At 40.7% G+C, this 144179-nt stretch overlaps 8 protein-coding genes and 1 pseudogene across 12 annotated transcripts in view; 4 read left to right on the top strand and 5 right to left on the bottom strand.

Annotated features, from left to right (window-relative positions):
• The window catches only part of pde10a (phosphodiesterase 10A), a 60116-nt gene extending 12568 nt beyond the window's left edge, over positions 1-47548 (bottom strand). The window contains exons 1-5 of one of the 5 annotated variants that reach the window (XM_072391206.1): positions 47376-47548; positions 47096-47272; positions 13440-13571; positions 1429-1457; positions 311-434 (exon numbers count right to left, since the gene is read on the bottom strand). In XM_072391206.1, coding sequence (XP_072247307.1) covers positions 311-434; positions 1429-1457; positions 13440-13571; positions 47096-47168 — 358 coding nt within the window. In that variant the 5' untranslated portion in view covers positions 47169-47272; positions 47376-47548. Of the gene's footprint in view, positions 1-310; positions 435-1428; positions 1458-13439; positions 13572-13674; positions 13774-25104; positions 25570-47095; positions 47281-47375 lie in introns of those variants that run through there. The other 4 variants (XM_072391207.1, XM_072391208.1, XM_072391209.1 and 1 more) reach the window with 4 other exon arrangements.
• Positions 47549-52635: 5087 nt separating this feature from the next.
• tbxtb (T-box transcription factor Tb) lies at positions 52636-55275 on the bottom strand. The gene is made up of 8 exons (XM_072390394.1): positions 55070-55275; positions 54725-54989; positions 54485-54619; positions 54268-54329; positions 54115-54176; positions 53834-54010; positions 53377-53509; positions 52636-52975 (listed from the first exon to the last, which is right to left on the bottom strand). Exons 1-8 carry the CDS (start codon positions 55273-55275, stop codon positions 52705-52707), a joined length of 1311 nt encoding a protein of 436 aa, XP_072246495.1. The 3' UTR covers positions 52636-52704.
• Positions 55276-66207: 10932 nt separating this feature from the next.
• Positions 66208-68374, bottom strand: prr18 (proline rich 18). The gene has a single exon (XM_072390393.1). The coding sequence runs from the start codon at positions 68185-68187 to the stop codon at positions 67423-67425; it is 765 nt and encodes a 254-aa protein (XP_072246494.1). The 5' UTR covers positions 68188-68374; the 3' UTR covers positions 66208-67422.
• A 1549-nt stretch (positions 68375-69923) lies between these two features.
• sft2d1 (SFT2 domain containing 1) lies at positions 69924-79515 on the bottom strand. The gene is made up of 8 exons (XM_072391202.1): positions 79260-79515; positions 78547-78633; positions 77558-77640; positions 76142-76223; positions 75839-75874; positions 75651-75709; positions 72958-72987; positions 69924-70679 (listed from the first exon to the last, which is right to left on the bottom strand). Exons 1-8 carry the CDS (start codon positions 79323-79325, stop codon positions 70640-70642), a joined length of 483 nt encoding a protein of 160 aa, XP_072247303.1. The 5' UTR covers positions 79326-79515; the 3' UTR covers positions 69924-70639.
• A 2823-nt stretch (positions 79516-82338) lies between these two features.
• On the top strand, positions 82339-88233 carry LOC140313520 (lutropin-choriogonadotropic hormone receptor-like; annotated as a pseudogene).
• On the top strand, positions 88134-104871 carry mertka (c-mer proto-oncogene tyrosine kinase a). The gene is made up of 19 exons (XM_072391201.1): positions 88134-88414; positions 89203-89518; positions 89606-89706; positions 89792-89962; positions 94849-94935; positions 95022-95137; positions 95215-95404; positions 96058-96203; positions 98247-98391; positions 100629-100779; positions 101311-101399; positions 101497-101592; positions 101671-101751; positions 101844-101936; positions 102028-102146; positions 102265-102374; positions 102558-102717; positions 103092-103228; positions 104078-104871. The coding sequence occupies exons 1-19, from the start codon at positions 88339-88341 to the stop codon at positions 104517-104519; spliced, it is 2826 nt and encodes a 941-aa protein (XP_072247302.1). The 5' UTR covers positions 88134-88338; the 3' UTR covers positions 104520-104871.
• An 831-nt stretch (positions 104872-105702) lies between these two features.
• Positions 105703-114440, top strand: tmem87b (transmembrane protein 87B). The gene is given in 20 exon segments (XM_072391200.1): positions 105703-105738; positions 105740-105901; positions 106661-106721; positions 106818-106909; positions 106999-107133; positions 107235-107288; positions 107398-107569; positions 107759-107820; positions 108662-108845; positions 108941-109040; positions 109154-109247; positions 109863-109934; positions 110617-110725; positions 110835-110893; positions 110994-111097; positions 111183-111256; positions 111361-111431; positions 111579-111631; positions 111736-111766; positions 112934-114440. Coding segments are annotated over 20 exon segments (1767 nt in total). The 3' UTR covers positions 112976-114440.
• A 1428-nt stretch (positions 114441-115868) lies between these two features.
• On the bottom strand, positions 115869-125757 carry LOC140313185 (fibulin-7). Its single transcript, XM_072391199.1, has 8 exons — positions 125376-125757; positions 123982-124144; positions 122407-122583; positions 119857-119982; positions 119626-119763; positions 119065-119202; positions 118512-118650; positions 115869-116921 (listed from the first exon to the last, which is right to left on the bottom strand). The coding sequence occupies exons 1-8, from the start codon at positions 125451-125453 to the stop codon at positions 116549-116551; spliced, it is 1332 nt and encodes a 443-aa protein (XP_072247300.1). The 5' UTR covers positions 125454-125757; the 3' UTR covers positions 115869-116548.
• Positions 125758-126560: 803 nt separating this feature from the next.
• On the top strand, positions 126561-135017 carry LOC140313184 (zinc finger CCCH domain-containing protein 6). Its single transcript, XM_072391198.1, has 12 exons — positions 126561-127024; positions 128993-129218; positions 129351-129473; positions 129563-129797; positions 129944-130083; positions 130306-130431; positions 130525-130639; positions 130746-130855; positions 130935-131158; positions 131247-131656; positions 131749-131937; positions 132146-135017. The coding sequence occupies exons 1-12, from the start codon at positions 126939-126941 to the stop codon at positions 133633-133635; spliced, it is 3474 nt and encodes a 1157-aa protein (XP_072247299.1). The 5' UTR covers positions 126561-126938; the 3' UTR covers positions 133636-135017.
• The last annotated feature ends 9162 nt before the right edge of the window (positions 135018-144179 follow it).

The raw sequence follows: 144179 nt of genomic DNA, 5'->3' as shown, positions 1-144179 counted from the left end.
TGGCTTTTACTACTGTGGGCAACTTTTGTCAGAAAAGTACACTGACTTTGACTCCTAATTCACAGCCATGTACTGAGGTTTTTCACCATGGAAAATCCTCCTCTTAAGTTGCTGCAGTGGTATTCAGAGTATTTGACCCCAAGCTCATTGAGAGATGTTTATCCAGGCATTTGTCACAAACAAGCAGGAATTTTTCACCCAAAAAAAGAAGAAAAGAAACCCTCCCTCTGTGTCACTTTTGGATAGCAGGAACAGTGTGATGTGAAGTACAACACAGAGGATCAATGACTTGGTTGATTTGTATTTGCACCTGTTTTGATGATGTTAGACAACTCGTAGAGCAGGAGTTTGTTGTCTCCTCCAGTGTCCAGACGCTGCTCTATGTAGCTGTTGAGTTCGTACACCACGCCCTGAATGTTTGTGTCCTGGTACTGCTGGACACAAGACGTACAGAAATTGCAACTCCAGTCTCACATTGACATTCAGAAGCAGACAGATCCTAACTCAGAGAGCAAGAGTAAGAGGGGGCTGGTAGTGGTGAAAGGGCTTTATCTTCTCGCTGCTTGTCAGACAAATAATTTCCCTCACTGCTGCACTGTAGCTCAGGGATCCCCCAGCAGCCGCAGAGGAGGCCACCGCACCCACACTTCTGATTGGAGGCCAGACAATTTCTGCTGCTCAGCCTCTTCTTAAAAGCGCGGTTACATAAAAGACAGACCGCCTGGCCCGTAAGAGCCAGAATAATGTCTATTTCTGCGACTGCAGAGAGTGTGAGGACAGGACAGCAGGGAGAGTGGTGCACTAGAAAGCATCCCCCATGGGATGCCTTCTGCCCTCCCACATCCTGTTTGTACAGACGTATGGATGACGCACTGAGGGGTTGAGGGGACAACGTTTATTTTCCTATGTGTATGTGTGTGTAAGTCCATTTTACTCTGCAAGGCCCTGCAGTGGGCGCTGATACCCAGCCTCCTCTGACGTGACTGACAAAGGTGTGAACATATGTGTGGCAAGGGGGATGTAATTTTCCCTATATTCGTCCAGCCAATTGAGTCTCACATAAGTCTAGAACGAACAGATTTCTGTGCGATTTTAGTGTTGACTAAAACCATTTCATGCTTGTAAAATTTTTTTCACATCAATATGATAAAGTTATATAAAGGCACTGTTCCGACAAGGACAAATTGTTGTCAACGTGTTATTAATTTGCATTTTAAAGCGCACCAGGACATTTCTGCAGTTGCTGAAGGACAGTTCCAAGCTCTGTCCTGACTATGAATTAGTTCAGGTATGGTGTCCATTCATGAATGTGAACTCAATTTTGGGGTAAACTAAAGTATTAACTTTACCACGACATGTGAAACTGTCACATAATGTGAGGCTCTATATGTCTTCTACCACAATTCATTAAATTAAGCAAAAACCTACCCTGCTGACTTCTTTAGCTGACGTGTCATCTGTAAAGAGAAAAAACACAATATTAACAACTTGAATCAAAACAGGATTCTGTTGCACGATGAAGCTGTGCACAGACTTTGTGCTGAACCGCATCCTTTGAGCTCAGTGACCAATTCTGTAGGGGACTCAAAGCAAGTTTTCAAGCCAGATTATGTAACCATTATGAGACTAAATAAAACATTCATTCTTCCAGCATAGATGCATCCATGCAGTATTCATTTTACTCAGTGTTACTCACTGGAACAACCAGCCTGACATTAGAGTCAATTTGCAGATTTGCAGACTCTTGTAGCCTCTTTTGCTGTTAATTATAACTTGTAGAAACAAATGGGAGCTTTAAAGAAGTGAATAGGATTTGATATCAGCTTTGATTGTGTTAATAATAAGCTTGGGAGTAATTAGGAAGGGACGTGAAGTAACAGACTTGTGCAATTTAAACTGAAGTGCTCGGTTAAATGGTAGATCTCAAGTCTGACTACACAAATGTGAAGGCTGTCATTGCTGTCGGGATTAAAAAACTGGCGGATGCTTTGCAGTGAATCCACGCATTGATGGATTACGAAGGGCCGACACCACAAGCTGAGAATAAGCAAAACCCGTCTTCCTCACAGCAGTAATCGAGATACAAGTCTAATACAAGGAGACATTTGCTTAAATTTAGGTGCTTTTAAAACAGAATTAAGAGAAATATTAATTTACACTGACAAGTGCAAAACTTTGTGGCCCCGAATCTGTGGCCTATTCCTGGTGCGATTTCAGGCTGTGAGTTTGGATTCAGATACTGAAGTATGTGATAACAATGAAAGCCTCAGTCGCTCCTAACAGTTTCTGGACTTCGAGTCTGGGAGTGCTACTTGGGATGAAAATAGAACCATTCACACAGCTCAGGCAGCTCTTCATCACACGTGGGTCAACAGCACATGAGAACCCTCGCTCCTCAAATCTCTTTTGATAATTTTTCATGTGATCAAACCATGCTTAAAGCTGGGCAGACCTTAGAAACAGCAACTGGAGTGCTGACTGGAGCTGGTGCTCCTTTAAAACAGACCTCTCGGAACATGTGAAGAAAGATATTACAGCCAGCTACGTTGTTTGTTGTTTCAAACATTCCTCCAGTATGCTATGAGTTTCCTAACTTAGCCATGAGACCTATTTTAGAGTGAACCCCTGGCCGGGCATGACGTCAAACAGAGGACAGAGAGCTGCACTTGAAAAAGACTTCAAACATCTTTGAAACAGAAGGAAAAGCAAAACTTTTGTGAAACAGAACTTTTTTTTCCCTTTTTTTTTTACTTTCTGTGACTTAAAGATTTAACATCTAAATGCCTTTGAAGGGTCAATCTGTCAAGATTAATAGCTGAAAGTTATGTGAATTTGTTAAAGCAGGTCAACACTACTGCTTCCAGTACAAACAGATGAGTACATATTCATTGTTGTTGTAGGATTTTCCAAAAAATAAAAAAGAAGCAATCTAATCACATTTTCACTGCAAGCCACGAACTCTCCGCTTGTGGGAGAGACACGGTGGGTATGAAAAGACAAATATGTAGAGTCAAAAACCTAATTCACTTTTGGGTGTATCGGTTTAGTTTGAGTGCAGTATGATGTTATGTGGTATATTATGTGTACATTGTCTAGTATGTACAGGACATCCAATGTCAAATGTTATTTGAGCTCTGTGAAAGAGAGCTGTGAAAATAAACCTAATTTGACCATAAAGATAAAAACTTTGCAAAAACATACCAGGAAATGTAATATGCACCGCTTATTTGGACTGCTACCTACTCCAGATTATTTCATTTAAAATAAATGTGCAGTGCCTCGCTGTCTGTGGTGTTTGATAGCAAAAGCAACATGTGAAGATGCCTGGTTAACCTCAAGCTATGAGCAGCATGGTTTTTCTTCCGCTGGGACTTGAGCGCTATGCTCTCAGGCCCCCCACAACTACTTAGCTGTTGGAGGAATAGGCAGCACCCTCTCACCCTTCTCTCTTCGTCCACAGGAGGAAGAAGGATCACTGGTGAGCGGTGGGGGATGGGGCTGGGTCAGAACTGACAAATGCAGGCGGATAAAAGCATCGAGACTCTGCGGGAAAGGTAATGCAGCTAAAGAGAAGTAACATTTTATAACTGTAGCGTTACGCACCATTAATGACGTGAAAAGTTTGGTCTTTGGCCCTTTTAAATAAGAGAGCTGCAGTCCAGGTTGACCCTCACTGTCAACGAGAGAAGCTTTTCACCGCCTAGTGTAGTTGGTCCTGAACAACACGACAGTATTGTAAAGTGTTGCAGCGCCAAAGACTGCAGCAATGCAGATGCACAAGATTAGGTCATTACACAAAACCAGTAAACTACAATACTGACCAAAAACGCATATACAGTTACCTGTAACAAAAATCAATGTAAACTATGGTTGTTAAGATATATATCGATATTGGTGATAATTAGCATATTAAAAAACATAAAATGTGTGGATACAACAGTTTCCAAAAAAAGGAGATGAGAAATCAAACTATGAAGATAATTTAGTTAATGAAAATATATATATTTTTTTATATATATCGTAATCATGAATGCTTTTGGCCACAATAATCGTGCAGTGAAAATCTTCTGTCGTGACAGCCCCGTAGGTTTTCTGGATCCCTAAATACTCGATGTTCTCCGGAGGAAACGGTGACCAAGCTGTGTTTGTGGTGTTGCAAGTCATATTTACAGTCTGGCACACCTTCTCTGCCAACATTTCATGTGCCAGGATCCCGTACAATCAGAGAGAGCATTCAGTACTCTGTCTGCACATTAAAATACGTGCAAGGAGCCATAAAGTGACAGAAATGAGTTGTACATATGTAAATGCAGAACCTTCTCGCACCTTTAAACCACACACAGACACAATATCAATTGCCCTTTAAATTTGATCCAGGGTGAAAACCAGGTGTCTGGTTGGACCAGTTCCAGTAGTTTCGCTAAAGTATGCATGCAGAGTCATGCAAGCTTTCAGCGGGTGCAGGTCCAGCATGGCTCTCATGTCCCTGATTTTCCTAGAAACCAGAGAGAGCAGCTGGATTATATTCTGCCCTGGGTTTCTCTTCGGTGTGGATGAAAAGTGAGCAAGAAAATGTAAAGACTGATTTCTTTTTGACCAAGTATAGGAGAAAAAATAAAGATAATTTGCTTGCAGCAACAATAACATCTCTGTTTCATCAGATATGTATCATGGGATTAACGCCAATGAGACAGTTATCCCTGGGGCTGAGAGAGAAGGCATGCTTCAGGTGCATGTGCAAATCTGTGGGTTTTATCCCCATTCGATGTTCTCAGTCATCAGCACAAGAACAGACAGAAACAGTCTGTTAACACCGTCCCATATTTTCTGAGACCCGCTGTGCTTTTAGTAAATACGGGAGGAGAGTGCTGACCTGCTCTTTGCATTGTGAGCTTGCTCGCATATATTTTCAGAGAACAACAAACACAACAGTCTAGCAACTCCTGAGCAAAACGAAGGCTAAACCAACTTCTTCTTGAAAATCTGATACATTATTCAAACTTCCAGGTAACTTGAAAAACTTAACTTAATACATTTCGCTGATTCGTGACTGGCTGGTATCATCTCTAGGTTTGTGCTATAAGGCTCCTGTTGAGATTAATTTCTGCTCATAATGTTCACCACTGTTTGTCATACAGTTCACGGCCCACTATCTAGCTTTACATCTGTAACGGTTAAAACAGACCAGCAGGGAACGCAGTAATGATGTCAGACAGGAGAAACGCTCTTCATGTTCTTAAACATCTAAAAACTTATTCTTTCTCCTACGCTGCATTTACAGCGAGGCAGTCAAAGGTTTTTTGTCACCACACAAGAATTCTTTAATAATAATATGACTAAACTTTCCTCCATATTCAAAGGATTAGATGAAAAACGTCAACTTGTAACTGTTTCTTATGACTGGTATTTGTTTACAACAATGTTTATTATGTTGTAAAGTAACTTCCTGCCTTCTTCTGCTGCTGCATCTAATATCTGAACAGAACTTGAGCTATTTTGAGAGTAAAATGATACCAGATGCCAGATCAAGAAGACTCCATTTTATGTTTGTGCAAATCATAGATAAGTATAATCTCAACATTTCTGAGCCTCTGAAATGTGCACAAAGTGTCCTTTAGCATAAGTGCAGTGAAAGACCCACTGTGCAACTACACTGCGGTAATACTGACGACAAACACTCCGTCAGCATGACTATGGTACTTCCCAACCACCAAAGAAAATCCATATTAGGAGGTTGAAGGACTGGTGGTGGAGTAAGGCATACGACCTTTCTCATTTAGTCCCCTCCCCAATTTACTTAGCCTACTTTCGCTCATTGTTTAGTAATTTCGGCACACAACTTGATTTAGGTTCGGAAAAGGCTGTGCTATTGTTTAAAACACAGTATAACACGGTATAAACCTGAACATTCTTGATGAAGAGTTGGGCTTGAGACGGGTTTAAATTTGTTCAGAAACATCAAGATTATATGGATCTGTGGTGTGCAAGAACTAAAATATCAACAGCTTGTTATGTTGACATTGGCTGTGGGAATGAAACATTAAAAATCTTATTCTGGAACAGATCACTAAATATCCATACAGGTGAACTCCCCACTCATGCTCGGATATGAACCGTGCTCTGCGTGTTCAGCAGTATCTGTGATTAAAAACTTCTGATCACTGTCACAATGCCCTGATCTGAAGAGTGCAAACCCTCCCTTTCACGTCAGGTGATCACTCCAGACGGCAAAGTGACAAAGAATCCGAAGCTTTCCATCCCAGAAACAGCTGATCACACGCCTGCCTTAATCCAGAGCACAGTTTGTTTCCCATTTTTAATGAGGTCTTACCCACTCGGATAGCAACAGTTTGACCCAGTGGATATAAAGCGACATATTGCCTTAAGAAATCTACCTCATTTTACAGTTCAAGTACTGCTTTGAAGAAAGGAGAGAAAATTCAAAGCATACTTCAAGGAGCTGAACTGCAAAAAAATTTTGTAACAGACAACCAGATCCACAGATAAAATTGAACACTGGAGCTTTAAGTACATCCGCATCAACAGAGATTATAGTTCACATTTAAGTACAAAGGTCTCCGCTGAGCTGTTTGATAAGATGCGATAATAAATTATTTGAAGAAGAATCCAAAGGATATGAGTGGCTCTGATCCCTCAGTCAGCTGAGTCTACAGTGTACAATACTTGATGGGTGTTTATTGATCTGCCGCCGCAGATACAGTCTCCTACAGAACGCTCAGCTCGAAGTGACTCAGCGGTCAACATGTGTCGACCTAGTGGTTGTCTGGCATCGACCTGCTGCACACAGGATGTGCAGCTGCCAAAAGCATTAGCCTTCTTCTTTTTGTGTAACATGCCCCCTGCTTACCAAGATGGTTGTTTACTCTTTTTCATTCCAACTCACCTCACCCACCCGTTTCATACAATACATTTAATACATGACGATATAAAAGCCTAGTAGCCTAACAGTTCATTTTTTAAATTACTGCTTTTTTTTAAACAATTTTATCTTTCGAAGCCTCACTTTTGGTCATTTTTCCCTGTATTGAGTTATGGGTTATATTGAACATCCCTGAAATCCTGTTCAACATTGTTTTGGGGCTGAGAAACAGATTAGCCTATTTCAAATTCACTCATTATTTGGAATATTCTAGCATTAATTGCAGTTTTTGAAAAAAAAAAAGACAGAAAGAAAGAAAAAAAGGAAAGATATTATATCCCCTCAACGTGTGACTTCAACCTGACATTCTGTGTGGAGTCGGCATGTTCTCTCTGCATTTCTCTGGTTTCACAGGCTTCCTCCTACAGTCCAAAGACGCTGGATTAACCTCAGGTGTGAATATGGTTGTCTCTTTGTGTCGGCACTAACGGACTTGTGAACTTAAGTTAAGAGGGGATAATAACTTACACACACTCCGACACTTGAACAAAAATGTTTGGTTCAAGATCATTTCAGTTGTTTTTCAGACGACACAAACAAGTGTTCTCAACAACTGAAGGAGCCCCCTCTGATCCTTCCGTAGGAGGCCTCCTCCTCCTCCTCCCTCCTGATGGAAAGCCCTGCAGGTGAGCCAGATCTCTTATCACAGTTGAGGGATATGAGCTTCCGCTACACAAGCGCAGCTTTGTCTGCTTGCGACCCCCCTCTAAACACAACTCCGAGACAGTGTCAGCTGCTGAACAGCTCGGCCCGGATCCTTCCCTCTGGTGATGGGTCAAGAAAGCCCAGTGACTCAGTCCTCCACAAAGTTTTCCATCTTTAATCATGCAGGCATACCAGCTTGTGGGGTTACATTACTTCGTTAAAGTGATTAGTTGATTCATTTCCAAAAAATGTTCAGAAGTGATTACATTTTCAACTAACGAAAGTCAAAGAAACTAAATGTGACTGTTTTCTGTTAGCTGCCTCTGAAATACAAGGCAAGTGTGTCCCAGTTTTCCGTTTTGTATGAATTGTCCAAAAATAATCTGAATACAAGATTTGTATGGATAAAACAAATTATCTAAAACTGTCACCAAAACTCTGCTGGGTTGTGTTTTTAGATGTATTGTTTTCATTGTTTTTTTGTTTTACATTTTCTTGATTAAATAAAAAAAAATAATAATTAAATCAGCAAATTAATCAGTGATGAAAAGAAATGTTAATCCTGGTGCCTGCTGAGACAAAATTTCGTAATTTGAACAGCTTTTCCTTGCACACAAACATCCACGAGGAAACACAAGATCTAGAAATAGTGTAAAAAACAAAGCATATAAATGTAACAACTACAATATACCTTATCGGACTGCTGACTTTAGCTCTATTTGTATGAGCTGAAATGTCAGAACTAAGTTTAACAAACGGACACAGCCAGTTGCATTTACACTGTGTGTGTGTGTGTTTGTGCACTCTGCAGAGAACACACACCAGTATCGAGGGGCCTCTGAGTGGGCGCATCAGAGGGTTTGGGATTTATTAATTACCTCGTAACAGAGAGTAGTGTGAAGTAAACATTGCCAGTGGGACACTTGTCAAGAGAGATGTGATGGTCAAATGACCTCAACAAGATTTGGGAAAATTGCATTAAGGCTGTTGTATGACTGCTCAGTAATGCTTTGTTAAGACATATCAGTCATAATCTGAAGCTATACAGTAAAATAAACAAGATGACAATACAGTAAAAACAATTATTTGGTTATTATGACATAAGCGTATTTGTAAAATAACGAGAAGCAGATTCAGCTGAATTAAGCAGCAAATGTGACGGCTGTAGCGCAGACACACACGCTTGTGTACACGCACGAACAAACTGATTTATGTAATCCAATGTTATCCGTCACATGATAAGTAAGAACAAGACTGGCTTCAGGGATTGCTTCCAGGAAGCAGTAGCTATCTTAGTGATGGTCACATGATGACAGGTCCTGCTGCTGCAATTGGGAGAAAAAAGAAGAAGAAAAAAAGATCAATCTGATCTCTCAAAAGCGTGACCTCAATAATTAACATAGAAGTTCGTGTTGACTTTCATCAGGACCAGTATAGACCTGCCACGCTACTTTAGCACAAAAGGGGAGATTTATCTTCATGTTAGGGATGCTGAATCCAGCCATGGTTCCAACTACACCGACCATTCATTCTGTTTGAGGAACCAGAAATTATACAGTGCTTGTCATCTAAATGAATACAGCCACTATAGAGCTATAGAGAAGCTAGAGTGGAGCCAAATTGTCTGCTCCTCATGGTGTGCCAGAAGAAGTGAACTGTGATATTACTGATGCAATGTAAAGATCAATCCAGAGAGGAACTTATGGTATTACAAGAAAGCTGCCAGGCTGATTTCTGACAGTTTCACTATGAATCTGGCTGCCTCAAGCTCTGCTCAAGAGCTAGTGGCAGAATATTGTTTGATACCAAAACTATAGATGAAAATCAAAGGATATCAGAAGTATTCCAATATATTGGCACTAATAAAACATGTTTAAAAAAAATGACAAAATGGAGTCCTCCTCCCCCAAACTGTAAATAAAGAATTACATAAAAACACACAAACACAGTGGCCGCATATGCATGTAATCAATTTTCAAAGAAAAGGTCAGGGAGAAAATAATGTAATTTGGATAATAACAAGTAAACCTAAAAAGGAAGAACAAAAGCCAAGAAAAAGGGGCTCTGCTTGTTCTGTCATCTTACTAATGTCAATGCAAATAGAATTAATAAAAAAAAATTAAAGTTTTACTCATAAAAATGTCTACATTGTACCTTGTTTTACAAATCTCACAATTAACCCCAGGAAACCACATATGTGTGTGCTGTCCATCACATCTACTTCAAACTCAAAGCATTTATTGCTGAGGACATAGGGAAGTGCAGTGCTGAGTGTCACTGACAGAACTACTGCTTGCATATAATGCATTTATGCGTCATCCACCACAAGTAAATCCCCAATTTACGGGAAATACTGCAATAAAATGAGGCCACAGTTAGAACATTTGTGACCTCAAAAGCTTAGTTCCTGCTTATGGTGTCAAGGCAAGCAAACAAATACTAGGTGAATTTGCATTTGATTATTTATCAATGTGCTTTGTTAGTATTAGCCCTGCTCTTCTGGCTCTCCTCATGTGTTTCGACTGTATGAGCAGGAACACACATGAACTGCACATTAGGTATATTCGAAAAGCTTCACTATGAACAACTTCATTATGAACGCATCTTTGTTTTCTCAGCTGATTGCAAGTGAGGATTTTTGGAACCTCTGTATCTTGCAGCATCAACTAACCAAAAGTTGGCATGTGAGGTGCTCAGGGGACATACTTTGAATCATAGCAATAGAAAATAATGGTGCATTCTGTCTGCCCCTGAACTCAGAGGTCAGAGCTGGGAATGACGTTACCTCAGAGCAGAACGCCAGAATGATTTGCTCATTGCTGTGTTAGCTGGGGAGGCTAACTGTTATTAGCCTCCTCAATACAAGCTGATAAGCAATATGCTATATTTTGCACATTCAAAACCACAGCCATATGTTTACTGATAAAAGTGGAACAGTGCTATGTGCGTGACTGATTAAAAACGACATGAACTGTCAGAAACGATAAACGGCTTTAACTGCTGTCTTTTTAGGGCGGGGCAGGCATGTTGAATTTTTTAAACTGAGGTTGGCGCGCGGGGGGGATAGATTTTCCCAACTACAAACTGGACTTCCAAAGCGAAGTCGTTACTTATATGGGCGCCCTTTGTGTTCACTAAGCGGCATTATTTCTACAAACTTGTTGCATACTGCATATATGTACTGTATTTACAATATTAATCATAAATCAGTGAGTAATAAGTATTGTCACTATTCATTTTACTATGATGAAAAATGTTCCCTCGATCTAAAAGTTTCACTTTTGTATGACTATAAGAGCTTGATTTTGCTTTGCTGTACACTTCCTGCTCCTCCTACTTTATGCCAATTATAGAACCAAAAATTAGAACTTTAAGCAGTCAGCGATCGACATGCCTTTCCGCATGCTAATCATATTTGAAACTTGCTTGAATCATGTTGTTCATTACAATGCAAATCAATTCTTCTTTAAGAGGAATTGCTGTTCATTGTGAACAATAAATGGCAATGGGACACCTGCCCCACACAAGTTTCATATCCATGAAGACGGATTTTCCTGCAATGTTCAAAGAGAAGGAATGTAGAAAAGAAATCTAAAATGTTAAATATCAAATCCTACAATAAATAACAGTCAGGTGTAGTGTAAAGAAGACGGAATTTACGTGTATGGAAGAAACAAACTGCATTGACTATTGTTACTGCGACAAAGTGGATTTCTTTTTTTTGTATTTATACTTATTGAGTATTCTTTAAAAACTAAGGGCTCATATACTCCAAGCCGAGGACGACAACCAGCGGGATTTCCTTGCTTCTCCTGCATTTGAGGAAAAACACAGCACTTGAACACACTGCAAAGACTACATCCAGCATGGCTTTTTACGTAGGCGTAGAGCCTGCGCAAGAGGACATAATTCTCCCTCACAGATGAGGCAGCAGTCTTTTTATGGTATTCAACAAAGGACCATGAGACTGAAGTGTTTGTTTACTATAGAAGTTTGCGTGTAGTTTAACGATATGGCTAATGAGAACGAAAAAAGCCAAACCACATTAAGTGGTTGAAATAATGGATTCTCCAGCTTTGCTGAAGAGTCAGTCAGAGAGATCTTTCTCACCGACAGATCAGACATTGATTCAATGCTGAATCTGCTGAACGCGGCCCAACAGTGCAGATGGTGCTTTACACACCAAAGAGACAAGAGAGACAGATGTTCACAAAAGCTCCAGACATTCCCGATGGCTGATTTTCAACTTGTTGTATAAGGCCCTAAATTTTACTTTCATGTAAACAAGTTTGAGAGATTTTATTTTGCTACAACTTAAACACAACCACGTTTTACATAGCATGACCACAAAAGAGAAAACAGAGAATTCATCAAAGGAACGGATGAAATAAAAGTAGTAAACACCGAAAACAGGAAATGACATCAGTCTATTGAAAAATAATTCTGTTAAATCACAAACAAGATATGTCTTGGGTATCATCCTTTTACATAAAAAAAAAATCAACTTTCTATTTTGTGATCATATCTTATAAACTTTGTTTGCTTTTTGCACTTCACGGCCACAGAAAAACATATTTAATCATCAGGGGTGGCAGGAAATGATGCGATGTTAAAATTTAAAGATATCTTTAAAACTGACAACAACAAATTGCTTTCTACTCTCTCTTGAGTAAATTTCTTCATGAATAATCTTACTTTAACTTTACCTTACTTGAACTTTGAGCTATCTTTTGAAATGTTGTCATTTTGCCATAATCAAAATAGTTTGCTTAATTCTTTTGATGAACAAACTGGAGTTGTTAATGATGTGGTAACTGAAAACCGATCATAAAATCATCAAAAACATGTTGTTGTTTTTTAAATAAATTATGCCGTGTGATTAAGATTTATGAATCAGTGCTAATTTTCACAGGCTACATGTGCTGTGACATGAACTATACGGGAAACTTAGTAATGCTTACTTGGCGCCAGCAAGGACTGTTAACATAATGGCCTCTATTTGATATCTGTCAACCTAAACACACACACACACACACACACACACATTCACACGGCATACAGGAAATAGTTTGGAAACATTCTAAAATCTGAGAAACAAACAGAAATGTTTGAATGCCTCGTGTAGAAAGCAGCTCCAAAATGTGACAAATCTATCCTCTGCCAGTTTCCTCCTTCAACACACCCACACCTCGAGCCAGCACAACCCCCCACCACTACCACCACCATCCCCACCCCTCCCTTGGGCCCCCTTCAGCCGGCTGCATGTCTCTGGAGGTCGCCTCTGACGTCAGCAGCTCGACTGGGCAGAGTGCCAGCCCTGTGGGCCCTTGATGGATGCGGTTGGTCTGAGAAACAGTCTGCTGTGTGTGGAGCGCGCAGCACAAACTCAACTCGGCCCGCTAAAACACGTTTAATGAACCGTGAAGACCCGACAAGCTTGTTCCCTCTCCCCGTCTTCTGTCTATCACAGACTCTAACAATTAAAGGCAGACATATGCGAAGATGAGTGATTTGTACCGCAAATGGCCGGGATAATAAATAGAGCCCGCGGAGCCACACTCCGCCTCGGCTCTGGTTCTCAGTTGGTCTTAAAAAATCTATCAGTTTTTCATAACAGACACGCAGGGTAGCCTGTATTTGTGGTGGACTAATGGGGAACTTGTATGCGATTATGGGAGTTAAATAGTACAAAATTTGAACTGAAGCAAAAATTTTACAGAAATTACAACCCTGCGTCAGTGCAGCCTGCTGAAATCTGCTGATCCAATCATTACATCACAGTGATCCCGAGAGTTGCAGCAGTGTCTGTGCATGTGTTTGTCTGTGAGTGTGCAGATGTGTAGGAGGGGTTTACCTGCAGGCCTGCTGCTGGTCTTCCTCTTTAGCCATCTGTCCAACGTCTCTGCACTCACACTCTCCAACACAAATTCGTCCAGCATCTGCGGGTGCAGCGAGAGGTAGGCCTTCACTTTCTCATCTGTCAAGCCTGTCGAGAGTGAGAAACAAAACCTGTGTTGGTTCTTGCATTGCGCCAATGTGTGCCGTTGTGACGAAGCAAAAAAAGTTGGGAGATGTTGTGCAAAACTTACAGAAATGCTGGGAAAGTAATATGGAGAGACACAAAAGTTGTAAGGGGATGGAAATGGTGTCTCACAGTAATCCAGAAGGTAACCCAAACAACTGCACAGGCCAGAAACAGCCATTTGTTTCTCTTTACTGTGAGGTGAGAGCGGCAGCAGCAGGCTCAAGGTTTCAGCTAGAGCTCTCAGCCAGCCGGGCTCGCTCACTTATGTTTACTGTAAAGCTGCATCTCCGGGGATAGGAGCCCCCAACAGAGGCAGGAGGATAAAGGAGGACTCGATTGTGCTTAATAGGCAATTAGGTTCTTGAGAGCTCGCTAAGTGCTGCTGTTTACTGTCTTTGTTGTCAGGGAAAAAAGCCATTTGCCAGAGCGTCATTGAGGGAAAGTTGTTTTTAATACACCCGCTGGCGTCTGAGAGGCAGTCGTGATGCACTTGGAAACCACCATGTTTGGGTCACTCATGCAGACAGAGCAAATGTCCAAAACAAAGACGTGTAACTGTCTGGATTCAGCCAGGAGTCGTCATCTCATAACGAGTGAAGTTAACACAGAGATTAAACGGAACCAAAAGTAAGAATTCCTGGAAAAGACAAACAATTCCTGTGGTGGTCCTGAATTGACATTTTATGGCGAAGTACACAGTAATTATAAGTGCTATCAGATAATAAAAAGAACACAGTTGTGTTCAGACAGCCCTTATCGTTGTTATAACGTTTTATTAGCTGGTTATTAGCAGCGCCAGTGTGGACTCTGCTCAACCAGGACATGCAGCTGGAAGGCATGTGTTTCGCCACCAGATGCACACAAACACACACATATATATAGCAAAGTCCTGGATGAATGTCAGGGCGGCGAATGGATACAGGCCCTTGTGGACAACGCAACCATGCAAGAGGTTGGCATAGACTTGGATGATGTGCCAGATGACAAAATAAAACCAGATGATAACCAGAGATATAAAAGTATCATATATTATTTCACTTGCAGTTAACCTGTTTTAAAATGCACAGCAGAGGAGGAACTTTTAGGTTCAATTCAATTTTAGAATCATAACATCCCTTATTCCGGTAAACACTCTGAGAAGCAACAAGCAACCTTTGATCTATTCCCTCAGAACAAATCATTTGATCCTCCAACGATGGATCATCTGCTCCAAACGTTAATGTGTGTGTGTGAGTATAGGTCGAGTGGGCTTGTGGTTGCGGGCAAATAAGGCAAACAGAGGTGGGGGTAGGTTAGGAGGCAGTAGAGGACGCTGCAGTCTGACGCTGTCCAGACACGAGACACAGCTCTTCAAGAGTGCAACGCCTCACGAGACTCCTGGCTGGCTCTGACGCACATCGGCAGAATACAGCTTAATAAATCAGAAAGAAGTTTAGGGGGAGAGGGGGTGGGGTGAAGGTAGCTGCTGGGGACAGAGACACACACAGAGAGAAGAAAAAAAGGGAGCCCTGCAAAAGACCCTGACGACTTTGTCCTATTTGAAACACAAAGAGTGCTCTATGGTTAGTGACACTAAAGAAAAATCAAAAACAAGGACGCAGTGTAAATCTATGAATGCAAGTTTTGTGTCAAAGGGCTCTGAAAATTATGTAGCAATCATATGTGTGCACTTCAACAAAAATAGACAAATGTCTTATAACCACAGGGCAAGAAGAAACGGCAGTGATCAGATCGTTGCGATGAGCATGAAGAGGCTTCCTTTTTGGACACATGTTTAGTTTAAAAATACACATTCAAACGAGCAAAGACTGGTGAAAAAAAACAAAACGAGGGGGTTTTATGAAGCCCTATTGGCAAAGAAAGATAGAGGCTCTCTTGAGCAGGGCACTTTTCTTTTTTTTTGACATTTAACTCAAAAGATTAACTTTAGAGAACTAAAGATGAAGCTTCATAAAGAATAAAGACGGCAGTATCAGTCAGCTGATAAGTATCAGGGCAGAATTGGCTTAAAAAACTGTCAACAAATCACATTAAAAGTAATAAAACAACACTGTGTCTCTGTGCTTTTTTTTTTACTTCCCCAAGTTATCTGTGGCTGACAAGACCATTTGTTAATACCAGAGTCTTAAATCACAAAATAGGTTTAAAATACACATATAATTTCATTTCAAAAAAGAAAAAAAAAGGAAGAAGAAACGGACAGATACAGGCTTGTCATAATTCCCGTCACTATTTCCGTGTTGTTTTGCATGGTTTGTCATGCATGCTTTCAGTTTTAACAACAGACAGCACATATACGAAAGAAGCGGACGAAGCTACTGTGATACCCAGCCCAGAAGTAGTCACAAAACAGAATACACTATATTTGTGTGGCTGAACACAAACTCTGTGTTCTTTTTCCATTGTTGTTTCTTTTTTTAAGCGTGCCCACTATCACAACTTTTAAACAAACGTATTTTAGTACGACGCCTGGTTCATTACCGACACGTTTTGTGTGTTTAGCTCAGGGGGCGGGACATAGCTGCCTGTTATACGTCTGTTCTTTTATGTTTTCCTAATCTTAACCAAGGTGTTTTTAATACCTAACCTTAACCACACTGAACGCACATGGAAGCAGTAACTGAATCCTAAGAATTTTAATTTCAAAGCGCAACCACTTTAAAACACCAGTAGCTCGGATGAGTCATACCCATTCCTCTGTGGAGTTAAGTGTGCATCCAGAGGAATAAAGAAGCATCTGTGAAGAACAATCAATAAAGTTTTTGTGTTTTTATAATCGTTTACTGTGAGACTGGGTATTGACATTACAAAATAGTTGGTAAATTACAATTTTATTGCTTGTTTCAGCATTTGATCATTTTTTTTAAGATCCAGAGGTCACCATATTTGGACAAATGATATCTGAAACTGACAGACAAAACCACATTTCTATGAGGCCTTCTATCTATTTAATCATGGTATCCTTTTAAAAAGGACCACTAATCACCAGGACCGCCTTTATCTAAATGTCCCATAATGACATAAACATTATCAAGTTCATAAAAGTTCACTTTTATTCAACAAGGTCTACCGGAAACCAGAAATGTTCTGGATCCAACACCGAGCACCCCACAGTGGCACTTGTGCATTAGTTCACTGATGAGACCTGGCAACGTCCATGCTTTCTATCCAGTTTATGAGTTTGACTGGTGCTTCTTCCTTAATGATTTCACTAACTACTGTGACCAATCAAAAGCACAGCCAGGCTTGTCTCAAATGTGGTGGTCCAACTTCTTCTGGAAACCAAACACGCTCACTCAATCATTACCGTGGATGAAGAAATTTCTACATCCCTGGTTTCCAATTGTTTTTGTTTTAATTTTGTCAAACCTCAGAAAACTTTTCCTTCACCCCCTTCTTCTTCTATGGGTAATTGGGACATGAGTATAGATTTAGCATCACCAAATATTTATCTTTAGGCGCTTAAATTGTTATGTTTGAACGACCACAATTTGATGTGTATAAACTGACATGATTGCAGCTGCCGATGATAGGGCTGTGGCCTATTTTGGCAAGTACACATCATTTTAATCGTTAAAACCTATCTTTGTCAAATATATTTTTAGGGTAAAAAAAAATCTTTGGAAATTGTTATTTACAAAGCTCATTAGTTACTGCAAGCTTACTAGTTTCCATAAAGTGTTATTTCTGTTTACAAAGCTTAGAAGCCAGAACAGAGACATGACTTTTATTCAATTATAGGGTAAAACACAGCAAATCGTCTCCGGAATAAACATATAAGCAAAGATGTTCTAAATTCAGCTGAACTCCCGCAGTAACATCTATAGACATTAAACGCATTTACACAACTTATTATCAGGTTAGCAGCAATCCTACACTGAAAGGGAAAAAGAAGTATGTATAAAACAGAAGTATATATATATATGTCTTAAATGAATGATTGTTTTGACCCAACATCCACTATATATGTGCAGCTTGGTGAGGACTGAAGTCACTTCTTTCTCAACATTCTTGCTACTTTCTGCCCACACTCCTGGCTTTCCTTTTGATTCTATCTGGAGTCTTGCGAGCAAGAGCTCAACCTAATGTGACCGCAGTGACACTACAGTGGAGAGATATGCGTCAGGCCTGCGACTATGGTGGCTAATCAAAGGTGCAGCCAGATCTGTCCCACATGCTGTGGACCAGAGTGGTTAACCCCACTGGGAACCACACGGGCTCCTCTGGGTAGATGCGATAGATTGGTCACCGGTTTGACCAGGGATTTTTTTTTCGTTTCACTTTGCCAGACCTCAGTAAAATTTTCCTTCCTACTCCGGCAATCCTTGCCGAAGGGAACAGCGTCATCATGATAAGCAGAAAATATTTCTGATTTTATACAGGAAAAAAAAATGTCTGACGTGTTGACATTTTTCATGATATTTCAACACAAATGGCTGAAACGTAAAACCAAATCTTTATCATCTAAAATGGTTACAGTTAAATTTGGTCATATTTTGAATGGCAGAGCCAGTCCATACACTTTATTTCAGAGCTATCAGATTTCCCACGGTTATGCAAGAAATAAACTATATAATGGAGGCTGTCTAAAATGTACGCAGTGTGGGGTAATTGCCATTTCATTAACATTTTCATGGCAACATTTTAACTGGATGGAGGAAGTCTTTAAATTCTGTCCTTAACAAAAACTATGACTATCTTGATGTAAAATTACATTTAAATGTTCACCCAAACTCTACAGGATACTGATAGAAAACACGGCTGAAAGTAATCCCTCTCAGTACATCTCACCCACTAGAAGTGTACAGTGGTGTATTTCTCAGCAAAGACAGGCCCTTGCCTTACATTTTCATTGCTTCTACTTTGCTGCGTTTCAGACGTTTTTGGGCTGCAGCCTTTGAGCAGAGGCTGTGTATGGGGGGTAATAAAAATGCAGCAATCGGGTCAAATCGATCCCTCTTTCCTCTGTTCTGCTCTCTGTCTGTGTGCTACACACATATCCGGGTCTACTCAATAGAATGGGAACAATGACAGAAAATCTGCCAATGCAGCATTTTCAAATCAGGCTGTATGAAGGCACGTTTATCTCTATTTTAGAATGCAACTGCTGTGAAGCAATCAGTAAATAAGTTTTATTTCTCTGATTTATTGCTTTGTCCGTGACTTGCTGCAGAGGATTAGTCTCACTTCCTCCAACACTGCTGTCAGTGCAAAGAGATACCCCCTGTGATTATGATATGTTTATATGAGAAATGACTGGTAATGTGGTGCAAAAGAAGGATTTTAACGTTGTTGCTAGTAAAGCTAATTCATATTCTACTTTATATACAATTCGGTGGTTCCAAACCATGGCATCGGGCATATAAGCAAGGTCACAACATAAATCTTTTAGGCTGTAAGATGATTAATTAAATAGAAGAGTAGACAATGTCCGGATTGTAACAAGCGGTCCCCACCATGCTCTTTGAAAGCCTAAAATGTTGTGAACCTTTAGCTTCACCAGTGCATTTAATCTAATGTTTCATTTCTTGTATGAAGTCTTGATGTGATGCGAGACAAATGTAGTAGAGTATGAAATACAGCATTTCCCTTTTAAATGTGGTCAAGCAGAAAAAACAGAACAAAACACTCATTTGCACAAACATATAGGCTGGGAATTGGTTTGTTGTGTAGCATGCTTGTTCCAGGCTGAAGCCCATTTGGCAGAGATTTTTGTGGCTGACTCAGACTTGGACTTCCTGTGTAAAGTCCTGAGTTCGTGCAGTGAGGTATTGTTGCATAACACTTATCTCGACACCACACCCTGGGACTGGGAAGGGAGGGCAAAACCAGTAACAGTCTGTCTGGGTCTCTGCACTCTCGCATCTAAAGTATCACCATGAAACCACTCCTCGTTTGAGAGAATATGCATTTACAAATAGCACAGCCGGGACATTTTATATAGTGTCAGCACCAGTATGTGGTATTAATGTGGAATTTCAGGCATCAACGCGCCCTAAAAAGGGTTCAGAACAATAAATTCTTGAGTTACAATTCAAGTTTATGAGCATTTTTATTAAGGAAATCAATTTGGCATACTCTGATTTTATTTGGAAAAGTTAATGGCTTGTAGAGATGCTATAAACCGCAATTTACTCCATCTCACAATAAAATGTACTCCCCGTATCTTTTTCATGCTGTGTATGAGCAACTTCAAAGTACGGATAAAAGCAACAGTGGTACAGAAATCTGACAGAGTGAGATATCACAGATGAATCATAAATTGAATGAGACACTTTGCAGATCAGCAGTTACTGAAAGGCACACAAGAGGGAGAGCCCAAGAGAATTTCTGATGATGCATTTTAGAGGAAGAAGCTCCTTTGTTGAATGGAAAATATATCAAGACGCCGCATTTCTTTGTACATTTACGGGTCAGTCTTTATCTTATTTTAACTGGTAGATGTTGATTCATTAATCTTGTAGAACCCATATTATCCAAAGCAGTCCCCATAAAGATGTTATTGTGCTCAAGTTGAAATCTTTTAAAGACCATTTTATATATATATATGTATATTTTTTTCTTTTATCATAGGATAACTTCTAGCCTGACAATAAGATGTGTAAATGCATTTAATGGTATAATTGTTACTAGTGTGATTCAATTGAACTTTCAGACAGGTCGGAATCTTTAATTGAACATTAAGCATGTTTTACATGTGATCGATCACTCCATTTTTTTTCATTTAGAGTGAAAATGGATGCATTTAAGCATCTCTTTTTAAATTAACAGCTTTTAATCACAGATTGTTGTCTTCAGAGCTAAAAAATGACTGCGCTGTCATTTGTAAAAGTTTGAGTGGTTTAATAAATCTCTTTCAATCATAGAAACAGTGAGTTAATGTAAGCAACTCAGGAGCTACCCAGTGTTAAACGATATTTCAGAAACCTTTAGACCTGAATTCAGCCTGTCAGGTCAGTTCAGGAAAATCTCTTCCAAAACAGGCTTCAATAGCTGAACTGTTAAGCTATAACTGGCAGGTTAGAGATGGTGGTTGAGTTGAAGGTTTGAACTGGTAGACTGGTAGTGGGTAGCCTAAAGCTGTCTGGGTGCTACAAGCATTACAAAACAGTGGGAGGTTTAAAAGGTTTCCGAAATGAGAGAAAGACTTTTCAAGGAAGGGGCTCTCTGTAGATTAGTGTGTCTTCATTTGTCTGGGGTTGTTTTTTTCTTTTTTTTTTAGGTGTGTTTCACGCAAATAAGCTTTATAAATAAAGAAGTTACCAGACTTTTTGATGTATATATTCTATCTACATATATTCTTTTGCTTAAATACTTTGAGAGACAAATCACTGTCATAAGCACAAGAACTATTTTTTCTTTTTTGATTTATCTTGGTCTACAATACTGAAAATTCCAGGATGGAATACGAAAGTATCCCCGGCAAGCTTTAATTAATTTGTTTTTCAATTGAAACACTAACCTGACGCGTGTGAATAAAGGATCATTCGCAGTGCAGCTAAAACCCAAAACCTGCTGCAAAGCTCATCGCTGTTCCCATGCTGAAGTGGTTAGCTTTGTGACAGTCCTGAACAGACATGAACAGAGTGCCTTCAGCACTCCTGTCAGACAATGTTGAGCAGCAATTGTCTACGGCAGAGGCCAACACCGACAGTTCCGATGTTTAGTGAGCAAAATGTTCCTCCTGAGCGACACACAGATGAAAAATGCACATGAGAGAAAAGGGGAAAAGACCACTTCTCTAGAAGCGCACTCTTTCTGGCAGAGAGTCAAGGGCAAGCTGCCAAGGTACTACTTTTCACTTTCCTGACATGAGGCTGAGGGAGGAAAGGGGAGGGGTGGAGAGGCGGTGGGGGACTGCTGTTGGGTGCGTGCATCAGCAGGTCCGCCTGGGACTCCCTTGCCAGGAGGTGGGAAGAGCATGTGGTTCTTATCTTATCTATGGCAGGGCTGGAGCACTGCGTCCAACACTGACACGAAGTGAGCATCAGAGAGCAAACGCTGAAAATGAAAGCGCTTCGATTCCTGCTGCTCACCTCATTCACTCACTGAGGCTGTGCAGGTGAAGCTGGGTGCATGTGCGCGTATATGTCCGCATATGTAGGTGAGTGAGCAAACATACACCCACCACTGAACATTCCAAAACAGCTGAGTGTGAGGTCACCTGTGAAGCTAAAAAAAAAAAAAAATGCACCGGTTCGTAAAAATCTGTCAAATTAAGGAAATGTTCCTTCACTGTGGACTTTAACTTTCACTCTCTGGGACACGCCCCCCACATGGTAAACAGAAATTCCCCCGAACAAACATCCAAATTTACACCTTACACTTGAGAGGGAAATACACACAGAGAGATTTCCATGGAAATGTAATTTGCATTATTTCCACCTGCATGGTCCAGGTCATAAGGCATGAAGGCTAGGGGCTATAAATGGCAGGCTGAGATGTAGATAAGGCATGTCCCTTGATCCACAGCTTAATAGTGAGGTCACAGGCAAGCTCTCAAACTGCAGTTAGACACATGGCTGACTACCTTTGTGTCAAACACACCTTCTTGCGCAATTCCTTCTGTGGAAGGAAACTGAACAAAAGTTGAAGGCAGCTGATATTTTGTAAAATGTTGCTGACAATGGACCTTAACAGAGCCTGAACAGTAAAGCTGGAGTTCAGTATCTTGTCTGATGCTGGTTTGATGTAGCGGCATACGCCCCCCCGCCCCACACAAAGAAAAAGCTACATCAGTAATCAGGGGTCATGTTCCCTACCCCACATCTGGTCTGATGCTGAACTCTGCAGCAGAGGGGCCTGTGGGGATCCCGTAATGAGAACCACAGATCCTTGCTTCTTCTCCAGAGCCGGTTTCTTTTATAAGCCTTGACACGAGGACAAGTTGTGGAGAAATCTGTGTGCATGTGGCCTTTTCCCATCCTCTCAGATACCAACCCATGACAAGCTGACAAAGGGTCAATGGACGCCTTGAGGAGAATGTCATCTGTTTCACCGCTCAGCCTGTGCACTGTGCCCTGGCACCGATCCAGTCCTGAACACTTTGTGATACATAAAAAAGGTTCAAACTACATGGCGAGTCCATTTTCTTTGGCTTGAATTTCCTGAGAAATTTGTCCTCAATGTTGTTTAAATCAACACTGAAGACAAATCCCGATGAGAAACTATTTGGCATGCGTTTGTCCCAGGCTGGAATTATCTAATTGCTCAAATACCAATAGACATGGATTTTAATATTCTAGTCACACTGAGCACTTCATGCATTTATACACTTTGTGACTGCACTGGGAGAAGTCCTCACTGTGTCAGACATGGCATGCGCTGGGGCAGGAAATGTCTAGCGTGAGCACTTCCTGCCTGACAATGCAGCCTTCTTCACCGAGTTAAGCAATTCGTCGAAAACCAATTGCATCTGAAAATGCCTGAGAGATCATATTAGGGCTGACCCTGACCGAGCTCCTACACTGACCAGTGTTATCAACAAACAATGCGCGCACATATGCATATGCAATTTCTCGAACATTAAAACATTGCTTGGAATTAAATAGGCGAATTGGGAGTAAACTGAGTCAACATATGTCCACCCTTGAGTGTTTTTCTCAAGGGTGGACTGGGATGGATGGAGAATCCAGCAGCAATTACTATTTTAAAAATGACAAAGAAAGAAATGTACCAGATTGCTAGTTGACAAAATAAAACATTTCATCACATAGACAGCCCTCCACTGCCCTTGTGTTACTTTGAAAATGGTCCATCACACGTCAGATGTTTGCAGAAAGCATGACAGTGCTAACATAAACATATGGAGCTGATGGTAGCATCCATTCTCGTTCTCAACTTGTCTGTGTCCGTGTGTTACTGTTAACATCAAAAGCCTTGGACAAAGTATAATGAAATGATGCCAATCAAAACCAATCAAAAAGGGAACCCTGCTGGAAGAAGGAAAAACAGCACCGTCAATTTAATCCTCCATTTAACCCCGATTCACTGCCAGCTGCGCAACATTTGGAAAAATGAGGAGCATATATGTGAGCTCTGACTCTCACACTGACAGCCACGAACTAACGTTCGACCATGAAATTTCTTTCACTCTCGTTTGTGATTGATTGATTCATTTAAAAAGAGAGAAAAAGATTGTACACAGCTGGGCACTTTCAGCTCATGGTAGTTTTTACTTCAAATTACTCGTCTACCAACATGCGCAGCCACCCAAATCTACTGTTGTTTTGCAAATTCAAAACGGGTGGAAGCTTTGTGAAATCAGACATTTTTGTCCTTTTTTGGTAATTACAACGGCAGAATACTGCACCTACATACTGTACCTCAATAACACATTCCATGACTACCATTTACTGTTTTGTGTGTACTTTTGGCATCACTCAGTATCCCAGGCCCCAAACTACTAACTTGTTATTACAGTGTTGCCACTGAAAGGTCACCTGAGGTGCCACTGAAACAGCTGCAAGGACTGACATTATTCAGACTGCAAGTTACAATCACAATGAATGGATATATGTTGTAATAATTCCTACATTTAAGCCTCCACAGCTACACCATAAACTGGTCATATAAGATAAAAGACCAACAAGATAACATGCAGCATTGAAATGCTGAGGACAAATATTTCTAACATAGGAAAATAATTGGTCCATCTACTGAATTCACTGAGCTATTTTATGTTATGCTTGCACCGTATATTTGTCTACTTTTTGTTTTTTCCTTTTACATTTAAATTGTGACTATGATCCGCTTCAAAACAAGCCAAATCACCAAAAGTACTGATGTAAACACGTTTAAGCATTTCGGGATGCAAAATGTCCATTGAAAGTTATGGGATGACAAGATAAAGTGCATATTATGAGTATTATACAATTAGCTACGTGAGTACAATAACTCCAAGGGGGTATAGGGTGGGGGGTATGTAACATCATGTTTCCATACACTAATAAGTACCTCAATATGAACCGTGAACGGTCGCTTAAGGAATATATATTTTTCAGGTTTATTTTCAAGACGGACAGCCGAAATAGTAGTCTCTGTTTTCACTCTATCCGGCTCATGCTGTGGACCTGGCTTCGAATTTTGGTGCCAAAAGCTCGCTTTTTTTGCTGACTACCCCCCACTCGATGACAGACTAACTCAAGTCCGAGATGGGATCCGTAACCGTGCTCTACGTTTTTATTTTAACAGCCCGTGAACACAGATGGGATATTCTACCAATTTTCAGTGCTGCCTGGCCCTCTAACGGAGTCCTCACCCATCTAGCTAAGCTCTCAGACTGTCATTCATAAAGTTGGACAGACAAATGAGCGAAATGACGAACGCCTGCGGGACTAAACATCCCAACAGAGCCCGCGTTGTGAGCTCTACTGCACAGTTGGGCAAAGCGGTTTTGACTTTTGCGCAAATTCTTCTCAGATTTTTTCATTTAAAATTTTTTTTTATTGCTTTGACAAATTGACCCTTTCAAGTGTATGTCAAAGATACCTACTTGCACCCAGGAAACAGTCCGTTAACCTTCTGAAACAGCTTGTTGAAGACGGACCATCTTCCATGTCGGATTATGAGCGCAAAGGGAGAGAGGAGTCACGGAGAAAAGTGCGCCTCTGCAGCTGCAACTTGGTGCGTCTGGGCAAGAAAAAGAAAAAAGAAAAAGAAAAGAAAGGGGAAAAAAGAAGAAAAAAACTATTCCAAGACGGGCTGAGGTGGTGATGTCCTTAAATGCTTGAGGCTGTGCACGGTTTAAGGAGGGTGAGGAGAGCAGTGTGCTGCCGCCCCCCTCCTCCACCAGCGCTATGACCCAGCACCGCTGGCCGAGGTTAGCTACGATCGGTCCGCCTCCCCGGCGTGGTGGCTCCGCTGTGGATGTGCAGCAGCAGACTGAGCAGGGCTGAGACGTCAACGCACAGACACAGAGAAAAATGGGAGTAAACACACATACACACACGAGGAGAGATGGGAGAGCAGCGGAGTCAGTTCGGCAGTATTCCTTTGTCGTTTTCTAAATAAAAGCCCCTCACGGTGGGTGCCGCATCTGGGGACTGAAACAGGCTGAACTGAGAATATGCTGTTTCGTGTTGCTCAATTATTGAAAAACGGTGCTTTATATCCAGGAATGCATTGAATACGACAGTAGAGTAAAATGAGGGGAACGTGAGTTTAAAAAAAAAAATTCTACAAACCAATAATTTGAAAAGTTAACCGTCGTTGTTTCCGGTATTTTTGTCCACTTGTCGCGTCTAGTAAGCTCACTCTTGACGTTGCTGAACCGCTGTTCCTGTTCCTGAATTTGGCTGCGTAAAAGGGGCCGAGCCATTGGCCTCGCGCTCTCCAGGGACACGCTGCTGTTTCCTGATCCAGTGGTCAAGGAGGAGAGGGCGACGATCCCCGCACCTACATTTACGAAAGGATGATCGATGTACCGCACAGGCTGAACGTACAGAGCGCGCCTTGATCCGGAGCATCCTCTGACCTAATGCAACACGATCAAGAAGACAATCTGCCTCGTGGAAATACATTAGAGAAAAATAAATCACTCTAAGTGTGATTTTATGTGTAATTATTTTCTATAAAATAACATTAGCCTTTGTGCTTCTGTGTGAATTACTGTTGGTATTTTGGCCCCATAGCCTTGCATTTGCTAAAGAAATCATTTCACCTGATTAATTTCGGCATCAAACTAAATAGAGCATTTACATAAATCATCTTTATAAAAAATAAACGGAATTGGCTGAGTGAAAGAAATCATTGGACTACACTCTTAACAAAAACAGTTAATCCCTACAAAAATAAGACATCGCAGTGCTACTATTGTAATGATGATAGTTATTTAGAAATGCTCACTATAGTCCTGAAGTGGAAGTATAATTCAGTAATAATCATTATTATAACAACAAAAATAATAATGATAATAATCGATGCTATTGTAACAATAATAAAAACTGATTGAATTAGCTAACTTTTGGTCAGTCACATGACCAAAACCTGAACGAGTGGAGAAGACTATATAGCAAAGAATGACACACAATCATTTGACTTCTACTTTGCAGTGTTGAAATTAGGAAGTGGTGCAATTACGATGTGAAACCAGAGAACACCAGAGTGCAATGCTGGATGTTTTTTTTCTCATTTTCTTCTTTTGAAATCATCTCCCAACAATTTCCAGATCTGTCCAACTTGTCAAAAGGCCAACCTTTTGTCCCTGTAAACTGTACACTTTTGATGTTAAAGCTGGCCGAGGAATGCACCAACAGCGAAGGTTATATTTCCAGCACTAATGCAAAAAGGGCATACAATTTATCCACAGTCCTGACAACTAATGGAACTAATGTTGAGCCATAAATCAACAAACAACCAAATAATGTTAAACACTGGTGGTTCAGATTACATGCTCGACAATTATCAACATATCTGTAAATTCATACTGCTTGAATTACAAATTTGTCTTTCACTTAGAGTCGCTGATCAGACAACAAGATCAAGTCCCAAATGAAGTGAGCTTTCTATCTCTACAACCTTTTGCAGATGTGTGCCTGTGGTATCAACGCTCAGAGCAGCTGAGCGGCTTTGACTCTGCAACATGATACAGCATAAAGTGTGCCAGACTCCCTCACGGCTGCAGCATCACATACTGATCATATCGAGACAGAGAGGTGTGGCAGCTGTGGCAGGCTACGTCAGCAAGTGCACCATCAATCACCGGAATTCCTCCACTTGCGAGCAGCTGGCCCATTCAGAGGTCATGCACAACGTAATGGATTCTCTTTGACACTCTCTGATGCTTTTTCTTCCACTTTAACCAAATTTGAAAAGCCTTTAAATGTAGAAACAATACATTAGTTCATTTCTCATCTGTGAGGCTGCCTTTGTTTCTGTCTGTATGTTTCTGTTCATGTGAAATATTAATTCAATATTATTTTACGATGCCCAGAAATACAGGAAACTGATTGCACATAGTGATAAAGGGAACTAAATACATGCATCTATTTTGATGGAGGGAAAAAGAGCTAAGTCCAAAACTTCTTAAGAGATAATTCATGATCATGATAATGATACTTAAACATAATTTGGATGTCATCTCAGTTTGGAAAAGCCTAGCAAGTCAACTTCAGTTCCATAGTTCTAGCATGAAAGTTTTTTTTTTTCAGATATAAAACTGGGATCAATAAAGAATTCTGCAATTAAATACAAACAAGAAAAACAGAAAAGTTAAAAAAGGAGCAGCAAGGAGCTGATGAATCTCTTTCAGATCCTTTGGGGTTCACTTCTCTGTACCCTCCTTTCACTTCAAATAACTTATGCACACACATTTAGATAGAACACAAATGTTTGGTAACCTTTCCCCGCAGAGCTTATGACTGGAAGTTTATGAGCTTACGTGAGAAGATTATGGATGAAGATGTAGTGAATGTGGTTGCTCACAAGGGAATCCACAACCCTGTGTGTGACCCACCAGTGAACCCCTCTGATCCACAGCTCTCCAGAGTGGCAGAGCAACTGTTTTTCATTGGTGGATTATTGCATAACAAGAAGTAACTGACCAGCCTGTTATTTAAACTGTGTTTAGATTAGTCCACATAGTATGAAATATACCTAAACCACCACCAGTAATTTCCTAAATGTCCTCTGAGAATTTGGAAAGCTAAAGGAGAATTGTTGGAAAAGACTTATTGTTGTAGAGAGATATGTGTTTGTACACAACAAATAACTGTGCTTGTTCCGTTCTGATAGATGTTTCTATAAGACAAAGTTATTCATTTAGATTCTCAAATGTCAAAAGAAACCAAAGCAACAGAAAGGTTTTTGGCAAATCTTGAGCTGTCAGATGTTTGCTGTTCTATTTTAAGTACGCAAGGCAATCTGCATTTTGTTAGGGACACATTGTTGGTTGCTTGGGAGCCACCCAGCATCACTGATAATTAAGTGTGGAAGTGTTGGTTTAGCACACGTCGTATATTTGAACATATATTATAATATTTATTTTCTATACTGATGTCTATGCATTTTACTACACTGATTCTGATGAGATACTGTGCCAGTCAATGTTGGAACTGTAAAAATATTTGATCTAAGTAAACAAAAAAAAGGATCATACAGTAAAAATCCTTCCTTTGTATTTCAGTAAAGGTTAGAATTGGTTAACCGGAGCTGCTTTGAGGTGGTTTTATTTGTTTTATTGTGTAGTTAACGGGGCACAAAATCAAAACTTTAAAGAAAAGAAATCAGCATAATCTTACATATTTAAACAGTAACTGCGTATCCCATTATCACAAGTTCATATGTGAAATCCTTGTCAAATCTCTGTAACAGAGCGGCCAAATAGATGGGGTAGATTTCCCTTTGTTGAAGTAGGAAAAAATGCAGATATGACTTTCACCAAGAAAAAAATGAAAATGAAAAATAAATAGAAGAGGGTATGTCATACGTAGACAGGTCAAGAATGTGGTTTTTTTTGTGGCAAACTTTGCTTCATGGTGCGTTCTTATTCTGGAAAGAATTTACTTCGCACCACAGATTTAAGTGCACTTCAGAATATCCATGAGGAATCTCCCAGACTTGATCTGTATCAGTTTGGACGGGGAGCACATGCTCCTTCCTGAGTTAAGAATACCCTGACACCAAATTCTGAATCCATCTATAAATGGATAGCATATGTGATACAGAAAAAAGGTATGGAGACCAAAATCATAATGATCAATTCAGCCGAACTTTCATCTATCTTTATATGGGATGTGGGTGTCACATGCAGATGCTTTCTGCGGTTGTTGGTTAAAAAAATAGAGCTGCTTTACTGTTGTCCACTGGAGATCAACAGCTGACTGAAGGGTGAGTTGTCGGCAGCCATGCTGAACTGTTCTAGTCTCGCGGTTGCTTTAGCAAACACCCTCTGATGAGTATACTGAATATCTCCCAACAGAAGAGCTGCACACCTTCAGACATGTGCGTACAAGCTCGCTCTGAGTCTTACCCCCTTCACCCCACATGAAAGACCTCATCCACTTAAGCACATTTCGGATTCAAGGCACTGTACAAGCTTTTTGTGCACTGCACACACACAGACCTAAGTGAAACATTTACAGATCACATGCAAACATGAACACACATACACACACACAGGAGCATACTTACATCTACGCAGGCACACACACGCACACATCACATGCAGCAGACACACACCACAGAGACTTCCAGTCCCCTCCCCCCAACTGAATAGTCTGTTCTGACAATCCACAGGACAGCCGGAGCATTGACGTCAGAGGCAGGCCCATGAAAATACAGGGTCCCTGGGGGGGTTGAGGGAGTTATGCACATCTTCACAGCTTGGCTTGCAACTAGTTCAACAACCAAAGAGCATATAACTGCCTCTGTTTACTCTTATACGTCGAAAAACTCCACAATAATAATAAAAAAAAGGTCCATATTTACACAAAGCCTGCCATGCACAAATTTGCATGCGACTGCAATGCGGCTCATCTCAAAAGTGACGTCCATTGACGTCATTGCACTGTGATCCATTAGGACAAATGGGAGATAGGTGTATAATTTAAGTTATTGAAAATCACAAATCACAGCACACCATTACCTGCCCTTTGTCGTCATAATCACTGCCATTTTGAATAACTACTGTCAGACTGTTGTATATTAGACATACCCAGAGGAAAGGCTTGTTTCTCCCATAGACATCTTAAGTCCCAGAAGAAAAGATGACATCTTTGTTTATCGCTTCATGTTACGAAACTCGAAACTGTTTTTCTTTTTTTCTACTGAGACATCAGTAGAACATGAGGCCCATTAATCGTATTGATCTCGCACTCTCTCTTCCTCTCAACATTTTAAAGATTGTCACAGTGTGTAAACCGATGTAAGCTTGTACAGGTAAATAGTCCTCTATATTGTTTCAGGCAATAGGTTTTCATTCGCTAGCACAGCAAATATGATGGGGATATTTTGAAATGTCGCAAAAATGAAATGTGCATTAGACATAACTGGTTTGAAGCAAAAAACTAGCCTGTGTTGTGTTGCAAGAGAATGGCTGTATAGTCTACAATGGTTGTAGTTGTAATTCAGTAAAAGAAGTAGATGTCTTAACAGGAAACAAACCTTGAGGAGGAAAAAAATTGTGGTAAACAGTCATAACAGGACACGAGGCCCATTAATCACATTGATCTCGCTCTTTCTCCTCCTCTCAACATTTTAAAGATTGTCACAGTGTGTAAACTGATGTAAGCTTGTACAGGTAAATAGTCCTCTAGATTATTTCAGGCAATAGATTTTCATTCGCTAGCGCAGCAAATCTGATGGGGAGCTTTTGAAATGCCACAAAAATTAAATGTGAATCAGACATTAACGGTTTGAAGCAAAAAAAAACTAGTCTGTGTTGTGTTGCAAGAGAATGGCTGTATAGTCTGTATATAGGCTGTAATTCAATAAAAGAAGTAGATGTCCCAACAGGAAACAAACCTTCAGGAGGAAAAAAAAATTGTGGTAGACAGTCATAACAGGAAAATGACAAGTCACATAAGTTTACTTTGTGTCGGCCTAGACCCAAAACAGCTGGTGAGGTCAGATGAGATTTGCAAACACTTAGTTTTTGTCAAGTCTCTTTTGAAACTGGCCAAAACCGTCTTACGTCAGTGTATATTAGTCAACAAGGCTCCAAATTTAAACAACCAAATAGGCTTTTTGTTTCTACCCGTAGATACGACCTATGGGGGCATCCTCTAAACCTCTGCCCCTATACACAGCAGGAGTGAAATATGGCTCATGTGAGCATTTTCACATAGAAGTGAATGTCTTTCTCAAGTGATTTTGTACCACTCATTCGTACTTTTTCAAATTCCTGTGAAAAGAAATTTCACATTTTACATTTTACTAATTGCAAAACTGTCCAAGAAAACACGACTATCCCTATCATGCTTGCCACTATTAACCAGTTGTACTGTGGATAAAAACGAACAGTGTGGCAATTAGATTGGCTTTCAAACCCACAAAATCAAACAATAGTATCCAGCACACGGCAGCAAAAATGTCGTATTCAAATGTCATGTGTTTGGAAATCAACAGAAAAAGTGCAGCTTGGGTCTCATCTCACTCATTCACACTTGTCAGAGCTGTGTGCCAACAGTTTTTGTTTTGCCTGCACTCTGGAGTATTTCCATCATTATTTTGAGCCTTGTTAGATAATAAGTCCATTGTTAATGTTGGCTCCCACAAAAAATGGCAACCAAAACCCAAATGGAAAAAAGAGGTGGCATGTAATGAAAACGCTGTTGTCATATTGTATGTCCTCTGAGATTATTCTGCACCAAGTATGTCTGTATGTACAAAAAACTGTGTATCAAACAAAGTATCAAAGTCTTGGCTTTTAAATACAGCCATTCATTTCAGTTTAAAATGGTGAAACAAATCCATTCATAGCCAGAAACACTGGACTATTAAAGGCATGACTTTAATCTTTGGTGCCTGAGAGGTTACCTTCTTTAGAAAACTGGGATCTGATTTGGGTGTTTAGAGCTCCTAATGGATTTGCAGTTAGGACAGAGAGGAGCAAATAAAGCATGGAGAGGCTGGTCTCCAATAAGTTAACATCTATTTTCTGTGACCTACTAAGCTGTGGAACTCTTTTTGCGTTATTTTCTGATTCTGCAATGTTTAGTCTCTCACCGGTAAATTTGGATTGTTTTCGCCTTGTTGCAATACTTATTAGTCTGGATCTAAGCTAAGACTAATATCTAATAATAAATCTGAAATCTCCAAGAATTCATAGCTGATGCCCCTCCTTCAATAAGAGCCGCCATCATTCAGATAAGTAATGGAGCAATAAAATCCATTCTGTAATCTCAAATGTGTCAAGCTGCAGATGATAAACCCACCTGAGCTTGAGACTGGAGCATCTTCTAAAATGTGATCATCCATCCACAGTCGGTGACCTACACAGTTGTTGCAAGCAGTAACTCAGGTGTGACTTAGAGGACATCCTTCCATATAATTAACAAGGTGACAGAACAATAAGGGTCCCAAGTAATGGATCTATTTTATGATCGGCAGAATTTTTGTCATCACTGGCGCGTAAGTGGAAGCGGTGTATAGATAAGCAGTGATTACTTGTGTCCACTAATAAAAATCTGTAATTTCGCTCTAACTACTCATGTAGTATTGGCACATATACAGAAGTTTTTTATTTTTATTTTTACATTGATCAGGATAGCAACTGCTAAGTTTATCTCTGCTAAAACAAGTCTGACAAGGAAAAAGATGAGAAATTTGAAAGGCTTTAGACAGACTGGGAATTTAGCAGATTACCTAAACTACCTTATTTGAATGTAACCTAGAAAACTACCAGCTACAGGAAATGTTACATGATACGAGGTAAAATTGTAAAAAAAAAATCTTCATTTCTCTGCCATGTGAATTTAGCTAAACCAGGGGTTTGTTTAAAGGGCACATGATTGACTACTGTTGTGTTGGTCAATACTTTTTCCCACTTTACAGCCATTAACTTGGTGAGCACAATGTCATTATATCCAAGAAAATCAATGACTAGACTTACAAAAAAGAGAAAGATGTAATAAACCACCATTTTCCTTTAAGCTGCACCAGTTACGCCTCCTGACTAAGGGAAATGAAACTGTTTCATGGGAACTGCTAGTGGTACATAATTGCTGACACCCTGCCAAAGCCAAATATGGGAATTAATCGTATAAGGAACTTCTACACTGGAAGATTATTTTAAGCAACAGACACAAGTACAGAGGAAATTATTTTCAGTGAGAAAATAAGAAAATGAGACTAGAAAATCTAGAATTTGATTCCAGCAACACATTAAAAGAAATGTTGGCAGAGGGGTAAAAAAAGAAAAGTTTATATAAGATACATGCAACACAATTCTACAAACAGCAGATTAACTGGTAACAGGTGAGGGTGTCAAGATTGGGTATAAAAGCAAGCAAGGATAGGTGTGGCTCACCACTTTGTGCCAAACATATTGATCATGAAAATCACTGATCACTTAAAAATAATATATCTCAGTTGCAGAGAATTTTGGTCTTATAACATGTACAGTGCATAATATTATGAGGAGATTCAGGAAGTCTAGGGAAATCCAGAAATGTAACCTCAAACTATATCAGTCAAAGAGAAAGTCATATATGAACTCTTTAAAGAAATGGGATATGTTACGGTAATGGATACATGCCAAAGATGAGAAGGACCATCCAGGCAGTAATCAGCAAGATGTACAAAAGCCATGATGATATGGTTGTGTATCGTTGTTCATTGTATGGATGACTTGTGTAGGTAGGAAAACACAGGCAGGAAAACACAGCCCCTTCTAAACAGACTGTTTAAGGTGAGACTGTTGTGCCTTGGTTGTGGCTTGCTGCTCTGTTTGTAAGGCACAGCGTCGAATCTAGGATTGAAGCTCATACACCTTTGAGCTGCCAGTGGAGGCAGTCACTAGTCTGAATCAGTGTGTATGTAAGGAAGAGTTGGCATGATGAAACACAAAGCTGTAGACACCGAAACGGATGTCATTACTGAGGTGTTTCCACTGACATGTGCTGTACAGTATCTGTTTGGTCAGTTTGAATGAGCAAAGACAAGTAATTGTTGCATATAGGTTTGTTGCAATACAGAACAGTCTCTTTGTGAAAAGGGAAACTGTCTCACAGCAGCTTCTGCAGATGCCATGAATTGCATTGGTTCATGTCAGGGGACCTTAATTTCTCTTTTCTATATGTACATGAGCATGAAAAAAACCCACATCTCTAACTGCTCTCTCGAAATGGTACAACCATTGAGGGATAAACAGGAAGCCAACGCAGAAGGGCAAAAAGCTGCAGTTTCCTAAGCAGCCACTTGAGGATGGCCTTAAAAAAACAAGTCAGTTGATGCAGGCCCCCTGTAATAATGTCAAACTTTCAGTAGTAATCAACATGTTTATAGCCTTTCTCAAATGGTTTTGGTCTTTATAGCTAGCTTGTCCATTCATGTCAACTGTGTGAGAGGTAATTTTTTTTTAAGAACTCATCTACTTGAATCATATTCAGGTTTACACATTATTACGGATTTAACTACTTTGAGTAACAAGAGATTTAGCAATGCACTGTGTGGCTGAATTTCTGTGCTGATCCTTGCGCTACACTTCTGGCAGCAAAAACTTAGCAATGTGATATCTAAACAATGAAACTGAGTCCTCAAAACATTCATCCTTTATATACAGTCTGATTATACTCAGATCTGGATACAGACACAATGCCCCGTTAGGACGTGTTCCAGTTGATAGTCTGCAGATAAAAGGTATGCCATGCATGTACACAACAAATCAAGTCAATGGACAAGTCTGAGGTCACAATAAATTGCCAGATCCACACAGAGCCATGTGCATCCTCTCTGATGATAACATTTGCTTCATGCCGACCAAACCGCACACACTCTCCAACTGAAATACATTACATTGAAAGCTGTGCTGTATGTCACACAAAAAAGGCCCAATTTGTGTCCATTAGCACAAAGAGCCTATATTGATTTTCATTTATATTTTATCATGGGACCAGGCTGATACAGAAGGGGTGAGGAAAAAAAAAAAAAGCAAACAAAAGCGGCAGAAGCAGACTAACTGACATGAGACGATACTGAATACCAATGTCAGTATTTTTTTCTCAGGCTCTTGTAATAAATCATTAAATCATCACTGTGATACTATTGTAATGTACAACCCAGGCAAAAATGATGGAATCGCCCCACTTGGATCTTTATTTTTCAGCTGAAGTAGAAGAAAAATGATGGAAACGTGAACCATAGAAATCTGTGAGCACTTTGTTGCACCTCCTCTGGCTTTTCAGACAGCTTAAATTCTTTCAGGCATGGACTTCACAAACAAAAATTTACGATTCACCACTTATTATCACTCTCATCCAATCATCGACAGTCCATGACTGCCTCTCTTTAGGCCACTGTAACCTTGCTTTCTTCCATTTAGGTGTCAGTGATAGTTTACACTTGGCTTTTGTGGATCCCGTTACCTTCTTCCGGTTTCATAGTATTTGGTCCCAGACATTAGCGCCTGCTTTTGCCCATTTAATTTCTTTTGTTGTGTATTTTCTTTTTCCAAGACACACTGCTTTGAGTTTTCTGGTCGTGACGCTTTGATGTCTTCCATGGTCGACCTGTATGTTTCACTTTTTACAACGTTCCTGTTTTGTTTGGACTTGCTCCAAATTTTAGATGTAGCTGACTGGGAACAACCAACAACTTTTGTGTCACACTCCAAATTAAATTGCCTTCTTCGAGGATCCTTTCCATTGTTTCCACTGACAAGGGCCATGTTTCCTACCAATCAGCCAGGTGAAACAGCTCTACAAGAACGGCAGACTTCTTTGCATATTTAGACTTGTGCAGGTATTTGTTTTGGAAATACACACTACAAGAGGACTCCATATTTTTTTTCTTCTACTTCATCTAAAAATATGCTAAATGAACATCCTCCAACATTTTGCCAGGGATTGAAGTAACTGAACAGTTCAGCACCAGAGGAATGACACCTCTGATAAATTTTAATTTGATATACATTTAACTAAAAAATTGGGAAAGGCACATATAATTTCCCAGATACATTCCTAGAGGTCAGAGGTCAGGCACCCCTGGAAGGTGATGGGTATTTTTGTGCATCACTGCAACCTGAAGGCTGGACGCTGTAAAAAGTAAAAAAAAAATAAAAAATACACAAAGGACATCCAAACACTAGACGTAAGCTTGTGAGGCAACTCTCCTGAGGGCAGTCTGAATGCTGAACAAAACATCTGCAAATTCTGAGCACTGACAGAATTTCTGCCTTTTTTTTTTTTGACTTAAACCCGTGAGTCTTGATTTATGTTGAAGATGTTATTTCCCAATAAATCAAAAAAATCTCAGCCAAGAGGATTTAGTTTTTTTTCTTTTCTTTTCTTTTGCCATTCTCTCATCAAAGCTACTAAATTATGTATTAAATTATTATTAAATTATTATACATAAATTATTATGTACAAATTATATCTTATTTATCCAATGTTTTGTCTATTCAAAGCTTGTTCACTCCATGACTCACTGTGTAGTTGCTTAAAACTGTAATGTCATGATCCCTGATGAATTTCACTGTGCATTCCAATAGTTCAAATGCAGATAGTTTAAGCTATCCTCTGCTTGTGGGCCACATGCCGACAAATTTAATGTGACCGTGTTACATCTCAAATGCTCTCAGTAGCTGGCTGTGGTTTAGACCTCACACTGCACAATTTATAAGGCAAAAAAAAAGGGGATGAATATTTAGGGAGAAATATATAAAAGAAATTTTAATAAGGCTTCTATCGCTGCAAGACAGAAAACCCGTTCACAACAGGCAGGTGGTGCAGAAATGTGGTGTGGAGCTGTGTGCAGCGCTGCAGTAAAGAGAACCGCAGAAGGCACATGAATCAAAAAGAAAAAAAATTAAGTGGGTGAAAAAAAACGTGATGAAAGAAGTGTGTAGGGGTGGTGGTGGCGGTGACGGTGGGGGGAGGGAGAGGAGGGGGTCGCATTTGCGTCAGAGCCAGAGCCAATGAAGTCAGAGATGGGGCAGGCTCGAGCAGGAGATGCTGTTACTGCCACTCAACAGCACCCGCTTGGGCCTCATGTCCTCCACATCACAGAGCTCGCACAAATTATACCTGCTTGAACGTCTGTCACACACGCATACACAGTAAAATGTCATTTATGTGCATTACACACATACTCTGCAACATTCACCGACACTGAAATTAGCAGCAGCAGATGTATTTTATAGCCTTCAGAATGAAACATCAGGGAACGATTTCCCTTCGTTTTCGTGTCAGAAATAATACCTGAAATTGTTTTGGTTTTTTTTTAACATTTTTCTCAAAAAAACAACAATATTCCTTACAATAGTGTTTACTCTTTAAACAGCATCATGCCGAACAACATCAAGTTTATGATTATTCATTCAAGTAAATGCAGCATATAGACTGATGACAATTCCAGAACCAAATGGCTGCCACAGGATGCTAATACAGCAAAGGAACCAGAGTTTTGTTGTATTAAAACTATATTGCCAGAAAATTAAATACACTTTCTGAGGATTTGCTTTAAAGTGTGCTTAAACTTTAACTGGTTAAACAGAGCTTTTTTTGAAAATGCACATTTGCTAACTTGCTAAAAAAAAAAGCAAAGGCAATGTCAGAATAAAAAACGATGATCAAACAAAAACAAAACACGTATTCTTTTTTTTTTTTGTCTCTGAAATGCATCAAGCCATGCTTACACACACACTTTCACATTCACACATTCAAATCCTGTTTTCAGATTAGCAGTCAGTGTTTTTGTTGACACCCCTTCTGACCTAGATTATTACGTCCGTAATTCTAGAGGATGATGATGAGCATGTGGTCAGAGATCTGTGGGGGAGGGGGAGAAAGAAGAAAAAAAAACACAACGGTACTCGTTGGCTTTGTTGACGTCAGGCAGCGGTGTAAAAATGCTTCACTGAGCAATCTTGTAAATCTGCAGGAAACACAGGAAGTCAAACGAGCCTCTTCAGATGTTCTCATGACTCGCAGGTAGCTGAGCTTGAAAGGTCTGCAGATGATTTTTCATTTATATTTGAGCTAAAACAGATTGTAGATTCTGGCTGTTTGTGCCGCAGCAACAGCAAGAGCAGCGGCTGCAGCTCTGCCGACAGGAGTCACATCCTATAGGTGATGACGCAAGCAGGAGACATGAGCCGTGACCTCATCGACTCCCTATCAAACCATCACACTGCTCTCTACCTTGCACACACAAACGTACACATGAGTTACTGCTGGCTTTACAAGGGGCAACCGCCCTCCTTTTAGTGCTGTACGTCGCTGCTTGTTCAACACAAACATGGGGCCATGCTAACAATGTCCTGGCCAAAAGCATACCTTGTAACAAACAAACAGAGCATTGGGTCATTCCCTATACACAACCTGCCTGTGTGTATTCTTGTGACAATGTACAGTGAGTGTGTGTGTGTGTGTGTGTATAGTGTTTGACCCCGCTCCTTGAACACAACAACGCAGTTCACAGCATCTACAAAATTTTCTTTCTATTCTGTCTGTTGTCATACGTTTGATGATTATTCGTTACAAAAACTATGCGATTTAAAGATATGGAATTATTCCTCACCTTTGCAATTATCTTCAACAAAAAACAAAAAAGTGCAGTTAAACTCTTTAACTAATATTCATTTGGCACATACGTTAAATTGTAAAAAAAAAAGGAAATATTGTCTTTCACTGATGAAAAGGATTTTTAAAAAACCTGCAATGTATTGTTTTGCTTTCATGTTATTCACTTCCTGTCAGTGTTACGAGCTGTGTTAAAAAAAAGATAAATACCCGTTAATGCAAAACTAAAATAGTATGTGCTATACGAGTCTAAATAAATCAATCTTTGCCTCAGATAAGCCAAATGACTTCAAATGCAAATTAATAAAGGGAGATAAAAGAATTCGGGTACTAGCTGGGGGGCTGAGTGGCACAGGGGCTGCCTGCAGCCCTCATCAGAAACCAAACAAAGTCCATATGAATCACAGGTGAGAAATATGGGTGCTGACGTACAAGCCTGTCGATCTCAGTGCACAGGCCAAGCAGCCAGACATCAGGTCTGAATGTTTACTGATAACACACAGACACAGTCCCAATCCATTCATGAACTTAAGTTACTCACACACATACACACACACACCATCACCCTAGCCTTGTCTTTTACTCCTACTTTAATCTGAAACTCTTTATCTATGGCCATTTCATGAGCTGCAAGATTTCCTTCAGTGCGGTAACGTTCCTCAAGTTAAAACTCTAATAAGTTTAAGCTTGTTTGCCACTGTTGTCAATTTGAAAAGTGATAAATGCAGCCTGATGTAACAAAATTATTTTTATTAATTAAATGCAAGGAGGAAGGGGGAGTGGGTTGTCTCATAAATCGGTTATTTTTCTAAAAATCTTTCTGCGGTAGAAGGTCTGAAAATAGAAAGAATGGCAAAAGACATATTGTAATATTAAGTTGCTGATTGTCTGCTTTGTGTTTATCTGATGCAACTCCCTGCATTTCATCTTTATACTTTAGCCCCTCCTAGTGTCTGCCTGCACGAGAACACAGACGGAAGCATCCGCAGACTATCAACAAATTAAACACAATTATAAGGCTAGACTTGACAGAGGAAAAATCCAGACAAAAAAAAAATCTGTATTATGAAATGTGCATTTTTGGCCCTTTCCCAGAGTAAATCTTGGTGTGCACCATTGTAATCTGCAGTACACATTAAGACCACTATGAGGCCTTCTTTTACAAGTCGAGCTTGTTCCAAACCGCCTGCAGACACAGCCCTCAACGACAGAGGCTGTGGGCTGCTGGGCATCTTTGTCTGAAGAGAAGAGCATGAAGATGTGTATGTGGTTTAAGCACTAAGTGCTCTATGACGTCAAAAGGGCTGCACACAGCTGTGGCAGCCTGTGCTGCACTTCCACACACTATTAGCAAGGTGGGCACAAAGCCAAGCTAAAGAGATACACATGGTGTGCTGCTGGATCGAGTGCTAATGTATGATGCTGCAGAGCTGCCACAGTTTAATCTATGAGCACAAAGCATTCAACAGGATGGGGAACTATGCTCTCAACAGTCTAAATTCAACATAAAAATGTTCCTGGCCTTTTCTGTACAGATCTCCTGTTTTATAGGGAAAAGGGTTTGGCGTTTCTGTGAAAGGAAGCCATTTTATAATGTTCCTAAGGATGCATTGTCACTGAGGTGGAGGCGTCATCATTGTTACGTATGAGAGAATGTAGTGTGAAAAGCATTTGCTCTAATGGCTGTGACACATCAATAAAAAGAAGAGACAAAATATTTTAAAACCACGTAACATATTAATCTGCTGATTAAAGCTTATGAACAATCAACCAAGCTTGTACAAAAACCTTTTATGAACCATAGTATAATACTGAGCATGTCTGACATGCATAATATAAATACAAAATGGTGCAGTTTGTGATGTAAATGGTGGTGCTCTTAAAAATAAACAGTAAAAATGATCACACAAGTCTGCAGTGCCCAGCAGCTCCATAAACCATTTGAGTTTTTTGTGGATAGATTGATATTACAATATGAAAGAAGCATTGTTCAATCATTGTTCAATTTAATTCTTTTTTTGCCTTGAGACTGCTGCTGAAAACTGGTGAGAAGCTAAAACTAGTACAGCACATGGTCCCTGACAAAAAATAAACAAATAAATATGAAAATAAATATAAATACATTGTGTGTTACATTAACTCTTGTTAAAGCTTGACTTCTTCACATTGCTGTTTCACCAAGACCATTGGGAGGAAATCAAACTAGCAACACATTCACACATCACGGTTCATGCCGAACTTTGCACAGGTATCAAACTGTAACTGGAGGAGCAGGTCATTTGCACAGCTGAGGGCTGTTAACCAGCTGTGGTGGTGGGTGGTGGGGGCTGGAGTGGGCACCCACGAGTGGCCCTATAATTGACAGGTCCGGACTGCACACTAAGAAGCAAGACAAAAACTGCTTTGTGGCCCTGATATGAATCTCAATGCCTTCGCTTCTACTCCTCCTCTCTTGGCCCTACTGTGGATACCTGAGCGAACAAAAACAATCTCCATGAAAAAAATACGAGCTAGAGGACTTAAATTCAGCAGTGCATGAATAACATAAAAGCAACACAGAGACGAGAGTTTGTTTTCAGGTTCTGTTCCAGATACACAAGTATATACAGAAGCCATTTAGTTTGAGCAAAACTTAAATAAGCTTCAGGATAGGTTTGTTAACAGCATTTAGGACACTGAATTTTTTGCTCAGACCTTTGTCGTGTTCCTGAATAAATAGCTACCATTTCAATAAAAGATATAACATTGTAGTTTAAAATTTGATATTGCTTTAACAGTGTGCTTGTATTGTTGTGCCAAACCTGCATCAAAGCATCCAGGATGGCATTTCTGAGTGGGAGGAGTTCAGTGGGTGTGTACCCCCTAAGTAGTCACAGATGCCATGCACAGTTGGAGAAGGAAGCTCCCGGCTCTACTCTGTGATAGCCAAGGGAAACTCTCATTCAGGCACGGGCCCAAAAAGATACGCAGCCAAATGCTGCACTGCAAACAGGTCGCATCTTTAATGCATATGTGCAGTTATGAGGAAACATTATAGTCATTTAAAGTCATTCACTACGCCCATGGGTTTGTACTGATATAACAGAGGGTTGGTTCATTTAAGTCACAAAAATTAAACTTTTTTTTGTAGAGCTCAGTCTTTGGAAAACTAAAATCCATGTTTTCACACACAAACTGTGTTGAGTCTCGCCTCGCGTGTGTGGGTTCAGTCACGCTAGCTTAATGAGGTTAAGACTCCCACAAAGTATGTCCAGTCCCAAAACATGCGTGTTAGTTTAAATGCTACTATTTAATTAACCATAGGAGTGAGGGTGAGTATGCATTGCTGTTTGTCTCATTTCATTTCTGAAAGGCTAGCAACCTGTCCAGGGTGTACCCTACATTTTGCTCAGTGCTAGCTGGGTTAGGCTTGTGCTGCCCACGGCCTTTAAAAATTGCATTAAATATTGTCTCTCATCCAGAATACTTTTTTCACTAGTTTCATTTTCACTCCGTGACACCAATCAAATGACTGACCTCCAATAGAAACTCTCACAACATTAGCTTACTGGTCTTACGACTCCCACCAAATCTGCAAACGACACAAAATGTGCCTGAGAAATGAAATACATCACTTTCAAAGTTGTGCTTGGTGTAAGAAACGACAGATACAATTTTATTCTGCACAAAGGAAATTATTTTAATTTCACACCCATTTCGCAGATGACCAGATCAACTGTGTTAGCAACCAACTGTCAAACGAATCTGAAGGGAACTGAAATGTTGCTTCATATAAATGCTCTTGCTTCCATTACCTGGTGTGGAGTGAGTAAACCAGGCTGTGTAGTTTTTCATCATAGGGTGGCAGTATAGGTTAAGATGTGCATGGCTGTCGCTAGCCAGAAAAACCTCACGGAAGGAGATATAAACAAAGCCACTCGCCTTGGCAGTATACAGGAGAGAAAACTGAGAGGTCTTCAGGAATGAATCGTCATCTGGGTATGTTGTGATTATTTTTCAGGTGAGTAAGGTTTATTCTCAAGAAGAAGAAACAGATTCTTGTAATATTGAGTAACATGTTCCCTACATCAGAAACTATTTACATCAAGCATTTACATCCACCCAAATGTGCATCAGCTGGCAATAAAAGTATTTTCAGATGTTTTTTTTTTTAATTATTTTTGCTGCTTCCATCAAGCTTTTCTTACGCAATACTTCAAAATGCTCCCAAAGCAACATCAATAAAAACATGACTACTATCATAAGTTGCGCTCATATGCATCCATTTTTGCATTTTAGGCCTGGAACACATTCCAGAAAACCTTGGACAAGGGCAATTTAATGCTGGGAAATGACGTAGAAAAATATATCACAATGTTATTTAAAACGGGTCAATAGATAATCTAATCATGATTTGGTATAGAAGCCCATTACAAGCTGAGTCACCGAGGAGCAAATATGATCAGAGGATCACCGGTTTGTCGACAAATGTGTGAAAAAAATCATTCACATTTTTTTAAACAAAGTCCCTCAAAGACAGATTGGAAAGCAAGTTTCTCCATCAACATTACATTTTATCTATAAGCTATTCAATAAATATGCAAGAATTTCAGTGTGCAAAGGGCAAGGAAATAAGCCTAAGCTTGACTCCTGTGTTCACTGCATCAGGAACCGTTTCTCATCTATACCCGATAGAAACACACTGGGCAAGGAATAACTGAGGGAAACCTTTGTCAAGCTCTGCAGTGTGGAGTCATATTCACAATTTACCCTAAAGCTTTGTTGGACAAAAAAGAAGCCTGACATTAGCCTTGTCCACAGGCAGCACTGACTTCTCTGGACCCTGAAGCATCAGGATGGACTCAGATAGGCACCAACTGGAAGCATATTGTTGTCAGACCAATCAGTATTCAAATTGTTCTTTGAAAGAAATTAACTATGTCTGCTCCGGACCAAAAATTAAAAGGACAATAAAGATTGGTATCAGCAACGAGTCCAAAGGTCAGGCTCTGTGATGGCATGGGCCTGTATCAGTGCTCATGGCAAAGCTCAGGTACACTTATGTGATGCAGAAAGGTTTATTGAGAAAGATATGCCGCCTTCTTGATAACATTGAGTCCATGCTCTTTTATACAAGACAAGGAGGAAGTACTGTTGCAGATGTGAAAAGCAAAAATGGATGTATACTAACAAATTAAATTAAGTTAACAAAAAAAAAGAAAACTGTAATTCCACTCATTTAGATTTTGATTGCATTTTATTGCAAACATAATGAAATATTTTATATTTTGTCTTCTTAATTTAGAATTTATTATGCATGCACATAGTTTAATATATAACCTTCACACAAAACTTAAAAGATGTTATTTTGTCCCATTCTTCCTTCAAATACGTCAAGGTTTCTACATTGTCTTGTTGAAAAATGCTCGTATGTCCGTAGAAAAGATGTGGTCTTGAAGGCAGCATATTTGGCTATAATCTCAACTTTTCTGAATTATTACTGCAAATCACAAACGTGTTAATGAGTTTTGCCAGGGGCACTTATGCAACCCCATGCCATCACGGAGCCTGGTGCTTTTGGACTTGTTGAACTGGATTGTTCTTTTCCTCTTCTGTCAGAATCACACAACATCTGTTTCTTCCAAAAAAAGATCTGAAAAACGTATCGGTCCGACCACAGAAAACATTTCTACTGTGTGATGGTCCATCCCAGGTGCCTCTGAGCACACAGAAGTTGACTGCCTGTGGACAAGGTTAACATAAGGCTACTTTTTAGCCTGGCAAAGCTTTAATAAAAATTTGTAAATGTAACTGCATACCTTTGAGCTTGACAAAGGTTTCCCTCAGTAAATCCTTGCCCATGTGGTTGTATCAGCTATAGATGAATGATGGCTCTTGATGCAGTGCTGTCTGAGGGATCAGACAACATAGTTCTTCAGCTTAGGTTTGTGCCTTTGTTCTTTACACACTGAAGTTCATAGTTAATTTAAGTTATGCACCATATAGGGAGAAATATGCCTTCCAATCTTCATCTTCATGTCCATTTGCTCATACAACTGCTAAAAACGTAAATATAGGTTTACTTCCTGTTTTTTTGTTGTCATCATGATACAGACATGCTGGCTTAGTTCCTGTAGTCAAATAGACAATACAAGCCTAGGACAACTTTGAGTAAGTATTACAGGTTGGAAAATGCTGCTCTCCAATGGCAACTCTAAACTCAAATCTTTCTATCTCTTACAGGAGAAAAAACACAGGAAGTCATTTTCTCTTGTTGAGGACCCAGATAAGGTTTCACAATCTTAACTTCAGAATTTTATGCTTTTCCCCAGAGAGGTAGCTTAGACATATATGGTACAATCATTCTTTAGTGCTATTGTTTTAATAAAACATTCAACTCAGGACCACTGGTCACTTTTTAGCTTATCTGCACCTTTCGTTAGGCGAACTGCATGTTTGTTGACGAGCTTTGACTGTTAACAGAAAATGAACAAAGCAAACCCTATTTTTCTTTTTTTTGCATTGAATGTAGATTGATTGAAGATGGTGTGATTTCAAGCCTCCAAGATAATTCAAATGAAGTGTAAGCTAATGCTAGCCATGGGCATCACGAATTTATAATAGTTGTCCACAGCCCTGGCATTTCCAAGCTTCCCACTCATTGTGTACATGAAAAGCAGTGCAAAATGCTGTAGCGTTATTTTGTTATCTCATCATTTGATGAAAGTTGAGTTTCAGGTTAAATGTAAATAAATCATATCAAGAAATTTTACTTCCTCTGTGCATTCTCCCCCTGTGCACCTTGAACACTGAATAATCTGGTGAAATAACTGCAAATGAGAATTCCCCATATCTGAGGGATATTTAACGGTATATGGAATATAGTGAGGGAGACATGGTTGTTTTGCTTCAAAGGTCAATGCAATTTTACATGATGTTGTGAGTCTGTATCAAATTTTATGTAGTCTATGTATGCCAACTGTATCTGTTTTTGTTTTAAAATATGGTTTATGATGCATTTTAATGTACTGGTTGTTACAGTGCTGCTCTGGCCAAATATTTTTTTGAAAATGAGATTTTACTTCTTAATGAGACTACCGTGTTAAATAAAGGAAAAGTATTAACTTAGTATGCAAGGCCCCGGGTCCTCAGACAGGACACTGTTAGAAGCGTTCACTATTCACACAACATAGCAGCAAATCAATCCCATCTTTACAAGCAATGAAACTCGTATCACTGACTGGACTAAGTTCAGGATTTGTGCCTCATTCTGAAGCTGGAAATTTAAGCATGTCCTGCGACCAACACTACTGTCACACAAATGTGACTCCATCAGGGACTGAGAGGAGATTATAAAATAGTAATCCCTAACAGAAATTGCTTTCTAGGTATAAAAATACTGGTAACACTTTACAGCGAGTGCCACACAATGAACAACAAAAAAAAAAAAAACACATATATATAAACAAGCTGATTTATATATTATATATATAATATATTAATGACTCAACAGTTTTTTATTAGTTAATCATCCATAAACCTATCATACAAGTTATCCTCATGAGTCACAGTTGACCAAACCTGCAATTCAACGCATTCACTGCTGATTGCTCTAACATCTGTCCTCTCAAGCAGGGCAAAATCTCACAGCGATTGGTTACATGGTAGTTCCTTGTAACTTAATTTGCTGGTTACCACAACATATCTGATGAGTTACTCAGCACTGTTTTTTTTAATCACTTCACCTTTACTTTGGTTTAGTTTCTATGCTCCCTCAAGAAAAGTTAAACTGATCAGTTACTCAATAGTTGCCCATAATCTTCATATTTATTCCTTTAACAGTGAATAAGACGCTTGATCCTTGTCAAATATCTTTAATCATCATTTTCTGACCACACTAATATTCACATACAGGTCATAAAACCGTCATTTGGTAAGTAATCATTATCTACAATACAGACCTGGATTTGGAGATATGAAGGAATCACAAATTTATAATAGTTCCCGATTCATTCCTTTTGTATGTAAATGTGTCCCCCTTTACCACCCCAAGTGTTACCAAAATACTTACTTAGGTTTAGATGTCACTGCTTGGAAACATGGCCATGTCATTGTTCACCTTTTAAACTCTGTGGGTTCCTCGAGTTAAAACAGCAGCAGTTATGCATTGGGATAGTACTGTAGGCTATGACCACGTCTTTGCTATGTAACTACAAATTAATGTTCTGTACAAATATCAGCATACAAAGGAATTTATCAAACAATCACATACACGCGGTCTGGCAGCTCAACTTTCAGACTGTCCTTTCGGATCACGACACCTACCTTGCTCGCTGCTTCGTGCGGGCGGAGATTCTCCCAAGCCCGGGTCGTCAGGACTTTTTCGTTTCTTCGACATTTGCTGCTCCCTGATCGGATGTTCGATCTACCCACCGCTGAGTCGATATCTGCTGATAACGGGAGACACCTTCAACCGGCGGGATATAAAACACATTCAACAGTCTGGGGGAGGCGAGAAGAGAAATGCGAATGAATCTCAGCCCCATTCATTCAGATCCCGTCTCTATTATGTTCCTTTTTCAGCGTGCTCTGCGCGCAAAGTTACCATGTGGTGGCCAACCGAGGATCTGTGGACACAGCTAGGCATGGAGTCGGTCAGCTCTTGATTCCCTAAGTAATCAGACAAGTTGATTCTTCTGGACGGTCCGGGGCTTTTTTTCCCTCTTGACAGATGATAAATACTTGCAGCTGAAGTGATTTTGTCGATCACGTGCGTCGCGGATTATGCTCGAACTGCGCTTGGATGGAAATTACGCACAGAGGGCAACTTGTTGATCAACGTCTATTTAAAAAAAGTGATTTCCGTCACTCCGGATGTGTTTAAAAAAAAATCATGTACGACGTTCAACATTCTATGAGGTGTTTTGCTTGAACGCTGTTCGGCGACGTCAGACTTCAAGTCTAATCAGGAATGGATGACGCACAGCCGACACAACGGGAACTCTTGGGTATCTTCAGGAGTAAAGGCCAGTGTAAGTGGAGACAATCAGGACGTATAGTCTTCCTGCTCAAGTACACCAAGCCTTGTGTCGCTTTGGCAACCTTTGAGCTCCGTGCAGGGTAGAAATGCTCCCCAGTTGCATTTGTAGAGGTGGGGGGAAATTTCTCCTCAGCGTAAAAGAAGAACAAGAGTACTACTGAAGTGGTGGCGATGGGGTGCGCGGTACTCTACCTGTCATTTTTACAACACAACCAGTCCAGCGATGAGGAGAAAACCCCGTCTGTGACAGGTCATGTGTAAACCATCCCAGTCCAAATGTTGGAGTGACATAGATAGAGTAAATACGCATTGTTTTATGAGGAGCAGTCTTGTATGAAGAGGTATGTTTTCACTTGAGAGTGCCTCAAAGCAATTTGAGAATTTAAACCGTGAAGAAATGCAGCAGGAGAATCTTGGCATTGCGCGCACTACAAAGGAGGCAATGACGCCACTTGTCTGGCTCTTACAATTGCTTAATGGTAGTTTTCCTTCCGTCCGACCCAATTCTGGAAGCCGGAGAATTGTTTTACTACAGCACGAAGGAACCGCGCTCGTTTGGAGCTTTTTAAGACATATCCAGCAGAATAAAACTGCACAGACCCTCTCAAATTATCTGTGACTTCTTCATTGTGACACATTCATGTTTGTATCAGAAGAGTCACAGATGGGTGCCTGACCCCATGCAGCTGAGCACCCCCCCCCCCCCCCCCTCCTCCCATTTGATGATTTATTTATGAACGCTCCCGGGTCAGGGGATCATATTCCATTCACTACATCTGGTTTAGTTTTCCACTGCATCACCTATACTATTTCACCCCAAAATGACAATACTTGGATGTTCGGGGCGAATGCTACACAAATGAAAAAGCTCGGTTCCTTGCAGCGAGCTGCGGTCGCATTCATCCATCTGACGCTGGTATTTCGTGGTATTTTCTGAAGGTAAACACGCCTTTCTACCCCCCCTCCCTAGTCCCTCATTCTCTGCAGCTGCTGACGTCAAGACATGCTTGCGTCAATGCTCCCTGCTTTGACAGAGAGCTTTTTTTCATTGGGATCATAATGGGATTATTAGGCTTAGAGAAATACCCTGCCTTCCTGGCTTTTATGGATTTTTTTCATAAATGCCCCATTTTCTTTTCTTGCTTTGAATATTATTCCTTATAATAAGAAAAAGACATGAGACACGTAATTGGCTTTTACAGCACGGACCGAGTGTCTTCCATAATCTGATGATGATGTAGCTGTTTCCTTTGGCTTTCTGAGTCTCTAACGGCAATGAGCATAAATCTCGAAAGAACATGTTCGAATGCATCATTTTATTTGGGGCACGAACGCCATAACATCGTGATCATTATGGACTTCAATCTGCAATAAAACCAAGAAAGTTACAGCCTGTAATCAACACTGATATGTATTAGCTGTACTAACCGGGCAGATCGTTTCAGCTGAGCTGGACTGATGTTGAGATGAATAGAAACACGAGTGAATCAGGGATTTTTGTATTTAATTGAGCAGATTAAATGTCTGTTCCATCCTGTTAGACTGTGGTTGCTGTGTGCACGCAGGAAAAGGAAGGGGGGGTTTGTCATGATGTCCTTATATACTGACCTTGATCCCCTGAGCTGAATGGGCTCTTGTGCCTCTTTGCTGGCCTTGCTTCTTTTTTCTTTTCAGTCATAATGCTTCTTTTCACACTTCCTCATCTCTCTCAGATGCTCCTCACTTTGTGTTACACTTTCTTTAACATTCACACAGAATGCCTCTGCAGACATTGGTGTTGCCGAGTATTCCCTTTAGGTTACAGTGCTGTTCTTCTTGAGGGTTTTTAAGAAATAAAATGGGTCCATAGAGAGCTTTGCCAGCCTCTAAAACCTGAAGGAATACAAAATAAAGAAATAAATGTCATAATGTGACACTGAGAATCTGAACACCTGAACAGCTTTTTCCCCCAGGCCATCACCCTCATAAACAAACCATCCCAGTCACCCCCACCATTCCCAAAGAGAATTTAAATAATAGTTGCACACACCCCCATCTCTGTATGCACATCCATGTAAATATCCACTTCTTGTCTATAATATTTATTCCTGCCATCTTGTATATATTTCTCAATGTGGACATCTCATTCTGTACATATCCCACCTCAATTGTGTATATTTTTTTCAAAGGCACAACTTTTTTACTTGCTTCTTACTTTTTTAAACTCTTATTTAATGTTCTGTGGTGCTGTTACACCAGATCAAATTCCTGTGTACGTTGTACATTTGGCAAATAAAGAGATTCTGAATTTAAAGCAGTTCCTTTCGATGCACTACTCTACTCCTGTAGCTCAGCTGAGATGGGAGCTATAACAGCAACCTGATGGGCTTTGTCATTAGTCAAACTAAGTTCCTACACATGTAGGAAATACACTGCCCCAACATCACACCAAAACATTTGGTGGCAGATTAACTGAAACAACTTTACATTATTGATTCGCCTCTCTAGAACTTTACTGTACCCGACCATCTCCACCTAGAGACAGATGGATTAACAGAAATGTTTGCTGAGTCACTTGTGGCCACATAAGGTCCGTGATCAACAGCATTACAAAGTGGATTATCCTCTGCACGATGTCCATCCAGTGACAACCCTGGAGTTTATTCTATACTTGATTCATAAGTAATAATTCTGTGCAGTAGGTGAAACATTTCATGAAACAGACGCCTGATTGGTGGAGTCCTGACTGTCATCAGAAAGTAAGGAATATCATTTACCTGTTACATGACAGTAATGCTAGCTGCGGCTTGGATGGTTTCTATCAAAGCTATTTTGTCTTGAACTGAGCAACCAAACTAAGAGCTATGACTATTTCTGTTAAAGATTGCCGGGTTAGATTGAAGGAAGCTGTAATTGTAGGCAGCCTGAGAGGCCGGGCTGACCGGAAGACCTTTGCTCACAACTTTAGGCATGATTGACCTTAAAACTTGTAGAAGCTTCTCATTTCAATGTTTTGACCAAAAGTCGACAGGGATAAGACCTGTTCATACTGTATGGGTGCGTATAAGTGCTGAGGCGATATCCTGACTGCAGACGGAAGAAAGAAGTTCTAAGAATTTTGTTGTTAGTTCTATGTCGTGATCAGTTCCAATATAAGGAACACAGATGATGTCAAATTTCATTGAATGTCCAGTTGTTGATGAGCACCATCAACCAAACATCACACTGAGGTGTGTCCTGAGGCCGTTTTTATGTCATACATTCATATTTAACTAACAAAACAAATTAATGGGCAAGCACCATGAAAGGGTGCTGAAAAACAGTGATAGAGCAGAGAGCAGTTCTGTACATTTAAGGCAAACGTATGGGCAAAAATTGATGCTTATAAGTGTACATGTTGGTGGAGAATATCGAATGTGTATTCTGAAATATATCATTTCTGCAACTTCATATCACAACGAATATTAGTGTAAGTAATCAGCAGAGGAAGCTTGATCGTGTTACAAATGAGTAAGAGTTCTTAAACCTTATGGTAGTGGTTTCTTATAAAAACGTATGGAGTTCACACTCTGAGCCAGAAACCTCCAAGAAAAACACGCTTACGCTCTCATGAGCAGCACACACAGTTTCATTTGAGCCTCTGTTCTTAAAGAAAATCTCGGCATTCTTTTTTTCCTCCTGATACATCAAACAAATCGAAAATCTTGAACTGGGTTCAGTTCGTTGTGGGGATATATACAGAATATTATATATCTCGGTTGGCAAATATTTCTATTTTCTTAAAGGCAACATTTTAAAAAAGAAAGTGAACAAAGTAACTGTCTCTTAATCGACTGTGAATGTAGAAGTTTTATGGTGGTTTCTATTAGTCAAAGATTTGATCCGGTTAGCTCACAGGGCCTCCTCTTAATGGAAACAGTTTAGCAAAAGAAATACCATAAAGTCTTATTCGTCAATAACTTCAGGCTCCAACTAATTCTCCTCATGAACTTTACATGCAGGGACGCAGAAACGTACGGAATAGTTCAGTCATCAGTGTGGTTAGTTTTACTGAAGCACTGTGTGGAGGTGTGATTAGTTCAAACAATAAATGGCCCCAGTGAAAATGCTTCCCCATCTCTGAATTGAATTAATATTCAAATGAAACAAAGAGCACTAAAGTCAAACTGTCTTTGGTTGGCAAAACGCTGCCATTAAAATAAATGAACCCTCCCTAAAATTGAAAACTGAAATACATTTAAAAAAAGCCATTTTCAGGTGAGCTATAAGGCTGATTTATGTTACTGAGGGTGCAGCTGTGTTGCTCATTCTGGAAATACGGTGGCGTCCATCCGGGGGGGATGACAGTGGACGGCTTAAACAAAGAGCAGCAGGAAGTGAAGGACAGACAGGTGAGGCGTGTTTTTTTTAATGACATAGAAAGTTGTGTACCATCTGCATAGCAGGATACTGTGACCTGACATACAATCTCAAACAGCAATGTTATGGTACAAAAAGCTTCCACTTACAGCATCTATTTACAGTCTGTAAACTTTAAATGCTATGTCATTTACACTATACACATTTCCTATACTACTTTTTCAGATGCACATTGTTATTCACTTACTGCTCTGAATTAGACTTTTGCTTAATATAAGCAGATCACAAGCAGGCCTTTTGCTTCTTTACTGGCAACCAGATATTTACTTGGATGCTAATTTGAGCCTTTACTTCTTCCCCTAAAAGGGGGGAAAGTCTCGAGGGTGCGAACATCCTGAATTAATAAAGAGCTGAAGAGTGAGTTTTATTTGGGAAATGCGTGTCTGGATTGAATGAAACCTAAATCACTTGGGGGGGGGGGGTTGATTCTCTCTAAAAAGTCAAATCAAACATCCTGCAGACATGCGCCCTCTCTCAGCTTGCACAGATATTTCCATCAAAGAGACGGAGGGGTTACTGGGGTCCAGGCTGAAGGCAGTCGGCCATGGGGGGAGGCGTCATACTGAGCGGCATCGTGCACCTCTGTGGCTGAGCTGCTGTCGTACATGGGAGAGCCAGAGGGGGGCACTGTGACAGAGTGAGACAGGCTGGGATAGTGGCTGCCGGACCCACGGAGGAACTGGGAGCCCAGGCAACCGTTAATCCCCCCATTCTGGGGCACTGGAGTCAGGGGTGAGTTACTCACAGACCACAGGCTGGTGTACTGACTGTACAGAGAGACAGACAGAAAACTTCTTCTTTAGGATGTTTTAGAAGAAACACTCAAATGCAACATTTCAAACATGCAAAAATACAGTAAAAAAAAAAAAAAAGATTTCCATGAACTCTGGTTTCTTAATTTCAATTAATTTGTTCTGTCGGTGCAATTGTTAATCTTAAGGTTTGTATGTTTCATTTTCATTTGATGTTATTTGTAACGCTCTACTCCTTGCTGACTGTTTGTTTTGTACAGTTTTTCAGCGTCTGTTTTGACATTAAAATCAAGATGAAATGAGACATTTGTGGAGAAACTATCAAAATCATTTGAAAGATCTTTCATTTAAATGTTTTGTCTCGCTGATATTTCTATGCAGATCCGCTAGAAATAGACAAACCAAGCATCCCAAACCTAGAATTTGCACCGGAGGCAGAGTTGTGGGCCATGGGCATCATGCTGGAGTGTGCCGGCATCTGAAGACCGGACCAGTTATCGTGGCTGCTGAGCATCGACAGACAGGATGACGAGTTATCAGAGTAACCGGCTGCAACACAAACACAGACACTGAGATCGAGTGTATTCAGTTAGATTTGTCAGAAACCAAATCGTGTCATTGGTTGCATTCACATTATATTGCAGGATGTGACACCCTAATATCAGTATGACAGTTGAGGTAAATCTCCTGCAGTCGTTGTGAGAAGCCAAACAATTTACTGCTCTGTGGCTCCACTCCACACAAAAGCCAGAGGAATGCACAACATTCCCAACTCAGCAGCATTTGTTTGACTTTCTTGTTAATAGTTGGGGGAGAAGGAAGTGTGGCGTTTCTTGGATGCGTGAGGGTAAAGAGGAGGAGGTGGACACCCACTGGGCGAGCTGGTCCGATGGGCGTAAGGGCTGGTGTAAGGAGTAGAGCGGTGGTTCCTCAGGGTGGAGTAGCGCTCGCAGCCGTGAGACGGCGAGAGGGAGATGGAACTCCCAAACTGGCTGTGAGGACTGGCAGGAGGGCAGAGGGCGCCTGTGCCTGGAATAAACCAGCTGCTCACTGGCCCCACAGAGGAGAGGAGACATAACCAGACTAAATTAGCACCGTAAAACGCTTTCAAGTTTAACAGGAAGCCGTACAAATTCACAACAGTTTAAACTTACATTGAGAATAACTAGACTGGTGGTTTTCATTTGCATCTTCCCTCATGTCTTTGCCGTCACTTCTGCAGAGATAAAGCCTGGTTTATTTTGACCATTGTGTTTTTTTACATCAATGCTCCGTTGAAATCAAATCCCAGCTTCGTGTGTTCTTACCTCTCCTTTGCATCTAGAAAGGCCTTGGCAAATGGGTTGTACTTAATTTTCAGTGCTGTTATCTAAAATCAAACGACACAAAAACACAAGACCTGGGATCACAGAGCAAAGAATCAAAGAGTGCGTAAATTACGCGCGTCTTTTACGCACCCAGGCCAAACTTTGTCGCATCCACGGTGTCTGCTGTCAAACTAAAACTAAACGTGAAGTCACTGACCTCTTCGTTCTGGTACGCAGTCACAGCAATGAACTGGGTCTCCGGGAAGGAGTGGCTGGTGATCATCCTCCGCGGACCTCCGACGCGCACGATGTGGATGCGTGGCTCGTACTTGTGCAAGGAGTTTAGCATGATCTTTAAAACACAACAGCGGTTATTCGATATGGCCGAGTCGTAACTTCTACTTGCATTTCAGTTTTAAATGAAAGCCTATGCACATGCAAACACTTCCCCGCTTACCTGACCTCCGCCGTTGAGTTTGTTTGTGAGTTTGACTTTGCTGAAGGAGACGGGAGCTTTCATCCAGTGCGCTCCGAAGTTTGGAGAGTCTGGGTGGATGTACACGCAGCTGGGAGTCTGGGGCTCGGGTTTGCCTCCAGGCACCCACTCCCCGTTCACATATTTCCACCTGTGATTGTCCGCTGAGGCGAAGTCCAGCAAGAAAGAATACATAGCGTTCGGGTCCAAACCGGACACGTTCACTTTCAGAACCGGAAACATGCGCCTTCAGAAAAAAACGCGACAAAAAAACTTAGGCAACTATCCATCTATCTCGATATACAATTTGTGCGCGCGCAAGCTTACCTGCCATTCTTTGTAACTATCATCTCATTTGTCAGCTCCTTAAACTTTTGCCACAGCTCGCTCTCATCCAAGGACACTTTGAGCTCCCTCTCCGTGGGGTCGCCCTTCTCGCTGCCCACCTGCAGCTCACTCTCCACCGCACTGAGGAGGTGATCCACCCGGTACTGAACGGCCTTGCTGGGACACTCGCCAGCGCCTGTCGCCATCGTGTCCAACAGCTCCAGGGATGTCCAGTTGCCAATACAAGGTTTATTCAAGGTCCTTTAGCCGCTCCTTAGAAACCTCTTTCCGCCCTTTGGGTGCAAACAAAGACAACTTTTATCTCAGGACACTGACCATTAGGAGGAGCTTCAGAATATATAGGCTGAAGAGAAGCTCCATCTCAGAATGACTGTTTCGGAGCAGAGATGGTTGGCTCGCCTCCTCTTTGATCTTTGCGGGCTTGTCACCCATTGGCTGGGAGCGGCCATATCATTGAGGCCCACAGGATGACAGCGATTTGAATAAGGCAGTTTAACCTTCTTTATTACATCAACCTGTAAATATTGACACTTAGATCAAAGCCACACCTGCAGCAGGCTGAGCCCGGCCGGTCTCCTGCATTACAGGAGGTTTTAGCGCAGATTCGTGTCTTATTTTCTAGAGAGAAATTTCGCCCAGTTTTATGTTAAATTAAATGCAATACAGTGACACAAACCAAGCGGCGCCTGCTTGTTTATACCAGCACCATCAGTGATTGAGTAACTAATTATAAGAATTAACAAAACTTTAAACGAACTGTGCGACAATAACATGTTTGGAGTGATTAAACAAACTGTAAATGTAGATGACTGTAAATGAGTAACCTTTATGTATCAACCACTGTCACAGTTAAGTTTCAGTTATTTATAGAATCATTTTTATTTCAGACAACCCACAGAGTAAAGTTATATACACGTTACACTATATTATATAACAAAAAATAATAATCACTGTGTTAGAATTTAACACAGTGTTACTGTAATGTTTGTCTTATTTTTTTTGTGCATGTAAGCTGAGAAAGAGCCATGCTTTTGACGTAAAGAAGAAGGAAGTCTTTACGTCTTTAAAACTTAAAAAGAACTTTAAAAAGATACGAGACAAAGCTGGATCCAAAAACTGAACTGATAACCGACAAAAAAAGAGCAAGCATTCGCAGAATTCTGTCTAGTTTTTCCACTGCTCACAACCAGTCAAGTGTTTGTGTGTGGAAGCAAAGAAATATATGATTAAAGAGGGGGCATTTTGTACAAACTTGAATCCACTGATAAACACTTGTATCTCATTATAATTTCATAACACATCTTCAGCGTCAGGTGTCTTATAACAGCCAACCGCCGTGTCCTAAATCAAAGCCTCAAAACTTTGATGGCTGCCAATAAAAACACCCACACATGCATGACAACAAGTGACAATTAAGCTTTTGTCTCTCTCAAAAAGGAATATATATAAAAAAGTTTTGCATATTTGCTCTGATGGACCAGACAGAGGTCATCCTGCTCAGGTGGGGACATGTTGGTTGGTAATTCCGGGCACTTCTTGGGTGTTTTGGAGAGCAAATAGGTGACTGTTTGGTTTGACTTTTGTTCCTTTGTTTTAAGTCAATGAGTGGAAGCACGCGTGAGGAGAGAAAAGGAAAAACACTGCGACCGATAACAATGAAACATATGAAATAGTTCAAATCCAAGTAGCACAGTAGTGCTATTCTCACAAATAACTACTGTGTGCGGGTGACTCTGTTGCTATGGTAGGTCCCTAGAAATAAATAATAAAAACAAATATTAAAAGCAGATCATGTGTGACAGCTGTGTGTCAGCTTCCATAGAGCTCTGTGGTGTTGTGTTGTGGTCGGTTTGTGTTACTAACCAAAACTTGGAAGCCTCGCTCTTCCTGCCAGCCTGTCTCTCTGGCCAGCAGTCTGGACCAAGAGTTCTCAGCAAGCCGAGAAAAACAAACCCAACTCAGTTTAAAGAGCAGTTAAAAGATTTTCTGTCTTCATGGTACTGAATGTTACATAAAAGCAGAGAAAAAGGTGAAATTATCCATGTCAAAGCATCATATCCTCTGTGTTTTGTGTGTGTAGCTGAATTCTCACGCGCTGTACGAAAAGACCTGTTGGCTAGAGAAAGATCATACCTTTTTCTCAGATGTCACAAGTACATCTCTGCTTTCCGTCTTTCCTCAGAAAACTCAGGGGAATGAGAACATGATAGTTTGCCCCTATTAATTCATGCAGCACTGTCACAACAGCAGCTAAAAGGCAAATAATGGCTGACTTACCAAGTCAGCCATGCTGCTCTGTAAGATCCTCATAAATGTAGGCTGCAAAGTTTAAGTGTGGGGGCTTTTATCTGTGGGTGGCACACTACATTTATTTATGATTTCCTCATCCATTAATCACTTTGTAATCTAAGAAGACATCCCTTTGCATATAAGCTGAAGTTACTATGGTGTAGAAGTCTTGGGTGTCATAACCAGTGTCACTTCCCACAGTACTGGTGTCCCTTTTGGCACCTATCTCTTCTTCTTCAACACCCCACCTAGTTGCAAGTTTGCAGCACTGTGATCTAACTTTATTAATCTATAGGGTGCTATAGAACGTCCCCAGGGTCCTCAGAGGTGCAACTCAAATGAAGCTCAGACAACACACTGAAGCGTGGACTGACTCAGTCCTGAGTAGTATGAGATATAAATGATCTTAACATGTGTGAACCTGATAACCGTAAATCACACGGCTACTTTTAATTTCAGTTAAAAGAGAAAAAGGCTGGCGAAAGGGCAAGGGTAAATTTGTATAGCCTATGAAAGAATAATTTCAAAGAATTTGACATTTGTGCATCTGGATAAAGTTTCTGCATGGGATGGGACAAGGCAAAAGATGAGTGTTCAGTATCTGGTGTTAGCATTTAGTCACAATAGTAAGGATAAGTCACATCTGTGAAGGAACCCCTCGTGCAAAATACATGTTTTGGAACATGTGCTGCTGCAGCAAGACAATATAATACCTGGTTGGGATTATCTATCTGAACAAGATAGAATTTAATTATGTAATTACTCAAATTACTGTCACACACACACAGAAAATTGCTCATACTTAATTTTTAGGGGAATTACTCTTATGGGTTGGCACCGTGAGGATGTCAACAGGAGTGACAGGTCTCTCCAGCAGCAGATTTCAGCACAGGGTTGTGGTGAGTAATGCTCCTGCATGCCTCTTAGCTTTGACCAGTCTGTTTGCCTTCCCCAGCTTTCCTTCGAGCCAGGCTCATCCCCTGTTTGCTTAGGCCCATTTTGACACAGAGGTGAGACAAAAAATGAGTCTGCATGCTTACCCATATATGCTCATCTGAGCATAACCTCTTCTCCGGGTCCCTCACTTTTCTCTTTAGAAGCTTTTCCGCTAATCATCGATATTCTTAATCCTCTAGAATATCTGGCCTCTGAAATGTATACATTCATAATTTCATCCACTAACATGTCTCTTTTTTGGCATTGGGATTTATTAAGAAATAAGCTTCTCTTAACTCTGCACTATGGTTTATCATTTAATTATTTAGGAGAAACATTTTTATATATTCTTCTATATTCTATCACAAATTAACGTTCCATCCAGATGTTTTTGTACCTGCACAGCCATCAGAGGATAAGTGTGGCCTCAAAACTGTCTCACAAAAGTTTGCAAAACTGGCAACCCTAATCTGTTTAGTGGTGTCCCCAGACAAACATTTCTCTTTTTGCGAATATGATTACAGTATCACAGAATGTCATGAAACTATCACAAAAGGAGTGATTATCATCTTTAACAGGGGAACGAGTCCATGTTTGGATGAGGGGGGTTTAGTGGGATAAACAGAAGATATAATCTCTCTTAGGGTTTAATTACAGTACCACGCAGGCATTCAACTGCGTCGCTCTCTCCAAAAGCTTAATGAAGGATTTTTGATTTTCAAACAATGCAGACAGGCTTACATGCAGTCTTTCAAAAAGCTAACAGCGCACAGCCCTGGGAGACGATTCTATCTATAGTTCAAATGTTAACCGGTTTAGCATTAGCTAGAGCTAACTTGCTAAGTTGCAACTACTTCAGGTGGCAACAAAACTACTGACAAATTAAATATAAAAATTGTTTTATTGCTTTTGTGGTTAGCAACAGGCTATTCAGTATGTATAGCATTCGTGATTTTTTGTTTATATTTATCAACCACTGCAAGCAAATTAAACAAATTGTAAATATTTTATTGAATTGTGTATTGATCACGTGATGAACACTGAGGAAATACAGTATATAATCTGTTTGGAGTGAACCTCTGAATAATCTAAGTTTGTGGGGCCAAAGCCAAAGTTGCGTTTTCCTCTCACTGCCCATGTTAAATGGAATTTAATGGATTTGTGGTTTAAATCTTGAGAGATAATTGATCACTTTCGTCCTTCTCTCGGCTGAAATCAAAGATCTGCCCCATTGGAAAGCAGATGCTTGCTCTAATAAACAAAACACAAAGGTAGATAGTGAAAACGTGTCCATTTCATATACAGCTGGACTGGTAAAGTCCATTTACAGGAATTCTTGGTGTAATCCAAACAGAAAATGTGTCATTCCGTTACACTTAAAAACATCTTTCATCTTCGCCTGGTTAACTGGCCTTCTGTGATGTTGTGACCTGCCCGCAAAACGTGGTGTTGTTAATATATTCCTAATGGTGTGTTACTTCTCAAGAGTAGCCATAGTATGGTTCAGCTCACACCCGATAACACTGCACACTCGGGTGACAACACACTTTGTCTGCTGGGTGCAAACTGGCTCCAGGGAGGACTCCTTAGCAAGGGAGCGTTTACTCACAAGACAGTGCAGCAGGTAACAGATCTATACAAACCCCATCAGCTGCAGAAGATGTAGGTGGATGAACATGGACATGAACCTGCATTCATACATGTTCAATACCAGTTCCGCCCTGTGGACAGGTGAGAAGGTAGAAGATTGAACTTGAAAAACTCCAAACAACTGAACTGTTTCTGTGCATGATCCCACAAAAAAATAAAAAGCTAGCAAGACAAGCCTTGTCTTATGTACACTTTCCACTCATTGAGATCAGTTAATAGTAATAGACGTGGTATGTTCTGGTCCATCTAATTTTGCAGACTGTAATGCATACTTGTGAAATTCAACATGTCGAAATGACCATGAGCAGATGGCCACAGAGATAGCAGATTACTGCATCAACTGTTCCATAAATCACAGCAGCTAATAAAAACATAAATAGCCACAAACCAGGGCAGGTTGGATGAAATGGCTCATTATTCAAAAACATAACCAAGGACTCCATATACGGCTTCATCTCTAATTGCTTTTATTTTGGGTATTTCTCACGGATGTGGGGAATGTGCTTATGGCCCAGCCGAGCTGTGGAGGCAGGAGGAGCTGCCGTCTCCTCATGTTTGCCTGTGGGACGATGGGATTTCACACCGGTGGAGAACTTGTCAGCTCAACCTTTAACTTTCTTACCGTCCCCAAGTCCATGTGCTGTCTCACGGAAGCGGCCTTCTACTAATATCACACTAAACAGACTTCATCCCTAATTAACAACGAGGCTGACAGCGATCAACACTGCTGCGTTAGACATTCACAACAAGTAAACACAAGACGTCGAGGGTGATGTGAGCAGGAGCGAAAGTTTACTTTTGCAATCAAAGTGAAAACAGCAACACAGAAGGAAATATAAAATTAGCTTGTTATGACGTAAAGAAGCTATGTGAGAGCGCTACAGTACAGAATAATGGGAGGGTTTATCTTATTGTCAAAGTTCTTTCAAGGCTTTTCTACAGTTTCCAAAATGTGGGCATAGCTTAAACAGTTGAAACACCTGAAATATCACCTGAAATAAAGTACTCAAGGCCTCATTAAAGTTTCTAGATGATGTAGCACGTGTAGTTAAGTTATGCATCAGGATGATACCTGAAAAACTGATAATGAGGGGAACCCCAATGCAACTTGAAGTCTAACAGGCTCTCAGATTATCTCAGCCTCTTTTGGTAAATGGACTGCTGTTTGCCTAACAACTCATAAACCTTTAAAAGAGAAGAAACTCTCCAAACAGTTGAACATCTGCTCGCTGTGCTGGCATGAAGTGACACCACTGGCCCAATTGCCATGTTTCTTTTGTAGTGGACATAATTACGACATTTCCCCCCCGGATAATGTTTGTAAGAGTCAGAGTGGCTGTCAGAGGAGCTGGGCTTCATCAACAGAAGGGTCAGATTGTGTTTGGTCATCTCACTTCTACGTGAGTTATCAGCTCTGTCCTGCAGGAGGGTCCATGCTGAACAAGCTTCCAGCGGTAAGGTCTGTTTGCTCTTAAATGGCGGGCAAACAAAGATGCAGAGAGCTCCATGTCCCTCCAGCACAACACTGGCTGTAGCCTGGAAATGTTCAACTCCAGACATACTGTTGGTCTTCTGGTATACAGGAAATATGCTAAGAATTCAACTGTGACTAGAAAACAAATGTTTCTGCTCATGTGGCGCCACTTGAGATATAACGAAACTGCATGTTCATAAGATCACACACTATGAAGTTTTTTTTTTAGATCAACAAGATGTTTTTCTCTTGTTCTGCACTGAGCCAACAGATCAGAGTCAAATCTAATTTGTATTGCAGTATACATATACATGTAAGCTTACATGTGGCCATTTCTACTGTTTCCTTTTAGTTTATTTTACTTATCAATATGGAGCTATTTACAAAAAAAGCAAGACTCATTTAACTTCGTAGTAGCTGCGGCGGCTGCTTGGTGTGCATATAAAATTCTTCAAAGAGTTTGTAAGTTTCACTCAGTGAGCTGCTTCTGGAGATCAAATGCCTCAGAGAAGGTGTTCATTGACCAAACACTTTAATATCTTTATACGGCATGAATCATAAAAAAAAGAAAAGATGAAAATGATTCATAATGCCATTAGGTGCAATACACTGTTCTGGGTCAAAACCTACCGCATTATAGCTAGTTTTGGGGGTAGAGATTCACACATGAGTAATTTGCTGTAGCTTAGAGAGGCCGTCTTTTGTCTCTGAGCAGAGAAGTGAGGAGACACAGTGGCAGACAGACTGTCAGAGAAGGACAGAGACAGCGAGTTGTGGGAATAAAGATTTAAAGTGAGCCTCGCTTGTTTCAGGGGCTGGGAAACAGAGCTCACAGAACAAATGAGAAGTAAACACGCAGCCACAGGAAGCCATTAACTGCAGCGGGGGCCAATTAGGCCTCAGCAGGTGTTCTTGCCTTGGCCTGCTTTGGTCCTGCCTCACCTCCGTCTGACAGAGCCCCGATCTGAACTGAGGAAACAACGGGTAGTTTCATTTGCTCAGCAATTTCATGCAAAGTATTCCTACTGGAGGGCCCCTAAAAGCCCTTTATTGTGTTCTCTTTGTCCCCTCCCACCCACCCCCTCACCCCCAAGTGCAAGTCATTAGAGAAGGACAATTACATCCTCCTCATGAAGCTTGACTTTTACAGGAGGGGAAGATAAGACAGGATCTCTCTCTTAAGTTAGACCCCCTCTATGCGGGCACTCTCTGAAGCGTATTGCTCTTTTCACACCCAGACAGACAAGGCGGTCAAAATCAAAGTCAATCACAGCAGCTACTGTGGAAGGAAAACACATTCATAACAGCAGAAAAAAGAGAGTAACCTTTCACGAACGGGGCACGATTATTTAAAAAAAATTAGGAACAACTAACACTAAATTGTGAAAGAAGTTGATTAGATATCAGTGAAGCTTTTCAAGTTGATTTTCTTTAAAGTCAAACCAAGTCAAGAAATCATGTTCACTGAAACTCAAACAACAAATTCAGGATATAAATAAGTTGCTTTTTCTTTTTTCATTCTGGGGTGTTGGAATGTACCATTTCTAATACAATGGAGAGATTTTCACAAATAAAATGTAAATATCAGACAATGTAATTTTTTTTCATTGGATGAAATACTGATGATATTTAGACTTTGCAGTTCAGACTTTTCACCTAGTTTTCTATCACCATGTTATGTAATTGACTTTTTTTTCTTCTTCACTATCATAAAGTATTGATTACAGACTCTCTTCACCTGTCTAGACTCTGTTTTTTCTACTGTTCATACAATACTGCATGCACGTGACCCGTAAATTACACCTCATTTGGCCCTTTGTGTTTTAAACTCCTCTTAAGTGTTTTTAACCCCAGATGAAGTCTCTGAACAAATTATTTCCACTACATAATTTTCTCCTTGAACTGACTCTTTAGAATGTTGTTTACCTTTTTCCACTGCTCCTCTTCCCCATTATGAACAATGGAAAAAAAAATGGGCCAATGCCGCCGACCCCTGGTGTTTCGTCTACCAAAGAGAAACAAACTGTGCCACTGCCCAGGAGCTTCAGATTCCAAGGTTCGCCAAAGTCAACATACATAAGGACAAGGAGTAGAAAATGCTTTCATATAAAACCATTAAAGACCTTTACATAACTAACAGCCTCAATTCTACAGGTTAAACCCAAAAAATGTAATAATTTCCCTCTATATTTACTTCTTGTCCATATGTTTATTTGCTCTCATCATAATTTTGTGAGTGAACCTTGTCTTGTAGCAGCGTTGGCAGGGCAGAGGTAGAGAGCATTTCCGAAGCAACATGCGCTCACTTATACCTCCAGGTGGCGCTGGAGGATCAACAAAGAAAGTTTAGGACATCAACTAGTATGAAATGTGCAGAAAAGATTGGTCACTTGCATTTGGGGACAGATATAGGTGTTGACTTCAGATAAACTCCAGATACTGTGATCAGAGAACACTGATCTTTCACCGCACTATTGTGCCTCTTCTGCATAAGACAGATCATGCATTTTGGTGATTATCAAATATCTGAAACATTACATCACAGAGTATTCATCAAACTGCTCTTGCTGTAAAGCCTCCTGGTCTGGAGTTTAAGCTGGTGTCTTAAAATGGCCTCTTCCTCCTCCAGAGCTCAGCTCTGACTTCATCTGCTGCCTATCAAAAGTAAAACACCTAATTTAGATGCTGTGGGAGTTAATCAGTCAGCTTGCTTGAAGATTGAAAAAAAGAAGAATGTTTTTTTCCCCCCAGTAATCCCTCTTGTCTGCCAAGAGCTTCCTCCCACACAGCAGCCTACGTCTTCTGTTCTTGCAATGCACAACCCAAAAGACAAAAATAAGATGAGTATGTCCACCTCCTCTCCTATGAGGCCCTCATCCTCTTCCTGATCTTCAGCATAACTCATGAAAAAACAATTTAACCAAGTAACAGTGTAGTTTAACTGATGTTGAATGATTTGTAGCCAATGCGTAGAGATGCTACTGCTTCTTGAAGCAAATATGCTACAATCTGTGCAGATAACAAAGAGAAAATATGAGTGAAAATAGGGTGCATGTCAGATCAAAATGTGATGCCAAAGTAAGAGCATTGCTTCATTCTCCCTTTTAAAACCCAGAAATGAAGAAGAAACCCTGCTTTAGCTTTTATGGGAGGACTGTACTCTCTGATATAAGTCTCCTTTGGCCTGTACATGGGAAAAATGGCTTTTCCACCGAACAAGCACATGTTTATGGGCTGAGTCTGTTCAGGAAGTGTCTGCTTTGTCTTTTCTCACAAAAGCTGCTGGACATGCAGGATTTATCAGTTCTGTTGCCACAGTCTGTAACACTATCGCAGCAGAGCAAAGGGACCTGCAGTTCTTTGCTCTCACTGTTGTGCGCAAACTGTCGGTGACGAAGTGGAGGCAGCATCCATCTGTGCTCCTTGCCAATATAAATCAGAACCGGATAATGTAGCTTCCCTGCTGTATTGTGTCACTGTCCTAGGCTCTGATCACATTACAGCAGTGAAGTGGACAGAAGCCAGCCTGCCTTTTTTTTTTTTGTACTTTACATCCAAAAAGAAAAGAGTTGATTGGATTAGCATTGAGGCAAAAATAAATCATAAAGACTGTAGATGCTGCAAGAGGAAACAATCTGTGGCAGAGGATGGAAAAACAGCAGAAAACAGAGACAGCATGGGAAGGATTTAACAACAACAAACGGAAAAAGACCTTAAAGGTCAGTTCAAAGAAAGTGTTTCCATCCGTAACCAAGTCAGCTGTTGTTGCCTCGATCCCACAGCTTTTAATTCTTCTTGTTCTATTTCACTCAGTTCTTCTCAGCTACTTCTGACATAATAATGTGGCTCCTACCCCTGGGACAGTCACAATCATGAATAGCTTGGCTTCAGGCCTAAACCAGGGAGCAGTGAATACCAGACAGAGACTCGCAAACAAGGCTGCAATTGAAATGACACAATAGAAGAGGGGATTACACAACTTTCGGTCATCAAGCCAGTTGATAATATCATTACAGGAGCCATGGAGAACCAAACAGGTCTTGGTACACACTGTATAGGCCTAGCCATGATCTCAGTCTGCATCATGCGACAATAAAATCTCTTGTGACGGCTGAACTGGAGCATCAATCCAGGACAAGAAGCTTTATTGTGGCAGCTTGTTCCTTCACGAACATGACAAAGATGAAAAAATGAGTAATGTCATGCACTGTACCACATTATTTACAAAGTCGTATTTGAAGACATATTTGACACCCTGATTGATTACTGCATCGCTTACCGTGACATGATGACACCAACAGCGAACAAGTGTGCATCAAGTGAAAAAAGATGTGTCCTTGAAAACATGTGTGTGGGGGGGGGGGCTTTTTCATTAATACATAAAACATTTTCTTTCACTTTTCACATTAACAGGCAAGCAGATATCAAACTGTGGTGGAGGCATCTTTTTTATTTGCATCCTATCAGTTGTTGGTGTGTGAGCCTTTTCAAACAATCTGTAAAGTCTTACACACACAATAAGTCACACTGACTGACTTATTAAAGTATACCACACTCAAGGGCTTGTTACCAAGTTACAGTAAACAACAGCAAGACTTCAGTTACTGCAGGAACCTCCACGATGCGCACACAAACGCATTTTCAGTAGGTTTGTCACCACACATAGAAGATCAATTCATGTCCATGGCTTGCATGTTGCTGTTGTTTCATTTTCTGGACTATTCGGTTAATTGTGAGACGGAGAAATGAATCAACACAGAGGCCAAAAGTCATTTTATCGCTTTAATTCTCTTTTTACCGTGATGCTTAATTGACTGTAGAAGTCAACATGCTTTAGTTCCCCAACCAGCGTTTCTCCCTGAGCAGTACACTTTTAGAACAAAACATAGATCGGAAATGTCAGGGTTAAGCTTTCAGTAAACTAACCTTTGAAGCACATCAAACAGATCTGACATTTGTTGAAAATATCTGCCAGATTTACCAACTCCTCTAACAATATGCCATGTTTTGTTCGAAATGAGAAGTTTGAGGTATTTCCTGAAGGGATCTTGCACCTGGGGTCTGGAGTACATTGGTCAACCCTGCTTAACAGGAAATCTAAGAAGCTTAGAATACTAATGCCCAAATGGCCCCAGGTAGCTCCAAGTCTTTAAAATGCTCCCTGGGAACCAGCCACATGTATGGAAGAAATCTAAATGACCAGAAATCTGCAATAGAATGCTGTAAGAGGCACATAAAAATCAACTTTTAAGTGATTTAAAAGAATCAGGATTTGAAAAAAGATCAAATAGAAATTCCCTTAAAATGGCTTAAATCCATCAGCTAAGAAAGCATTTGACAGTACAAATATTTAGTAAATATGAAATGCTGTACACCCAACTGACAAATTCCTAAAAATGATTTAGTGCTCTTATTGGATGGGAAAACGTGAAATCCAGTTTGGCTTAAGAAGAAGGCGCATAAAGCCCTTTTGTTGACCGTTTATTGTTCTCCAGCACAAAGAAACCTTTCGCGTGTCTTTACGCAGAGCTCTCCGCCAATCTGCTGGCGCGCCACTGAAAACAAAAGCCATGTGCAAAGGACGAGAATATTAAGCTGAAACTGAAACTTGAAACAAATAACAATAAGAAAAAAATCCACACCGAATTGACATTATTGTTGCAAAGCAACCGTATGAGCATTCAGCACCGTGAATGCATGAGACGAAGGTTGCAATTCATTGATAAAACGGGCCTACCAATTTTGCCAAAGCAAGTGAATGTTTCTTATTATTCAAATGCAGATTACTGCTCTATTTCACTTTAAAACGTGACATTCTATCATCAGAAACATGTATTTTATTCAAGACACAAACGCACATTCCTTTGAAGTCGAATTCTTCCCCATTACATGTTTACGATGCAACAGGCCATCATCTGATCAGTTTCACTGGTCCATCGTGTCTTCAGTAAAAGTCTAAAAATAAACGACTGAACGTGAGGTGTCAGCAGCCTTTAAGGTGCGGAAGTGCGGAAAGTTTGTCGACTTTTCCCAAAGCAGCTGCGTTTTCGACCCCTTTCAGCCACTCTTTACATTTCCTTACAACAGTCTCATCCACATCTCCATCCTCCTCCTCGTACTCCACATCGTCATACTTGTACTGGTCATTAAGCAGAGATATTTTAACAATGGCGGTGATGTCCTGCTCGGGGCTCTCCACTTTGGCCCCTGGAGCGCAGGCCTTGGAGCCTCCATGCGTCTTTTTGGACGGAAAAACTCGTCGGTGCCGAAAGTCGGCGGAGGCGCAGCACTTCTGCTGCTTTGCCAACATCTGTTTTTCTAGATTCCGTTTTTGGATGACAAGAATGGCTTCGGGGGTGAGACTGAGGGTAAACTGAATCTCCTTCTTTCCTTCCTCTTTTCCATGGAGATGTCTGGCTGCGTCCATTGAGCTGGAGCGTCTCATTCCTTGGAATGAGTTCTGTGGTTTGGACACCGACAGCCAGGAGCTTTTTTTCTGAGTCTCCTGCCCAGCGCCGGGCTTCTGAACCGGGCTTTTACTCTTCTCCGGCTGTGCCTTTCGCCCTAAGTTCCTTAGATTCGCCGATGCCCAAGAAGTGGTCTGCTTCTCCTTATCGGACCCCCCTTTCTCTCCGAGACATTTGCCGGTTTGATCAGTCTGAGGCACTCCGTTAGCTTTCTTTTTCCCGAAGAGTTCTCTACCAGGCGAGGAGATCCTCTGCTGGAGGCTGATGGGTGGAAAGGGCATCTTTGTGCCTGGAAGTGGTCAGGACATAAAAACCTGCGAGTGCTCCAAGCGCAGACAAGGAAGACCAGCGCAAAGCGGCGAGCGGCGCGCTGTGAGCATCATCCAACAGAGTGGCGGAGTGAGGCTGCAGTGCACCTGTTGTCCACACGGATTCTAGTTCAATTATGCGCTCACGCCACACATCCTGGCGGTTTTATGGTCGAGCTGACAGGTAGGCGTGGCCAAAGCACGCACCGAACAAAGGCGTGTAAAAAACTAATGATGTCATTTCATCTTTTTCAGCAATTTCCCCAAAGCAACTAGCCACATCCACCCATGTTCTCCCCTCATCTCTTCTCATACAAATAAAGAAAAAGCTTGAGGAAAAAATGTCCCATCTTTTGCACGTACACAACACTTTTACAAAGTAGTTCATGAATACCCAAATATCAGAAAACAACAAAATAACGTCAAAACAGCCCATTCAATAGGGTTAGAAGAACTAATATTTAGGTAATAGGTTTTTCTTACCAAACTAATTACATATTTATATTTAAGGCCCATTCTTTAGAGAAGGTGGCCGTTACGGACATGAACACAGTTCTTCCCTGTAACTTAGGGTCATGTTCAGTATTTGGTCCTTGATGTTAACTTAGTGCAGAGCACAAAAAGTAAATTGGCATACTTTGTTTCATATATGGTATTTCCAGCTGATTTTACATATTCAGGTTGTCCTTTGTCATTCAACATCATTCAGTAGTTCTGCTGCTAAATTGATTTTTCCTTTTTTAAATTTCAGTCTCCTAACAAAACACAACACTCTAATTTAGCCCACTGACTCTCTCATTCAAGGGATCCAAACATGGCAACAAAATCCCTCATTGCACAAGTTATTTATAAATCTTTGCGAGAAAATCTGGAGTATTAAGCTGTGGAGACGGCGCAGACTTGTGTAATCTCAGTGGATGTTGCAGTGTGGGATCCCGACATAACCGCGGATTACTTTCTGATGAAGGGGAAGCAGACGGGACACTTCAACAGACTGCTTGGGAAGTGCCCTTTAACCTCAAAGTTGGGCATAATGGCGGGTGAAGGGAACCCATCACAGAAACAAGCGAATGTTTTCGCTCGTTTTCATTTTCTCATTTAACTTTGAGAGATTTGTTGGGCCTCCTCCGAGCAATTTGGAACAAGTGGAACTAAAAGGAGATGTGGTACATGCTAATCCATGATATTATACAAGCATCTAATAACTATGTGGGTGTCACACAACATGAAAAGAAGTGCCGTTATTTAGTTACATGAAGCATGCACAAACACCTTTGGAATGTTCTAAAGCAAATTCTGGAGTTGACACATTTGTCATATGCACCTTTTCCTTGTAAAATTAAAAGAAGTTGAGATATTCAAACCTGCTGGTGCAGGGGATTCCATAGAATATAGCACAACTAGAAATAATGTGAACACCTGCTCCACAAATAGGGGTAGGCAGAGGCAGTGCATCCTCCAGAGCAGGTTGTCATGACAACCACATCCTCAAAGGCTACAATAGCAATATAGGGAAGGACGCAAGCTGGGTTATCAGGTCATGTCAAAATCACAATGCTCAGGAAAGCGTAATTAACTGGGTCATTGCTACATATGGCAGGAAATCGCATTTAAAAAGAAGAAGCTTTTTTTTTTTTTTTTTTTAAAAGCAATTTAATGAGTGGGGGTGCAAGTGTGTTCAAATGCACACTTAAGACCGTCAGACCAGACACAAAAGCTGCATTTTAATCTCATTAGCTGGAAAAAAAAATGAAAAAAAAAAATCCTCAAAAGAGATGCGGGCAACACACATACCAGAGCATCATCAGTGAAGCATCGAGTCAACTGGCAAAGGAGAAATAATCACAGGAGCATGTCAGGAAATCTGAGAGCCTGCTTATACAATTATGCCTCAAACACAAAATTAAAAAAACAAAGATACTGTTTAAATAACATTTTCCTGCAAGAAGTCAAAGCACTAACTAAAAACAATCCAGAAGAAAATAGAAGCTTACACTGCTTAAGCGTGTAAATATGTGTGTGTTTGGTCAAAATATCTTTTTTTTTTTTTTTTTAAACTTATGAAGGCGTTAAAGCAATCTCTGTTGAATATGACTTTGGAAACAAAGTCAAAATCAATTCCCTGCACAAAAACTGTATAAAATTCTCTGAAAATATAGGCATATTTTAAGTACGTTTTAAATATCTTGAGCATCAAAGGCACTCATTACTCTCACATCAAAGGAAAAGACTGGTCAGTGTTATAATCTGATTATAGTTAAATACCTTTAGCTAGATTTGAAAAGCAAGAATTCACAGTATGACAGCAAGTCAAAAATCGATGGAAAAGCATAAAAACAATATAAATGTGTATTTTACAAAGTCACTGTTCCAGGAGTCTGGGTATTTGGACCAGTTTTCAAAGGAATTTGTGGACTCCTGAGCTCTAACTCAGGCATGTTGTGAAGCACTTCATCACTGCATCCCTGTGGAAATCAAACAAACAAACAAAAATAAATAAATCATTCAGTGTAGTTGCTTTAAAATCTCAATAACAACCAGCAATATAAATTATCAAATAAAAAAAACTGAGACAGAAGAAGAGATGAATGGAGAAATGAGGGAGTGTGAATCTAATGTGATCCAGCAGAAACTCATTTCTCTAATGCGTATGAAATTTAAGCAAAACAAAAACAACAACAAAAAAGTGCCTCTGTTCTTTGTAACGGTGCTTTGGGTGGGGTTCATCATGAATAAGTGAGCATGTTGTGGCGGGGAAGCACCACATGCTCACAGTGATGGGGGCTCCCTTTCTTCACTTCCTCTGTGTTGAAGGATGATGCAATACGAGCAATCGCCATGACAACCACAGATCGTTGCCTACTCCATTTCCCTTAACAGTTTGTTCTTGGCGTCAGTGTGTTGCTATGCAGACTTCCCCTGCAGCCACAGTCCAAATTCAATGGAGGAGGTGTGAAACCCGTCAAGGTTAAAGGGAGACTCAACCTGAGTGGGAGGAGGGGAGGAGGGGAGGAGGGGAGGAGGGGAGGAGGGGAGGAGGGGAGGAGGGGAGGAGGGGAGGCTGGTGGACAGACGGGAGACGTGCTCCTTTAAAAGACTCTGGGTCCCTCCCCTCAGGACCAAAATTCTCATTTCTTCAAGCGTTTTCTCATTTTATTAATTGTGGTTTGAAGCTATTTTTGCTCTTCTAAACCCTGCATGAATAAATGATCAGTCTTAGAGTTTTCTCCCCATTTAACCTCAGAGCAACAGTCTTCTGGCTCTGCAGGAAGTGCACATGCAGCAGGTTCTAGTAATTCCTTCTGCAGCCGTTAAAGGTTATAAAAGGCAACAAGGTAAAATACATTAAGGGATCAAGTCCACTGTCCATGTGGTGTCATGGCTGGACAGGTAATAAGTTAGTCTGACCACAGATTGGATGTCTAATACTCTGGTTTTGTGTGTCACCCAAATGATATCGAAATAAGCAGCAGTTCAATAACAGCACTGCCAACTGTAGAGAGCCAAGTGATCAAATCTAAATTAAATGAAAAAGGGATTAAAATAATAGGCTTACAGAGGCACGAAAATAAGTTGATAAAAAAAAATAAATAAATGCATCAAATATAATGGCAAGGGAGAGACTAATCATTCAAACAGTCATCCCCAAAACTGGCTGTCAAATGTGCACTTCACCAGAGGAATTTGGTTTTTAGGGGCAGTGACATAGCTAAAGGGTCTTTGTCTCAGCTTTGTTTTGTTGTTAGAATTCAGGCTGGGGGAGGGGGCACTTGGGGTGGTTACAGGATGTCTCTCAGCTGTCAGGAGGGATTATAGGGTCACCCAAACACACAAGACACTTAGTGGGGGGACTACATGGGGGTTCTGGACCTCTCAGCAAATGAGATATAACCCTACTTACAGCTGGACTGACAAAACAACATCACACCTCGTGTTTGGCTCTAAGAGAATTTGAAAAGTGAACGTTTGAGGATGAGGGAGTGCTTTATTCCGTCTAAAATGGAATACTGCGGGGGATGTACCCCACATTTACAAAATCACCAGCTTTCAACTTTAAAGCTGTTGAGCTTTACACTTTGTATAATCTTCCACATAAACAAAGTGAGGAACATGTGACTGAGATTGTCATCCTGGTCTCTTATATCCAGCCCAGCCCATCTCCATCTAATCAAAAATTTGCATTGAGCTTTAACCGCACAGAGCTTACTATAAGCTCATTACGTGCAATGTAAAAGCTAGATTGTAGAAGAAACATTTTGGCAAATCTCTCTAAAGGAGCATTATTCCTTGATAAATCATTTCATTTTGATATCAAGGACAAAGAAAATACTGTCACAGAGCTAATGCCAAGAGGGGAGAGAAACAACCAGCTGCCATTTGTTTGAACCAGAGAGCCCACACCAGTCACAGGCGGGGATTACAGCCATATGGTGGAGGCAAACAGTTTTAAGAGGTAAATAAAAACATGTTTTCATTGACGGGTCACTGAGTGTACTCATGACAGTTTGTTGTGCGAGGCGCCGCCTCATAAGCAAACATCCCTGAGATGAAGAGGGAAGGTGAAAATGTATAAAAAGAATTGGAAAAAACAACAAGAAAAACACCTCTGTTGACAGCGTGAGGTGTCAGAAAGTGAATGAAGTGAAAGCTGTGGGCTGAGACAGAAAAATAAAAAACAATACGTCCAGCTGAACACAACACACGGGACATTCATTTCACCGTAACATCACAGTGTTCTCTTACCTCGCAAATGGAATGTAAGAGATGCTATACCTGAAACCAGGAAGAAGTGGGACAATTAGTGCTCATGTCAAATTTAGCTCAAGAGGAAATATTCATAATAAAGCAGAATAGGTCTCAATTTCCTATTATACATGAATGTAGAGTCTCCATTCTTCAGCATGAACGGAATATGTGCATCCCTTGAGCTCAAATTTAAATAACATCACGCGTTAGTAAAGATGTGAGAGTACAGGCTCCAACAAAGGACCGAACAGGATAACTGCCTAAAAGGAATAACAGTTCGATGAGCCACCCACCCAAGTGTTGAAAAATGTGCCGAAATGCTCCGTCAGGTGGTAATGATCATCAGAGAAGACTAAAATGTGGTTTTGGGTTCATTTGAGTCACTTTAATCTCTGTACTAATGATTTTGGACAGTTTGGGTGCCTTTTTTTTGCAGCTAAAGTTCAGTTTGAGAATATTCTAAATATGTGAGGAATCTGCTCCAGCAGCTGAATAATTAATAAGAGTTCAAGTTCCAGAATAAGGGCAAGAAATCATTACTCGTCTTGTTAGCAAATATGTAACAACTACCAGTGGTATTTCTTTGAATCAAACTTCTACCTGCCAATCTTTTACGTGTCAAAGAATTCGGGGTGAGGGCTGAACTGTGCCCACCTCTGAGTGGGCCAGCGGTGACAGCGTATCACAGAACCACCTTCACACAGACGTCCAAGCACCTGTGTGGGAGAGCACTATGCCCCAAGTCAGCTGGCAACGGGTTATGGATCTGTCAGTTGTGGTTACCATGGTGATGCCTTTCAGAAAGCAGGCTGGGCGGAAATTAATGTACTGGATATATGTGCAAAAGCGGTGCAGTCATGAGACTGACGTAGCTCTGCTCAGTGATGCCCTGCAGAATAAAAACTCACTTTTGTGTTTCTATGCAGTCACACTGAGATGATTTGGTTGGTGCCGAGTAAATATGTTCAAACTACTGAACATACAAGTGCCGGCGTGCTAATACCCAACACTCGCTGGGTTTGTTACTCACTCTACGGTGATGCTTAACCTCAGTGACCGTGTTGATGTTTCAGCACAAAGGGCGAGGCCTCTTAATCAAACATATTCTCTCCTCAACGGATTAGTTAAGTTTGCCGTCCACAAGACTCAGAGAGCGGCATTTACAGTCGCAGTGAAGGAAAACAGCTGCGAAAGTAATTGCTTCTGCGTGTCCAGCTCTGTTGTACACGTAAAAACTTAGCTGTGCAGAGACCGCCGAGTTGTTTCTCATTGTTTTTCTGCTAAGAGTTCTTTTGCCAGATTAAAAGATCACACTCCTTGATGCAGCGGGGTCGATGTCGAGGCTTACGCTGCAATAACCCTGCATGACTACTGAAACCGCAACATGTAACATGAGAGGAACTGAATAAAGCGTGTGAAGAGCTACGATGGAACGAGGCACACACTGAAAGAATACAGACTTATCCTTGGGGGGAGTGAAGGGCCGAGTAAATAATCTTGTGCTGCAGTTATAAAGGAACGGCATGTGATTGTTTCACATCTAAGCTGCGGCTTTCGCTCAAACAAACTCAGTGTTATCTGTGGCGTTTAGTTGAGATTCTCTGGAAAGTGTTGTCAGCATGCTCCCAAGTACACCAAACCCATGTAAAAAAAAAAAAAAAAACATTAAAAAAAGGCCTACGGCAGTGACCAGGCCATTACCAAAAAAACTTGCTTTGTCTCCTCACGGTGGTAGTGTGTGAAGAGACAGACCAAAGAAAAACACGTGAGCACACTGCAAAGATGGATCCCGACTGCTGGCCAAAGCTTATAAGCTACACCTGCACAAGAGGACTGAGGCAGGGGCTTTAGCACATGTGTCATAGAATCAAGAAAACCACAAGATGGCTTTGGCTGAACAGCTTGAGCTATTAGTTTGTTTTCTGTAAATCAATAAATAAACTAAAACGTCAAACTTTAAACACACGGAAAGCTTTCAAACTGAGAAAAAAAAAAAAAAAAAACGTAAAACATGAAATGATTTGAAATGACAGAGAACCTTCTGGATACTAATAAAAAAATACTTCCTCGTCTGTTTCTTGTGTAGAACCAGTTGATGACTCATTGGTGCCAAGTATTCAGCTGGCAGTGACTTCGTCTTGCATGTAAACAAAGCAGGCATTAATGCCCTCCACTTGCCAATTAGCCACACGCTGATCCTGGGACTACCTCTTACTTTACTGGCCAAATATATACTGACCTACTATGACGCCTGGCAGCCTGCTTACTAGACTTCTGAGAACACCCCTGGGCTTAGGCAGCATTTCAAACAGATGTCACTGTCTGTGCTGGCAAACTAGGGCACAAAGCAAATCTATGACACTTGTATGGTGCGCCATCTACTATTTTTACTCTGAACCGAAACAGAATGAACTACATTAATTGCTCTGTTTATTTCTCTGGAGAAGAAAAACAGGCCGTACCGACGGGGTTTCCAAAAAAAACAAGGTGCTTATTTCAGAATTTATAGTTTCCGCCAAGTAAATGCCGAAGTCGGCACGATCCACACAGCTCGCAGGCATTTGTGACACGTCAAAGCAGCTGGAGCAAAGTTCTCTGTCGTAAAGAGATGGACTATCTTGTGAATGATTGAGTGTGAGCGATGAGCTAATCGTCGACTGTACCGCAAGCGAGAGGAAGGCCGCGCTTACCAGGTCATTGCCAAAAACTGCAGAATACAGAAGATGATAGCCAATCCCTTTTTATGCCACTGTAAAAAAACAACAACAAAAAAAAAGACGTGATACATCTTAAAAGTTTAAAAAAAGACTGCTGAAAAATAAATAAACAAAATAAATAAGACTTTATCTGGCTTTGAATCCGTTTGTAGAAAACTCACCCAAAACACGGCACAGAGTGTTAAGACGAGGCAGAGCTGGTGGAAACAGAACAAGAGATTACTGATCTTTTTGTATGCTTGGAGACCGACATTTACTGAGTGACAACTGATTTCCTTCCATACCTGATAGCAAATGTAAACTGAATACATCACTAGTATTTGGGACTTTATACTTAGGCAAAGTCAGGAGCTTTCAGTAAATACTCTAAGTATGAGTAACAGTAAGATATGACATTAATATACAAGGAAGCATTGGCCTAAGGTGAAAAAAACCCATAAATAACAGTAGAACACAATATTTACCAGCATAACAATGGTGGCAATCAGTCTTGTTGGTTCAAACATGCGCTTCAGCTGTTTTAGTGGTCCCATCAGGAAGCAGGTGCTTTAGGGACAAAAACAAAACAAAAAAAACATTATCACCAGCAGAGAGCTTCTCTTTGTATTCAGATTACTGCTTTCAGTTATGCTCCAGTCCACTCATTTTCATCAGAACTCAACAGCCATTTCACTGACCAAAGGTTTTTCACCTCCCGCAAAAATGCAAAGTCACATAATGGGATTGTATAAACAGATTTATGTCCCCACAACAGGAGTGGTACCTGCAACGTTCACACACACACACACACACACACACACACACGCAAACAGTGTGAGTAACATCAGAACAGTGTTGCCATCATGACCAAATATGGGCGACATGTGACACCACTGTGACAGAGGCCGGTGCGTGATGTCTGCGTTACGTCAACGAAGTGGAGGAGACTAAGGCTTTCCCAAATAACGCAGGACTCAGCCGAGTGGGAACAGGGAACCTGTGGGGGCGTCACATCTGTTCCATGAGACACCAGAGTAGTGTGTGTTGACGGAGACTCTTGCTACTGCTCTGATAACAGGGATTCACCCTTTTTATTTTTAAATCAACTCCAGCTGCTAAATGTGACGGAGAAACGCACGATGTCCAAACACATGCTGCTGGACGTACGATAGCAGAGAACAGAGACTGCGCTGTCAGAAATCAAACCCATTGGTGACGCTTCGTTGCCCATCGAAGAAGATAGAAAGAAAAAAAAATTTGGATTACCTAGATTAAACATTCAATAACGTTGGAGGCCTGTCGATATTTACTGCAGATACATTTCTAATCTTGCAGCCGTCTAACTGGACCACTGCCCGTGTTCCTGTATAAATTCATGGGAGAAAAGTTTAGTTTTCAATGAATCCTGTCCAACACTGAGAATCTTACAGGTAGGTGAAGCTGAATTTACTGCAAGGATGTTGCCTTCAAGTGAGCTGGATGGTCATTTTGTCAGATGATACTGTGGTTTATCATTTCTAACATGTTTAAAATGAATGACTTTAAATGGCTTTAGTGGGAATTCAGCTGTATCAACATACATTTATATTCTAAGGACGGCCATTTTGAGTTGAGCTGAGTGTATACACACAGGAGTGATTCAGTCCTGAACCCTGTTATCTGGGTTTGTTAGTCCAGTTGAGAAATGCAACTTTGTCCGGTTTTAATCAGACACAAACGTGTTTAAATGCATTTTAAAAGTTCAGTTTTTGTAGCACTAACCCAAACGTTTGTTTTACTCTGGTGTCAGGATGACGTGCTCAGTCATACGGCCCGTTATTGCCTCAGCTTGTTCAGTGTAAACTGCAGTATGAGAGAGACATTACGGCACCCACACCTGGGTTAAATCAATCTAATCTTACCTGAACAGAGCAGCGATATTCCCTATCGTGTAGAAGACGGCAAAAAGCTTGATGCCATTGGGAAGGAACAGCAGTGCTGAGCCCTGGTAAAGCACAAGGATCACTGTCAGCTACACAGAACGTCGCCACACTTCAATCAAGATAAAAGAAGATAAGTCAAATCAAGCAGCTAAACGAATCCTAGACATGAATTAGAATGAAGGCTTAGATCGTTTTTTTATGGGAAAAACCCAGGAGTGCCATGAGCTGTCTTGTAGTTTTACTGAAACATGGCTGGTTCCCTTTAGTGCAAAAATACCAGAGGGCTCCGTTTAAGTAGAACTGATTGGATCAAATCATAATCTAATGCACATCTTCACTGTTTGGAACAAGAAGAAGACTTATCTTTCAGTGTGCATAAAACTGATATATTTCCCCACATGAATACATCACACTCGTCTTTAAGTGAATTAAGTTTTCTTTATAACTTATCCTTAAATATCTAAAACTGTTTTTAATTAGATGGAACCAATAGTTTCCTTATTCCCAGGTACTGTCTTTCACAGAATGGGCAGTTTTGTAAATGCCTGTGCACATTTACGGCAGTACTCAAAAATGTTTGAAAGCAGTGAAAGAACTCGCTAATAAGATATCTTAGAGCGCAGTTTAAGTGTTATGTATGCAAAGATTTTGTTGGCCTGGGTGCGTCGTCTAACTCAGGTTGCGTTCTAGCCTCAGGCAGAATAATCACGGCGCTTCACTGCAGGAGTAGAGACTTTCTCTCAAGCTAAAGAGGGTTACTGCTGAAACATGTGATATCAAGCAACCCTTTTCCCATGTCAGTTAAGGATAAGTGGCAGGAGGCTCTTTTCTGCACGGTTACAGGTATAAAAGTTGACCGCTTGAAACTTCAAAGCAAATGCAGAGCAAATAAAGTACAAGGAAAGACTGATGCGTTACAAGAGCTTTGCACTTTCCACACGGATCATGAAAGCAGCAAAAACACTCACGAGTATTGAACACAGGATGCCTGCAGCGAAGCATATGACAAACCATTTCACCCTGGTGCTGTAGCTGAGAGTGCTGGCATCAAGGACCTGGTGAGAACAATAGGAGGATGTCACAGGACAAACTTAATGACCTACAGATAGACTTGCAGGCTTCCTACTAAGGATTCCACCATGTTGGCCTAGAGCTGAGCAGATAACATCCACTGTGTGCTCTTAAAACACGAACACAAGCAGCACTGCTATGTTTTGAGTCACATGTGCACTGATCCAACGTAGACTTTATGGTAAAGTCTGCAAAGGACACGGTACAACTGTACGACACGACACCAAAACACAACAGAGAAACGTTAAATTCAGCGCCTTACCTCAACTCCTCCTCATCGTGAACGCGTGCAAAAAAAGTGCAAACACAATTTATCAACGTTAAACATTGACAGAAAGACATAACAGCTACCTTAAAAGACGCTTCGAAGAAGAAACTACGTCGTTAGCCATCTGTTAAGCTTTTAAGTTAGTGACAGTTAAAAACTGTCACTTTTACCAAGCACTTACCCCAAGAAAAATGACCACTTGAGCACCATTATTTTCCGAACATTAACACTGTGTTTCCAACTGACAATGCAACCCACACAGTAACTTTCAATTAAGTCATTCAATTGTAACTTTTAAACAGAGAGTTAGCATTAGCAGCTGTCAAACAGTAACTAGCTTACTTGTGCAGTGAGACCTAACTCCTCGTTTTCTTCTTGGCCGCTTAAGACACGACGAAGTTTGTCCATCTCTGAAGAAAGAGTTGACAAACTGGCCTGAGAAAAAGCGACGTCTGACTATCTATACTACAAAAGGCACGTTTGTCGTTGATGTCTGTAAATGCTGACAACAGTAGCTCCAAGTGTGACTTTGCTGGCTTCCTGGACGATGTGTTGTAAAAGAAAACTGCTTTGCGATCGGTTTCATCGCAGTCAGTGTGCGGTGAGTCCGCTGGGGAGGCGTTTCAGTTGCAGACTGCAGATCAGCTGTCGACGATAACTCCACGCAGCTTCCTCTGAACCATTACTACTGCTTTTAGCGTCGAAAAATAATTGCATAACCAAAGTTTTAGCAAAGCAGTAATTTTTTTTTTTTTGAAAAAAAAGCCGGAAATTTCGAACGTTTGTCAGACTGTTTAGATAAAGTTAGGACACTTTACTTCGACTTGAAATTGCCCGTTGATGGGAGTCCAGAAAAACCGACATAAATTAGAATGGCATTTAGTAAAGACGTAACAGAAATTAACATATAAAAGTGACATTTATTGGATTTCCATATAGTCATATCAGGGTTCAATTTGGCGAACAGGTTGAGTCCGACCACTGTTTACACGGACTCTTATTCTCTTGCTCTGTCGTCACCCAGTGGAGGTTCCTGACAGAGCAAGAGACTTATGTGTCTTCTTCTGCTGTCTTTTTCTTCTTCTTCGTCGCCGTTTTCTTCTTTTACTTCTTAAATTAATAGCGTATCGCAAACTAACGTTCAGGTGCATATCGCCACCTACTGCACCAGGACGTTAAGTAAAACAAAGAACAGACAAAAACAAAGAAACTAACTAATAAACAAACCAAAAAGACAATATCCTACTATCATCCGTTCCAATACGGTATCTTTCATGAACCTAAGGACAGCCAGACACACACACATCCGTCCCTGGAATTTGTTTTTAATGCTATCCTCGTCCTATCTCGCATTTTTACGACGCAAACTGTCCTCACCCAATTATACATGCTTACATCTCATTCTTACATGTTCTATACTTTCAAGAACATAACAAACAGTTTCTCTCTGTGCCATTTCCCTCTAAATATTTTCATTATTATTTGATTTATTTTGATTTGATTTTATTATTGTTATTTGATTTCTGCATACTGTCAATATGTTTTCCTCTAATATCTGTATCCCCCCCCTCATCTGCTCATTGCAGTCTTTCTAAACGATTTGGCCTCACCCTTTCCATAGGAAACTTTAAGTATTTTGTCATCTTTTACCCTTTACCATCTCTTAACAATCATATCAGCTTTCTCACCATCCATGATCCCTGACACACGCTGGAATCCGGCAGAAATTATCACCAACTTCAACTCTTTGAAGCCTTTGTAATGTCGTGTCAAACAATTTAAAGCAGCAATAAAATCAGAGCAATTTGGCAGTTCTGTCAGGCTGCACCTTTTCTGTCCCTTGTAACTATAGCAAATATTTCTGATGTATATATAGATAATCTATCATTGATTCTTGGTTATATCAAACTCAGGTAGTTACACTCCTGCATGGTCACTATCTGGATCTTTTGACCTGTAATAGATTTTTTTCTATGGTCATAATAATTCTGCTTCATGAACTCTTGAACCATATAACCAATATAATTAGCCATTACTTTCAGTCCATTCCCTCTTCTGCTCTCTTAAATTACATGTCCACACTGGGCATAGCAAAAATCCATGAAGGAAAACAAACAATTTTGGGGCCAAATTGTAACCCATCTTGTTTCACTGTTCACATATACTGTATATATATATATATATATATATATATATATATATATATATATATATATATATATATATATATATTATTTTCAACCAAAATCTTTACTTTTATATTCCTGGGAACACAACCAGCAGTCATACAGCACTTTTGCTGCAGATTGTTCATCACCAGATCCCTTTCAACTTAACCCAATACAGAGAGCGCTAACAATTCTCGAATGTTTTAGTATCTTATCTTGTGTAGGGAGTGTTTTAACTTGTTTTTGATTCTATGTATAACTTGAGCATTAGTTCAACTGAGGCCAAAGACAATAACAAACACATTTGTTCCAATAAGAGGGGGAGAAAAGTTGAAAATGTCCATCCATCCATCCATCCATTCATTTTCTATACCTGCTTAATCCATCAGTTGGGTTGCGGAAGTTGAAAATGTGTATATTTATTTTCAATAAGTCACTCAGATTATTCATTAATTCATTTCATGTTTCATCCAGTGAGATTTGGGTACAAACAAGTGGACTTTGGTCATGTGGGTACAAGGGCCACGAAATCATTTAGGAATAGAATTTTCCCTTCTAATAAAACAAGTGTCAAAACATTTTGTCTGTCAAGGCTGTGTAATATTGCTTTGTCTCTATCAACAATGTAGCTGGCGCCAAAAAAAGATACAGTTATGGGAAGCTTTTGACTTCCCATAATTACTTTTGACACACTGTCCTCCTGAGGAACACAGCCACTCACTCGGATGTTTTGTTTCTGTTTATGCATTTAGCAGATGCTTAAGCAACTTACACTGGTAGACCATGAGGGTAAGGGGGTCTTGCCTAAGAATCCCTACTGGAGGTATTACCTTTCATGCAGAGGATTTGAACCCAGGTCACCCACATGAAAGGTGGCAATCTTACCTCTATCCTTAAATAAATGTCAATTACAGACATAAGGCCAAGCAAACACAACAAACTGGATGGACTGCTCTGAAAACACAAAATAACATTATAATCCAGGATAAAAAATAATCACAACATTATATTACAGAAATAGATTAACAATGAAAATATTGTGCATCTGTGCCAAAAACCGTCAATATGGCTTTTGCAAGATTGTGAATTGCAGATTTGAGCTGCCTGATAAACAGAGATTCTCCTCCATACTGTCATAGCCACACAAGCTCCAGCAGCAAAGGCTTATAGGAAGCACCAAATATCTCCTTGCACGGCAGTGACTGGACAACACGCCTCCTGTGTGTTCGGGCGTTTTCCAAACTGCAGCAACAATGTGGATAACACTGCTGGTTTGCCTACACCTATCAGTGTTCTTCTTTCGTGGATATACAAGCTTCGTGTGCCCCAGGATCTGCCGATGTTACTTCGACACAACCAGATGCCGCGTTATAACAGAGGGGATGGAGCACAGGGACTCAAAGCTGAGTTTAACGCAGATGTGAGTTTTTTAGGACAGTTAAGGTCTTTGTTGTTGTGTATGCCTGACATGATGGATTTACAGGGACGACGGTTTTAGGCAGATAACCTGTTGGATAAATCACTTTCAAGACCAAATACGCACGGAGCAAAGTTCCACCTCTGGCCTCCACACTGAAATCAAAGTTTAAAGCTGTTTCAAGTGGATGTAGTAAGTTTAACATTTTATCATACGTGTATCAATAAAGCGGGTGTGATGCATTTAGATTTCTTGCTTGTTTCTTTACTGCAGGATAAAATGAATTGGGAGCCTCAGCACAACCTTGCAAAAGCCCACTTTAACAAACACTCGCTGTTTTGTTTGTTGGAAGTGTATTTGTTGGTGTGATGCTTTTAAAGCAGGTAGGGTTGTCATAAACCCCTTCAGTTATGTTGGAGTTGTCCTGCCTTAAGCCAATCACACATATCTTAAATCACATAAACATCTTATGACAGTATCTGTCATACGATGTTTATTCTTTGCAATGACCTCCTATCCATAGTGACATTTAAAAAGCCACCATATAAGTAGTGTGAATCACGTCTATTCTTAAGTAGTTTTATTTTTGGCTTTCATTATGCTCATGTTTATCTTTTCCAATACCATAACCATGAACGCTCTTACTGTTGTCATCACTTCAATGTCAGAGGTGATGATAACAAATTAGGGTTGAAACAACCTTGTTTATCCAGGATAAAGTACCCACCTGCTTTGAAATAACAAGAAAAAAAAAGATTAGATGATCCCCTCCTTTGACTGAAGTATCCCAGCAAGTGATCAACTTAATTACCTTTAAAGTGCATGTCAAGTTGGCCTCAGGAGGTCAGGCACACAGAGCATCCTCTTAGCCTACGTGGTTACCTGCATCAGAGATCACTGGAACAGTTCAGTTGACTGTCACACGCCTTCAAGATGGGGGATCTTGATCTCTGCTCTAGTAAATGACACAACCTTGAATCTCTACTGGTAAGTTTCTGTGAATGCCAAGGATAGAAGCTTTATCACCATCTCAAATGCCGCCAACATCACACGTGAAATCCAGAATTTTTGTGTTTGGCAAATTATGAAATGGACAGTAGTTTGTTTCCATTGTTTCCTGAACTCTTTTCTGGTGCTAATTGGTTGGCAAAAAGGATTTAATCTGTATGTACTTCATAATAAAATGGTCTTCTCCTTGTTCTTTGATCAGGTTTCTTTATCACCCGTCTTTGAGAACAAATTTCAAGCCATTCCTTTGAGGGTTTGAGAGGAGTTCAGAGGATGTATGTATCACATTTTTTCCAATGACAAACTTGCACTTTTTGTGCTACTCCATCAGTTAGAAATATAATGAAATTGATTCATAGACAGGTAGTTATAATATGCCATAGAACACAGTAGGAAGAAGTTATTTTTCATTGCTTTTGTTGCAGTATCTCTTTACTAAATTTGGCAAGAGATAAAGCTGCAGTGCAGTTTGAGGACACTAAAATTCCAGTCTGTTTTTCTTTCAATGTTAGTGTTTTGAGTTAAGCTGCTTTTTTCCCTGTTGCATACAGTGAGATTGCTCAGAGTGTGACCCTGGAAGCCATTGAGGCCTTAGTGTTTAACAACCTGAAATGTAAGTCTTTTCAGTGATTCTGTCAATAAATCATAGTCATAACTACCGTGGTGCACCTCCACTCACATTTTATATTGTCTTACAGCTCTAACAAGAACAGAAGGAGTCTGATGCACATTGACAGAAGGGCATCTAACAACCTCCCAAAACTTCACTTTTTGTGAGGAAAATGAGAAATATCTCGTTACATGTGAAATATAAAGAACAACAGAGCAAAAAAAAAAGTAAATTTACCAGTGTGAATGCAACATTAAACAAATACTGTATATCCCCCATTAATTTGTGCAACAATATTTCATTAACGACACATTTTTCTTGTCACTGCAGGAGCATCTCTAATACTGGTATAACAGTTTCTAGAGTTTCTCTTGTAAGTCTGTCATTCACAGTTTTGGAGACTAATAAAACTAAAATCATTTTGTTTGCATACCTCACAATTTGTTGCTTTGAAACACTTTCTGGAAATCAACATTCTGTAACAATTCGGTTTGTTCTAGTTTGCAGGGATATGTGTGACAACCTTCATCTACTTTAAGTCCTTCAAAACGTCTTCACTGGAATGTCTACAGGATATGTTACAATGTAAGTGGGGCATTACATCCTTGCTCCTGTCAGCTTTGTCATGTCACTTAGTCGATGATGGTGCTTTTCAAATGAGGAGCAAGCAAGCCCAAAACTTTCAACACACATCTTTTGTGACTTAAATTCGCAGGTACTTGTACAACAAGAGAAATGGATAATTTCGCCTTCATTGGGACAAAGATAGATAAGCTGTATTCTGCTTTTTTGAACATTTTAATAAAACAACATTATCAAACATAAAAACATTTCTTATAAACCCTGCATTCCACTGTGTTTAGGTCATTGAAGAGTAATTGAAACCATGAGGAGATCCACAGAGTCCTGGACTCTTGTAAGTTAGATGGTCTTTTTAAATCTCAGAAAAGTCACACCACGCTAAATTTATATGGTTTGATTTAGACTATCGGTAGCAAGAGAAGGAAGTAAAATTCACTGCTCAAATGTGCACTTTTTATGTATCGATAACTTGGTTGTATTCTATGTCTACCAGCACAATAGTCCTAAAAAGGACCTTCATGACACAGGTGACAGGTGTTGTTTCACAGGGACGACTCTGCAACAGCTCTGACAAAGCTGCCGTCACAGGGCCTGGAGTCCGTTCTGCTGTTGTCAGAGCTGTCAGCATCTGCTTTGAAAAGTTTACCTCTGAAGGGGCCGAAGAGAGGCTCATCTCACCTACAACAGCCACTGTTGCCCCCTGCTGAGCTGGAACCCTCACAGGTGACTCGCACAAGTTATCACATGACAGATTCATTCAGGAATTTTCCTGTTTACTTTTGCTCCCCAGCTGTAGCAATTTTCTTTCATTACTATCAAAGCACACAATACTGGACCGCAGTGAACTATACACAGTGGAAAACAGTCCAAAAATCTGCAAAAAATTCAGACTAGAGCTGTCCTCTTTACTCACCACAAAACATTGTGTCGAGAGTTTACAAATGAACATTGGGGACAGGGTGATGTGTTCTGGAAGCAAGCCCTTAAGTTGAAATAGAAATACAATAAATAACTAAATGAAAATTGAATCAATAGTATGGTTGGAGAAAAGAAGGGTTCCCTATTTCATGAAGACAAATCTCCAACAGTTCAGCCTGGAGTTGGATCGGTCATGATTTGGGTCCATACTGCTACCAGAAATGTTAGCTGTCGAGGGAAGATTGGACAGTTAAATACCAAAAGTGATGAAAGTAAACTTCAAACTGTCAGTAAAAAAAAGCCAAGGATGAGGAAATGACTTCTGCTACAGGATAATGATCCTAAACACACCTCAATGTCCACAACAGACAAGAGGTGCACCCACACATCATTAAAGAAGTGTAAAACTCATAAGAGTGGTGCGTGAATGAATGAAAACCCATGAATCTCACGGAACTGGAAACCTTATGCAGGAAGAACGTCCAATAATCCCAGAGACAAGACCTGACAAGAGTATTCTTTACAAGCTGTGATACTGCCTAAAGGGGGGTGTTACAAAGTGTTACAACGTTCCAACTATGCAGGGTCCCCAAAGTTTTATTTGATGTTTTTTTTCCCCTTTTTCTTTTTTTTGTATTTTTAACCAAAGTCAAGGTAAAGTAATTCTTCCATTCCATTCAGTAGTGGTTATACATTTTGGTTATACATTCCAGGGGCTTTTCAAATTAGTCCTGCAAGGAAGAACAACTCTGCAGTTTGTGATGAAGGTGATCCATCAGCAAGGTATGATATTAGTTTTAGTCATGTTGAATAACTTTGTTAATTCATTTACTTTCTGTCTCTGGCCTTAGAATCTCATGAAAGCTTTTAGGCAGCACTTTAAAAAAAATAACATGAATGTTTTGGAAAAGTTAGGCTTATATTGGATTGTAACTCTATATTTTGAGCTCTTTCATTTATGTTTAACCCAGAACAATTTCCTCTCCTTAAAAAACAGGCTTCAGCGTGGGATTGGAGGCTCAGCAGACCAACTCCTCTTATGGGCATGCCATTTTTCTCAGAAACTGACCTTTTTGAAGAGGATAGCAGCTTTCAAGACCTGAATTTCCACTACCCAGAACTGGACTTTTTGTAAGACCCAACCAATAGCTTGCACACCTGAGGCAGATGCTGTGAGGACATTGCAGGATTAAAGTTTTCTCAGAGATGCTATTTGGTTCATCAATATACTGGCCATTACGGGTCATCTAATGGTGCTCCTGGTTTTCTTTACCAGCCGGAACAAGCTGACGGTGCCTCGCTTCCTCATGTGCCACTTGGCTTTTGCTGACCTCTGCACGGGGGTCTACTTCTGGTGATAGACTTGCAAACACGTGGTCAATACAGTCAGCATGCTATTGAATGGCAAACAGGACCTGGCTGTAGTGCTGCAGGCTGCCTGTCTGTTTGATGGGGAGCTTTCCACCAACACCCTGGAGTGCTGGCACACTGAAGTGCTGGCACACCATCACCAATGCCCTGCAAGTGGAGCGCCACCTGGTGTTTACACAAGCGGCAGGTATAATGGCAGCTAGTTGGCTCATCTAGGATGGGCATGTTGCCACTGGTTGGAGTGAGCAGCTACACCAAAGTCAGCATGTTCTGCTGGTCCTCTTCTTCCCCATCAATTCCTGTGCCAACCCCTTCCTTTGTGCAACCTTCACCAAGGCTTTTAGAAAGGACACTTATCAGCTCATGAGTGCCGGTGAAAATGCAAATGCAATAAAGAGCACCTTGGATTCCAATAATATAAGTCATCAAAAAAGTCATCAACCCCCCTCCCAAGAAATAGCTGAGTTTTGATTTCATGTTAACAGCACCGAAATGATATTATATAAACTCTGTTTGAGCATCCGAGTGGTAGAGATGCCTCAGATGGTTTTACTTTGGCAAACTTTTTAAAAAGACATAATACAGGCACTGAAAATGTGCTCTGTCAAATAGTAGAGGAGGACATAAAAGGGTTAAGAATTAACTTTGCATCTCAGGATTTAAGTGGTTTATCACAATGGACTCAAAGTCCTTGATGTGCTCCTCAGAGAGTCTAAACATGACACACACACAAGGGAAAGCTCCACATGAGCTTTTTAAACAGACATTGGGGTGTGCTACCAAACAGAAATGCCAGTGCAGTGTTGCAAATATTTGTGTGTATTATCCTGGTTATTTGTGACAATGGAAAGCAGGAGTTGCAGTTGACCACATGGTGGAGGAGTTGGACACTCAAGTTGTCTGTGGGCTACATAGTGATATTATAAGAAATTTCTGCCACAGAAAATAGAAAACACCAGAACAAGATGTAATACGAGAATAAGAATCCCTTTTCCTCCTGTTTTTTGAGGAGGGTGATAATAACACCTTTGAGCAGTGTCTGTGGGTCCTATCTGATGTTTTTGCTGCTGTTTAGACTTCGTTCAGTCCCGCCTTCATGGGATCCCTCGTGTGACGTACCCAAACAGTCAACTTCTTTTTTTTTTTCTCCCCTTCAGTTTTGTAGAGTTATTGGGTCAACAACTCCACAAGACCCGTGGAGAAGCCACTCAAGTGGGTGATGTTGCGTTTGGTCGGAGCTGAATCGTCCGTTTCGACGCAGTCTGCCAACATTTAAAAAGCGTTCAGTCTGTTTCGGGACAGAAAACAGCGTCCGACGTGTTCACATTCAGATAGGTCGTGGCAAAGATGTCAAACTCTTGCTGGCTTGGAATTTTTCTCTCGACAGCAACTGTAGCCATTCTTGTGTGGAGTTCGGTCAGCGGTAAGTTGTTTGTTTTCTTTAGGGGTTTGTGTTTTCCTGAACTTACTGCGTGTCCCTTAAAGTAACAATTGCCTTTTGGGGGTCTTCTCAGTTTATGGCTGCGGTAAATTCTTTGCATGAATCACTGCTCCTGTGATAGATTTAAAATCCATTTAAAAAACTTAATAATCTCAAAACTTAACTGATGGAATTGATTAGACTTTATGTGTAAATGATATAATTAATCAGACTTTATCTATGGAGCTGCATTCGTACAGACTAGAGCAGTTCAAAGGGGCTCAAAGGTCGTTTGATAAGTTGATACTGAGACAGAGCATCTTTGTAGAGTGGAATAAAAACTTTTGAAAAAATTCGAGCAACTAACAAAAACCAGTAAAAGAAAAAAACAAGTCTTTTTTATCGAAGTGTTAAAAGGATAAAAGAGGAAATACTTATTTCGAAGCACTAAGATAAACTGATATCTTCCATCATATTCACCATAAAAACTTAAAGGTGCACATTTGGTAAAAGCTGAAAACATACTTTGGATGTAATTTTTGGCTTAATTCAACTTTGTTTATTTATTTAATTTTGCTGCAAAAGAAGACTAAAGGTGACATATTTTGCAAAAAAAAAAAATCTGATGATGTTCCTGCCCAGTTCAGTTTATTTAGACACACAACATTTTTTTTAACTCAAGATTTCAGCTGTGTGTGATTTAACACACGCAACGCCAGTCCTCCCCCCCCTTAGAATACCACTGATGTTACATTTTGATGTCACAACTTGACATCTCCCTCTGGACACAGCTCAACATTCCAGGAGCCACTTTCGCCGGCCAACGAGGACCTCAGAGCCCATCGTGATACCACGCCATGTTTCTACAGTTTACCTGAGCGGAGACCAGCTCAGACGGCTGCACTTCAAGCCCACCATTCGCTCCATTCAGCTATCAGAGGGTAATGAAGCTAAATTCAACTGCTCCATCGATATCCCCGATGCCAGGCTGGACCCCACCATCATCTGGAAGAAGAACGGCGAGGACCTGCCCGCAAAGAGTACCGTGGTGATCAATGAGCTCAAGACCATTGGGGATGGGGTCACGACTCTCCTCTCGACTGTAATGTATGTATTACACTGGAATGTAAAAAGCAAAAAACGTATTGCAGGCAGAATACACATAATGATGTGCACTTATGTGGTACATTACAGCATTGATAAAGTGCAGAGGGCGGATGCTGGAGAGTATCGTTGCACACTGAGTATCAGTAATGAGATAAAAAAGTCTCAGCCAGTCGTCTTAGAGGTCGAAGGTGAGTTTTAATAAGATGATAACCTAGGAAGCTTCTTTATGTACATTTTTGTGAGATTATCTGACTTTCTTTGATATGTCCTTAGGTCTGCCAACTTTTACACAGCAACCACAGGACGTTAATATAACAAAAGACACACCTTTCACCCTATCGTGTGCGGCGGAAGGACCTCCAGAACCTGTTCAGATCCGCTGGCTTCGTGATGGAGTAGCTAATAGTGACTTGCTCAACTCTACGAGCAACTTTTCTGTGGCAGGTGAGTTCCTGACCACACAGTCCAGTCCTTTTTTCTGTCCCTCTTAGTCTCATGCATACAGCAGAGATCACAGCAGTCTCCCTCATGCCAGTTTCTTTTCTCTGCGTGTTCCTTTTGAGGGGCAAAAAGCTCTAAAGAGGAGTGTCATTTCTTTCTGTTGTACTAACACAAATGGATGACCAGAATTTGGCAGAGTCTGGGAAACTGAATCAGTCAGAAAGGGAAGCTGAAGATGGACTTTGAGGCTTATTACACAAACTTTTTTCCGTTATCACTCAAAGCTGAAGAATATATGTCAAAGCTGAAGAATTGTTTTTTTTTTTTTATTATTATTTATTTCTTACTAAAGTAAAGAGAGATTTTTTTTATTAGAATAAGACTTTTTTGTTATTAGAATAAAAAAATCTGGCTTGCAGAATGATCATGTAAGAATTGACTAATGTAATTCTGACTGACTTCCACCTGTTACTGAAAATGGAAACATGGATGAACAGAGATGTTTGGGTCTTTTCTGGTAACAAAGCATGTAAATGTGTCTGTCAATACTTTTTCAGTGGTTTCAATTCTTCCTCTTCTCTGCTGCCTCAGCGTCCGTACCTTGCTTACTTCAGTAAGTTTTGCCATCCTGTTGCACTGCTGAATGGCATTGCACAGCGGCCATTCATGCACGGTCAGTGCTTTCTGGAACACTGCTAAACCAGCTGTTTAGTGAATGCTGCGCAAAATCGGAAAAGGCTATATGTGGAAATAGAGCACTGACTTCAAACCTCTTTAAAGCAGCCTAGTTCAAAGCAGAAATGTAGCAGATGGTTAGCTTAGCTTGGCCGTAACCATGAAAGTTTGCACTCGTCTGCACCAGAGAATGACAGTGAGATTGTTTTTTCTTCTTCTTTTTTTTAGCAGAGGAATAACACAGATAATAAGAGAGGAGATTTGTGACAAAAGTTTCCAAAAGAACGATGTGTTGATATGGACATTTTTATGGACTAAGTGAGCTATTTGTTAATTGGTAAGTGTAAGAACTACCATATGCAAGAGTTTGTTCAAAATAGCTCGAGGCTCGACATATTTGCCTGTTGTAAGTCATAATAACAAAGTAAGCCAACCAGCAATTAGCTTTTTTTTTATATTTGGCAGCGGGAAGTTAGAGGGGAAACAGTCTACCCTTATAACTCTTTCCAAGAGAGCAAACATTTTTTTTGCTTTACAGAGGAGCTGTAAAATATTTTTGACATGTTAAATGATTCTTAGAAAGTATTTAAATGATTCAAAACTCAATTCTATTATTTTGATAACTTTGAAGCATAAGAAAACTAATAGTACAGAATTCCGTGAAGTTTTAGGAAACGTGATACGGATCTGCTCTAAAACCTGATGGGCTTTGTCTTCATTCATGCTTGACCTCCCCACCAAGTTTTATAGAAGTCAGCATAATAATTGTATTTTTGACATTTGCAGTGGGAGACTGAAACTTTGAAGGTATTTGGTCATTTAGAAAAGAGAAATAAGCTGAACAGTCAGCTGAAAAAAGTTGTGAAGCTGAAGAAGCCTGCGTAAAGGATGCAGAGATGGGCAGTGATGCTGTCGCAGCAGTATGTCTTTAAACAAATGTTTCCAGTCCTTCCGTACAAGCTTGAAAATACTCCACTGTGTCGTATTAGTGGCAGTCCCTTTTGGCAATTTGAGGTTCTTCCCTCAAAGCCAAAAAGTACTGGTGTTGAATGTAAGTGGGGCCACGTGTATTCTGCCATAACAAATGATATGAGCTCTCAGATTCATTTGACTTCAAGGCAGATTTTGTAGTATGTGATTTGGAAAATTTGCTGGGCTGGCTGACATGCACTGGGGCTTCTTGAAAGTAGATGGGACATCAATTTGTTTGACATGGGGATGCAGCTGTGGATGTCACCAGTGTAGTTCATATAGTATTTTCACAGTGGTGCCTGTAGTAGCTTTAACTTTGCCCCTGTAGCCCTGTAATGCACTGTTACACAATTCTTTGCAACTGTAACTCTATGCTCCAGACTTCTCTTTTCAACACAAAGTGACACATTTGCATGTCACTAAGATGAGCATGAGAGTTTTATAAAACTGGATTTGCTGTAATTGCTGGAAAGTTTATTTATTTATTTATTTTTTCTTGCTTCAACTGCACTCTTTTGTGAAAGCAAACATTTGTTTTTGGAAGCATAACCTTTGCTCTCTATGCTCTAACCCTTCATTTGCAGATTGCTGCAGGTTAGGGCATTCTTGTTAAAGCCAGTAAGTGGCAATGTATCGAGAAGCTGAGGGGGTTAAAGGTTCAGAGCTGTGCTTTGGTCCAGCATGTGCAAGGACCCTGGCAGTGAGGGGATGGGGGGCTGCGCAGGGAGTCTGTTCGGGGGTTGGATCTGCGGACAAAGGCCTCTTTCACAGGACGGCCCACTACCCAGCAGGGAGGGGCGGAACACAGAGGCAGGCAGGCTGCAAGCAAAGCTCTGTGTTGCACCAAATATTGGCATAACAGAACAGTGTAAACCCACTTCTCTGAAAGCTCAACTCATGCATACTGTGAGTCCTTAGGGCCCCTTGTTCAAGACAAGTTGAACTAGTGAATTTGTGCCTTTTTTGTGTTGATTAATTACTTATTTAATTTATTGAAAATCATGCCATTTTAAATCATATTTCTAAATGTTGGGACAGGGTATTCTTAACGGATCAGAAATTAAGATTAATGCTTAGTTTGAGATATGGAAGCCTGTTCCGTAGGTTTCTGTCAAGTGCCTGAAGGGACATTTAGAATCTCACCAAAGAGGCCCCCTCAGCTCTTACCAACTGATGAGGAGTTCAGAACGTTTCAACTCTTTCAATTTTCTTCATTTACACTTTGAGAGTTGATAAGATCACACAAGTATGTCGCTGACCCACCTGACCAAAAACTGGTTGACTTGGCACATGGCTTAACAGATGAAAGCCAGTTATTGAAGTCTTCAGTTCCCCTAACCAGTTTCACAATACTGGTTAATTTAAAACACCTAAAGACCAGCTGAGTAATGTTGTACATGCAGGTCAGGCAGCATATGGCTTAACACAGCTCCTCAGGACTTAGCTGTCCACCTGCATCTAAGAGATAAGGGTTTCTCTATTAAGAACAGTTACATTTAGACTCTAGATGGACAAAGCAGATAGTTTAAAAGAGGAAGAAAGGAATGCATCAATGTTAAAGTGGGAAATAAAGATCTCTAGAAATAGCTTTTTGGCTTTTGGCATCACATATAAATAACATGCAGCATAGATTGTTTTTTCACACTTTAGTTTAAAAAGAAAAAAAAAAACTTCAGGAGTATAGAAACCCCTGAATATTGAAATGTTGCAGTCTCCCTTGTGGTGTAACCTGACTGAGTAGTTTATGGCTAAATTTGCTCCCTGAATAGGAAAAAAAAGGGAGCTGGACAAACCCCAAACCTGATAATCATAGGGTGCTGGATCCACATCGCTGCACTTCCACATTATGCATGTTGGTTGTTCCAGTCCATTCAGAACTCGGCCCCAGTTTCCATGACTGCCCGGCCCATTCCATTTTTTTGTTGTTGTTTTGTTCTCACCACATAGAGTGAAAGCAGAAATGACAGTTCTTGACCTTGATCTATTTCCTTTTTCCAAAAAATACATGACTATGAAATAAGTCATTTTATTGAGCCATAACCGACCACACAAGCAAACATAATCCACTTATTCTGTTCTCCCAAAAACGCTTCAAAGTACATGCAAACACCTCTCCCCTTCTCCTACAAAGCAGTCTGTTTAGCCTCACGAACAGTATGGACGGTTATGAAAATGCTGTAGGTTTGCATGGGAAAATTGTGATACTCTTTCAGGAGCCCACCTTGCATCATCTGAACATAGCCAAAGCCACAAGAAGTAGACAACAAAATGTACACAGCAATGTTTAACAAAACCGGAGCTGACTGTCTATCACTCAGTGAGAAGGAATATTGTTTAAATAGTAAGTTGCCAATGACGTTATGATTTTCACAACTTTTTGGTTGGCTCATGTTGTCCTTTTATTCATCTGTGAAAATAATAGTATGACTATGATCTTTCAAAGCAACACTCAGATTTACTTGGTGTCCACTGTGGTTCAGCCATTTGTTTGCCATAAGTCTGAAGTGAGGCACGTGGTAATTACGTTTGCACTGCTTGTCTGATAGAGCACTGATGCATTTGTACAATTCTCTGTAATGTTGTTTTGATTCGATTTTTAAATTTTTTTTTAATTAATGGGAAAGTAATCTATGTAGTTGGCGATTTAACGCAGGTGAACGTATGGTAGTCGGTGTGTTGATGTAAAGGGATGCAGCTGTACACCCTAACGATGTGATAATAATCCACTGAACGTAAACAAAACATCCCGAGTCATTTCCAGTCATCTCTCACGGGCCGCTCTGTGATAAGCTTTGTGGAAAGGTTTCCGAGATGGAGACGCTGGAAAACAGAGCACAAAAGGCACATTATGTCACAGATGTCTCGGTCCTTCTCTAGCTGGATGCTGAAAGAGGGAAATTGTGTGTCCAGGAAAAGAGACCCGGAAAAACGATTGTTACCACAGTACATCATATTGGAGAGGCTCAATTTGAGCTTACTGCAAGAGGCACGGTTGTGAGAACTTTTCAGGTGTAATAAAAGGGTGAGTCACCCCCAAATGTGTGTTGTCCATCGTCTTCAGGATGTCTGCGCTCTCCCCTCTTAGTTGAGGCTGACATTAGACATGGCCCACAGAATTACTTTAGACACACAGAGAAATCTGCTTGTTTGGGCAGAGTCCATACAATGTTTCTTTTTATGTACAGTAGGGTTTCACGAGCTTTATGTGTGCTGCTTTGTCCACTCCAATGCTACATTTGTAGGTGTGGACAAGTTCACCCGGTTCAGCTGCGAAGCTCACAACAAGAAAGGTGTCACCACGTCAAGGGAGGCAAACGTGAACATCAAAGGTAAAACTAAAGCCTTTTATTACTGCTTTTTATGTCTTGAAGCTTCAAGTTTGTAATTGAAAAAGAGTTTTCATGATGTTTTGTAGTCCTTCCAAGTCCGGTGTCTTCTGTTACTGTAATGGAGAGGCAGTCCAATAAGCTGATGCTGAAATGGAGCCCAGGACATGATGGCTTCTCTCCACTCACCAAGTGCCACATCAGGGTGAGTCCTAAGTCCGAACTATCAAGGCAACCGTTCCATGTCTTCAGATCGATCACCTGTCTCCTGCTCCTTCTAAGGTTAAAGAGGTGAGTCAGAGGAAAGGGGAAGTGATGAACACCAGGTTCATCAACGTCACAGTGCCACCATTTAATTATGAAGTCCCTGGGCTGAAGGCCATGACGTGGTACAACATGAGTGTTTCCTGCAGCAATGAAGTGGGGGCCTCTCCTTACAGCATGTGGATCCAGAACAACACCACAGAAGGAGGTGTGTTGATATCTAACAAGCAATTGGAGTATTTCCAGAAATCTGTTGGCAGTTGCAAAAGATTCATGGCAGAGATGCGACAAAAAATGATTAAACTGATGAGATTGAGCCTGCATTTGATTTGCGTGTCTGCTTCACGGAACCTCTGTGTTATGTTCTTGCTTCATTATCTCATCATTCTTGTTTAGTTTTCAGTATTGCAACAGTATGTAATTAACCAGCTACTTTCCCATTCAAAATGTGCTTATTGTAAGCTTTCTTGCAAGAGCAGTGTGTAGCAACTGGAATTTACCTGCTCCGCTCACATGAGTTCTCTTTTTTTAGAAAAATGTGGTGTCCACTGAATCTTTTGTTTTCTTGATGGGTCATTCAGGAAATAGGAGTGGCCATACAGAAAACACAAAGTTCTTACTGGGTGGATCCGCTCCCAGTTTCCTTCCTACTGCCACCACAGGGGATATTTTAGTTGAAACATTTGATATGCTATTTCAGGAAGTGACCACATACCAAACTGTAATCAAAGATCTCAAGTGAAGTTGGATTTTGTTTCGTTTTCTTTTCTTGGAAGCAATTCCGTTTGAAGTTTCTTGACTTTTTCACGAGCCTCACTCGTGTCTCACTCCCTGTTTCCCCTTTACTTACCACTTTCACAGTGCCATCTGTTTATCCCCAAAATGTGACTGTCCAGTTGAACGAGTCGGAGCTGTTGATCAAATGGAAACCTCCACCAGATGATAAGATAAATGGCATCCTACGTGGTTATGATGTTATTGTGAGACATGGTGCACATCACAATAAGGTGAGCTTGTCTGTTGCAGAGTAATTACAGATGAAACAGTTTGTTTCTTTTGTTATTGTTGCCCTCGATCTTTTTTTAAAGAATTATATACCTACAGATTTTAAGTTGGAATTGGCTATTTGGCAACACCAGTGTTTTCCATGTAACAGCAAAAGTTATTTAAAAGTGCAGTACATGACACTTTGTTTCATTTGTAAGAAAAAACAGAGCACTAATATTGACAAATGTCAGAATATCATATTTTTTAACCAGATGATTACTGGTTTTTAATGCAAGTGGTTAAGGACTATAAGTAGCGTGCACGTCTCATTCTGGATGTTTTCATCGGTTCACTCACATATAGTGAAGTGTCAGCACCCTGTACAAGGTACAAGCAGCTGAATGGCTAAATGCCACATGTGACCGTCCAGCTGAAGGAGTGATGGCTGGTGATCAAATGGATCTCCAGCTTATCTTATCATCAAATGGAAGCCCTCTCTGTGTGATAAGATAATGACATCCTAAATGTCACATGGTAAGGTGGCCTGCTATTAGTGGGAAGTTAGAAATTGATGCTTTTTTAGCAGATGTCATTGGCTATATCATTATAATGAAATGATATAATATGAAGAAACATGGCAAAAGTGCAACTGCCATGATTTCAGGCTTCTTCACAACATCCTCAAACTATATTGACTGAAAAAGGGCCAGCAGGAAAAAAAAATCAATCTAATATTTCCATTCAACTCTTTCCTGAGAATACAGGATATGGAATATGAAATAATATGAAAAAGAAAACTCATTATTAACCTTCCTTTGTCCTGCTCTCTGAATCAAAGGTCAACTCCCCTGTGTTTTCCAACTCGTCCAAAGAAAAATAATCGCCAAAACAAGGAAAGTTATTCTCAAGAATGTGTATTTCCTAAAGTAGATGAATGCCATTGTTGATTTGAATCACTCTTTAAATGTGACTGTTTGTGCGTAGTCATCCTTCTCTTTCTGCAGTAAAGCACAATAGTGGGTTTCCTGTCCTTCCTTTATACGTTGTAGTTAAAGGAAACTGACGGTGCGAAAACTGGTCATCAGTAGTTTTCTCCATTTTGCATGTGGGCATGAGTCATCGGAGTGAATAGAATATGAACACAATGGGTTGTGCACCTTAGACCCAAATATCCCAACTATGCAGTCAGATGGTGATGTCATTACAGTAGCGGTGACTGGAAATATGAGCAAAGGTTTATTCCTCAGATTAATTTTCTTTTATAAAAGTCATTGAAGCGGAGAACTTAGGATCATTTATACATTTGAGAAACGAATTAGTACAGAACAGTGCAGATTCTGAATTTTCAGCAGAAGTCATGGTCCTCTGTTTTGACTCTGAATTTCATTCCCAAGTGAAGAGTTTTGTGTTGCAGGAAATTTTAACCACACGTTGTCATCTGTTAAATGTCACAAACTTAATAGGCGTTAATCATGGGTTCAGCATCCTTGTCAGCATTTTGTTAAGGACAAGCAGACCCAAATGGTGTCTTGCGAGGTTGTGAAAGACCGGGTTATGTCTGTCACATGTTCCTTTCAGTTCAGCACGTGGGCTTGTCCAGAAAGTACGTCTTCTTCCTTTTTTTGTAGGAGGTTTAATTATTTACAATAATCCTCTGTATTTACTGTATTTAGATGCCTATGATTTCACTGAAAGGTTTCATACTGGAAGAATCGAAATGACAGCACCCCCATTTCTTTTTATCCATTGTATTTAATTAAAGGGAGAAAATATATATATATATATACAAACTGAAAGAATTAGAGCTTGCTTTTAGATGTGGCACAAATGCACAAGATGTTCTATAACATATTCTTCCACCAGACAGTCCCCAACATGTTTTCTTTTTGTGTTCTTGAAATCCTATTTCCTTTTCAGTTTAACTTATATGACACCGTAAAACTCAGTTTACATGATCTTCTCATCTCTTTTGCACAAAGATAATGATTAACCATAACATATGTCTCGAAGTAAAACAATATTACGGCCAAAGCCTCAATCCACATTCTCTCTGTTGTTGTTAGGTATTTCAGGTCCACACAAACACCACCACGGCCTTTGTCGCTGTGAAGGAATTTAACACAACCTACAGTGTGGAGGTGGCTGCATGCACACAGGCAGGGAGCGGCATGGTCAGCCCACGAGTCTGGTTCTTTGTGCCAGAGGACAGTAAGCTGCTCTTTTGTTTTTATCTCCTCATCTCGTGATCTGTGAGCCGTTAACTTTATGAGCTGTATGATAGACGATCATGTGAAAAGAAAGTACACCCTCCTTTAAATTCAAGGTTTCTGGTATTAAAACGTCATGAACAATTGAATGTGTTCTCACCAGGTCTAAGAATAAGTTAACTGCAGCCTCTGATGAACAATGGCACATGACATCTTACACTGTTTCATTATTTACCTAAGGAAGAACTCAGTCAAAATGCTGAGGCATTGTGATGAAAAACGAACTATATCCTTACTGCTTCATGGAGTAAGTAGCAGCCAGGTTCTGGTAATGAATACACTCGATTAACTGATCATTACAAGTGTAAGCACCTCTATAAAAGCAGAAGTTTTGGCAGTTTGCTGGTCGTCAGGTGTGCATAAACACAATGCCAAGGAGGACAGATATGAGCAATGATCTTAGAAAAGCGACTGTTGCTGCTGATTAATCTGGGAAGGGCTATAAAGTCATTTCTGAATAGTTTGCAGTCCCACATTCTACAGTGCGAAAGATTATTCACAAGCGGAAAATATTCAATGGTTGCCAATAGTTCCAGGCGTGGACGTTCCAGCAAGTTCACCTGAAGGTCAGACCATGCAATGCTCAGAGAAACTGCAAGAGCTACATCTCAGACTCTGTAGGCCTCAGTTAGCATGTTAAGTGTTGAAGTTCAACACGGAACAAATATGTCTTATTTGGAAGGGTCGCCAGGCTGCACGGTGGTGTGGTGGTTAGCACTGTCGCCTCACAGGGCGCACAGCAAGCCAGGACTGCCTCCCACTGTCCAAAAACATGGATGGATGGATGGAAGGGTTGTCAGGGAAAAGCCTTTACCGTCTTAAAAGAACATGGCAACACAGTTTACAACTTTACGAAGTTTAGTCTAAACAAACCACAAGACTTCTGGAACAATATCATTTGGACTGACAAGGCCTAAAAACCAAACACAGTTGGTATGAGGTGTTTGTGCTGATATGCTATCAGTAGAGTTGTGGAGGTCTGATAATTTGGGCTTGTTTTGCAGCCACAGGACCTTGACACCTTGTAGTAATTGAGTCAGCCATGAACTCCCCAGAATGCCAAAGAATTCTGGAGTCAATGTGGAGGCATCTGTGTGACAGATGAAGATTGCATGAAAGTGGGTCAAGCCACGGGACAGTTATCCTAAATACATCAGCAAATACACAACAAAATGGCTGAAAAAGAAAAGAATGGTCCAGTCAAAGTCCAGACCTCAATCTAAATGAAATGCTGTGGTGGAACTTTAAGAGAGCAGGGCATAAAAATGTCTGCAAACCTCAATGAATTGAAGCAACGGACAGAAGAGTGAGCCAAAATTCCTCCACAAGGAGGTGAGAAACTACCGTCATACAAATAAAGATTACTTTAAGGTACTGCTGCTAAAGGTCATTCTACAAGCTTTTGAGTCATGCAGCACATTTAGCTTTTCACAAGCTTATTCTGCAGTTTTGCCATGTTTTTGTAACAACATGGTGTAATATGTGTTGCTCATCTCAGGTTTTATTTACCTCATTTTTAGACCCGGTAAGGACCAGATGATTTTATTAGAAAATGTCCTGGTACATGAAACCTTAGGTGAAAAGAAAAGTATACAGCTTTCTGTTGTGACTGTGGTTTAGCTGTTGTATTATACTAAACTGTAACATAATTGCTCCTTGTCTGGATCAAAGTGCTTTTATGTGCAAAGGCAGAGCACAGCTCTTCAATTTGTCAACTTCAGATTAAAGATAGAAAAGCAATGAAATTCAAAAAGCCTATATAATGCCAATGTTCATGTTCATATTTTACAAGCTTTAATATATACATAAAAACATGGCGTTTTCTTACACACTTTTCTTGTACACTGCTGCATTGCCATGGTTTAGCTTCTCTTGTTCATGCTCAGCGTGCTTTGATTGGTCAGTTGGAGGGTTACACATTTAAAAGAGTTCATGAAAATGGCAAAGCACAAGGCTGCTGTTCTTTTTCTGACACATGTGCACACAGGGATCATACACAGATTAAGTGTGAAGCATGAAGTGGTGGGCATGCCACTACAACCTTCATTTTGCTGTGAAAATAATTGACTATGGAAATACCATTCAGATAACTAATAAACATGATGATTTTTTTTTATTTATTGAATGTCATGTGTACTAAACTCTGATCACGCTTCTCATTTCGTCTTTTTGTCTCAGAATCAGCGGTGAGCCCTTCGTCCGCACCTGACACAGGGGTCCCGTACTCTGTCTCCGTTGTGCTGGCTGTGGTGTGTTGTGCCTGTCTTCTGCTTCTTATCTTCTGGGGGTCTCTCTGTTTACGCAACAGGACTTCCTTCTCTTGTTTTGGGTATGCTTAACAATTACCGACTGAATACAACAACGCTCCAGTTATGACGATCTTTTAAGTTGCCATCAGTCTGTACATTTATAACCCAGCTATCTTTTTAACTTGGTTCAAAAGCATGAAACATGTGGTGAGGTAGCTTTTATACTGGCAACTTGTTAAAGAGTTTTTCCTTAGAAGTTGGACTTTAAAAACAGAAAAACTTCCTGTTTCAGTCAATAAATGGCCTTTGCTTCCTTTTAGTCATCGTTGTCTGCACCGGAAGCTGGTAATAACCATGCAGATGTTAATTGTTTGGCTTTCTATATTGCGGAGGTTGTGATTCATGCTTACATCTCAGGATATGGATAAAAATGTGTCACAGGCTTCTGCACAGAATACAGTTACTGGAACAGAAAGCCAGAGAAGGCTTCCTCACTATGATCCCCTGTTTCGTTGAACTTAAGCTTGTGTGTGTAGTTTTTTTTTCTAAGTCCCCATGCCATTAGTAAGTGGATTTTTTATTTTTTCCCTTTTCCCTGTCTCCCCCTGCAGGTTTGAGTTTGGAGGTGGGGAAAAGCAGCAGCCTGTCATCCAGTACTCAAACCAAAGATCCTACAATCGATCAGCCGTAGCAATAACACGTACGTACATAAATCCAATTCTGGAAAGAATAGCATTCACATATACATTTCTGTTGGTATATTTTTTTAAATAAATTGCTGTCGCACTTGTCTACAGTTGGAAACCTCGGTGTTAGCGATGAACTCCAGGACAAACTTAAGGATGTGATGATCATGAGGAACTTGCTCTCAATAGGAAAGGTTCTTGGAGAAGGTGAGTGATATGTCACACATGTTTACCTCGACATTTAAACAAAACGCTTTGCTAATGTACAGTTTTATTTCTCACCAGGTGAATTCGGCTCAGTGGTCGAGGGACATTTAAAGCGACTTGATGATTCATCCGAAAAGGTTGCGGTGAAGACGATGAAATGTGAGTCTTGTGCTTTTGACAGAGTTGCTTCAAATATTCACGACCTTCAAAACGAACAGGATGGATGAATGTCTAACTTTCTCATCCAACAGTGGAACACTTCTCTCAAAGGGAGATCGAAGAGTTCCTCAATGAAGCTGCCTGCATGAAAGACTTCAATCATCCTAACGTCATCAAACTGCTCGGTAAGATGAACTGACTGTTTTCAGATGTCTGTGTTTAATTGGTCTCTTTTCATCGGCGCATTATTTGTCTGTGTTGACTTGTCCTTTTTAGGTGTGTGCTTGGAAGTTAGCTACGGAAATTTTCCTAAACCCATGGTCATCCTCCCATTCATGAAGTATGGAGATTTGCATAGTTTCATGCTGCGCTCACGGCTGGGAGAGAGTCCAATGGTTAGCTTTCAGCCAAAGTCTCAAATACATCTCTTGCTATATATAGTACAGTTATATGAAATATTAAAACTGTATCATTTCAACTTTGTATGTGTGTGTGTTTTTCATTTTTACACAGTTCCTACCCACCCAGACACTCCTGAAGTTCATGGTTGACATTGCTTTAGGAATGGAGTATCTCAGTGGTCGTAACTTTCTGCATCGTGATCTGGCAGCACGCAACTGCATGTAGGTTGCTTTATTTTCTGGCTTTATTTGCAGCTTCACTAGACCTGATTTTAGAAAAAAATAATAATAATTGAACTTCAGATACAGATTGAGGGCAGTATAATTGTGCAGAATATGCTTTATTATTCAAGAGGTTAATCTAATATATTTTCCCTGTTTGCCATTGAATTATTTGTCTTACAGGCTGCGTGACGACATGACAGTGTGCGTGGCAGACTTCGGGCTATCAAAGAAGATCTACAGTGGGGATTATTACAGGCAGGGCAGAATAGCCAAAATGCCTGTAAAATGGATTGCTGTGGAAAGTCTGGCAGACAGAGTTTTTACTGTAAAGAGTGACGTGGTAAGTCCGAACTGCATTTTTTCCACTAACAGAAGTCCCCGAAAAAACACCGGACAGTCTCTAAAAGAAGAACTGACTCCTTGTGTACACTCTCTGTTTCTCTTATTGATTTCTGTTCACTCACTTCCTTTAAAGAAGGTTTGTTTTATGTGGCAGTTATCTTATTTATTTATTAATGTATGATTTGTTTCAGGCTTTTAACTCTCTGTTGTATTTTCATCACGCTTTTCCTCTAAAATCCATTTTTCTTTAAGTTTCAGATTAAAACAAATTATAAATATCCATAAAGGCATTCTTAGATGGGACTCAGATATGCTGCACATTTTTTTGTGTTGAACTATGAATAATGGGATCTGATGCTTTGTGTCATGTAGTGGGCATTTGGCATTACCATGTGGGAAATTGCTACACGCGGCATGACCCCGTACCCTGGAGTCCAAAACCATGAGATTTATGACCATCTTGTTGAAGGTCACAGACTGAAACAACCACCAGACTGTTTGGATGAACTGTGAGTGTTTGCTCTTTGACACAGATATTGAATTTGGGTTTGAATGTTTTGGGGTTAAGATGCATTAAACCAAATAAAAACTTACAGTAGGAAATAACTGTTTAAAAGTGTGGCCACATTACACAGGGAGGTCATTGTGTAATGTGAATTCCTGTGCAAGAAACACAGTGATGGTATTGTACTTGCTTTATTATGCCAAGGGAAAGGTACAACGCTTAATAATAGTAGGTATCGGTAAAGTCCTTTCAAAGCTTACTTCTAACTTCTATTTTTTTTATTTCTTCAAAAGAAAAAATAAATAGGACAGACTGAACACGGCTTCGTTTCATTTCATTCAATTCAATAAATAAGTGTATCTAAGGGTTCATGATTTAATCAGAAACCTGTGATGTTCTATGAAATAACTAGCTTTTGTGGTGGAAATAAACAAACAAATGTATTCATTTGAAGCTAGATTAATAATAATAGGTTATGTTTCGTGAAACACAGAAAAGGGTATCATCTAACAGGCCAAGAGATGTATGATTTTGTTGCTGGCATTGGAGCTGAAAATAAAGCAAGACAAGTTTACTCAAAGCATTCTGAAACTGAGTAACTGTACTACAGTTTATAACTGTGAGATAAGCTATGATTAGGGATAAAGGCAGTGAGGAACTGAGTAGTAACCTTAAAATCCTCATAAATCCTAAAATACTGATGTGAAACAACTACCTTTCTCACATTTCCTGATTTTCCTAAATCCACTCCAACAAACAGCTATAAAAAGCTCATCTTTTTATTTTTTTTATAAACTTGAAAAAAAAAACAGAAAACATTAAATGACTTGTATCCCTTATCACCTTTATCTAGGTATGAGATCATGTACAGCTGCTGGAGAGCCGATCCAGTGGACCGACCCTTGTTTCCCCACCTGCGGGAAATGTTGGAAAAGCTTGCAGAAAAGCTTCCAGAGTCCTCCAGCAGAGAAGACATAATTTATATTAACACCAGCTTTCCTGAAGAGGACCCTGTGGCTGCAGGGCTACAAGTGTTTAGCTCCTCCCCTTCCTGCAGCCATCACGCTGCAGAAAATACAGTTGTTACTGCGGACGTTCATGGGCGCCGAGAGGATGAGGATGATGAGGACAGTGATCGTTACGTGGTAGTGATCTCCTCTAATCCCTCCCTGAGATCTCCTACAGTGGACACTCCTCTTTTGTCGGGGCATTCTTCAAGTCAAACAAATGGAGATATGGTTACACATGACACGGCAGTGGATCACAGCTCAAGCGACACTTTGCGCCTGCTATAACGATTCGTTTCTGTCCCTCAGGTCAAAACTGTGATAAAACCCTCACCAAGGTTCTTCAATACTAATGGTTTTTGCCTCATTGCACTGGGAGCACCTTCGCATGCCCTCTTGTGGATGTTCTGCTGTGTTGTTGTATATGCGGTGTACGCTTCCCGTGGCCATTTCAGCTGGAATACTTTTTTGTGTCGACATTAAACACGGTATTGCACATGTTCCATAAGCTTCAGATACACTGAACTGTGAAACCCTTTACTGTTATGAATTACATGTTGCAATGTAAATATAGAAATGTACAGAACATTTATAAAAAAAACTATCTTGTATTGCAAAAATAAATATTGACTCCTTGAAATGTCCACTCCTTTGTTTTTTTTTGTTTTTTTTTTCAGAAAAATATCCCAAAACGATACTCAATTAAAGATAATGCAACATAACACTTAGAGTAACTGTGCTGGTTTTTTTGTCAATTCCACTAAATGTTTTTAAACCTCCATAAAATGTTACTTCATTTTGTCTTTGATAGACGTATCTGGATGAATTTGAAAATGTTAGATCGAAGAAGTTGCCACCTTTATGGAGGATATGTCAGATTAACAATTTTTGCATAAAATATTGAGCAAATTAAAGAGTTCAAAAGGCCCACACATAGATATTGTCCATCTATACTATTACTTATGAGGATGGATATGGGACTTTTTTTTAAAATGCCCTGATCCTGTCAAGACACACACACAAAAAAGCGACATTTTTAAATTTTGACAGTTTAACCTTCTCATTTTTTTGCCGCATACTTTCTCATATATTTACATGTATATATGGAAAAAATAAATTCCTGCTTCTAATGTAATCATTAATGTTAAAATTGTATACATTTTTAGTTATAAAAAGAAGATCAATAAAATTATTGTGTTATTTTTGTGGCCAGTGTAACGTGGTTATTTGAGGCTGAGTACACATTCCTCTTACTGTTGACCTCAGAATTAACCTTAAATGTCCAAATGTTGTGTATTAGAAAGTATGGAAGAAACGATTATTTTTTTATAAACGGAACGGGTGTGTTGTTTGTTCCTGTCATCTGCAAATGTTTCTCCAGTCATTATTATTACTATTATCGCATTAAAAAAAAAAAAGATGAAGTTACCTGTAACGCAGGTGACAAGTCGGAAGCTCACATTTCTGGCTGATGCGTTCAGGGCGCGTCCTGCAGGGGAGTGTTGAAAACCGTAACAAACATGGCAGCTGTAATCAGGATGCGGACGTGGAGCTGCCAGACCAGAGGAGTTTTCTGTCCATGGCTGGTTATTTTTGTAGTTTTACTCAGTTCTGTTAATGAAATTGTTGCCTCGCCAGAGACCGGGGTTTGGCATATTACACTTGTTAATGTGAGTATCAGCTGGAAACACTCCAGAAAACTGCAGCAGTCTTAGCTAATGCTAGCTACAACAGTCTTGTTATGGTAGCTCGCAAACAGCTGAGTGTGTGGTGACAGTCAGGGTATCTTGTCCTGCAGAGATGGCATCTTATTCACAGCTTGCTCTCGTTAACATTGTTCAAATGTACGTCGCAAAGAAGCGGGGGTCATTTAGCTAATTAGCTGTTAGCATTATGTTGAATGGCTAATGTGCACCTTAAGATTAGCTGACGGCTAACTACCAGCTTCAATTTAAGTTGACCAGTACTAAAAAGAGTTTCCTCTTTTGCTAGTTCCTGTGAGAAACCCTGGTGTTTCGACCTGCCACACATTGTGTCGATATACATAATAACACACTGAATATCTTCAGTCGTACTTGTAAAGTCGAGTCTCCCTCTTGTACACCAGCATTTAAGGACAAGTGGAAATCATTGATCAATAATTTAGCCGCTGGGAGGCTTCAGTTTCCTTCTGGTCTCTTATCTGGTTGCAGTTTTGTGTAAAGGCAGGGTCCAATCTGCACAAGTGGCAAACATTGAACCACACTCACGGTTTAGTGTTGTTTTGAGTAGTGTGGGCAACAGTAAAGTTTATAGTTCATCTTACTGATGAGGTCTTTTCCTCATCTTACATACAGTCAGTACCCAACCAACAAAACCAAAGCAATTACTAATGAAAGACAAATCCCTGATGGCATTGTAGCTCATAAACCTTGTTTATTGTTTTACAGACATCCAGACCACTGCTATTAAGGAAAGTTATGTTTAAAGACACTGATATTGAAATGAAAGGTGAGACATTTTGCTCATGATCTATCCTAAAAGTGTTGCCCTGTTTGTATCTTTGATTAAAAACTAAATATAAATTTTTTTGTCCTCATCCTTTAGTTGTATTTTTTGAATGTCCCGAAGAGGTGGACCTCACTATCAACTGGCTTTTAAAATATTACCCCTGTCACAATGAATTCAAAAATATTGACGTAAGTACAAATGCTTCATGTCAGCCTATCTGTCAGTCAGTTGTTCAACTAGATGAGGTTTTCAATTGTTGGATTGTGACCGTCTGTAGGAAATGTACGAGAGGACACCTCTGAGTCGGGGGGAGAGCCTGGATCCAAATCCTATAGGAAGGGGAGAATACATCGAACACAGGCACAGTCCAATAACATGTAACAGTGGACTGCGCTCCTTTCCAATGCTCAGAGTGGGTTTGTCATGGCACTCTTTTCAGCATAATCAACACATTTTGATATTGTGACCTTTATATCATCAGCAATATCCTTGACCCCTGTATGCGTTTTTCAGAAAGCCAAGGCAGAACCGCACCCAGACCGTCTGCCTGTCCAGAGTGACGATCTAGTAAGAAAACATGAATGCTTTTTATTAAAAAACGAATACCCTGTCTGTGTTTTGCGTCTTCTGTTGATCGAGTGTTTGTTTAGCTTGTTGCTCCCTCGTCGTACTGCAGGATGAAAATCACATTAAATGGATCTCTGAGGAGTATGACCGCAGCAGCACCGCGAAGAACGGCAGTGTGAGCGTGAGAGACGACGTGATAGCCACCACATGGAGGGATGGGCCCTACCTGCTGGTTGTTAAGATCGTGTCCAGCAAAGAGGAGGTCAACTGGAACTTAACAGGTGAGATGTATAAAGTTTCTTTTTTAACGAATTGACTTGAATTGAAATGACTTTTGATTTCCAAGTCCACATGTTAGTAGGACTAACATGTTTTTCACCACTTGTTTGTACCACAAACAGAATCTCAATGTGTGTGAAAACACTGTCTTGCTTCATTTTCCTGATGGCAGGATTTTTTTTCATTTCCAGTTAATGTTTTGATGAGAGGCAGCCACGGCTACATTTCAGTCACAGATTGGCCTCTCATGATTGTAAGTAAATGACTTAACGAATCTTTTTTTTTTTTTTTTACTTCTGTCAAAAACATCTATTGGTAATATCTGTATTAATATTATCTTTGTACAATTATGTCCCGGCCCTACTGAAAGGTTTGTGTAAGTTCATTATGAGCTAGTTATTTACAGTATGATACAGAGTTATGAGATTTAGCCGATAAGCCACAACTTTACATTCGCTTGTCAAGGAGTCACGCTGCTGCTGATGCTCTGATCAGTCAGACAAATCAGGGACAAAGAACATCTGGTGGTGTCTTGAACTGGCTGGTTCTGGAACATTAGTAATAGTTACTTTAGACCCTTTGGGTCGTTCAATGGTTCTGTGTGGAAAGGGCTTCCAGACGCCCTCAGATCCCATCTGATTGGTATCAAGGAAAACGCCTTTGTCATTTGTCCAAGTCCCTTCTTAGCAGTTTTAGCATAGTCCACGTCTCCCCTGATGGGGGAGGGGAGGGCTGTTGCTAGGTAAGGTTGTTTAGGTAAGAGGCAAGTCTCAAAGTGAAAACCAGGATGCACGTTTTTTTAAGATAAGCAAAGTTATTTACTCTCTTTTAATGTTGTGAATGTGTTTTTACTGCTTTTAGGGGAACATGTGCAGCTGTATGTATTGAAAACTAAATCTGTTTGAGATTTACAGTATTGGACTGATGTACTGGGGACAGATTCCAAACCTCAGTCCGAACTCTGACTAGAAAAAGAAAAAAGAAATTGGCTTTTGGATAGACTACTTTTTGGGAAATTGGTCTTCAGTTAACGAATAACAACTGCTTCCATATGTGATTTGTTTATGGACTAATCCCTCAATGTCTGTTTGTAGTTCTACATGGTTATGTGTGTAGTGTACATCCTGTACGCCCTGCTGTGGTTTATCTGGGCAGCCTGCTATTGGAAAGATCTTCTGAGGATCCAGTTCTGGATAGCAGGCGTCATATTCCTTGGGATGGTGGAGAAGGCGGTCTTCTGTGCCGAATATGAAAACACCAATGCCAACGGCTCTGCTTGTGAGTATTTTTAGGTGGTCACAAAAATCTGTTTACTTTTTGAATGTATACTTTAAAAAAAAAAAAAAAAAATGTAAATAATTTTTCCACTTTAGCTCAAGGCTTGTTGATCTTTGCTGAGTTGGTCTCTGCCCTCAAAAGGACTTTGGCTCGATTACTCGTCATCATTGTCAGTCTGGGCTATGGCATAGTGAAGTATGTAGCTTCTGTCTGTACATACACAAGTTTTATTTGCTCATTTAAAGAAAGAAAAGCATTATTTCAAACAAATCAAGCATTAATCTTCTTGATTCGTCTTTACTTTTTAGGCCTCGATTGGGATCTGTGATGCACAGAGTGGTGGGGCTTGGTATCCTCTACTCTGCCTTTGCCAGCATTGAGGGTGTCCTGAGGATCACAGGCGTGAGTAATGTTTTACTTGTGATTAGTCTTTTGACTTGTGAACGAAATGCGTATCATATTACGATATTACTGTCAGAAGTTGAGGTTGCTTAAAGCATCGTGTTGCTTTTCAAGTGGATTTAAATCGAACCAAACTAAAAAAAATCTGTGTGTAATTATTCAGTTTGAAGCAGAGGAAAACAAACAAGTTCTCAAGTTGGAGAAGTTCTAATCGGTCAATGTTAGATGACCGACAAGCTGACTCATTGTTTTCACACCTGCTTGATTTAGCGATTTCAAAGATCTTTCTTTTTTTTTTTTTTTTTTGCTGGATTGTCTTAGATTTGACATTGTGTATTTTTTTTTACTTGTTGTGGGATCAAAAATCAAGGGTCAAGACAATGGTCCAGCTCTCATTACAGCAATTGTTCTGGCTGTGTTTGAATCCTGCGCCATCTGGTTCATATCCTTCCAGCGTACTCATTAGTTGTTTGTTTTCCCACCTGGTGATCATACCTGTGTGTATATATATATATATATTCTTTAATCTCAGACTCCTCTTTGTGATTCACCCCCCCACCCCAAATGTTTCTCCTCTCTTGGTGTACTGTGGTCCTGCTCTGTTTCCCTGTCCAGGCGAAGGACTCTGATTTGGCCCTGCTGGCCAACATTCCCTTGGCTCTGCTTGATTCTTCTTTATGCTGGTGGATATCCTTTTGTGCGCCTACAACCTTTCCCTGAGTGGTTCCCTTCTGTTCCTCATCTTCTACCCTTAAAAATACAGGAGATGGCGATCAGTAGCCGTCTTTCTCCTTTTGCCAGATAATTGTTAGTTTAAGCGCAAGTTAAGGGTACTAAAATTTGTGCTCTTTCTTGATTTTTGAACTGGTCTTAAAATCTTCCATTCTTCTGTTTTTCCTGCATTACATTATTTTTTTTTGTACTAAGAGAAACCAATGAGAGTAACATTCTCTGTCTTTATCAGCATAAAATGCTGATTTGTGTCCCAGACTTTACTGGTTGTCATCTTCACAGAAACTATACATGTGGGTGCCTCTTTGGTGGGGATAATATCGGATGGAGAATTTGGTCAAGGGTTCATTCTTTCTCTGAAGTTGTAACTTCACGTGTGAAACTTTAAGGGGAAGAAAAAGGGGGAAAAGATGTTTTCATTTGTCGAATGTGCTTACGGTGTAGAATCTGTACCGTTAAAGACCTTTCCTAAAACTTAATTATCTCCTTAAATCTCTACACATTTCTCTAATTGCAGCGAATGCATTGATCACTTTTAAAGCTCACATGTAGAAGTCATAGGGACCTGTTCTAAAAATAGGATTGAGTGTGGTTTCTGTGTAATGCCCGCTGTTTGCTTCCCTTGACTGCCGCTAACATCTTTGTCAGCCTCGCACAAACCATCAAGACCTTAAAGCTGAGGAGAAACCCTGTGAAGTTGTCTCTCTACAGGCACTTCACAAATACATTAATATTTGCCGTTATTGGTAAGTACTACAACTACAGTTGGAGGGTGACGGTATATAATGCATCTTGTGTATGATTTAGCTTATGCTCTATGTGCTTCCATGCTATCCTGTTCCTATTCTTTTTCAGCTTCTATAATATTCCTGGGTTGGACGACAAAAAAGTTCCGATTAGCAGATTGCCAGTCTGTGAGTATGTCTTTGCGTATTCCTCACTTGTATTGTGCTAAGTGATCGAAGGAAGTTAGACGATAGAATCTGCGACATCTTTTTATTTCTTTCGGCGAAGGATTGGATTGAGCTGTGGGTCGAAGATGCTTTCTGGAGGTTCTTGTTCTCCGTCATTCTGCTCGTCATCATGTTTTTATGGCGGCCGTCTGCAAACAACCAAAGGCAAGTTGTGCGAGCGGACCCTTCGATCCAGTGCCACGAACTCGGCTAAGATGCGGAATCAAAGATGTATTTTCTACGTCTGCAGGTATGCGTTCACACCTCTGATTGATGATTCTGACGACGAGGAGATTGAGGAGTTCATCGCCTCTGCTAACCTGGGTACAGCAACATAAAGGGAACACTATTCAAAGTACCGTAAACGGACTGTTATGTTCTTTTAATTGAATTCATTTCTTTTTTTTTCTTTTTTTTCTGATTCTCAGCCGAGGGAATGAAATTGAGAGCAACTAAAAGTGAGACAAATGGTACAGCGAAGCCTGCAGAAACAAACCCAGTAAGAGCAACATTCTGTGTTTGTTTGTTTCTTATATTTGATGAATATTAGTCAGATCCAATAAGAGTAACTCAGCTTCTCTGTCCACATTGCTCCTTTCAGTAGATGGCAGCATTTACTCTGACTATTTTCTCCCTGCTTGTCTAGGATGAAGACTTGAAATGGGTGGAGGACAACATTCCTAGTTCTCTTACAGACGTGTAAGCATCGTTGTAATACACAGAATGATCCAAGCATCCTGGTGTAATCATAGAAGCCGTGTGTGATAGTAACAGAGTTTCTCTTTATCCTTTCTTCACCTCAGAGCTCTTCCAGTCCTGCTTGACTCCGATGAGGTAAAAAAAAAAATGCATTGCACAAAGCAGGATTGACAGTTAATGTTTTCTTTCTTTGACCAAAGACATGTTAGTCCACATATGAGTAGAGGGAGTAAAACATCATAACAGTGAGAAAGAATACAGTCCCCTCAAGAACCCATGTGAGTTCCTCGTGTTTTTAAGGCATACGATTGGAGCCGATGGCGTTGCAGAGAAGTCTGCTTCTTTACCTTTAAAAACTCCTGGGTCGCTGTCGCAGCGTGTTTTGGGCCATTGTCCATCTGGCCTGTGAAGCACCTGTCCAATCAGCTTTGCTTTGTTTGGCAGAATCTGAGCCACCAAAGCCTTTGGCTCAAGTCATCTGTTAATTTGTTCCTACTAATCATCTGCTGCCTGTGACCTGGAATTCGATCGCTAAAATGTTTTTCTCTCCGCTGATTCCGGGAAGCCGGCTTGCTGTGTGTACTGATGTGGAGAGAGTTTCTTCCATTTGGCCTGTAGGAACTAGCTTAACGAGGACATCTCTTTTGCTGTGAAGGGGCTTCAGCAGGCAGCTGTTCGAGCCTTGTGAATACTCCGGACTTTTTAAGTCTACAGAGTGTTCTCACTTTGCTGGTTGTTTTTTTTTTTTTCCTCTTTGTCCTGGAAAGAATTCTGTAATCATCTCCCACTGTCTTATCTACAGCTCACCAGTACATTTCTTTTTCTTTTCTTCTTTCAAATTTTCACAGAATGAGAGCTGTTGAATGGCCACTGCAGATGTTCCCTCTGTCTCTGTGAATTAGTTTAGCTTTGATTTGCATGGAGAGTTAATGAAAGTATGTTGTGGAATCACAGAAACAGCCTTTATTTTCCTGCCAGATTGAGGGAATAATGAATGAATAGACCGGGACCTGTCCATGAAATAGCTTTTAGTCAATTATCCAGTGAGATTTGAGCCCCTGACAAAGGGGGCTCCACATTTGAAAGAACTGTCCTTCCTCTAATTGTGTGATGAATATACTGTACATAGCAAATTGCATCTTTAATGCATTTAAAACAAACAGCCACTACAGAAGATAAAGCTCAGCCAATGGTAAATTGTGCATTCTCCAGTCTGAACAATAGTGGGCAATCACGTTTGGCTCTTGGAGGAGTTCTGCCTGAGATAAAATGCATAATTAACATTTGGATGTTATTTCCCAGGAAATCATGACGACCAAGTATGAGATGTCAAAGCTTGAGTGAGGCAGAAGCGTTTCCAGCCATCTGCTGACACGGAGGGAGAACATAGCAGCTGCTCCCGACTCTGAAGCAGGGGTTTTTCTCTGGGATTTCCTGGCAAATGGTTCTGGAGTGCCATTTAATTTTTCAGCTGATGCTGCTTCACAGGGTGACGCGGTTGATGTTTTCATGGGAGCCTCTGCTGATTTCCTTCTTTTGTTTTTTGTTTTTTTAAAGTATTCTACCAGAGAGACTTTTCACTGATCAACAGGTTCATAAATTTTCCTCATTCGACCAGTTTTGATCTTTCCAAAGACAGTGTTTCCTTTTTATATCAAGTTGTGTATTTATTTCTGTTGTGTCTATACGAATTCAGCTTCTTCATGCCTAAAAAAAAAAAGAATTACTCTCTAATGTACATTAAACGTCTTCTTGAGTATATTTTGAGTCATCGATGGGCTAAAAGCCCTTTTTTTGTTTTTCCTCAACTGAAAACTATTTATTAAAGTTATTCTTGCAGTCGCAAGTCAGAGCATTTTCCCACAGAGTTAGCTTCAGTCAGGATCTTTCTTTATAGACACACATTTATGAATATAGAATTAAAGAGAAGTTTTTCAGTAGGTGGGGTAATGTTTTTCTACGTGACTGTGAGTGTCAGAAGCACACAGGGTTTTCCTTTCTTTTTTTTTTTTTTTTACCAGAAATTGAACTCTAATTAAAATGGCAACTTTGCAAACTGAAACACTGTAACTCTGAATAGCTGATCTGCTCGTATGCACTTTGGAGATCAAAGCCGTTCTTGCACGTCATTCCCCGTGTGAGGCCTCCGACCCTTCAGTTGTCGAGAACAATATGAAGGAAAGTGTCTTTCGTGTCTCCGATCGAAGCCCGCCGTCCTGAACGTTTAGCGAATCTGTGAGAAAGGGAGTGGGACAGAGCATTTGTATAAATTGAAGTTTACGGTAACTGGGATAGTTCAGTAGTGTAAAATTAGGGGTTTTACTGTCATGTTTGGAATTTGCTGTATGGCTGCGGGTGAGCAGGTCTTGTGTCTTCTGAAATAAGGAGCAATATGCTGTATGTGTGTTGAGACAGGGTGACTTTGTTATTTATTAGTATTTCTCCAAGTGTACTTAAGTTAATGCTTGTTTTTACCCATGTTTACTTGAAGTGTGTTTACAGAGTTTGCTTCCATCTGCGGACTGCACAGTTTTTTTTTTCCCTTTTGGCAATGTTTTCTTTCTTTATGATTAAATCTTTTTTTTTTTTCTTTTGCTTTCAGAAACACCTTAATGAAACTCTATGTTCTTTCAGTTAAGTCTTAATCATACTGTTTTCAACATATATAGATATATATATATATATATGTATATTATTTTATGTTTTTTTTTTAAGTGGTTGGCCTGCTTTCGTCAGTATGTGTATGGAGTTGGTACACCATCATCCTTGTGTGTGTTGTTTTGAATAAATGTCACAGCAGAACTTGTAATTTTTGTCTGTTTGTCTTGGCAATCCCACATCAGAACACATTTTACGGGTTATGTGGTTAGCAGAAGCCGATCACCTAAATAGGATTATAATGTTCCTGTTGGGTGTGTGTGTGTGTTGGAAACCTGGAAATATTTGTGCTTATGGTGGCAAACAGTCGCTCTGTTATATAATACTGTAGACACCTGCAATTGACCTCGGATTATTTGCACAGATGGATTTAGACTGATTCTTGTTATTTCATAATTCTACGAGTCAGAAGTGTTTAGACGATTCCTTTATTTTTTTTTCCCCCTCACAGGTGACAAGAACATTTTTTTGCACCTTTGGGGGTTTTCTTCTCTTCCTCCTCAGAAAGTGTGTACAGTGCACTCAAATTAAATGCTATTTGAATTCAGGAGAATGTTTCCCGATCTGTTATATTCAGTATTGCACTGAAACAAACAAAAAAAGACTAGTTGTGAAACGGTTGCATCACTTTGAACATGTTCAGTTTGTGGTTTTGTGCTACAGTAATACAGGATATTGTTTACTGCGTATCTAAAATAATTCATATGCGTCATCATGTGTTCCACTTACTTTGCAAACCCCTTTTACACTACTACCGTCACTGAGGTGGCCTTGTTTCTGTATTAACTAAAACAAGTGTGAACAGCACTCTGTGCTCAGGATGTCTTTTGTTTTTACTGTATGTTTGCTTACCCGTTATTATAAAACTACCACCATAATAAGAGCTCAGCTCTCTCTACTCGTCCCCAACGATATGTATTTCCACCTGGGAAAGAATGTGGCATGAGAACTTGAAACAGCCCAAGTAGGAGATTAAAACATAGCTATGTGCAGGCTCCCGGTGGGGTTATCGCTACCACTGAGGCACGGAGTCATTTTGAGAACAGAGTGTAACGACGGGGCATGTGTTTTTTTTTTTTTATTCTCACCATTCGCTCCTGTCTGAAAGCAGGCCTCTGGCCCCTTTTATCACAACGTAAACCCCTGGATGGAGACATGAGTGGAAGACCCAGTGAAGCACGTTTAGAGAACACATGTGGTGAGCATTAGCCTCTTTTTCCCTTTAACAAACACTGAGATGTATTTATGTACGTTTGGTCTTCCCTCCATTTGTCTCAAATGAAAAAATACTTCGACACCCCTTTTGTTTCCAAGACTTGGGAAATACTTTGACTTGTATCGCAGCATGAACTTTTGCTTCAGGGGATACATTATTGCACACGCATTCCTTCTTCTACAGCCTTTCATTGAGAAAACCTTTTGTAGCCATCCAGGACCTTCATTTATCAGATTCCCATGGGTTTGCATTTCAGTCATTCAAATTCGCTCCCGTTGGTCGTTGAAGGAAAACAAGCACCGCCACGAGAACATTTAACAGCCTGCTGTTTAGCATCAAGAAAGGTAGTTTTAACAAATACTGAAATGTTGGACTGACTTTATTTCAGTAACGTTGAGACAATTAAAACTCCAGATAAATTGTGAAGCACGATGGCAAGTTTGCCAAATCAGCGATGATTTTGAATATACTGGGACTATTTCTGGGTAAGATACATAATATGAGATATAGAGGAGAATAGACCAGGTGCAGTAGTGCAGCTACTGTTTCAAAAACTCCCTTAACATAATGACTTAAATGAAGCAAGCTTGTACAAAAAACTCATATACAGTATATGATCAAAGATATTGTTGCACAGAGTATGTTATACTGTTAAAAAATGAAAAAGAAAAAAAAAACCCAACAACATTTCCGATAAATTAGAGCCACAGGAGCACTAATGTGATCAAAGGGATGTATCATTCAGTCAGGGCGCTGCATCCCAGCCCGGCCCGAACCCTGAGCTGTACAGATGCTATGTGTTTAGTTAGATTTAATGAGCACTCTGAGCCACATATCATAATTTAGAGGCCATTCTGACACCATTTAAATAAGCATCTATGGTAAGCAACTTTCTCATTTTATGATATGTTTGCCTGTGACCGCACAGCTAATTTCTGAAAGGGTATGAAGAGACAGTTTCAGGGAATTCGTGCCTATTGTGAGCTCTTCCTTGTTCCTCTTCGGGTTTCAGTCTACAGTTCTCCCGCTCTCCCAGCTTGCCCTCAGAAGTTGTAGGGTGAGACCAGAACGTGGACCCTTGCCACATGCTTGGCCTGAAAGGTGCGGTCGGTGTACTCAGACATGTCCACATCCACGCTGATCTCCTGAGGCCCGCGCAGCTGCTGCACCAGTATCAGCTCGCCAGTCTGTCTGTCTGAGCGCTGCATGACGAAGATGCCTCGGGAGTTTCCGCCTGCTATGCCGAAGCGCAGACTGTCTGGCCCGGTGCGGCCAGGGGCGGCAGCGGTCGCCATGCGGAAAAGCGTGGCAGGGGTCTGCAGGTTGGAGGGCAGGGACAGGTAGTGGAAGGACACGGTCTTGGGAGCCAGGTGGCAGGAGCGGCTGTCCATGGGGCAGGGGTTTCTCTCACACTGACTGCAGGACAGAAAGGCAGCACGTATGACACAGAGAGCAATATAGTACAAGGTGATAAACATTTTGACCCATACAGATCTTCAAGCAGTTAAAAAATCAACTGGATTTCATATGCACACTAAAATCTGCATGGGTACTTTTTTTTCATAGCCCAAAATGTAGTTAACGTTGGCTAGAACTGGGACCCAGCTACTGTCTTACTCTATTCCCTGAAAATACTCTTTCAAGTATTTTCCCAAATATATTGCGGGTATTGGAACTGGACTTCACCGCATTTATGGTTCAGTAGCAGCGGACAGAGCTTTGTTTAATGCTCTTCAATGAGTCGGCTTGCTGATGGCTGGAAAACAACAATTAAGGAATGTCTCAGAACACATAAACTACACTACTACACGGTTTGATGGAAAACAATTACATCATCTAATGAGTTCCACTCGGCATGCATTTAACCTGTCACACATAATTTGATCACTTATCATAATTTCAGTCAGTTCTGATGACACTGCACTTGAAACAGTTAGACACGATGGCAACACGGCAACAGTCAACACTTATGTCAGATGAAAACTAAAAACCAAAACAGAAGTGGTAAAAGCTCCTCGGAACAGCCTCATGGGGCTGGCTCCAAAAGTATGGAAGTTCCTACAGAGCTTGGCAACTTAAATGTAGGTGAAGTGTGTTACTGGGCACCACCTTATTATTGTGTGGCCAAGAACCAACAAAGCAACAGAATGCTGCTGCTCCTCATACTGCATGCGAGGCTCGCACAGCTTTACTACGCTTGAAGCCAGTTTGAAAGACGAGCGATTGTACTTCGGCAAATTCCTATTGAAAACAGAAGCACTACACTGGAAAAAATAAATAACACTATCCATTTTCCTTCCCGTTTTCTGAAATACAGAAAGAAAAAAGGATAAGTGAGCTAAGTGTCTCATGTTACACACTTCCAAATCTTCTAAGCCATCGTGTTGCTTATGTGCCTATACTACTGCATGACTCCGGAACAGTTTAATTTAGCATTAAAACAGTGCTAAGATCATATAAACTGCAGAAATATAGTTTCCTTTTAATACAGTTATGGTTATATGAGCAGATGTTACAATCTAAAACACAACAAGTCCTTTCAAACAAGACAAAGCTACAAGGAGAGAATTGTTGCCTCACATTAGGATACTCACATCCTTCATATATCAAACTCAACCCCTATGTCTAAAGACCCAACTTTACAGCTAAAATAACAATGTACACTCTGTAAAAGAACGGTCAGTAGCAAATTTTCCACTTCACAACGACTGCAGGGCGATGAATTTTTATAGCGCTCAGCCCCTTTCAACTATGCTAAGACTTTAAAGTTATGCATAATTAAAGTTGAAGCTCCTTTGAGTGATGGAATAGGGCTGTGGCTGCCATCCAATGGATGTGAATTGTGTCCTTTGGTTCTCCTTCCCTTTCACATCTCACTTCTGTCTTTTTTAACGTGTAACTGCTCATTCAGGAAAGATTAATTAATTGTTGCTAACACAGAATTTATTCATGCCAGAAAACACAAATGTTCATTAAAATAAATCCCACTGACGTGTTTCCACTTACAAGGGAGATGTCTTGACATAGCTGATGTTGCCATGAGAGCGGGGACACTCCGGGTTGACACACTGAAAGCCTCCCCCCGTGTTTATACAAGTTGTCCCTCGGCTACAGTTGTGCTTCTGGCTTAAACATTCATCCACATCTGGAAGACAAAACAGCAGCAGCGTATAAGACTGAGAAGCGGGGAGAGGAACTTGCCAGACTGACTCTGTGCTTCCTAGCTACCACAGTCTGAGCAGGGGGTGCTTTTCTCTTTATTTGTTTTTTCAGTTTAGTCTCCCACAAATGCCTCGTGTCCTAAAGATCCCTTGTGCGGGTAAAAAAGGTGAGGTCATATGAACCAAAGTCAAGCACCTTAAGCTCAACGGGTGAAAACAGATGAAGTAGAGAGGTTTCAGGGAGACAGACACCTCTGCTGGAACCAAAATCTCTTCTTCTTATGGCTCCTCGTCTTACGAAAACACAGGTATTTCTCTTTAGAAATGCATACCCAGCCAGATCCGCAGCCAAGGCCCTGTGAATGCGCCTTTGTCCTCTGTTGCACCTTGTCACTCACCTTCACAGCTCCGCCCATCTGGAAGCAACTTGTAACCGCTGGGGCAAGAGCAGTGGTATGAGCCTGGCACATTCACACACTCGTGGATACACAGTTTCCCCCCTTGGTCCAGCCGGTATACTTCACACTCATTTACATCTGTTACAAAACAGAGAAACAACTTACTGCGATTGAAAACGGACAACTATATTAAACAGAAACAGCCCCTTTGTTTCCTCAGAAGTTAGGCTGTACCTTTTTGAGGATCTTGTGAATTGGCATGTTTTGAGCTAATCTAGGAGAAGTCTAACTTCATTTCTCAAGCAAATAAAACTTTTAAAAAAATTAACTGTGACCTACATGGATGCTAATCAGCTTGTGACCTCTCAGGAGGATTATTTTGTTTGTCAGACGCTGGTTCTACATATTCGCTTAACTTTGAAATCGCCAGGGAAGAAAAAGATTTATGGGAAACAAGAAGCCCGAGGGAGCTGCTCTGTAACTGACCTCGCTTTCCTATGACTTGTAGCAGGAGAATTTCCCCACAGGGATCAAATAAGTTAACACATCATTACAGCTCACCCTGACAGATACTGTTGTCAGAAGTGCCACTCATGTGAAAGCCTGCGTCGCAGCTGCAGTGTTGGGCATGGTTCACTTGGGCGCAGCGAGGTCTCCGGCTGAATGCCGGATCATTCATAACGCTCCACTCAGGTGGTGCTGCATTAGGGAACACAATAAGATAGCTGGATTTGAGTGACAAGCACATACGAATAAACCAAGCAACACAGACGTCACCTCTGTGGCACTGACCTGTCTGGGTTTGGTGCTGGCAGTGAGAGCCACTCCAGTTTTGGGGGCAGGTGCATTTGTACTGGTTCACACCTTCCACACAGGTACCTCCATTTTGGCAGGGATTGCTTGTGCACTCACCTATATCTGTAGATGTGAAAGAGAATTACCTTCACTGTGGTTGACAAGTTAAGACATCTGTAACGTCTTCACAAGCTTCTAGTAATTTCCAGTCAAAACCACATGCACTCATTTTTCAAAGGAAACATCTGCAAATTTGGCCAGTCACACCAGAGCTATTTCCTTTTGAGAGATATATTTCTGAAATGTAAGTGGAAAAAAATTTGAATGCTACTTTTGTGGTCTTGTTTTAAGCATTCCCCATATAATCTTTCACCAAGACTCAAGGTTAATGTGTACATCCATAGATATCTTCAGGTTCTTAGAGTCCTTTTGTCCATGATGACAAGAGACACTTATGCACTGCACAGAGATAAAAGATGGAATGCATCATCAGCTCAAACAGTCTGATGACCATCTGCAGAAAACAAAAGTCATGTCTGCAGCTTCTAATATGGAAATGATCAAATCCGGCCATGTTAGCAACACCTTTGATGAATTATGAAAGGCCTCTGCAGAGGAGCAATGAGATTAAGACTGAGGACGGGTAGTGTGACTATGGGCAAAAACAAAAAACAAACAATCTTCATTTTCTGAGTTAAATGTTTCTCTGATTTTTCTAGCTTTTTGAAGAAGGTATAAATATAAATAAAGACTAAAGATATTTTACTTTTCAGCGCTTTGCAGTCTTAATCTTCCTATAAATCTTCTCAGCAATGCTGTTACACTTTCATGGAAAAGTCATTTATACTTGTTTATAAGCGTTTTAGCATCAAACTAAACATGTGCGAACCGGTTTCATTTGAACAGTTTATCTATGCTGGTTCTAATGCTGTGGAGCTGCTTTCTGCAAAAATTCTGCAGTAATTCTGTCACTTTTTGACATCTTTTACGATGCATGACCATGGCAACGGGAAAGTTGTTTGCATGTGGGAGCAGCTCATTGGGCTTTACAAAGCCAAAGTAATGCCCGCAATAAGACTCCAAATCCAGATGATTTGTAGAGGAGATGTTGAGGATGCAGAGCAGGAAAAAAGGTGGTGAAAACGGAGGAGGAAGTTTAAAGCATTTCTTCCCTCGATCATCATGGGAAGTGTGAGATCACTGGCAGATAAAATGGATGAACTTGGACCCCTTATGAGGACATAGCAGCAATATCAGGACAGCAATATAATTTTTTCCCCCTAAGATGTGGCTCCAGGAACAACTCCAACAACTCTCTTCTCAGCTTTAAGCTCTTTAATAATGCTTTATATTCTAACAATAGAATTTCCCTTTGGGGAATAATAAAGAATTACTGAATGGAATTGAATTAAATTATGCTTACTGAACATATACTGGACATATCTCCGTTGCTACAGCGTAAAGTACAGGTCTATTAGTTAGTCGACTGATGTTCAGTTTATTATTGTCAGGAGTAGATAGGATGACACTTCTCCTGTGGCAAAGCTACAATTTGATCTCTGTTTCTGCAGTTGGCAATAAGAGCTGCGCAGATGTCAAAACTATAAAGCAGCTTCGGCTCTTTGAACTCCAGCACTCCAGCCACAGTATTCTAGATGACAACCACTTCCTTTAATTTCCATTTGGCTTCTTCAGGGGCCTCCACTGAACCATGACATGAAAAGGCTCAATACACTTTGATAGATATTTTTAAACTCTTCTTACCTTTAAGTTTTTTTACTCTGTCAATACTACTTTGTGAGCATGACTAAATTTATCCCTCTTACGCTGGGCTTGAAAACACGAACAGAGATAATACTGTGCAGACTCGAGGCCTCTCGTGTTGTTTTAACCAGTAACGTCAATAAACTTTCACACATGTTCAACTGAGAGTGCCACTTGGAATTTTTTGGAGGATTGCCACCACTGCAGGCTGAAGGGGCTATCAATTGCATGCTTAGCATACTTCTGTGCTATCAGACCATAGTTTGGGTATAATGGCTGGACCGAACCCTGTCCAAGGACTGTTGTCAAAGACCCAGAGAAACATGAGGAGCAGAGGGGGGGGGGGCTTAACTTACAGTAGCCCAACCATTCTTGTTAATGAGGAGTAGAGACCTGAAGGGGGAAGGCACCCCACAGTGGAATGCAGTACAGGTGTTTTTCTGTGGTCAGAGACATTTAATGCCAATTTAACGAGGGCTTCATTCAGTGTGTCGAGAAGCTCCAGAAACTCTACAGAATAGCTCTTTTCTTTGCCTGTCATCTGTGTGCGTGTGGAGCTCAGCTTGGCTTCTGAGCTGATGAGTCTCTTAGCCTGCCATTAAAGCTCTCCTGAGGAACGGTCACTGTGTATGTGACCGCGCCTCAGCTGACTGATATAGTATTTATGATCCAATATAAAGAGTGGTCACAGACCTTGTCAAAATTGAAGTGGTGTTTATCTGGAAATACTAACAAACGACAAATCTGGAATCAATGTGACGATCTCAACACACCATAGCTCACCTTTACAGATTGCACTGACACCAGTCCAGGTGCCATTCTCCCGGCAAACCCGCGTAGAAGAACCAACAAGGTGGTAGCCCTGGGAACAAGTGAAATGGACCTCGTGTCCAACAAAGTACTTTGAGCCAAACTTTGTTCCGTGAGCGGGGGCCTCCAGGGAGGGGCAGGTGGTGGGAGCTGTGGGAGAAAGAAAGAGAGCACGAGAGGAAGGCTGGTCACATGTGGAATAAGCTTCCCGACATCCTCTGGCATTCTTCGCCTGGGGATATACACGTGTCACTGGGTAGTGCAGAGCCTTCATGGGAAACGACGGTTCAAATGCCTCATTTACAGTCAACCAGCACAGGACCGGCCAGTGTTACGGGTCAACACTGCTGTCAAAAATGATTCAATTTGTTGTGCTGTGGAAAGTTTAATGCGCGTACATTACAATACACTGGAAAATGATTACATTTTTCCTGCTCTTTCTATCTCAAGTGATAACAGTTCAATTGAAGTATCTCAGAACAAGTCCTACGTGGCCAGAACTCAGTTATGTCCAGCTCATATTTGTAGGATTCTAACAGCTAATTGTGTCCTACTGTGCCATTTTCTGAACGCATTTATGTATCAAAAACAGGGAAGAAATAACCCGTTACAAACCCATCTCATTGATGGGGGAAGTGTTCACATTCTTCTTTTCAGCATAATAATGCCACTCTCTTCAACAACGTTTCACAAGTCAGAGTTTAACTGATTAGTTAACTGACTGTTTCACTCAGAAAGGAATTAGGTGAATTTCTGTGCACCAAATAAAGCTGCTAAATAAATTAAATAATGTCTAAATGAAAGTGAAAAATAAAGAATATATATCATTTCCCTCTGAGTTCTAGTCAAGTAGAAAAAAAGTGTAATGGAAAAACAAAAGACCAGAATAGAGTACAATTTAAATTTGTACATAAGTACCTCAGTCCAGTCCATGTTCAGAAACTCTCACATTTTCTTCGTGACGAGTCTAGGTTTTGATCCCGATCTGAGCAGGTGCTGTGATAAAGTTTCTTGGCATCTTTTCCTTTTTTTTTTTTATTGAGGCTTTATTGCTGTAAATGCAAAATATTAGCCTCTCCCTGTCTTGCATAACATTCTCCACAGAGCTATGGGCTGAACTGGTGAACTCCATCACTAACAACTTGGTCTCAGTGTTTGCTGCCAAGCAACACAATTCCACAAATCCACATCCCCTGTCAAGTACCCAGTTCTATAACCAAGAGGACCTTGAACTATTGGATGGATTTATTATTCTATAATAAAACAGAATGGTTCTGCCTCTCTGTTGTCACTCTTTGAGAAAAAAAAACTCATTCGAAGGTGTTCTCAAAATGAGCTTGAGAGCCTAAAATATTGAAAATGGAATACTCTGCAATCTTCTGTTGCTCCTGACACTGACATCAAACAGAGCACTTACTGTAGCTAATAACACCTGCTTTTCCAACAATGATAGGTAAAAATATCTGAAGCAGATGGGCCTTAAACAATGATTATCACGGTGATGATAACTCGGCAGCTGGGTGCGTTTGACGTCTCGTTAGAACTCACCAGCAGACTGGTCAGCTTGAGGTAATTTGGACACAGAGTTCTGAAGCGATGCCAGCTTTGACTTCATGATCCTGAGGCCCTCTGTAAAGCGAATCTCCTGGCCTTTCAAGAACTTCTCCATCTGACGCAGCACACCGACCACCTGGTGCTTATCCATGCACGTCTGTTAATAAAACACGGGGACTATGAGCAAAACTGGCAGCCATAAAAAGGAGTCTTGGCAGTACATCTGAAATTACAATGACTTTCCAGGGAGAAAATGAGCGCAAGCCTGAAAGGTTACCTCTGTTTAATTGAGGTAAAATGTAAGACATGAACTCACGAGCAGCTGTGGAGAATGGTTTAACTGAAAATAATAATCCACATTACTGGCGGGCATGCTGTCGTTACGGTTGCATTGAAATCAAAGGCACGGTGGTGAGATGTTTTACTCTACCTGAGGAGACAGGAACTCACCACAATCCATTTTACCTCAGCTGCTGTCTTCCAGTTTTTTTCTTCAAACTTCAACACACTTTCATGTGAGATTCTTGAGGCCTACCTCTGTTCTTCTCTCCCTCACCTCTTTTAACTCACACCACCACCATTCCAGAGGCAGGCACAGCTGGACAAAAGCTGTCTGGCAGATGTCAGTGGAACCTAAGTCCAAAATACTGTTCCTCTGTATATTTTGCATGGCTGTAGGAAGGCACATGCTCATTGGATAATCCTGAATGGGTAGACTCAAAATAGCACTGGTGCCACAGGCAGTTACTTTGGGGGTGGTGGTGGGAGGGGGGGTGTCCATACGATTACAGTTCCTTAAAGAAAGTGCCTCTAATCCCTCCAGGAAGGTTTATTAATCACATGCTCATTGGAACAATTTCTCTGAGCGGCATACTTTGAATTCCTCCCCTGACATTCTGAGGGCTTTGTACAATAACAGTGGACTTCAATACATTAAAAGTGCTGTAGTAAGAAAGCCCCGAGCTCATTTTACCTGCGCCAGGCCAAGGGGAAATACCACCAGCTGACAAGACATGAGAGGATTCTTATCCAGGTGCAACATTTTTTCATTCTTTCTTTAATAGATTCAAGCAGTATCAGGTCATTTCTCTTGTAGAAACTCAAGACTGTAATCACCAAAGTGTCACAACTTAAAATGAAACACATGCCTCTCACGGCAGCTGATGCTGGATGGAGGCTGGATGAAATGCTCAAATGCTCATTGTAGACTACGGGATTACAGTGTGACAATAGGTTGACATTTCGGCTGAAGCATGACGATACCCAAACCATACCCAATCTTAGTCAAATTAGAAAACCTCATTGTGAGATTTGATACTGTCAGACATACACTCTGCTGAACCCGAGGTGGCAGGTTGCTGCACATGCTTAGAGTAAGTTGATCCTACCTGAACGGTGGCATGGCCGCTTTGGATAGCTGTCAAACACAGCAAGAGCAAACACCTGCGTCCAAAAGAAAGCGCCATCTCTGTGAGTCCAGTAAGAGTTGAGTAACACTGCTCCCTGCTTATATCATCAAATATTTAGGAAACTTCTTCTTCTGTTTTTTTTTTCTTTTCTTTTTTATGTAGCAGCTACAAAATCCCTATGAAACAAAGTCTAAACATGCGTCCGGTCGTGTCAGGAGAGTGGAAGATGCTCATCAGGTGCCCGAGACAGAGATGCGCTCCTTCCTCTCTCTGCACTCTTGGAAAGTTTAGTCACTGAGCTCAGCACACTACCTTGGTTTCCTTCAGCAAGAATCCCTCCCACTGAGATAGTTCCAAACATATCCAACCTATCCCCCACCATACATTTCTCTGCAGCTGACAGGGGAACTTCAAAAGAAAAGCTGTTTTGGTAAAGTCTACGAGCATTATGTTACTTAGATTTTTGCCTACTCCGCTTCCAAGTGTTAATTTTTCCGTTACCCCTGATGTCTCACTGAATAAAATATAACCCCCTCTCTATTTAAGAAAGAGACAGATCGTTAGCTTTTTATTTCAGATTTTATCACAGAATCTGAAATATCAGGTCGTAGCCAAACAGACGTTTAGTTGACGCGGCTCATTTCGAATCTGTTTGCAAATTAAACCGCTCTGCGCTGAAATAAAGCCAAAGTCGTGTCCTTCCTGGCATCATTTGAAGGGTCGGAGCGACACCTGCTGGTAGATAACGGGAACGCACGAGCGCATAAAGAATGCAAAATGCGCGCGCGTGAGCCTGGTGGGGAAAAAACGGAACAAGGAATACGTGCGTTGCTACTGATGGAGCGGTGAATATACGAAACTAACTCACGCTGGGTTGTCGATGAAAACGTCATAAATTCAGGTTGTTGTGAAAACGTAAAACACGTGAATAAAACAATCACATAAAACAACACTGGTAATGGAAAAGCTGAGTGCGATATGTGCGCCTCGTTATCTTATATGTAAACATATATATATTTACGTGCCAAAATGGACTGACGTTGCTTTGAGCCAATAGGAGCCTCGGATTTTGCTGCCCGTGTGATTATTTGACCAACCGCAGAACAGCGTAAGCTGTATCCATGTTAGATAGATCCAGTGAGGACTATAAATTTGTGGAGAACATATTGTCGAGGAATGTGCAGCAGAACTCAGAAGCCATTTTGAGATGATGTCCCTGTTGAGAAATCCTATGAAGATGCTGATATCAACGAACATGGTCACATTTCTGTCTTTGTCTCCCTCCGTCTCCTCTATTTCACCATGGCAGCTGTCAACCGACGGGACATTAGCAAAGCGGGGCATCAAGCTGTGCTCACAGGGTTAAAACGCCAATGATATGAAAGAGGAGAGTGTCTGTTTACTGTATCTGTCGAGACATGTAACACCGTGAGTCTTTTCCAGTCTGAAATCTTCCAGCATCTCTCACAAACCAACGTCTCCTTGAGTGACTGAGTTAATTCACTCTTGTACCGGGGAGAAGGGAGGCAGATCCGTTTTCCAATGGCTTCTGTGAGCCTTGTTTCCAGTCCCCCAGCCCCTGTTCTTGACAAAAACATGACAGACTCTGAGCTTGCAGGGGATGAAAGGTCGAGTAACATTCTTGTGCAATTCTTAATAAGCTCATCTGTGCGTTTCAGTGCTGTGGGTCTACATGCTTGTGTTACTGTTTTCTCTTTTAATCATACATTGCAAACATTTCCAAGGTTTCCCTTCCCCACCTAAATCTTATTTTCTTCTTGCATGCCTCTTTAGTGCGTATGCACACTGCTGTTCAGACAAGATTGAATTCACATCACTGTGTCGATGAGACTCATTCATGATCATTTCCATGTCAGATAATAGACCTCTTCGTTCGGTTGTTGTGCTGCGGGGATCGATAGCTTCGTTGTTGCCATCTGCAGGATACTATGCAAATGCCTATGATGTAAATGCCACGCCCATCCTACTGGTACCCGCCACCTACCGGTCACCTGGCTGTACTGCTCAAACAGTCTCACGCAGGGTTGAGTTTATGTGCTTGTCCAATGTCCAGGCACGTGTCCTTGTGATTTGCAGATTAGGGCCTCTGCTTTGAATTCTTGAGATGGGATGAGAAATCACGCACAATTCATATGCAGGCTCCAGGCTTGGTTCAAGAGCACAAGAGTGTGGCTTTGTTGCTCTTTGCGATATCACTTAGTTACTTTGGTATCTTCAGAGATATTGACGAGGTCTATTAAGATTTTCCTACCATGCTCACTAACATTTTTTTCTGACACTGTATTATATATATATATATATTATATATGTTATAAAGCTTAAGTTAGGTCTGTAAATATGGACAAATGGGAGCGGAATGCCATTTTTCCTCAAAAGAACGTGCAATATGTATAAAGTTGTATACCTTTCCTGGTCTGTTTTGATGTCTCTGTTGTTATAAAAGGCAACGGTTATATGCAGCATTGTGGTAGCCTTTGGAAGTGGAGGGATATCACACTGAAGCCTGATTTCCACTCGAGTGGGAAGGAGAGGTTGATGGTGTCTGTTGAAACTGAACCGTATCACCAGGGTGATTACGTGGTGATTTTGTTGCATGTTCCCACCTGCTCTTTATTCTTAAAGGGGCTCACACGTTATGAGAAGAATTTCAACACTGGATGGAGATTTATAAGTAGCGTATGTTGATAGGAAAAAATGTTTTTTGTTTTGTTTTTTCCCATGAAATACCGAATCCATATCAACCATTTACAACTTCGGCGACCATTTTTGAATTTTGCCTTTGAATAGTTGAAATACAGCCGTGGGGTTACATAAGGTGATGTGTAACTGCCAAGATGTTTGGTTCCAGCTAAATGAACCCTTAACAACTTAAAAGATCATAGACTGCAAAAGCCATTGGTGTTCATATTACAAACCTGGTCACCTATTTCAGTCACAACTCACGCACTCTTGTGATGCTGACAAACCTCAGAGTGCAGTAAGAATAGACAGTGTCTTGAAAATGTACCTTCACTGTACTCCTGTGTATCCAGCATCGGATTCTCCTGTGGAGATATCCTGGTTATTAGCCATTTCCAAACTGTGTCAATGATTCTTTTTACTTTACAGTCATAATGAACCTTTGTCATAAAACTTTCACCGGGGACTGCCTGAATTGTGTTTAATGTAGTTCTGACTTCAGGCTGCTGTTACAAAAGTGCCTGCATTTTTAATGTTTCTAGAAAACAGACGTTTTGATGAATATTTTTACCCAACCTCTAGTTGCACTTAATTCGGCTTTCGTAAAATAGCTATACACTTCCTCTTATGAAGAAAAAGAAACATGATACATGACAAATGATTCAAATGATGCCTACAGAAGAGGCTTTAAGGTGAATTGGAAATTGTCTGACATAATATGGGACTCATCCAAATTAGGGCAAAAGACACTGATTGTTTTGTTTTACTTTAAGCTCGATTCTGTGTTAAATGTTTACTGCCCACCAGATACTTTGTTAAAGTTGAAGCCTGTCAGAGGCTGACCAGACACAGCATATGGAGTTTTATGCTAAATGTACTATGTTCCGCTTCTGTAGAGAGGACGGTGAACTGGAAGATGGAGAAATAGATGATGAGGGGATTGGAATTGAGGAGGAGAACAAAGAGGTAACAGAGGTGAAGGACGAGAAAGAGAAGGACAAGGAGAAAGAAAAAGAGAAAAGTAAAGAGAGAGAAGAAAAGGTGCATAGACACTCCAGGAAACGATCTAAGAAGACCAGAGAGAAGAGGAGGTCTAAGAGAAGGAGACGTGACAGGCAGAAAGTAAGAAGTGTCAGTGGAACATGAGATTTCTTATTGGGACTGTAATTTTGGCATATATGTGAGCCGTCAGAAGGAATTTAATATTCACTTTAATTTTGTGTTTTCCTTTTGTTTCAATTGCCCTGTCTTCAGCATCATTCCCCCACCAGCAGCTCCAGCTCAGACAGCTATGACTCTGACTACAGCCGACCAGAGAGGCCCAAGAACAGGAAGAGCCAGGTATCCAGTCGCGAGTCTGATGGCCAGTCCTCTCTGGTGAGTTTATCACAGCTGGCAAGCTGCCGTATTAATACTAATTTAAACATTATCTTGGGACATCGTTCTCTCCCTGGTTTGACTGACAGCACTCGAGGGGGGGGCATGGCAACTTCAAGAAGTCCTCGCCTCTGAAGAGCAGCGATTTCGACAAATACAGCGACTACAGCGACGACAAGTACGACTATGACGAAGAGGAGGATGATTATGAAGATGACATGTCTGAGTACCAGCAGTCAAAAGACTCAACAAGTCATGGAAAAGGACGCTACACTAAAGACCAGATGAGCAGAGGAGGCATGAGAGGCATGAGGCAACAACAGTGTATGAATGATTTTTAGATAAGCATTTTTGTCTTAATGTACCGAGAATGATCAAAGTTTCTCTGTTAAATGTGATTGGAAGGGCCGTAACTAAAGAGTCAGTAGAGTTGTGCTTCTTTGCTGTTCTTCACATTCACTCATGCACAGTTGGACAGAGAGGAAGGGGCAGAGGGAGTGGACCAGGTAGAGGACGCGGGATGCTCAACAAGAACAAGAAACTTAAGGGCAAGCCCTGGGGAGGACGGGGACGGGGCCGAGGAGACATGGGAATGGAAGACATGGGACTGGTAAGTACCAACCCAGATGTGGCAACTGATAGCAAATAGAAAGCCATTGACAATATGTCTCTCATTCAGCTATTCATACAAACACAAGCTGACAGCAGAGAAGCCATGCAAGGCCTATAGTCCGTATCTTTCTTCAGCAGACGGATAGGAGGCTCATCATAGGTTACTTATTAACTTTTTACTGTACTTTATAAATAAGATGTTGTTTACTTTGTGTCACAGGAAGGAAAAAACTCTGGCTTTCAGAAGAAACGACCAATCATGAGCAAGGAGTTCATCAATCAGCATACAGTTGAACACAATGGTAGATACATCTGCAAGTACTTCCTGGAGGGTCGCTGCATCAAGGTACAGTAACAGAAATGTTCGGGGGTTAAAATGATTCCAAAAGATGATTACTTCCTTGATTTGATGAAAAGTTTTCATTTTCTCTACACGCAGGGGGAGCAGTGCAAATTTGAACATGAGCACGTGGTGCCTGATAAAAAGAAGGAACTCTGTAAATTTTACCTTCAAGGATACTGCAGCAAAGGAGATAATTGCATTTACATGCACAATATCCTTCACAAAGTGCTTTTAATGACATGTTTGTAATTGCCGTGCATAGTTAGCATGTTGTACTTTGATTTTCGTTGGTCTGGTTCCTTGACCTGTGTTTTCACATGAATACCCCTGCAAGTTCTTTCACACTGGAGCTAAATGTTACCAAGGGGACAACTGCAAATTCTCCCACGATACTTTGACCGATGTGACACAAGAGCTGCTTGATAGGGTAAGACAAAGATTTTCCATACCCGTTGTCAGTGCTAATGCCCCACAGTTTTGATCATTCTCTGTGACTCGTACATCAGATAATTAACACTGAAGAGGAAAACGCTCGTGAGGACGAGTTGGAGCTGGAGGATCTAAGAAAGCAGGGCATTGCCCCACTTCCGAAGCCTCCTCCAGGGGTGGGCTTGTTGCCCACTCCAGGTCAGTGCAGTCCTCCAGATGGACAAGCTGGCAAGAAGATCCCCTCCCTGTTTGAAATCAAGGTTCAACCTACTGTAGACCTGGCACAAAAAATTGGTCTGAGGTAAGCAGAATGACCTGTTTTCAAAGTTAAAAGAAACTCTAAAGCGTGCTTGAATCTCACCCCGAAAGCATCTATCTTTATTTTTCAGTGGATCCAACTTCTCCCAGAATCAAGGTGATGGCACCAGTCAGTTTAGTGGAGACCCAGAGGACGCACAGAGTGGAGCTATAGTGCCTTCAGGTCCTCCTGCTCCTCCTTTTCCTCCTCCTGAATCACCGGTTCTCATGGGTCAGCCCACTGGGTCACCTATGCCACAGAGCCCCCCAGGACAGCCGCCGCCACATGTTTTTCCAATGCAGCCACCAGCCCTCTCTGGTCAACCCCCACCCTTTCATGGACCTAATATCAACCCACAGATGAATATGCAGAGGCCTCCATTCCCTCCAATACCAGATTTACAAATGCTGCAAAGTCTCTTCCCTTTTCCATCATTGGGTCAAAACCAGGCAGAGCTCTTTAGCAGCTTCCTCCAAAACCAGGCCATCAGTCAACAAGGAGGTCAGTGATATCTTAATATGGTTATAAAATAGGCGAAGTTTTCTTTTATCTGTTATTTTCATCATGCGTTTTTGTTGTTTTCCGTGCTGTAGACCCCAGTCTAGCCTTCGTACAGAACCTCCAGCAGCAGATGGGTGCAGAGTCCCAGTTACAGTCTTTACCACCAGCAGTGCAGAAAGCCATCTTTTTACACCTGACACAGCAGCAGCAGCAACAGCAAGAGACACAGGGAAATGAGCAACACAGAGCAGATGTCCAGGATGATAACAGTGAAAATAGAGGTAAATAAACATGCTCAAGGAGCTGCTTTGATGAACTTTTTAAGTTACAGTCTAATAACAAAACCTCCTAAGAAAAATATTCTAGACTAAAGGAAAGTGAACCATATTAATCAAAATATTTTATCCAGGAACTAACACGCAATTAGAAACAGGCCCCAGGTGTGACGAAGTGTTCAAACATTTAAAAATAATGTCTTTTTTTTTGCAGATGTAACTGCAAACTGGTACTCAAGTGATGAGGAAGATGGGAGCTCCTGTGTCTCCTCCATCCTTAAATCCCTAAAGAAGCAGACTGAGATGCAGCAGTCTCAGTCCAAGCCCCCCCCGGCCGCCCAGGTGGGTACAGCTCTGGGTGACCCTCGACTAGTGAAGGAAAGGGCCCCACCTAGTGACCCACGTGTGAAGACGGACCCAAGACAGCGACTCCCAGATGTCAAAAAAGAGACAGATGGCTCTGCAGATCCACGGCTCTCCAGAGACCCCAGGAAGATGAGACCAGTAGAATCCAGTTCGTATCGCCAGCACCCTGTTGCGCAAAAGCATCCAACAGGAGAGGAGGACGATGAAGGAGAGAGGGAACTCAGGGACAGAGCTGTTCTTATCCCTCTAGATGCCAGCCCTGGCACGGTGCTGCGGGATCCTCGTTGCCAGTTAAAGCAGTTCAGTCATATTCGGGTGGATATTCTGCTCCAGCGGCCTTCCTTTGCTCAGACAGTGGTGTGGGCCCCTGAGGATCTCATTCCTTCCCTTGTTCCAAAACAGGAGCACTCCATCAACCTGCCCCTACCACCCCTAATTGCAAATGCTCAGATGAACCGAACAAGCGTGCCTGACCCTCCTCCAGTTTCCAGCCCTCCACTATGTGACCCCAGACTGGCAGCTGCCCGCCTGAAGGAACGCTTGACTCGCTATCCCACAGGATCCATAGAGTCTCGATCCTCCACAGAGAGGCCTGTAGACCCACGCCAGCAAAAATCTCTGGACCCCAGACTTAAGCGTACAGGGAGTCTGGACTCTAAGCTGCCTGGTCAGAAAGAGCCCCCCTCTGGGGGAGGACTTGTGGACCCTAGACTACAGAAAGGCAGTGTCAGTTCCTCACCTCAAGAGGCCAAAAGCAAGCCAGAACCAGAGAGGCTACCGCCGTATGCCCCCCGATTGGCATCCTCAGGTGGAGGGCTGGAGAGCCCTACTACAATCCTTGGGGGCATCAGCCTGTATGATCCTCGATCTCAAGCCGAGCCGGCTCAGAAGGAACAGGTGGAGCCTCCTAAAAAGGCGGGGATTCTGAAACAGCCTGCGAAAAAAGAGAACCCTCCATCACTCTCGCCAACCCAGCGGAGTGGCTCTTTTGAGGAGGTTAAAAGCACAGATGTCGCTGCTCATCAAACTCCTCCCACTTCTCCCACTGTGGCTCCTGCCTCACCTGTCAAACCCCCCGCAGTCCACAATCTGCCCATCCCGGCGCTGGCCGGGCTGATCCGACCCCAGTACACTGACCCCAGGCAGCCTAAACAAGGAGGGCAGGGTTGTACTGGAGCACCTGAAGAGACAGAGGAAAAGAGGGAGCAGCAGGAGGAGGAAGAGCAAGATATGGAGCAGGAGCAAAAAGAGAAGAATCCAGAGGAGGAGGCTGAAGACAGGACACTCAAAGATGTATTCAAGACTTTTGATCCCACAGCGTCCCCTTTCTGTCAGTAAAGACTTTACTGTGGAAATAATTTACAAAAGATTTGTATATCACTGAGACATGTTTAATTAATCTTTAATTAGCTTTTCAAGGACCTATTTATTTCTGTATATAATCCTGTATAGATTACTACATGCCACGTTTGGAGATTATGCTGGAGGGATGAGCAGACACAGTGTATAGTTCCTTTTTATGTGATCACACTAGAGCTGAAAGGTCTGTTTTGAGTGTATGTACTTCAAGGTCTTTTATTAATGTGTAATTTTTCACAATGTTCCAAACACTCGTAAAACAAGGCATTATATATATCCTACCCAAGTATTCCACCCTGTAAAAACAGTTCGCTCTACAAACACACAGATAAATCTTAATGTAAGAATCTCTTTGACAGTATCTGTACTTAGGTATTGAATCTATGATACTTTTATAGCGTGAGATCTAGATGTTTACTCTCACTTTTACGATAACGAATTCTCCGGAGCATTTCGTCTTTCTTTTAAAACCACACACCCACAATTTGAGATTGGGATTCGTCAACCTGAGCCGCGATCCGGTCAGAAAATCAAATCATTCTTATTCCTCATAACCTATCCTGATGTCAAGATTTGGGAGTTTTTAATTCTTTACTTATAGTTCAACAGATTTTAAACTCTCCACTGAAGCTAGTTTGCAGAATATTTGGACCATAGCTGAAACCGCCCATCACTGCTAAATACTTTTCGTGAGACATTTGCTCTAAATACTTTGCGGGTGTAAACTTTTTTAACCAATCGGGTCAAATGAACATGGGTTGTCATATCTATTTGTGCCATTCTTCAGAACAGAATTTTGAGTGTATTTTACAGAGAAAGAGGAGCCACGGTATCTTTATGACGTTGCAGGTATGTATTAAATGTGACCCTTATGACTATTTCTATTGTAGTATTTTGTTGGACTCGAAAATTAACCTCTGTTTGCTACAAAAGGGTGAATGTTGTAGATCTAAGGTGGCATATCGCTTATCAGTTAAAGTGGCAGCTTTGTGTCTGTAATATGAGCTGCTTTTGTTTGATTTCAAATAAGCTACTTGTGTTTTTATTGCTTTCATAATTCACCATGTAAATGTGCATTTTGTATCACGTGTACAGTGTGTTTTAGTGAGCGTTTTTTTCCTTGTATACGGTGATGCTTTGCTTCTTTCATGTCAACGTGGGTCAATTTGGCGATCACGGTTGTACAACACTGTAAGCCGTTTTAACAACCTATGCCTGTCGTTTAAGGGATTTTTATTATGAATATGTGGAATAAAGACGTGAAACAGCAACAGTTCTTGTGCAGAATAACACACCAAAGTTGTGACATCTCATCTGAGCGTGCATAAAATATCTCCTAAATATCTAATACAACCATAGTACCAAAGCACGTATAGACACTGTAAAATGTAAATAAAAATGTCATAAACCAACATCTAATTTGCAATAAAATAGAGAAATGATAAAATTGATTTGACTATTTCAGAAAAAATACAAACTCGTCTTCAATTTGATGGCAGGAACATGTTTGACCCTGGGGAGGATAGCTTCTTCATTAAATAGCATGCTGTAAACATCTGGACTTTGGGAGAGAAATGTCCCATTTTTGTCTGATTAAGGATTCCAGCTGCTCAACAGTCCCTGTTCTTCTTTATTGCATTTTAATGTCATAATGCACCAAACCAGACTGCAGACAGACCAGTCCAGCATCTGTTCTCTTCTACTTTGAACTCATGCTCCTATAGTAGATACAGTATGTGGTTTAGCATTGTGCATTGTGCATATGTTCTTCTAAAACCGGTATACACCTTTCAGCCCTGATTGTGCCTTTCCAGATGTGTGAATTATCAGTTCCACAGGGAATGCACCTCCATGCCATCAGAGATGCAAGCTTTTGAACTGGGTACTGATAACAAGCCAGATGGTCTCTCTCAAGTTTAGTTCGGAGGATGTTAATAATTCTAAAAAAGAATTAAAAAAATTGTATTCATCTGACCACAGAACAGTTTTCCATTTTATCTCGTCCACTTTAAAGGAGCTTTATCTCAGAGAAGATGGCCATATTTCATGTTCATATACAGTTTGACTTCTGCATGATATACCCTGCATTTGCTTCTGCATGATATACCCTGCATTTGCAGATGGCACTGTGAACTGTGTTCACACATAATGATTTCTGAAGTATTCCTAAGTCCACACATTTCAATGACAGAATCATGTCTGTCTCAATGTAGTGCTGCCTGAGGGCCTGAAAGTCACAGGCATCCAACAGCTTACTTTTCCTGCCTTTTGTTGCCTCGTCTCAATTTTCTTTTAGACTTTTTTTGATCTGCCATCAAATTCATGACGAGCTAACTTAAAAAAAAAAAAAAAAAAGTAATATATCTTGCCTGGGGCCTTTCTACATGGAGTTTCTATGTTATCCCATGCATGAGTGGATTCTCCGGCTTCCTCTCTGAGTCTAACTATGTGCATGTTAGATTAACCGCTGATTCTAAATTGAACCTGTGAGTGAATGCATGTGTGCATGGTTATTTGCCTTTGTGTTGGTCATCCCACTTTCAACATCTGTAATAACATCTGTTTGGTATGTTCTTTTGTAAATGAAATATTGGTTTATGAGATTTGAAAACTATCACATTGTTTTAATTTACATTTTACGCAGCATCCTGTTGAATTGAGGTTGGACCTACATAATGCTGACGTGTTTTATCAAGACAGACTTTTATCAAGTACAATATTTGATTTAGAATGACAATGCTCACTTGAAGCGCTCCTTGACATTCACCTTGGGAGCAAGGCTGGGTGCTAAAGGGTGCAATGATGTCTTTCTTAAACCCAGCTCATCAGTCTCTAGTTTAGAGGTCTGCTGAGCTCGATGGATCTCCAAGTTTCTCTTCCACTGGAAACACAACGCCGTGGCCTCTTCACCATCAGAGTTTGGCTCAGGCTGCCTCAGACCCTGGAATAATAAGAGTAATAGCACATGTTCAAGGCTTAAGAAACAATGTGCAAAACTACATGTTATTGTTGCAACCAAATCTGAAAGCAGTGCTTTTTCTTTCTTACAAGTAGATAAAAGCAAATTACACAAAATTGTTAGTGTGATATTGGATCATTTGTCTACAAAGAGATATGATTCAATATCTGAACAGTTAAGTAGGTGAATTTTTATACATTTGGGAATTAAAATTTGAGTCTGTACAAATATCCCAGAACTGTGGCTGTTCTGTACAGAATGTGTAGGATTGATCAACCGTTGTATGACATGTGTTCGCCATTATTTCTGCACAATTAGACCACACCAGAAACTGCAACCAAAGTTTCACATACTTTTGCCACTCACAGATGTACTAATGGAGCATTTTTCTCAACATATATAAATTGTAAAGTATAGAGGGATATTTTTGTTCTGATCTATAAAAGGCTAAGCAGATTTCAAATATATATACCTATAGTACAAGGTAAAGACCTCAAGTAATTACAGATTTGTTTAATTATGCTTGTGGGATTATATTTACTGTAATGCAGGCTGTTTCTGCAGCATGGACCCCACGCAGCACGGTCTGGAGAAGATTTTGCGCATTTTTTACCAGGATTTCATCGGATGATTTGGACCCAGGAGTTACAGCATTGACACTGTGTAAACATGAAGAAAAGGTGCCTCAGTAACTATCTGTCGGTCAGCATTCACTGTGTCCTTTATGCGTAAAGCTCCCAGACCTGGAGATGATGCTGAGCTGATTAGTGATGGTGAGAATCTGTTCATTAATGAGGGAGAGTTCAGCCGTACACTGTTTATCTAAGCTGTGGTTGGCAATAACTCTAATGAACTGAGTGACAGACTGGCAGTTTGAGATGACGTCTTTAGCTGCAGAGACGAACGCTTCTTTGTTCTGAAAAAAGGACAAGATATTTGTGGATAAGCATGGTTGGAGGTGAGAGTTGAAAGTGGTAAAGTGACCTCTGCTGGTCATTACCGGTAATGGCCCTTTCCTCTTTAAATATTGCGTCATGTGACATATTATGTCGGCCATCTTCCTGGTCACCTGGACGATTCTGTTGTCCTTGGGATCCCAGCTGTCACTTTTTTGCTTTAAATAAAGGGAGGTGTAGGTCAGTGAAGAGGCTTCTTTGTACACAGCAGATGAAGCGCCATCCTGAAGAAAAAGACAAGAACCTGATTTACTGTGACATAAAGTAATCACTTAACTCTAAAATCTTATAAATCTTAAGATACCTACATCTTTTTTCAGTGTTTCAGGTTCGTGTTTGGCCACAGCTGCAATATTCACACAAGCTGCTGCAGCATCTATGGTTTCTATGTTGTCTTTTTGCAATGATACTATCATTGTGTCAGGAAACTGCACTTCTTTGATTCTGGATGATGTCACAGTCAATAATTTGTTGGTATCCCCAGGGTCTCTGCCCTGTAGACCAGCCTTGATGTGTTCCTTGGCCTCCTGGTGAATCCCATCTTGTTTTCTTATCTCCTCCACCACAAAGTGAGCTTTTGCTGACCAGCACTGTATCTGAACATCCAAACTGAGCGTGTCACAAACGTAGTGAGTCTGTAGTATGAGCCTTGCCCTGCTGATTATATCTGAGATCTGAAAAGACAGGTGGTCGTTGATAGACCTCAGATTAGAGCGGGCACGAGGGTCACGGATGTAGTTTAAGCAGTCCTCCACTTTACTGGTTGCAGATTTGACATTTTCAACAAGTGTTTGTGCTGTGGTTTCAAATTTTTGCTCCATATCCTCTACATTGGTCTCTCTGAAGTGTTCAGCAGCAAACAAAGCACTCTTGACAATACTTTGAAATGCAGTGTCATATTCTTTATTTTCTTTACTCAACTGACCAGAAAGCACTCTAATTTTTATCAAAAGATGTCTCTGGAGGAATTCTGACTTTGCAAGCTGCATCACACTTGGCATTATGTCAAGTTCCTCTGCAGCTTTCAGATATATTTCAGTTAGTGTTTTTAGCTCATCCTGATAACTTTTCAGCTGTTTGGACATGTAGGTGCTTTTGCAGTTTAAGCTGGTCAGCCTCACAGCCTCTTGGATCCTAAGTGAGTTCTCAGACAACACTGACAGTTGTTTCTGAGGACTCAGCCGGTTTGTTGAAGATGATGTTGCTAAAATCTTATCCAGAAAATGTAATACATTCTGAATAGAGAGACTCCAGAGGATACAAAGACCCTCAAGCTGATCCACCTGTTTTTCTAATGTAGTCAAAAACTCCACAAGGTACCTTGTGTTGTTCTGGGCTTTACTCAGCTTGCCATGTAAAACGCTGAATGTATCTTGACCATGAGTTTGTAAATCAGACAATGTCAAGAGCTGGACCACGTCAGCACATAAAGTCATCACTTCGTTTAATCTGGTTGCCATCGCTGGCAGATTTCCTTGCAGTTCAGCACGAACAGCTTGATACCATGTTCCAGCTACTGGCAGAAGAACCTTTTGGATGTTGCTGATAAGATCAGAAAACTGTATGCTGTGTTTGTAGATGCTCTCGGTGCTCATTGCCGAGCTCATTGCTGTCTCTTGTGCTGTCTGGATGAGCAGTGGAGTCAGTGACACCAACTCTGCTCTAAAGCTTTCCAGCGTCTGACAATCAACTGCATCGACAATGGCTAAGGCTTCCTTTGCAGCTTGGGTGTAACAGTTCGACAGCTCAAGAACTCTAGTGCAGGCCAGGTTGAGCACTGACACGTCTTTCACTTTAGTCACAGTCACAACCTCATACAGGAGGGGTAAAAGGTCAAAATCATGTGGCTTCTGGATCAGTTCAGACTCAACTGGAACAGCTGGCATCTTTAAATCACTGCTGTCATATTTATGAGCTTGACCTGCTTCTATAGTTTCCACATCTGAGTGATCCTCCTCATGTCTGACGTGAGAGTCCCTCTCCACAACTTCAAAAACAGGAGAATCTCTTTGCACATGATCCAGGTTCATCTCACAGGTGTCTTTCACTGGTAAAGATGACTGTGAGATTTCAGGCTTGCATGCTAACTCTCGGAGTGGGCTCAGGAGATCCGGGTGCTGGTGGCCGTCCAGTCCTTCTCTGAGAACCTTAAAATGCTGAATGGCCATTGTAACGTTGTCTGTAAATGGAGAATATATCTCCACATGTAGAGTTGAACCAAAAAGCATGTCTCTGATGGAGTCAGCCACTTTGGTTTGAGATGACTGAACCTGTTTCAGCAGAGCCAGCAGGCCGTTCCTGAAGATTGGGTTATCACTTCTGTCCAGGTGCCTTCTCACTGAGCGAACCACCAACTTCATGTGGCAAATGAGGTTTTTGGCATGTTGATCAAAAAGTTTATAGTTCTGTTTTCTGTATGCTGCGTCACATCCATGACGATCATTGACCATCTCATTAATTGCTAGACTAGTGAACTCCCTCACATCCATTACATCACTGATAGCATCCTGTAGCTGACTAGTCTCCTCCTCCCATTTCTGACACACATCATGAAGCTTCTGAATGGTTTGCACTGAATTATCTGCCAGCTCAAGTGAAAGAGGCGCAATTCGAGCTCTTAGTCTTGTAAGGCACGCTCGAGAGTTCTCCACATTCTCCAAAGTCCTTGAATCCACAGCAACAGCTGAGATAAAACTTGCCACTTGGATTATCCTATCAGTAGAAGATATGAAATCCTCAACTACTGACTGAACAAAAGTGAGATCCATGTTTGCGTCAGAATCGGCTGCCAAGATCTGTCTTGCCACACTTAAAAGTTCATGAAATGTAGAAGATGCTTCAAGAAATGTGTCCAAGACTTGATAAAGAACTGTAGTTATCATGACCTCATCAAGCATCTGTATTTGTTGGACCAACAAAGTGCAGGTCTTCTCAAAGCTCCCCTCAGAATCATCCGTATCATCTGAGGACTTTAAAATCAATTTTATGTCAGACCAGAACTGCAGAATATGACGACAGTGGCTCACCACTCTTTGCTGAGATTCCCTTTTCGAAGAGTTTGCTACCATCATGCAGTGGAACACAAGATCTCTTACCATGCTGTCAAAGTTGCTGTCTTGAATTAAGAAGGTAGAGAAGCGGGTGAGTAGTTGCAACAGGCTGTTACGCCTAACAGTATAATACCCAAGCGGTCCCATTGGACCCATCTTGCTGTCACTCCTGAGAGTTTCAGTGATGTCTCTGACTGTGCTCTGCACCTTGTCCAAAATGTATGTCTTGGCTGCTTGGGCCTGCTCACTTGTAGGATGTTTGATAGTCGTGCACATGGCTGTGTGCAGCATGGAGATGCACCTCCTCAGAGTCTCCAAAGAGTCGAGAAGCTGCTTCATTTGCCCGGGATCCTGTAAGGAATTTGCTCTGCTGACTGTGAGTCTATTGAGGAGAAGCAGAGCTTCAGAAAACACCTGAAAGGATTTGAGGAGAGACTTTATGTCTGAGGATGAGCCAAGCTCACGCAGGCACTCCAAAACCCGTTCGGCTGCAGCTACAACTTTCCTTACAGTAGCATCGTCAGCCACCAACAGAACCTATAAGAAGACAAATCACTTTGTGAATTAAATATTTCAACCAATATTTGACAGACTGTCAAGAAATGTGATACATTGATGGAAAGATGACAATGTAATTTAGTGTAGAAATGTCTGTAACTCAGGTAGAGCTGCCAAGATTAAGTAATAAAAGATATATCTGTCAGATACTAAGTTACAAGAGATTGTGAGAATGAAGCAAAGTTCACTGCATGTACAACACCATGACTGTCACTAATGATATGATCAGCGTGTGACTGTTCTCGGCCAATGTAAAAAGATTAAGTTGATATCCATAACCATGCTGGAAGTTAAGGTCAAAGATAACAAATGAATAGTAGATATTTAAACCAGCTAGAGTGGATGTCTTTTTGTGTGGAGTTTTATCCCCATTTTGGGAAACCTGAGCGAAAAATAAAAAGCAGATGCAGCTGTTCAAGGCTTAATCTGCTGGAAACGGTCAGCTCTTTTAATCAGCAAGCATTCCTTTCTCCTTACTTCTGTTTAAAGAAGGTAATATTTCAGAGTGTAGAGTATATTCTTGATACAGTAGCTGGCACATAAAGTCAAAATGATACTTTACTCTGACTACTCCTAGGAAGACACTTTGTGTTGCGGTGATGAGCTCCTCTCTGTGCTCGGTCAAACTTGGTTGGATGCTGAGTTTCTGAGCTGCCAGCAGCACATGTTGGCCAGACACACTGAATGACTCGAGCAGCGATGACATCTCCATGTGCAATACTTCATCCTCTGTCTCATTCATTTGCCTAGAAATTAAGAGTCAGGTGTTCATTTGTTAATATGACTACAAATGTCAGTAGGTTATAAATCAAACAAAGTCACATGTTGGGATGTTCCCTCTTTGGACTTCTGTGTTCTCAGATGGAACATACCTGGAGGCTGCTGCTGCCATGTTCTCAGTAGCTTTAGCCACAGCCTGAGCCACCCCCTCCAGCTGGCTGAATTGTTCTGGTTCTTCTGCACTGTCGCAAAGCAGCACCAAGTGACATAAATGACTTGCGATTGGTGCAACCACTCTCTCCACAGCTGCAGTCCTGATAAGCCCATGATCCAGTAATGAGGACATAGTTTTGGAAGCAGTTCTCTCAGGTCAAAAGAAAGTGAGCAGCCTCAGTTATGGTTGGGATCCCGCTGTAGTCAGTGCCGTAGCTGCATTAATAATTAATTCTGCTTTACAAAGTGCTTGGGTTTCTTTCAGTGTTTCATAGCAACTGCTGTCACCTGATCAACCTCATTTAACATCACCTTGTTGTCACCTTGGATGTCTGTATTTTTCTTAGAGATAAAGTTGTGTTTGCAGACCTGCAGAGAGACAGCACCTGTAAGCAGAATAAACTATGGATTGCAATTAAGATGATGATTAATCTTTTTTTTAACTTTTTTAGATAACAACAGTTGCTGTTTGTGTGACGCATTGTTTTGTGTGTAATTGATCTACGTATAGTTTTCTCCCTCTATGACCCCTGTTTAGTGACAGTTTGTGAGTCAATTAAATGGAAAACATGCTTAACACATTTTAAGGAAAATAAGTTGGCCAGTTTTTACAGACTGCTCACATTTTGAGTGCTGTTCCACCCTGGAGGAGGCAGGACAGATAAAGTGGGATGCATTCCTATCATGTGGTGTAGTGACAGTATGTTGTTCAAAAAGACAGTAGATAACAGGTAATATATGAAACTAAGTGTTTAAAATGTGCGAGTAGTCTTATGAGACATTTTAAATTTGTTCTGCAATTCAGCGTTCCAGTTCATATGGTGATTGACTGTGTTTGAGAGCCTATAACATTTAAATAGTTTTTGGTTTCTTTAAAATCTTATCTTAAAGTCGTAAGGCAAGACACTATAAATTATTGGTTTTTTTATGCACTGGTCAATTTTTGAATATCAGGCTACATGCTTTCATAACATCTTCTCTTGGACTGGTGAAAGCATTATTTATGAAGCCCTCTAAGGGTTGAAATATTAGTGTGATACCGTGTGCATCTGTGCGTGAGACAGTTGGATGTGAAAAATAATTCTTAAGAAATGACCAGTGCAACCAGTGCAAGGAACGGTTATTTTACTTCATGATGAATTAATTTTAGTTATCAGCTGTTATAATTTCATGGTTTTATCTGTGAAAGTGAAAATACCTTCCTTATAACGAAGGTTTCTGAAAAATGAACACATGGATGTATGAAAGATTAAGATTTAAGATAATTTTCTCATCCTCTGAGAGAGGAACCTCAATTTCAGCAGCGCTTATGTTCCATCTTCCAGTTTTAGTCCTACCTACATTGTCAAGGTTTTTTACAGAGGGATTTGTTCATATCACATCTACGAGCTGACTAACTGTACAGCACATTTTATTCCTAAAAAACCTAGTGAAAAAAAAGTCTGCCAGGATTTGTCAGTGTGATAATGGAAACCCATCCTGTAATAATCTTTGCTGGTATGACATATATCTAACAGGATAAAAAAATCCTTATTCCAAACCTTGCTTTTTCCAGTTTTCATATGGATGGTCAGGAAATGTAAGGAAATTACTACATGCTTAGATTATAGCCCCTATACATATTTACACATAAAATATCAGAACACATGTAATATGGTATGCAATTATCTTAATAAAGAATTGAAGTTTCATGGTGATACTCTATTCACTTGTAGCGTTTTGCCTTGGAAAGGGTTTAACCCTTTTGGTATTAGTGAAAGCAAATAATATTATTATGGGATTCCAGTACATTTGTCAAGGTTTACCCACATTTCTTAAACTGACCCTGGTTAATTTAAAGAAAAATCAAAGGGGAGAGACATACATCCAATAATCAACTGCAATAGGTGCTGGATCAAATGAACAATCATCATGGCCCCGCAACTTTTTAAGACAAATGGGACAGCAGTCAAAATGTCATGTAACCAGTAAAATCCCAATGTGTGGATCCTTCTATTATTTTCCCACTTCGACAGTTGATGCAACAGTTTAAGTTCACTTATATGTAGTTTAAAGCAACATAACACT

The sequence above is a fragment of the Leuresthes tenuis genome, unplaced genomic scaffold (genome assembly GCF_036924035.1).
Source record: "Leuresthes tenuis unplaced genomic scaffold, fLeuTen1.0.hap1 SCAF_8, whole genome shotgun sequence".
Classification (NCBI taxonomy): domain Eukaryota; kingdom Metazoa; phylum Chordata; class Actinopteri; order Atheriniformes; family Atherinopsidae; genus Leuresthes; species Leuresthes tenuis.
The sequence above is the reverse complement of the archived record's forward strand: the minus strand, read 5'-3'. Positions and strand labels throughout refer to the sequence as shown.

Excerpts from the sequence above, each read along its gene's own strand:
- LOC140313184 (XM_072391198.1), top strand. The coding sequence starts at position 126,939 with ATGGCTTCTGTGAGCCTTGTTTCCAGTCCCCCAGCCCCTGTTCTTGAC. Across the intron at positions 129,798-129,943 it reads AGGCATGAGGCAACAACAGT|TTGGACAGAGAGGAAGGGGC; the intron begins GTATGAATGATT and ends ACTCATGCACAG. Across the intron at positions 131,657-131,748 it reads GGCCATCAGTCAACAAGGAG|ACCCCAGTCTAGCCTTCGTA; the intron begins GTCAGTGATATC and ends TCCGTGCTGTAG.
- LOC140313185 (XM_072391199.1), bottom strand. The coding sequence starts at position 125,453 with ATGGCGCTTTCTTTTGGACGCAGGTGTTTGCTCTTGCTGTGTTTGACA. Across the intron at positions 122,584-123,981 it reads TCAAGCTGACCAGTCTGCTG|CTCCCACCACCTGCCCCTCC; the intron begins GTGAGTTCTAAC and ends TTTCTCCCACAG. Across the intron at positions 118,651-119,064 it reads AGATGGGCGGAGCTGTGAAG|ATGTGGATGAATGTTTAAGC; the intron begins GTGAGTGACAAG and ends TTTGTCTTCCAG.
- mertka (XM_072391201.1), top strand. The coding sequence starts at position 88,339 with ATGTCAAACTCTTGCTGGCTTGGAATTTTTCTCTCGACAGCAACTGTA. Across the intron at positions 102,375-102,557 it reads CTGGCAGCACGCAACTGCAT|GCTGCGTGACGACATGACAG; the intron begins GTAGGTTGCTTT and ends TTTGTCTTACAG. Across the intron at positions 102,718-103,091 it reads TTACTGTAAAGAGTGACGTG|TGGGCATTTGGCATTACCAT; the intron begins GTAAGTCCGAAC and ends TGTGTCATGTAG.
- tbxtb (XM_072390394.1), bottom strand. The coding sequence starts at position 55,275 with ATGGCGACAGGCGCTGGCGAGTGTCCCAGCAAGGCCGTTCAGTACCGG. Across the intron at positions 54,330-54,484 it reads CTGCGTACCAGAACGAAGAG|ATAACAGCACTGAAAATTAA; the intron begins GTCAGTGACTTC and ends GTTTGATTTTAG. Across the intron at positions 54,011-54,114 it reads CCAGTCTAGTTATTCTCAAT|TGAGCAGCTGGTTTATTCCA; the intron begins GTAAGTTTAAAC and ends CTGTGGGGCCAG.
- sft2d1 (XM_072391202.1), bottom strand. The coding sequence starts at position 79,325 with ATGGACAAACTTCGTCGTGTCTTAAGCGGCCAAGAAGAAAACGAGGAG. Across the intron at positions 75,875-76,141 it reads TTGCCACCATTGTTATGCTG|CTCTGCCTCGTCTTAACACT; the intron begins GTAAATATTGTG and ends TGTTTCCACCAG. Across the intron at positions 75,710-75,838 it reads CACTCTGTGCCGTGTTTTGG|TGGCATAAAAAGGGATTGGC; the intron begins GTGAGTTTTCTA and ends GTTTTTTTACAG.
- prr18 (XM_072390393.1), bottom strand. The coding sequence starts at position 68,187 with ATGCCCTTTCCACCCATCAGCCTCCAGCAGAGGATCTCCTCGCCTGGT.